We start from the raw sequence: 144,179 nt of genomic DNA on the forward strand, positions 1-144,179 counted from the left end.
TTTGTAGGTAACTCTCTGCTTTTCTCTTGCTGCTTTTAAGATTCTCTCTTTATCTCTAACCTTTGGCATTTTAATTATGATGTGTCTTGGTGTGGTCCTCTTTGGATCCAACTTGTTTGGGATTCTCTGTGCTTCCTGGACTTGTATGTCTATTTCCTTCCCCAAATTTGGAAAATTTTCCTTCATTATTTTCTCACATAAGTTTTCAATTTTTTGCTCTTCCTCTTCTCCTTCTGGCATCCCCATGGTTTGAATGTTGGCACGTTTAAAATTGTCCCAGAGGTTCCTATGCCTCTCCTCATTTTTTTTCAATTCTTATTTCCTCATTCTATACTGGATGACTGTTTTTTCCTTCCTTATGTTCCAAATTATTTATTTGAACCCTGGTTTCAGTCCCTTCACCATTGGTTTTGTGTGGATTTTCCTTTGTTTTATTTAGCATAGCCTCACTTCTTCCTTTATGCATCTGCCATACGTAAGAATATCTGTCAAGACTGTGACCATCTTTATCACCAGTGTTTTAAACTCTGCATCTGTTAGGTTGGCTACCTTTTTGTTCATTAAGTTGGCTATCTCCTCATCGCTTAGTTCTCCCACTGGAACCTTGATCCGTTCCCTCTTTTGGGCCATACTTCTCTGTCTCCTCATCTTGACAGGCTCTTGTGTTTGTTTGTCTCTGTATCTTAGGTAGAGCTGTCACTCCTGTTATGTTGTAAGGGGTGGAGCCTTAGGTATTCATCAGTAGATGAGTGACCTGTTTCACCACGCTGTGGTGTTGTTTGTGGGGGAGGGGTCTGAGAAGGAACAATAACTCTTATTAGCACTTGCCCCTTTTCTAGGCACTTCTTCCACTTTGTATGGGACTGGTGCCTCTCTAGCTATTGCCCTGGTGTATGTTCCCAGAGTGGGTGGGTCTGCAGATGTTCTAGGACCATGGGGGCCCTTTAAATAAGTGGACTCTGCTTAGAGACCAGCAGTTTATTCCTCCGCCCTAACCCCCACTAGTTTGCACAGTCAAAAGTAATGAGGCTTTACAGTGTTTGCACCAGCCAGAGCTGGGCCCATGAGCTGCACGGTCTGGTCTGGTGCTGGGAGTGTTCCCCAGGTTTCGCTCCCTGTGCTTTCTGCCAGCTTGCCACTGCTGCCGCTGGTGCTGCCACCACCACACCATGTCCTCTCTGCCCTGACTCCACCCCTCCTACCTGTCTGGATGAGTATTTCTTCTTTATATCTTTGTTTGTTCGACTTGCATGCAGCTCGATGTTCTGGAACTTCTGGTTGTCTGTTGTTTTGAGGTAGTTGTAGTCCTTCTTAGTTGTGGAGGGAAATGCAGCATGTCTGTCTAGGTCTCCATCTTGACCAGAAATCCACATCTGAGGTTTTATGGCTATGTTTTCTTCTAGGACTTTTATGGTTTTAAATCTTACATTTAAGTCTTTAATCCATTTTTAGTTTATGATCTATGATCATTTTGAGTTATTTTTGTGAAGGGTGTAAAATCTTAAGTTAATTTTTTGGGGATGTGGATGTCTAGTTTTTCAACACCATTTGTTGAAAAGACTATCTTTGTTACACTATATTACCTTGGCTCCTTTTTCACAGATCAGTTTATTTATGTGGGTCTATTTTTAGTCTCTCCTTTTTGTTCCACTGATCTACTTGTCTATCCCTTTGCCAATGTTACACTGGTTTGACCACAGTATAGTACTTTATTGTAAGACTTGAAGATGGTAGTGTCAGCCTTGTGACTTTGTTATTTTCCTTTAATGTTGAACAGGTTATTCTCTGTATTTTGTTTATTCATATAAACTATAGATCCATTACCATTTTTGTACCTTTTATTTTTCCAAGTATAGAAAGTTTTTTCTGTACTTGTTGAGGGATATTTTTAAACCACTTGTAAGTATTGAACTTTAGCAAATTTTCTTGTTGTATTAATTAAGCTAATCTCCCATATATTATTTATGATTGGGTTTTCACACACAGACAACAAGGTATGCATTTTTGTTGCATTATTGCATCCAGTGATAAACTCACCTGGCATGTTAAAAAATTGGATAATCCAAAAAGAAAATTGGCCAGCAAAGGTAAAAATGCAGCTAAAATAAGAAGAAGAAGAAGGAGAAGAAAAGAAGAAGAAGGAGAAGAAAAGAAGAAGAAGGAGAAGAAAAGAAGAAGAAGAAGAAGAAGAAGAAGAAGAAGAAGAAGAAGAAGAAGAAGAAGAAGAAGAAAAGTGACACTACTGAAAATGAAAATTAAACTGAATATAGATGAACTCAGATATAGATGACTATGGGGATGGTGGCCTTACTACCATTGGAAAGACTCTGATTTATAGCCAGAAAACTTAGTGAAGGTACAGTTATTGACATAAGTGAGGAAAATGGTTGTGATAAAAGAATGAAGATATCTCAGAGGAATTGACATTGGCACTTAACTACACATAAAAAGAAATCATAGAGCTATTTCATGACATTGGAAAGCTCAAAGGATAAAATGGTGGGAGCCTATCCAAACATTTGGAAAAGTGTATGACAATTTTTCAAGGTTTTGGAAAGATACTCAGTTGTTTTTAAGTTATATAATAATGGGAGGAAGGTAAACTATTAAACAATTTTGATAAATATATTACAATTCTCAACATTCCCAATGTTCTAGATTACAGTGTACTAAATAGATACTGCTTTATTGTAATTTTACTTTTAATACAATAATAATAAAATCTAAAGAGGTTTTTTAATATTTAAGAAAAAATTTTTTAACGGAACAAAGTGAAGACTGACTATACTTCAGTTCTCTGTTAGGCTCCTGATTAGAAAATTTGGGTGAAGAAAAATAGTGCAAATATTTTATTGTTTCTATTTTAGTAAGAATCATAAATCACATCTCATTTTCCTTTAGAAAATCTAATTAAGGTTACCACAGAAACAAGATTAAAAAAATCTTTTTAAATGTGTATACTGAATTGGTTTCTTATGATCATTTAACATTTATTTAATGTGTCTTGTGTACCTATATAAACCATTTTAATGACCATTTTATTTTTGGTTGGTTTACTTGAGAAAGAAGCATTATTATCAAGAATGCTTTTGGTGATTAAAATTTAAATATGTTCTTTTATATAAATATGTGGAACTGCAAAAGATTCCAAAGAGGCGAAACAATCATGTGATAATGCTAAATACATGAGTCTCAAAATATAACAACAACACAGTTTTTGGTAACAAGGTTAACACTTTAGCAGCTTTGCCTGGTGTTCTTCCCTAGAGTAACATCATAACCCCATAATCAGTTCATCCTATATAAGTAGGTTATATGGGTATATAATCATTTGGATGTGCTTGTTTACATATTTAAGACTCTTGTACTAAACTATCTTCACTGAAGACAGGTGGCACTTTGAACATTGATATATGTAAGGCTTTTAATTCTTAATAAACAATGCAATCTTCTGTGTTATAAGATGCGACTGATTTGCATAAATTTATCTTGTTGAGGACTCAACCTCATTTTTGAATGTTTGAAGAAGCTCATATTATAATAAGGAAACATTAAAAAATTTAATCTGCTGGTAATTGATTTTCCCAAATAAACACATTTTGGCTATCAGCACAAGATATTAAGGATATCCTGACATTTCTAACATCTGAATTTTAGTTTAATTTTCTGAAGCTTATTACTGAAAAGTGGATGATTTGCTGACTTACACTACCAAGAGTTTTCTTAATTTAGTCAATATCTTAACTCACGTCCTGTATGTGTAATAACTGCTTATAAAATAATCTAAGCAGCCTAAAATTTTAACTAGTAAAAAGCTTTATTCATTCTCATAAAGCCAAGAAAACTGTTTTAATATATTTATTAATGACTAGCAGATATAACTGGTTTTTTCACATGCAATAGAAAATTTGGGAAATGGAATGTCTAGGGGTAAAAAATGAAACTTGAGAAAATATGAACTCAGCCATGAAACTAAGTATTTTTAGCATAGGATAAAAGATGAGACATATTGCTCAGAAGAGGTTTAGAAAAATACTTTAGTAGAGAACATAAATTCATTTTCTCAACACTACAGATGATATAGTAGTGTTTTTAAAAGATAACCTATATCTCTTTTAATAATTTTAAGTAGTTATAAAGATATTGCCTGTATTACACATAATTTCACAATTTATGAAAAATATTCAAAACATGACAGATAATTTAGATGAAGAAATAGAGGAAGTTCGAAGTTTAACAAAAACCTGTGAAACATACAGTATGTTAATTAGTAAGTGATATTGGCATTATCTTGCAGCTATAATAACTAAATCAATATAAGTAAAAATAACTTTCTGAGTATTTTAATTACATTCACCATGAAAGTAATACATAATCTCCATTGGTTATAATATCTTCTATCAACTAAAAATACCACAACTATGGGAAATTTAAAGCAAGGTTGTCAATAATTACATGCCAATTATTTTTATTAGAATCAATATAAAAGTTAGTTAAAATGTGGTTCTACCTGTTTGCTATCAAATTTCATATTTTACTGACTCCAGCCTGTACTTTGCATTATATTCAGTAAATTCACTTATAAACATGATAGCACATTGCCTCATTTAGAATAGTTTTTAAATGAATATATCTGGAATGAGTAAATGAACGAATGCCATCGTTAATCAGCCACATCCACGGAGTGTCTGTTGTACCAGACACAAAGTGTGTTGCTTGAGATGTTGTCATGTACATGGCAGACAAGGTCTCTGTCTTCATCAAATTTACAGTCTGTTCAGGTAGACATAGTAATCAAATAATTTCAGATGTTAAAGAAGGAAACAAACAATATAAATATACTAAAAGAGTTTGTATTATTGGAAGTTAAGAAGTTGGGAGAAAAATCACTTAATCTAAGGCTCAGAAGAGTAACTTTTCACCTAAGAAGTGAAGAAAATTAGGGACCAGTTAGGTGCAAGGGTAGGCTGTTCTGGGCAGAGAAAACTGTATGTAATTGTAGTCCTAAAATGACAGAGTAAGTTGTGTTCAGGGAAATGGAGGACATCCAGCACAAAGGTCAAGAGAGAAACACAGAATGAGGGGTGTGCCTGAAGGAAGAGCGATGGGCACAGTCCAATCATATGCACCCCAAGCAACTGGAAAACTTGTCAGGATTCTGAACAAGAAAGCAACATGGCCAGACTCCTGTGTTTAAAAGACCCTCTGACAGAAGTGAGGATAAAATATGAATTGGCAGCATTTGAGATGAAGATAAATGTAAAGTTTTGGAGAGAGAAGGTAAAGTAGCAAAGATTACTTCTAATTTTTTAAGTGGGTAATGGGGCAATTTATTGAAATTAAACCCACTGCAGAAGGAATAAACCTGGAAGGAAGATCACAAGTTGAGTTTTGAGTACTTAGGGTTTAAAATAAATGTGAAATCTTCAAGCACAGATTTCAAGAAGGTAAGGGATACATTTCAATCTGCGGTACTGTACAATACAAGAAGAAATGTAGAAGTGGGTGCATCTAAGACATTGAACACATGGGTGCAGGAGAGATTATGATATTGCCAAGAGAAAGGATATAGAATGAGCACAGGAGGAGTCTGGGACAGAACACTGGAAATCGTAGAACTACATGATCAAGAGCTACTTGATATGCAGAGTAGAAATAGTCAAAGATACTATAAAAATCTACCACAGGCACCAACTAAACTGAGAAGCCTAACACAATTCTCAGAATTCTCCATTAGTCAGCGTCACTGCATATGGTTTTGCAGTTTCAGCATTGTACAGTGACCTCTGGCTCCACTCACCATGTCCGGGTCCCTGGTTGGAGGGTCTTTCAGACAAAGAAATGTGTTTTTGTTATGTGTTTATAGGGATCACTCTTTTAAAAATTTCACAAAGGTACAGTAGGTGCTTATCATCATCCTTTATCACCATCCTTGGTCTAGTTTTGTTTTCTCAAGGCTAAGAAAAAGCTCTGCTATAGGCATACATGAATGGAACATGTATCTAAATCCCACAATTAGAGGCAACCTTTTAAAATGTTACAAAAATACTAAAATGAAAATACACCTTGGAAATGTATGTGAACCTTGCCCACTTGCCCATCTTTCACAATTCAATTTAACATATTAGGTACCTTTTAAAATAAATATTCAGTAAGATTGGGGAGATTATGGGACACAAGTAAAGGAAAAGCCTAAAGATAATGTTGCAAAAAGAAGAGTAAGTGCCTAAAAAAGGAATGTTTAACATTTCTGGTAAACTTTCCATCAACCTCTATTCCAAAGTTTGGACAGTGTCCAGACACTAAAATTGTCACAGGTCATGAGTATCAGAGCTTGAAATTTATAATCATTTTCTCAATGTTTTTATTTATTTATTTATTTTTCCTTTTATCCCATTCAACTGGGTGACATTGGCTAATAAGATGATATAGCTTTCAAGTTTACATTTCTATGATACATGATCTGTATATTGCATTGTGTGCCTACCACCTAAAGTCAAAATGTCTTCCGTTCCCATATATTTTATCCCCTCTACCCTTTACTGTGTTTTCTATCTCAAATTATACCATAGACAGATGGACTTTCTTACAGCTGAACCTATAACTGAAGAACTGAGAGAAACAGTTAAGGAGCTGAAGAAGGAATTCCAGCATTTTTGACCTCAGAAATGTATGAAGGAGTGCACAGGTATGATGTTCCGGGACTGGTCATTAGGAAACATTGAACTTATTTTGAACTAAGGGCCCAGTTATGGCTGGCATAAAATTATGCTTCAAGCTCTTTGCAGAACCAGGCATTGGTTGGTTCCAACTTCATGTATTCTAGTTGAGTCATCCGAAAATAGGATAATTTTATCTCATTAACTTGTTCTTTAGAGTTTATATATTTTAAAAGAAGAAGCGAGAAGAGCAGTACTTGAATAGTACTTTCAGAAACAGGACAAGGAACCTGAAGGCCTTTGTATTCATGTTACATATATTTAATGCTTCTCCAGATTAAAACCCTATTGCTAAATTGCAATTAGCTCAATCATTATGTTTAATATTTTGCCAATTTAAAGGGAAGTATCACTAAATATTTCCAATTAGTTATATTCCAACTTATCACAGGGAGTAATAAAACTGTTGTCTTTAAAAACAAAATGGCCAAAAGGGAAATCAGCACCATGCTAGTAACATGTTTGAGGAAATGGAGCAGTAAGGAAGTTATGTATGTGTTACCAACATAACTTATTTCCGTATATTCCTCTAGCATTCCATTCCCAAACACAAGTAAAACCTACTGAGAGAATATCCTTTGAATAATTTCTAAAAATTTTGTTTTCCTCATAAAGTACTTCCATCAGAAGATGGCACTAAAATCTCATAATCCATACTGTTTACAAGTCTTCCAACAGTGTAATCAAATTGTTTGGAATATTTATAAAAATCTATTTTATTCTTACTTACACTGCTAATCTGTGGAAATGCTGTTTGCTATGAATAATGCAACAGAACACTGATTTTTGAAGGCAGTGAGATGAGAGACACTTTATAATTCGAACAATTCCTCAGCAAAAATAAACAATTTTTGATCCTTTAAATTAGTGGAAATGGATGTATTACATGTTTAAGTTATTTTTTAAATTTTCTTAGGGAAGTACTTTGAAAAATTACAATATGTATACTTCTGAAAATAAATTCAATCACTGTTCAATTTATTTTCTCTGAAGCACAAGTAAAACAACACATATTTTACTTTGTAAATTTTAAAAAGTCATTTTGTGGTGAATGCAAATAAATTTTGTTTTTTAAATTTCTTTTATCCTTCTAATTTTTGTCCTGTTGCTCTCCATTGCCTTGCCCACTATCCACTCAAACAGTCAATCCCAACCCCGTTGTCCATGTCTATGGGTCACTTATACATGTTCTTTATCTTCTTCCCCCTTTTTCCCCCTCTCCTCTCCCCTCTGGTCATTGTTCCTTGTTTCCATGCCTATGTTTCTATTTTACTAGTTAATTTGTTTTGTTCATTAGGTTGCTGTTACAGTTGAATTAGAATCATTAAAATGTCCATACTACCCAAAGCATCTATAGATTCAACACAGTCCCTCTTAAAATACCAGTGACATATTTCACAGATTTAAAACAAATATTTTAAAAATGTATATAGAACCAAAACTGACCTTGAATAGCCTCAGCAATCTTGAGAAAGTAGAACAAAATAAGAGGGATCACAATACCTGATATCAAACTATATTTTGGTTTTTAAAATATCTAGCTATTACTTTAAATTGATACATGTCATTATAGTCTCTTTTCTAATAACATTGAATATACTATCAGTGACTTATACTTGAGCATAAAGAAAATTTGGTCTTGATAAGGTTATTGTAATAGTGAAAATATATAACAAAAAATAGTTAATAACTCTGTAATGAAAATTCCTCTGCCCCAACATATGGGGTTTGAACTTCATGCCACTTAATTTCATAACCTGGAGAGACAGATTAAATGATTAAGGTGCATATCTCAATTACCTACATATTGTTATACATATTTGTTTTCTATTCATTATTTTCATATTGGTTATGCATATCACTTGTATATCAGTTATTTGCATGTCATCTCTGAGCCCTTCCCTTCCCCGTTGTATCGTTTGATATGGGAGCTGGGGGTCTGCAAACCACACCTCCAGGCTACCATTTTAGCTGCATTCTTCTTAGTCTTAACAAGAGGCCCTGCAAATGACTACACTATGGGAGGGATCCAGATTCTTTCTTCACTCCCAGCACCAACCAAGCTGTGGTCATCTCAGTGCTTTGAGCAGCAACCATGAAGTGCCTGGCCCTCTGGGGCTCTGTGCACCAGCTTCAGGGTGACTCCTCCTAAGATCCAAACACTAGCTGTGCATGCCTCACACGAAAGGCTTCTCTTACAGTCATTTTGGCTGTTTCCTGACATTAAAAAACCTGAGATTCCTTTATTTAACTCAGTTAGTTCTCTCAGCTTCTAACATCTGTGTAATCAACCTCTGCATTAGATTTCCTCTGTTTAAAATACTGTATAGTTTGTTTCCCTGAATGGATCCTTATTACCCGAGAGGAGACTATCATTAAAACCCGGCAAGATAGTGAGTTACAAGAAGAAAGGACTGTCTCTAGTTTTTATTGTTTGGTTTCATTGCTATTTGGTTCAGGTTTATTATCTTTAAAACCATCCAATTTATTTTTGTACTGCAGGAAAAATTCCATTAGAGTAATACTACAAAGAATATCCTATATAGCAGTGTTTTTCACTTCTGTGATAAGCTCACAATATATATCCTAAAATTCATAATCTTGTATGAGACATCCTTTCACTAATATTTTTAAAAAGCCATTTAAAAAAATTGTTTTTGTTCCATGAATGTCTGAATGCATGTGAATGCATAGTCAGGGATTGGCATATCTTGAGATTTAAACACTTTGTTCAATTACTTTCTACAGGATAAAACCAAAGTTGGTGTGGTTTAGAGTTGAAGCACTAGAAATTACTTTTGCTCTCTAAAAAAGGGGTCTCCTTTCTTAGAATCTTAGCCAAGCAAGAAGTATATCTATGGGAAGTAACAAAAACTAGCTGGATTCAAGTAAGAAGGTGACACATATGGTGTAAGATGACTTCATGGAATGTTCCAATAGCTCAAATATCTATAGACTGCGACTTTACAAGGTGCAATATTTAAAAATCGTGAAGCAAACAATCTGCATTAAAGAGACAGGTCAGACAGTATATAAAGCAGTAATAAAAAGAAAAATATTTGAGAATAGGTTTGTAATTCAGTGAGGAGGAACTGATAAGATCAGGGCCAAGTCCTAAGAACCGAGAGAGCAGGACAGTTTGCCAGATTGTTCATAAAGCTGTTGACTGTTTGCAGCTGGGGACAAGGCTACTTAAGGCATTTAGTCCTTAGAACATACAGAAGCCTGTTTCTCAAAAAGGTGCTCAAATTTAGGTACACTATGAGGCTTAGCCGTACAATGTGAGATGAACATTGGTTATATGTTTAGATAAGAACTGGAGGGCAGACCTTTTGGAAGGGTGTGATTGTTCCAGCTTTCAGAAAGAGAGGTTAAATTGTAAGGGATTAACATTTTAACAAGTAAAACTAAACTAACAAAAAAAATTCTGGAATACTGTAGCAAATACCAGTTCCAAGATGAGCATCATTACTTTTTTATCCAACTCAGAACTTTGAATAGTGTGTATTCTATTTTTATCTACATTGGTTCACATGTCATAAACAGCACATCAGTAACATTAAACTCAAGAATATTTTTCCTTTTTTGTTTGTGTTTAAATGCTAAAGCTCCTACCTGATCCTCTTTTATTTAAATGCTAAAATATTTATTTAATCCTAACAATTGTCAGAATTTAATATTCCCAAAGAACTTCAAAATATTTCTTATAATGATCCATCTGTGAAATGAATGTAATCTTTATAAGCAATTTTCTTATGGTTATATTTCATGAACTGATTTGTTTTGTTTTTTTGTCTCTTTTATTTTTTATTTTTTTAAATGGCATCTAAAAGAGTGTCATTTAGTAAATATACATATTGAAGGAATTCAAAGAATTATAGGAAGTGTGATCAAAATCTTAGAAATTTATACTTCTAGTTTTATGCTTGCTTTAAAAAGAATTTACACCATGGAAAAGTAATTTTGCTGTAACAGATTGAATGTATTTTATTTATTTTATGCATATAAAGCTTAACTTTGTTTTTAAACAAAATGGATTGTTTTAATTATATTAAAAAAATTCATTTAAATTACAAAGAATAAAAAGAAAAAAACCTATTAGAAGAGATCAGAATGCCTTGCTTTCCTGAATTAAAAAAATGCATTTGATTTACAAAGATAATTATTATTGGTCACAATGACATTTTAATCTCCACATGTTGAGAGTATTGGACAAAAATTTTAACTAGGTCTTCATCTAACACATACAATAGATTGATAAACAACAGTTAGTAAGTGACAGCAGAGATTATTGATATTTTGAAAACCTTATGTTTTTTACATAGATTTTGAAAATTTTCTAATGTTCTACTGACCAATGAATTTTGCTTTAAAAATCATATCTGCTACAGTAAAAAAGAAACACATGAGTTAAAATAAGGTATTTTTTTACTAAATAGCCTTACCTTCTTTGCAACTTTATTGGTTTCATGACTCCATAAATATTTCTGAAAATATATTCAGTTCTAGCAATTGGGTCACTTAACATCAATGTCCTTCTCATGAGTAATTTTCCATTATTTTATAGCCTGTATCCCTGTGCACACATAGGGACCTGATGACAAGCAGGAATGTTGCTTCACTTCTCAGAGTGATGACAAAGGTATGCTGACTGCCCAGGTGGAAAAGGCACAGATGTTGAAGTTGCCCTGGTATAGATTCAAACCCTCTGACTTTCTGCTCCATCCTGGGCCTGGCCATGGATATTAAACAGAACCTCTCTACTCTGCCCTTTTGCATTATTGTCAAGGTTTCTTGGAAGTTACAAGTTTTGTCTTTTTTTTTTCCCTTAGTATTATTTTAGTTTTGTTAGAATAAATCTTTTTAAAAAGGTTTTATCTTTCAGATACTGCATATATGTATGCTATCTTATCTAAAGATTTCCTTAATTGATTGAGTTTGTGTATAATGTTATATGTTCAGAATTACTTTTCCATACAACTTTAAAGTCGTTTAATTTTATTCTATTAATCTGTTTATTATTAGAGATTAATTTGATACATTTGTTCCTCATGTTACATAAGGGCATCAAAATCAAGTACCTCTTTAATTTTTTCAGCAGCAGGCTCACATTTTGAGAGCAACAGTATAACTCTGTATCACTTTAATGTTATTAATAAAAGTTTAAAACACCCTACCCTCTCCTCTAAATCATTGCACTTTCAGTTATTTTATTTGTTTATTTGGATGCTCTCTTTATGTGTTGTCTGTGCGTTTCAAATGTCTAGTAATTTTCTCTGTTCTTTTATTTTTAACAATGCAGATAGATAGTATGAATATTTCCTGTCGTGTAATTAGTTCAGTTTCTAAAATAGGTCTAACTTCTGAATGGAAAGTCTACTCTGCTGTGCTGTGCTTGTAAGGAGATGCTTCCATTGGTTGTAAACCACCCCCTCCCAACACAGCACTTTCTGTTCCCCCTGCCCTGCTTCAGTTCCGTCACACCACTCACTCGTCAATGCAGTATGCAGTCTATTTGTGGGTTTATTGGCTTTCCCTCCCATCGTCCTCCAGTGCGAACAATTCATGATACCTGTTTTTTCCCCAGTTTAATTAATTTCTTTATCCCCATTATTTAAAAGACTAACTGAACAAAATATTTGGAGAAAAAAAATAAATAAATGACCAATAATCCGGCACCTTCATCCCCTGTGCAAAACCATGGAGAAGTCCTCTGTGGAATTCCAAGGCCAAACAGAGAAACTGATTGTTGCCAGTAAGTAAACTGCATGCATGAATAGACAGGTATGTTAAGCAGCATTCCCTAAAGAGAAATTGCTGCAGGTTCCTGTCCCACATTCTTAACCTACTCTCTGTCCTTGATGGTTCCTGTTTTGTAGCCACTTCAAGTCTGCAGAAAGGTTGGTTCCCATCTCTGCTTCAAGTCTCCTCTGAGACTGTGGTTCTGCTTGTGCTTGATGTTACTGGAAAGTAGCCATCATCTCTGCTTTGATGTTTACTTTTCTTCCATTCCCTTTGCTGTTGTGGTGGTGGTTGTAATATTTTAAGTGACAGAGCAGACCAATCCATATGCTCTTGCCATAGTTTTACCCGGAAGCCTAGTGCTTGTTTGTTGATTGCTTAGATTTTAGCCCATCGATGCAGCCTACGGGAGAAAACTACATACACAAGCACAAAGTATGATTTCTTTAGTAAGCTAATGCAACATTAGCTGGCTACAGGATTTTACTAGTGACAGATATAGTTGTATAACAGTCCTCTACTGTAATGTACTTGCAGATCTAAGAAGTTTCACAGTAAGGCAGAATGACATAGCCAGACTGGGAATAATTCAGGAGAGACACTACTTCACAAATGCTGGCCTGTTCTTAAAGATATTTGAGTTATTTTTAAAATAAAATAGTACTTATTACCAAGATTTCAGGTAAAAAGGAGGTTTAGAAAAAGAAAAGGAGAGAAAATTATATTCAGAAGAGCCTCACATTTTGTTCTCTTCATATGTCTAATTATACTGTGAGAAGACAAGATGCAGTCCTAATTTTCTTCAGATACCACTCAGAGGAGGGCATATGAAAAATCATTATTTAACTCATAAAAAATTCACTTATGCTGACCTATCTTTTTTAAAATAGACGCTTCTAAAAGAATTTTGTTCCCCTCAAGAATACCCTGTTCCTTTATCTTAACATGCCAAAAATGAATTTGAAGGGTGATAATATCTTCTATTGACAGGTGTCTTGCTTTCTCATATTTAATATTTTCATTATTGTGGAGAGAATGTTTTTTCAATCTCTCACTCAGGAGGAAGCAAGAATCATCTAGAGAGTGATTTCGAGTAAGTCTCTGAGCTTCTTGATCTATACTAAGGAAAAGAAGGAGAAGGAGAAGGGTGTAGTCAAAGAACAAGTATAAGGGACCCATGCACATGGACAACAGGGTAGGGATTGACTGTGGAAGCAGGGGGTGGGGACTGAGAGGCCGGCCAGGAGTGAGCTACAGGGGAAAATTGGGATAACCGTAATTGAGCAACAATAAAATAAAATAAAAATTTGAATCACTGCTGATAATGTTAGAAAAGAAGGGCATTTATTGCATGTACGACAAGCTAATGATAATATTTTCTTATCCTAATGACATATGCTAGTCTTTATCATATACAATGCATAGATGAGGAAACTAATATTTACAGGGGCTGTGTAATTTTTCAAATGTTACACATCTTATATGTTGAAGATTGGTAATTTAAACACTGTTGTGTTTGAATCCAAAATAATTACTCTATATAGGACTGTATCTTCAATTTCCTGATATGACAAATTTTCATTGTCTGAATGTATGAGAAGTTATGTTATCTCTCAATATATAAGAGAACCACTAGGAGAGAAAACAACAATGTATGAAGGAGAAATTAATCCTTTCAATTATATCTATTGATAGACCCCCTAGAATTGATTGACAGAATTGCTCAACAATTCTCTTTTATGAGTCTCAGTTTTGTTACAAGCTATATCTTATGGGGAACCATTCTCCCTGTTAGGTATTAGCTAATCTACTTTGCTGATTATTCCTACAAAGCTCTAGCAAAGACTTCTTTAATTAAAATTGAGGTTCTGGTATTGTAAATTCAGAATTTTTTATAATAAGTAAGACATATAATTTTTGTTTAATTAACTTTACATGTCTTGTATAAGATCCAAATGGTTAAAAAAAATTACTTTTTTATAAGTTGTAATTTCATAATATTTTGTGAGCATTTTTGTATCTATATTCATAAGAAATACTGGTCTGTGAATTTAGTTTATTTTTTGCAATATCATTCTATGACTTTGGTATCAAGATAATGCTAGAGTCATAAAAAGATTTGGGATTTCTTCTGCATCTGCTGTTTTCTTAAAGAGTTAGTATAAATATATACCCACAAGTGAGGTATGGAAAATTTTTTTGAGAAAACACTACACTCTTTTGCATTTCTATCAACAGTGTATGAGGTTTCCGATTTCTTCATACTTTTGCAAACAATTATTTTATTTCACTTTCTTTTTTTTTTTTTGTCCCTTATTTTTTTTTTTTTTTAATTTTGGTTTTTCAATTACAGTTGTCCCCTTTTCCCCTAATTTCTCTCCCCCACCCAACCCACCCCCTCTCCCGCAATCATATCCCTCCCCGTTGTCCATGTCCATGAGTCATTTATACACGTTCCTTGACTAAACCCTTCCCTTACTTATCCCCCTTCTCTCCCTCTCCCCTCCCCGCTATTGACTGCTATTCTGCTCTTTGTTCTATTTAGTTCCTTTGTTTGTGTTGTTCTTTAGTTTCCTGTATTAGGTGATATCATATGGTATTTTTCTTTCTTTGCCTGGCTTATTTCACTAAGCATAATTCTCTCTAGATCCATCCATGTTGTTGCAAATGGCAGGATTATTTCACTTTCTTATACTAGCCATCCTAACTGGTGTGAGGTGATAGCTCACTACTGTTTTTACTTTAATTTCTCCAATGACTAATGATATTAAGCATATTTTATGTGCTTTTTGTCCATTAGTATGTCTTTTCTAGAGAAATGTCTATTCAAGACTTTTGCCCCATGTTCACTGTGGCATTATTCACAACAGTCAAGATATAGAAGCCAGGTTAAGAGGGGAAATGGTCATGCTGTTCCATGGGTACAGAGTTTCCATTATCCAAGATAAACGCATTCTAGAGATCTGCTAAACAGCTTTGTGTCTACAGTAAAGAACACTATACTGCCTCAGTCTCTACTGTTATAAATTCTAAATTTCTGATATATAACTTGTCAGTAGGGTAATTAAGATTATAAAGTCTATAGAATTTTTAAAAAGAGAATCAATTTTCTTTTCCTAACCATGTGTTTTCCATTTACACACACACACACACAGACATGCACATACACAATTTTAAAGGAGTACTTTGGCGACTCTTAGTTCTTATTTTACTACTTGACAGGGCCTTGGTTTTCTCTGGCTGCACTATAGAGCCCTAAACTGCTTTCTTCAGCAGTGAATGCCTACAAGAAACTAGTGTGCCCCAGAATTATTTCCATTAACTGGGTCTCCAAATGAAGTGTTGTATATCAATGCCTTCAGGTTTGAGATACACTGTGGGGTTCTTTCTCCTGGTAAATGAAGCATTTTTTTTTTTTAGAGCACTGTGCATATCAGTGAATAGGAGTCTAGGGAAAAATAAAGTGTTGATTGTCTTAATATCTAGTTTAGAAAAAAGTGAATCAGGATGTAAGCTTCATTAGAGAGAAACATATTCATTTTTTTAAAGGATAGAGGTACTTTTATGAGTCGGAAGGTCAAACAATATAATTAACTGAGTTAAGGTCAGATGTTCTCATTTCAGTGAATAGTTCTTTGGCCAATAGCTATTTACTTTCTTTACAAATATTTTTCCTGATATAGTTAACAACTGCTTTTTAAAAACCATTGGAGAGGCAACCAAAGAGTATGACGATTAAGTATTAGAGTAGATATTGGTTTTTATTTTCCCTAAACCCCTTTAGGTATTAATGTATGCAAATATGCTTAAAGGTTTCATTTTGTCTTGAGAACATGGACTAGAAAAGTAAACAGTGCTTGTTACTTAAAACACTCCAGTGCTTCAGTGCTAAGTGTTACTAATAGCTTTGTTGTTCTAATATAATTCTCTAGGTGCTCCTCTTTCCCTTTTTAATCTGCCTTTCATTAATTGAAGCAGACAGTCTTATGATTTGAATTCAGAAGTATATGAGGTGTGAAAATATATTCATATGTATCTCCTAATGAGACTGATTTTGTAGCAAACACACTGGGTCTTATATATCTCAGTATGCGTTTATCTTCACAAAAGTTACTGTAGGTGAATGGTACCATTTTTATCTACTCTGTTCTTGCTTGAATTATCTTTTTGAGATTTTCCTCTCAATTGGCTTTAGTTCTTGTTTTGAATACTTTAAAAAGTGTATGTATATGGCATACTTCAAAAGATTTAGGATACATTTATCTTTCTCAAGTAGTCAAAACACTTTCAAAGTCAAAACCAGTCTATAGTGTATGTGAAGAATTGGGTCTCTCTATTCTGCAGTCACTGGTCATTAAATCCTCTTTGTAAACACAAGACTCAGAGAGGTAAGGGGCAACTAATGCAGCAGCTACTTCCAGTCAAGCTGATCCTAGGGATGTCCTCGGTAAATGAACTTCATCAGCTCTATTGCTCTCTGTGCAGTGGTTCCTACAGATATGAGAGGTGTGTTGTAACTACTGTTTTCACCACTAAGATAGTAGGAAAAAATAGCAGGAGTAGTGCTGAAGAGATAGGGCTCTCTTGCTTATGAATACATTTTATTTATAATTCTAAAACGTCTTTTTGTGTTCTCAGGCAGTTTTATCCTCTGCACTGTTCTGGTATTGTATTTACTTTCAGGTTTTTGTCCTTGAAAGGATGTCAGAACTGTGCCTTCTTATTTTCATGCCTGAATTTCCATGTGCTTTGCTGACCAACACTTTATTTTTGCTATGTGAATTATGACCAGTTAAATAATGTTTTAAATTTTTTTACACAAATTATAAAATTTATATTACTACACAGTTAAAAAAATTCTCTTTAAATATGCATTTTAAATATTTATTAGTTAATTAAGTACTCTGACTCTCTTATATTTCTTTCTTGGAACAATGCATCCCATTATCTTGCAGGCTGTAAGATTAATTAGAATAATAAAATTAAAAGGATAGATTATCATAGATATAGTGCCTGTCATCCCTCAGGAATTAAAGTAAATGACAATATACTATCAGTTGCATACAACTTGACAATTAAAAAATGTTTCCTTTTTTCTTACCAAAGCTTAAATAAAAAGGCTATAAATCAGAATGATGTTTATTACTATTTGGAACCTAGCTTAACTGAGGGCTACATTCATCCATATGTCAGATATATGTCAGAAACTTCCCCTAACATCTTTTCACCACACAGTTTCACTCAAGAAAGTTGACTTCAGCCCTGGCTGCTATGGCTCAGTGGATTGAGCATTGGCCTGTAAGCCAAGTGTCGCTGGTTCGATTCCCAGTCAGGGCACATGACTAGGTTGCACGTCAGGTCCCCAGTTGGGGGCGCAAGTGAGAGGCAACCACACAGTGATGTTTCTCTTCCTCTCTTTCTCCTTTCCTCTCTCTCTAAATAAATCGTCGGCAGCCATCCGTCTCGAGAGACGATGGTGTAGCTTCTTAAGAGTCTATCTGCACCGCCGAGAATGGTTGTGCAGTCCGACTCGGGAGTGACACGGTATCTGTCTCCTCCCGTGTTGAATCGACATCTTACAATGACGCTGGAGTGTCCTCTCCAGTGAAGCTGAAGCTACAGAGCCTCGAGAGACGATGGTGTAGCTTCTTAAGAGTTTATCTGCACCGCCGAGAATGGTTGTGCAGTCCGACTCGGGAGTGACACGGTATCTGTCTCCTCCCGTGTTGAATCGACATCTTGCGATGACGCTGGAGTGTCCTCTCCAGTGAAGCTGAAGCTACAGAGCCTGGGCAGGGTGATATGGAGGGTCTGCTGTTGCCCATGCAGCAGACCCCCCGTCTCTTCGCAGCTGAAGGGTCCAAGGGAAAGACGGAGTCAATACAGCTTGGCTTCAGGTGCGCCGCAGGAGTTGCCGGTGTTGACTACAACGTCAAACCGCCTTAGGGACTCCAGCTCCGGATTTTCTGTCGGGGTTTACTCCCTTAGCCTTTCCCCTGAAGAGGTATGCCGCAAGGCAGCGGAGGTTTTTTGGAATCAGAGTTTTCCTTCTCTGATGTGCCCTGACTGGAAGATCGAACCAGCAACACTTAGCTCGCAGGCCGACGCTCAATCCACTGAGCCAAACCAGCCAGGGGCAACTCAATAAATAAATAAATAAATAAATAAATAAATAAATAAATAAATACATAAATAAACAAGAAAGTTGACTTCATTCAGGAAAACATTACAAAATTGACCAGTATTCTCTATGTTAGCCTTCTGAATTTTTTTATCCAGCCCACAGTAATGAAAATTCAAGGTGGTGATGCTTTTGTGACTTCCACTCCAAACTTGTTCTAATGTACTTCTATTTTTCATCAATGTATTTTTAATGTTTATTTATAAACACATAGTTTACTGAATTAATCTAGAAATTTGAGGGAAAGAGATGCTATATCATACCATATGAGATCAATCAACAGGAACCGTTCATCCTTATTTTCTCTTATTTTGACAAAATCCTATAAAACTTTATGATCAGTGACTAATATATTTTTGGAAAACCATCATTTATTCTGTGGTTTAGTAAAATGAAAAATGTCTCCATTCCAGTGCACAAATCCAGACTTTTTCTTTGACTATAATGTGACTAGGATATAGAGAAGAGGGACAGTGATTCACAAATGTTTGATCAAAGGGTATAAATAAAAGTACAGTGGGCATTTAGATCCTGCTTATCAAAGATATTTGATCTAAGTTAATGGTCTAGATAAGGAGTCAACACTTTTTTTAAAGGTCTAGTTAGTAAAATATCTGTCTTTGTAGGCCATATGATCTATGAGAACTACTCAACTTTGCCTTAAAGTGATAGGCAGCCTTAGACAATATACCAATGAAAGATCATAGTTGTGCTTCATAGATTTTACATATAAAAATCAATGGTGGGCCAGATTTGGCAGATGGGCCATAGTTTGCCCACGTCTAGTCTAGATGAATGAAATAAAGTATAAGTTTTATCTACATAAGATTAAAATAAGTGCACCTAATTAATTTGAAATACTTTTATTAACCCAATTATTACCCTTCCCTCTTGTCTAATAAAATAATTGTTATAATATAATAGAACACTTATAATGCACAATAATATGCAATTAATTTAATCAAGTTTCCCTGAAAATTCTTTATTCTTAATTATCAAAAATGATGACAATACATTCAGTCTTCTTTGTCTGTGGGTTCTACATCCATGGATTCAACCAACTGCTGTTAGAAAATATTATGAAAAAAATATTACATTTTTGCTAACTTGTACTATGTAATTAGGCCTATGATGTTTGTGTCTGTACTGAACATCTACAGACTTTATTATTTTTTTAGTTTTCTAAACAATACAGTACAACAACTATCTATATAGAATTTACATTGTACTAGGTATTTTAAGTAATCTAGAGATGATTTCAAGTATATGAGAAAATGTTCTTAGGTTATATGCAAATACTACACAATTTTTTATAACGGACTTGAGTATCCAGGTGTCCTATAATCAGTCCTCCATGGATACCAAGGTACAGCTATACATTTATAAAAATGACCTATTTCAAGGACATGTCATATTACTTAGAATTTATCATCCAGGCTTTTAAAAAGTTTTACTGAAACATTATTGCCCTTGGATGCTTTTGAACTTTTAATTACTACCATGTTATAAGATCGTCACTCAACCTCAAGACATTTAGATAAGAGAATAAAAATGAACAGAGTTATGACTCATTTTAGTCTTTATTATAATCAAATTCTTAGACTTTACAAGTTCAGATATTGTAGTGATTTTTAAAAGCAAACAAGTAATCATGAATTCAGCAATTAATTTGTTTTTTATTAATTAATTTATTTGTGATGTCTCTTTGTCATCTACAGAAATGTGGAGTGTTATCACTATTGTTTTGCTTCAGATTGTAGTTGACTAGCAATTTAGAGTTCTTAGAGGAGCTAAAGGGAAAAATAAGAGCTATTCATTCTTTGTACTTTTGACAAGGAAGGGATGCTGTATTAAAGAACCCTTATAACCAGGGTATTGCCATAATTATATTGCATCTACGTTGACTTCCCTTTAGAAAATATGTATCTGTGGCTTATTAGAAAGCCTGTTCCTTTCCTTCTATGTAACATCACAAATGAAAATGAACATGAGAAAAATTCATGCAATATTTTGAACTGTATTTCTTTACTATGTGCTTATAGAGAATGCAATACATACAAGGGTGGGCAAAAGTAGGTTACATTACCAGCCATCATTACTTGAAAGATAAATCATAAATAGCGATTCAAAATAATAACAATATTACTACTATTAATAATAAGACAAATAATACAAATAAGTAATATATTAATAAATAAATAATAATATAAGAGTCAACCTTCTTGTACTCACAAGTAAAAACCTATTTTTGCCCAGTTCTTTACACACATATAAATTTTAAATATAATTTCTTAGGTTAGAAAGTAGACTTTTAATGTCAAAACATTTTCAAGTGTTTCATAATGGAACCAACATTTTTTCAAATTAGATTTTTTTCTAGCATTAATAATAGGACTGTGTTGACATCTCTGGTAAAATGCTGATGACAAACACCGTAAGAATGGTGTTAATGTAAATGAAAGAGATTGACTTATTTTACAGCTGCTGGTGCTGAGTAAATTTTCTTCTTGGGATGTATTTACTGTATTTTAGACATCATCACAAAAAACTCACTGTACAGTTAGTTTCCCTGACTCCTCCAGATAATCAACATATATTGTAAAAATAATACAGTAATGTATCTTAAAAACCAATAAAGTAATTAATCACCCAAGAAATATTTAGGAAGTAATAATTATATTTTGTGTAAAGAAAAAAAAAAGCATGCTTGTTCTAGGATCAATGACCTAAGAACAGATATAGATAATATAGGTCCTTAATTATTGGAGAGAAAATTTCACACCTTCTTTTAATGTTTAAATCATATATTTATGATTCTTATTTTCTTCATCCTTCCCACCCTTCCTCCCCACTTCCTCCTGTTTTAACCATGTACTCCTCTCCTTATTGGTAAGGGAGGGATTCAGATGCTAGTTAGGAGCAAGGACAAGCACAGGCCACGGTAGTGGACAGATGAGATATAAAGCAATTTAATAGTCACATCCAGCCCCAGGGGAGAAGGACACTGCTCCATGCAGGATCACACAGAGCTGCGTTTGAGGAACAGAGTGAAAAGTGAGGGTCAGTGTAGGGCATGCTTTTGCAGTGTCAAGAGGGTGGGAAGTCCCCTGGTTCCCACAACAAGAGTAGGATGTGATTGGCTTGTTTAAATAATTGTCTGGTTTGATTTATAAATCCACTGGTCTGGAATAAGCAGAAACTGTTTCTAGTCATCTTTACAAGGGGGCTTGTCTGGCTAAGGAACTCTATCTATGGGACCAGCCAAGGGAGAAAAATTTTGGTGTAGGCCATTTGAGACCATTCAAACCCACCAGCTATCAAGGTACCACATAATATGGACCTTTAATTGTAGGCCTTTTACCACAATTGACCACTTGATATTTTGATACCAATTTAAACCTTGGTGATTACTGAAACTTTCAGGGAGGTGGAGGAATGCCTTCTTAAGAAGTAAACTAAGCACTAAGCCTAGTTGGTGAGTGACAAAAAATGATCTTGTCAAAAAGAATTTAGGGGGTTTAGAGGACTTTATGGCCAATAAAGGCAACTGAGAGACCTGTGAGACATTGGTGTAAGCAGTGCACGTACCCAGGGGCCATGAATTTAGACTAAGCGATGCCTATGACAACAGTAACACCTAGCTAATTTGCGACAATGTAAGTGAAATAGAAGTTCTCAGAGAAGCAGATTATGCCACTCAAGCCAGATAGCTTGGGCCTATAGAGGAGGTATAAGTTCAATTAAATTCATTTTTCAAGAACCCAGCATTGTGAATTATGAGTAGTAAAATGAGTATCTTGGTCACTATCATGAACATAAGGAACTCCAAAGAGAACAATGAGTGTCCTGGTGTGGTTTTGTATTCTGGTCTTAGTATACAGTGTCTGTCCAGAAAAAGTCCAGTCATTGTTAATATAATGAGGATGGTTTATGCAACATTGATGTGACTTGACAGCCAAGGAGAGTGGACTGGAATGCACATGTGTGAACAAAGATGACTTCACTGTACTGGTCAGTGAGGCAGGAGATGCCATTAAATGGGCATGTGTACTGTGTGATGGTCACATTCAAAATGACTGAGAGAGTAGAGCAATGAATCTGTATCAAATTTTGCATTAAGCTTGAACATTTCTCAGCAGAAATTATTCAGATGATTCAGAAGGCCGCAGCTATGAGCAACTGGTGATTGGCAGCATCATCAAAACAATGTGCCCGCTCATGCATCAAGTCTCGTGCAGAAATTTTTGGCTACACATCAAATCATCCAGGTGACTCAGCCCTCTTATTGCCCAGATTTGGTGCCCTGTGGCTTCTGGCTTTTTCCCAAACTAAAATCACCTTTGAAAGGAAAGAGATTTCAGACAATTGATGAGATTTAGGAAAATATGATGAGGCAGCTGATGGCAATTGGGAGAACTGTGTGAAGTCCCAAGGTACGTTCTTTGAAAGGGACTGAGACATCATTGTTCTATGTACAATGATTCTCGTATATTGTATCTTTTCAATAAGTGTCTCTATTTTTCATATTACATAACTGGATACCTACTTGACAGACCTTGTATATAATGTCATCCCTGTGATGCTGGAGACAAGTGGATGCAGTTAAGATCTTGACTGTAAAGATGGTGTGAAATGGGAAGACTGTGAAGATAGCCTGGTACAAGTGTATTGTGTCCTTTTAATATTGTGAAGGGAAATTATGTCTGAGATAGTATTGAAATAGCCACTGACTAGCAAAATTTCTAATAGTAAAATATTTCCTGTTGGATAGTCAGTAATTTTAATAATTGGGTATTGGGAGGTCTTACTAGATGGGATGACAGCATTAAGATTGTGGTAATGTACCATGAGGTGTCATTCAGTTTTTTGATTTTTAAGAACAGGCCAAATTGGTTAAAACTGTCGAGATAATTACCTTTTCACTCATTATGTCTTTTATAATAAATTTCAATCCTCAAAAGTTCTGTTTTTATTTACATTGAGACATATTAAGTATTTTAACTAGAGAGTCTTTGATGTACCAAGACCTGCTCTGCTCCCTAAAATAAGCTCCCCTCATCAAATAACCTCCTTTAAGAGAACTAAGTCCCAATGCTGCTTAGCCCTGTGTAGCGGGTTTCAGTTCTCTGTCAGCCTGTGAAATTATTCAAGCAAGCCAATCATATCCTCTTATGGGAACCAGAGGGCACCTCACCCTTCAGAACTCCAGCTCTTACCTCTCAGGGTCCCAGGTTGTTTCTCCTGTTCTGAATGTGACTGTGGCCCTGCCTGGTGCAGTGTCTTCCTCTCCCAGACTGTGAGTGTATGGGACCAGTAAAACTGTTGTCAAGCTCACCTGTCCAGTATTGAGTGTCATGTGTTTGGCTGTCCCTTTGTTCTTATGGTGGGAATTTTCCCCTTACCAGTGGAATGGATAAAAGGCCATTAAATAAATATATGTGGATTAAAAAGAAGAAGATAAACTATAGCCATTTCAGCATGGCTCCAGGTACTCTCACTGCTCGGTTCCAGCCTTAGCTTTCTTATTCTAGGCCAGGTGGATGTGCAGCTCTGGGATGAAAAGCACCAGCTCATCCTACATGGCAAGCCCTGTCATTAAGATTGCCTTGCTCAGTGACAGAATAGGGTTCCAGTTTTTCAGTCTAAGATCCGATTGTTTCTCCTGACTTCAGTTTGTCCTCATAGCTTCTAATTTTTCATTGAAGTTTCCATTTTTCTTGTTGTTCCCAATTCACCTCCATTTTTCCCCTGATGGCCAGCCCAGGGTCATCGGGCCCAACACTAGATATAAAAAAGCCTTACACAGTTTAACCAGCTCTTCCAATTGATCAAGGTTCACTCTCAAGAAATCCTTAGCTCATGTTGCTCTCATGGTTCCATTTTTCTGATCAAACTTGAAATGTTTAATATACACATTCTCTATGTTCCATTTCCGTAGCTAATGCCAGTGTTGAAGTAACAATTCAAGAACTCTGTTCATTTTTTAATGAGTTAGCTGACTTATTTCTATTGACGTATAGGTATTCTTTATGCATACTGGATAAGAGCACTTTTCATTTATAGTGTAAATTATCCTTTTCAGTCTATGGCTTATTTTGAACACTCAGCTTATTTTTAACACTCACATATTGAGTGTTATTGATGAATAGAAATATTTAATATATTCCAACTTCTCCAAATTTTTATTTATGTTAAGTGATTTCTATGCTTTAAGAAATCTTTCTCTACACTAAGTTCTTAAAAATATCATGCTATATTATTTTCAAGAAGTCTTAGACTTTTAAAAAACTTATATCTAAATTCTACCCTGAATAAATCATTGTGTGCATGCATGAGGCAGGGATGGAGGAGAAAGTTTCATTAGTTCCATATGGATATTCATTTTATCTAGTATTAGTCATTTAAAAGATAGCCTTTCTCCCAACATTTTTCAGTGGTGCTTTTATCACAATTTGGGTGCCAATATACAGGAGTGGGAAAAAGTAGGTTTACAGATGTGCATATGGAAAAAAAAATACAATAATTAATATATAATAATATAAGAATAAACTCCATGTTCTGTGTACTTACAGCCATAAAACTACTCTTGCTCACTCCTGTACACCTGGGCTATTTTATGGGTATTCTATTTTAGTTTGTCTATTCTTATAACACTACCTAGTATAATTACCATAGCAGTATAATGATTATTTATACATAGTACTTCCCATGTAATTGCTTGAAACATTTTCTAATTCCCTCAATGATATTTTTCTTTGACCGCTAGGGTTAGAAGTTTATTTGCAAACATATGGGTATTTTCTAATTGTCTTTATGTTATTGATTTCTGTTTTTTTTCCCCCACTGATGACAGAGAGGGCATTTTGTATAAATTTGATCTCTTGACCTTTGTAACATCTTGACTCAAACTCTTACAGAGCTAAAAATTTTAAATGTTGAGTATGATCTTGACATAAATGTGTACAGTTGATACTTTGAACAATGTGGGAGTTAGGACTCAACCCCTGCACAGTCAAATATCTGTAAATGCCTTAAGTCAGCCCTCTGCATCGGTGGGTTTCCAACTGCAAATAGAAAGTACCATTTTTTAATCCGTGATTGGTTGAATCCGTGGATGCCACACCCAGGGAATACAGAGCCCCAACCTTATATTTACTTTTTAAAAATTCACATGTAAGTGTACCCATCCATTTCAAATCTGTGTTTTACAACAGTCAACTATATTTTGCTGTTTGGGAGTGTAATATCAATTATACCCAGATTTTTAGTTACTTAGTTCAATTCTTTAATATTCCTATTAATAATTTGTTTGCTTTTTTATTAGTTTTAAGACGGGTGTGTTAAAATAGCCTCCTATGATTGTAGATTCATCTATTCTTTTATTTATTTCTTTTAATTTTTACTTCTTATGGTTTGAGGCCATGCCATTACTTTCACATAAATGTAGAATTTTATATTTTGTAAAAATTTAGCATTTTATAATCAAGTTTCTTTTCTTTAGTAATGCTTCTTGCATTAAACCTTACTTTAATAGATGTTAAGAAAACTACACTACATTTTCTTGATTAGTTATTTGTTAGGTGAATATTTTTTCCTGTCCTCTTAAGCTTGTTGTATTCTTATATTTAGGATATAGTTATTATAAGCTGTATATTGTTGAAACTTAACCTGTCTACTTTTGTTAATAGAACATTTAGATGGTCAAAATGGAGATAACCAGATAACCAACCTATCAGATGCAGAGTTCAGAACAGTGGTGATCAGGATGCTCAAAAAACTCATTAAATACAGTAAAAACATAAGGGAAGAAATGAAGGTTACACTAAGCAAAATTAAAAAAAAAAAATCCACAGGGAACCATCAGCGGAGTGGATGGAACCTAGAATCAAATCAACCATTTGGAGCACAAGAAAAGCAAAAAGCATTCAAGCAGAATAGCACAAAAAAAAATTTTTTTTTTAAATGAAGGTAAGCTTACGAACCTTTGGGGGCCATTTTAAATATACCAACATCTGACTCATATGGGTCCCAAAAGGAGAAGAGGAAGAGCAAGAAATTGAAAACTTATTTGAAAAAATAATGAAAGAAAACGTCCCTAATTTGGTGAAAGAAATAAACATACAAGTGTAAGAAGCAAAGAGTCCCAAACAAGTTGGACCCAAAAGAAACACATAAGACACATCATAAGTTAAACACCAAAGCTTAAAGATAAAGAGAGAATCTTAAAAGCAGCAAGAGAAAAGCAAATAGTTACCTACGAAGGAGTTCTCGTAAGACTGTCAGCTGATTTCTCAAAAGAAACTTTGCAGGCAAGAAATGGCTGGCAAGAAGTATTGAAAGTAATGAAAAGCAAGAACCTACAACCTAGATTACTCTATACAGCAAAGATATAATTTAGAATGGAAGGAAGATAAAGTGTTTCCCAGACAAGGTAAAGCAAACCCTTATTACATGAAATGTTAAGGGAACTTATTTAAGAAAAAGAAGAAGATCAAAACTATGAATATTAAAAAGCCAACAAATTCACAACTATCAACAAATTAATCTAAAAAAAACCTAAACAAACAATCAGAACAAGAATGGAATCATACATGGAGATCATTTGTAGAGGCAGGGAGTGGGAAAGGGGGGAATGGGGAAAGGTGCAGGGATTAAGAAGTATAATTTGTAGGTACAAAACAGACAGGGGGATGTCAAGAATAGTATAGGAAATGGAGAAGTCAAAGAACTTATATACACAACCCAGGGGCATGAACTAAGGGCAGGGATTGCTGGAGGGAAGAGTGGTACTGGGTGGAGGGGGGCAAAAAGGGAAATTGAGACAACTGTAACAGCATAATCAATAAAATATATTTAAAAATAAAAGTAAAGAAAAGATGATTGATATTTGTAATAATTATTTATTTTTTGAAGTTTGTAACTAACTTTCTTATACCATTGAGACTTGATTTTTTTTTTCTGGCTTTAAAACATTTTTTTGTAAATGTATCCTTATACATGTTAAATTTAGGTAAAATAATGTCTACTTTCTTCAGAGGAGAAACAAGACTGGGAGCATTTGTAATTCTAGATCATCTGCATCCAGTTTCAGTGTTTGTGAAAATTTAAAGACAGACTTGAGTTCCTGAAATGACAAAGATCTATTTTCTTCCTCCCCACCCCCCTGTCTTCAGTCACTTTTTTAAAAAGAAATGGCAAACTAAATTTATTAGTGTAATTTTCTAATTTTTTTTTCACATTTTCTTTTATCTTTAACTGGCAACCTAAAACCGATGGTTTTTACTGGAACAAATCTGCCTCCTTCTTTTCTTCCTCTTAAACCACTAAAACAAAAGGCTACTAAAACTTTGCTTATTTTCTCATATTCTCATACAAAGTCATCAGACAGCCCAAGGGAAAAAGCGTTTCCTAAATTCAAGGCAAAGATTTTCCATTAGGTTGTCTTCTTGACCTTGTCTATGCAAGTACATGCAAGCAGAGTTTATATATATATATCGTTTTTTCCTAGTTATTCTCAGTAGCAGGTTTTATGTATATGTACTAGTCCATCATTACCTGAAGATGAGATTCTGGATTTTCTCTTTTACACTGTGTTTAATTTGCTATCTTTCCTACCCATTAGTGCTTAATTTAATCACCTAACTATGCTGTTTTGTTTCTAATTGTTTTTTTTTTTGAATCATTTTGAAAAAGCTGCTCCATTATAGTTTGTGTTCCTTCACTAACCATTTTAAAATTGTAAGCATGTATATTTTATAATTTAGAAAACTCTTCTAATTTAGCTACTCTGTGGGGATACTATTTTTTCGTATTTCATATTAAATTATCTCTGAGAGTGTGTGATTTTCTTATATGCTTTGTTAATTTTTCTTCCCACAGTACCTTATGAAATTTATTTTAAGTCAGGCAAAGCACATTGAGTACCTACTAAGTATTAGGTAGGTATCGATAGATGCAAAAGGTACAGAGATGAAAAAACTGGTAATCTGTGGAAGGAAACAAAAGTGTATGCAATTAATTTTAAGAGGGGTCTATGAGAAGGCCCAAAGGACCAGTGAAGCAGGACAGAGGAAGCAAGTCATTCTGACACAGGGAGCTGGAAATGCTTCCTGGAACAGGCAGTGACAAGGATTAGTAATTACTCTACTGAAGAACTAATCTTTTCAATCCATGTACCTGCTGCTATAGTTTCTTAGACCCAAGTTTCAAGCCTCCTTTCAACACCAACCAAATCTTTAAATAGCTCCGAGTTTTAAAACATTCTTCTCGTGGCCCATCAATAGTAAATTTAAAACCAACAGGTCAGAATGAAAAGCTTTTCAAAGTGTAATTGACAAATACTGGAAAGCATCTTACTTTATCACAGAAAACTTTAAAACTTCAAAATGAACCTGGCAAACGTGGGGTGCATTGCCTTCAATCAGGATCACTCCAGCTTTCTCTCTCATACACTGTGGGAAGGTAAGAACAAATTTCAGAAGTCTGAAAATAATCCTAAAAGCTTCTTACAATAGCATGCAGAAAGCAATACTGAGTCCCCACAGTCTCAATATGAGACTAATTTATTTCATATGTCAAAACCCTATAACTAATTTTGTAATACTCTAAATCTAGTGCAACTACAGGTTTATATCTAAATTTTTCTTTATACAACTGTATTCTTCAGCTGCTGTAACATTCTGACCTCATTAGGAAATTTTTGCAATTAGGGAGGAACACATATATTGGTTTGTAATGCTTGTTAATTGGATTCATATATTATATTACTGTTATTTCTGTGTCACTTTTGTATAATCAATTTTTAAATTTTTCTTAAAAAATTATAAATTTCTATACATGGATTCTGATAAAATTATAACTTGTTTTGGTATGTTCATGACTTGATGAAGACAATTGTACCCCAAAATAGTAATCCATAGAAAACAATGAGCTGAAAGTTTTAATTAAGCGACATATCCAGAAGTATAACACTGTTGTTGCTCTGTCTTCACTGTGGAGGGGCAGTTAATTTTTAATTATGTACTTTGGAATCTAACAGTGATCTTGCTATTGCTGTTGTCACTGTATTAACTAGGTAGTTTATCAGTTCTTTTTCTCTTAGAGTTTCTACGCTCTTAAGTACTTCAGCAAATTCTTGCAGCCTCAATACAACACCGCCTAAATGTGAATACTCTCAAAGTATAAACTTAATTTATAAAATTTCAAGTTAAACATTAACTGTATTTGGTCTTGATTTTCCTTTCTTACTTTTTCATATTATATCCTCAATGTCAGTAGAATTTTCACTGCTCTCCTGGATATCTCTGAGAATGACTCCATATGCATTCACGGGAGAATAAAATGAATGTGGGCTCACATGCATCTTTCCTTGGCAGGGTGGGACATGTCCTGCTTTGCAATAGCTCTTCTACAGAATCTTTATAGCATATATTTTTTTCAAATTTGGGGGAAATTTTCTATTTTTGCAAATGTTTATTATATATAATCTGAGGTAAAATACATATAAAAGCATATATATGACCACTTTTCTGACAATGTATTAAATGTTTTACATGACAAAATTACATTGTTTTTCAATATTTTTCTTGGTTTGTATTTAGGTAAGTTATACTTTTGAAATGAAAATCACAATATAGCCCTATACATATAACCATGAACACTTTTCCTGATACTTAAAAATAAGTATCGCCTTTTACTCAACTTTCATAAAGTGATAGAAATTATTCTTTGAAACCTTTTAAGCATCACTTTGTATAGACTGTGTTTTTCTTTCCAATAGGATAATAATAAAAATCAGGTTTTAAAGAAAATCTATGTAATAAATAATATTGCTTGATTGGTAATTCTTCTCCTTTCTGTCCTTTACCTTAATTTGGACTGAAATGTTATTCTCTGCATATATATTTAGTAAAGATTTATTGTAGCTAGAAATGCCAAACCCTGCATTGATAACATAAGTAATTGTCTCTCTGGTATTCAGAGCAGCTAAAAAATATGATCAAGCGATAGCAGTGCCTCATTCTTCCACCTCAGCGTTATCAGACCAAAGGTTCATTTGCCTGTGAGCATCAAAGCTCAATAAGACCTAAACAGGAGCCTACAGCAAAGAAACTAAGGGTGTATTTTTTAAAAAGCGGCCTGTGCCCAGAGACTGGTGAGTAAATGATCAAAGACCTGATTTCCATGTCCGGATGGCTTCCAAGGGATGAGTTATACTGGGGGAAAATTATCAATCTTGGTGACTACGGGAGTTAGGCCCCTGGCCAGGGTTGTGGTCTCTGCTGATTGGCTGGGGTTAGGTAAGTGGCTGATCAGTGCATCTGGTCCTACCTGACCTGAGCCATGGCCTGGAGCTTTGTCTGATTTCCCTGTTTTGTACTCTGGAGTTGAAACACAGCTGAGGCCTAGATGTTATCTCTATTTTGTTGAAACTTTGTTTCTGTTGTCAATACACTGGAGGCTTTGTTCCCTAAAGCTATTTAATGCTGATCAGAACCTGTTGTTTTGAGCGCTTAATGATTCAGGGAGTGTTCATGCAGGGAGGGAGGAGGCAGGAGTGGGTGCTGGATGAAGCCAGTTTGAATCGAAAGGAAAGAAAATAGAAAAGAACATATTAAATAAATGAACTTATACATGATTACACCAGCTCTATCCTTAAAGAGGAACATAGAAAGCAAAAGCACTTAATAGACACAATTTATGTTCCCTGGTTGATCTGACCTTGTATTAGAGAAAGCAAATTTTTGAGAGATGATGGGTGGGAAATTGCCCTAAAGATATAGAGATAAAAGGGGGGATATTGGAAGACAATTAGTAGAAGGGGTTTGAAAAGCAAGGCTATAAAGAGGAAAGAAGAAATAAAACAGCAGGAAGAGAGATGGTGAATACCTATGAGGAGGGTGAAAAAAGGATTCTCTTTGCACTCTTGCCTGAAGCCTTTCTTCCCCTGAGGCTTGAATATAATTAGAAGCCAAACAAGACAATCAGGATCTGCAGATTTATATTCTTACACAGGTTTCTACTTAGCTACTTTATGGGGTTTTTTTTTTAAAGAAGTCTAAATATGCATGTTTTGAAACATGTCCTAACCTCATTTTTCAGATGGTATGTACAAAATTAGTTCTTAATAATTACTCTTCAGTGGTGCTGTGAAAAAAAAAAATTTTTTTAATAGCTGTTTTAATTTTACTAAGAAACAATTACACAAGCATAAAGTTACTAGAATTATTTATTTGATGACAAAACATAATTCAGACCGTTACTTTTTATTAAAAAATAATGCTTAAAAAGATTGAGGAATTATTACAGGACAAAACACAAATGTTAAATCTTAAAGGGAAAGTGTGACCAAATTTTTAAAAGGATTTGAATGTGAAAAGTGTGTCTGATAGTCACAGATTCCTCCTTTGGAGGAGTGTGGATCTCTAACAGCTCTCTTTTCTAGTGGGAGTCAAGATAGTGTATCCTTTGATGTTTGAGCGGGGAATGCTAATGACTGTTTGGTATTAAAGATAAGTAAATGCTTTGGGTGATGACATTTTATAAACGATTTTGAACTTTAATAGTTCGACTTGGGCTCACCCCTTTCATCTACTAGAGTTAAGAGCCAATATAGCATGTAAGCAGCCCACTAGCTTTTCTCCGTAATTTGCAGAAGGGGTGGGCCTGCCTTGGCCTGTCCTCTCAGAGCCCTCAAAGGTGATTTTCAGGGATGTATAGGAAAAATTTAACTCAGTACAGAAAAAAGATTCCATCCAAAATTTCATCCCTTACAATTCAAATAAAACCTCTTAAGGCTATTGTTCTATTTTTATTAGGAGATGATATCTTTAAATAATACTTCAAGACTCTATTGATTTTTAGAAGATAAAAGCTGAAATCTCTAGGTGAGGAACATGATTTTAAAAAGGACAATTTTGAACTATTGACCATTCATATCTGGATAAGTCCCCACAGCCGTTCTTCCTCCTCTCATTCGAAAAGAGCAGTAATGAGGCCATGTGATTAGGTTATGTGTTACATTGCTGAGGGCATAATGAAACAAGGATACATTTATTTGTGTACGTTGTATGGCTATGCTGTGTTTTCTGTCAAAATTTTACTTTTACTTTAAAACTGATCCTTTAAATCAAAACAGCTCTCCAACATATAGGTTTATTGTGGGGTAGGGGGTGGGTAGAAAATATAACTAGTTTTTATTTGAGTTTTGCATCACTGAAAATATAACCCATGTTTATTTTTCTTTTATTAGCAATTATGATTCACATGGCTAGAATTGCAGAGTAAATAAAAATTGAGGGTTCAACATGTTTGAAACAGTATAAAATTATTTTAACATGTATTATAATGAAACAAGAATGACAATTGATAATGAAGATATAAGCAGCCATTCAAAATTATCCATGGGTACAATATTAAGACTGTGCTTACATGTAGAAATGTTGTTTAACTTCAGTTGTAGTTATCATGGTTATAAATTTAGAAAATGACTGTAATCAATGATTATTAAATATTTTAATATATTTTAAATGATGTATCATGTCTATATATAGTACTATCTTACAATAAATTTTGTGAGAATGAGTATTAAATTATTTCAAATTTGTTTCAAAATATATTTTCTTAATATTATCATCATAAAGTTTATGTGGCAATCCAGTTGAATTCTTTTGATGTATTAAAATTGTGTCTATACTATTATTACAGTTATGAATTCTCATAAGAAATAGATTTTGAAAGGCAGGTAATAAGTTCAGAAACCATAGTGAATCAACCGTTGTTTTTACAAGATAGTCTATTAAAATCAAGACAAAAATTTTTATCTGATCAAGACAAAAATTCTTATCTTAAACATCAAACTGGTTCAATAAAATAGTGAACTCTGAAATACACCTCTTTACCATATGGCCATGCATTATTGTGACATTTGTAGCAAACCCAGTGAAAGGCTGTATGATATAAATGTTGAAGCCCAATAAACCTGCACAATCTTAGCTATAATATAAACATGAGAATGATCATTTTAAGGTTCATATTCAGGAATAAAGATACTTTAAGCAAAGCACTTATTAAACTATAATCCTTAGTGAGTCAAGAACGCTCTAGCCCCAGAGGACTAACACTCATGAGTGTTAAACGTTGCAACTAGTTTTAGAGATAAATTAACCCAACATCACCCTTTAGGTTTGGTAATTATTCTCATGATTTATGGTTATACCTGGGCTCACAGATGTCTAGGGACTTAAAGACCCAGATACGTATTTAAATTAGCAAATGTTGGCTTTTGATGATATAATTCATTATTTATCACTTATTCCTCATTCATCCATATCTGTGTAATACATTTAAATAGCCATTATATCAAAATTATATATCTTTTGCTGATAGTCAAAACTGAATAAAATTATATTATTACCTCCCCTAAGACTACTAAAATGGTTAAAACTGGGCCAATTAATTTTTTTTTTGTCAGAGAGTTAGAAAAGTAGAATAAATTCAAAGTAAGTGGCAAGCACTATGTATTTTTATATTTAGGCATTACTGTGTTTCTCACTCTACAGAAAAAAAGGTTTCAATGTGAAAGAAAAACAAGAAGAATGAAGACAGGACCAGTTACAATAGTCATAGCAGACCTTTTTGTTTGTTTTTATTTGCTAATATTTAGTTATAAATGTTACCATTTTGTAGTTTTGTTGCAAATACTATTCTATGAGCCAGTGCAATGTTCTTTTGCTAAAGCTACTTTATGTTGAATTTCTGTCAATAGAAAACAAGTGAATACCATTTAAATGGATGATTACAGGAAATTAACCTAAACAATTTTCATCAATGAGCTAAACTGAAATAGAAATATATAAAATAATAAGCTATACAATGTTAGAAAGAAAATAACCATATTATCAAATATTTAGAAGTAGTTATTCAAAAGATAATATATTTCTTGGGTTAACATTTAAAAATATTTAGAGACATTTTAAAACATGATGGTAATCATAACTGAATTTAAATTAGGATGAATTATAAGAGAGTTCAAAACCAGCATGCATACAACATCCACATTACATAGCAATTTACATAGCAATTTATTGGAAACAAAGTGTAAAAAAAAATCATAAAATGAGGATGACAGTAAACTAAAATTTTACTTTAGTAGTATTTATTTTTGTTATGTTATTACATAGTCTCTGAGATGAAATGTTGATAATGTAAGAAATTTCAAAAATACATTTTACTAAAAAAAAAGAATCTCACAAATTAATGTGGATTACATAACTAGCAGATGAATACATTTAAAAGAATTAAGCAAAGATATTAACATAAATCTTGACAAAAAAATTCTAAGACAAATTATATTAAATCAAATGTAGTTATAATGATAGCTAATAAAACCTATAATAAGGTTAAAACAGCTCTGAACCTTTACTGTAGATTAAAATAGCATGCACATTTTGAGAAAAAGCTACTTGAAGCTAACTGAAGCCAAGTATAAAGTTGTTTTATACTTGTTTGTTTTGATTTTTTACATTCACGTAAGTCTCTTAGGTTGAGGTTTCTACACAATATACCAAAATATCAAATATTAAGCTGACAACTCATAGAATTATTTTAACATGCTACAATAATTTTTCACAAATTAATGCATATGATAAAAACAAATCCACAAAATAATTTTTAAAAAAGGAAATCAATATAGTAGACCATACAACCTGTATATAAACTTTAGTAAGACCAGTACTTCTAATTAGCTTTTATTACCACTGGATACACACAGGGCCATAATAAGTGAGCAATTCTTTACTATTGCCTTTGGGTGACCTCTTTTGCAAACTATCTGACTCTCTTTTCTCTCCCAACCATCAAACTTACCCTAGAAGAAAATTTTGAACAAAATAAGAACCCTTAGAAGATTTAGGACTACTTTATAGGTATTATATCATATGTGCCTATACTATAGTTAAATCAAAAAGGTGCTACTGTAGATTAGATTTTTGCTTCTGTGTATATGAAAAAAGATATAGGCTTTAATAATGTATATCTAATAAGTAGAGTTGAGGTATTATCTTGGTCTAAGTAACTAAGTAGTGTTTAATTTGATAAACAGTTTCTACTAAATTTATAATTATTACAGGAATTTTGAAACAAAATGATAAGTATAGATAGTAATTGTTTGGAGTTATTATACAAGCCAACATTATTTATCTTAAAAAATAGTTCGCAATATATTGGATTTCATATCTTCATTCAGTCTTAAACCATTTGGGTTGCTATAAGAAAATATAATAGACTGGGTGACTTTTAGAAAGAAATTTATTTCTCACTGTTCTGAATTCTAGAAAGTCCAACATCAAAGCACCACCAGCAGGTTCCATGTCTGATGAGGGTCTGCTTTCTGATTCATTAACAATCATATTTTCAATATGTTCTCACATAGCAGAAGGGTGGGGGAACTCTGTGGTCTCTTTTATAATGGCACTAATCCCAATCATAAGGTCATCATCCTCGTGACCTAATTGTCTCCTAAAGGCCCCATCACATTGGGATTTAGCATTTAAATATATGAATTTTGGGGAAACACAAACATTCAGTCCATGGCAATTACTCTGTGTTATATCTCATAATACATCATAATATGGCATGATGCCTTATATTTTGGCAGTCATTACTACCTATAAATGTCTTTCCATATCATATGACATGTCTGAAAATTTATCTTTGGTTTTTAATTGCATTTCTATTTTTAAACAATTCTATGAAATACCTTGATTTGCTCTAAAATAATGGTTTAATAAGTAAAAAGCCTCTCCCTTACCTCATACATTTTATCTAAAGATCAGTAATAATAAAACAATTAAAAATGTTTCATAAGTTCATTTAGAGTAATAAGACATGTGAAATGAATGATTCCTGGGAAATAAACATTGGTTAAAAACATTGAGATAATTCAGAAATATGAACATCAAATGATATTGTATTAATGTTAAATCTCTGTGTGTACTTATTGTATTATGGGTATGTGAGATAAACTTCTTTTTATACTGATAAATCTTAAAGTATTTAGGATTAAATTAGTATCATATCTACAAATAATGCTCATACAATTAACTCCTAAATGATGTATATACAAGACATAAGAAGAGAGAGAGATACACTTATCACTGGGGGAGGGGAGAAAAAAAGGGTTTCGGCCTTTCACTATTGAGTGTTAATTTTAGCTGTGTGCTAGGCATATATACAGCCTTTATAATGTTGAAGTACATTCCATCTACACCTAATTTGTTAGGAGCTCTTTTCATGAACAGATGTTGAATTATGTCAAATACATTTTTTTGTGTCTTTAGAGTTGGTCACAATATTTTTTTTCTTTCATTCTATTAATTTGATGTCTTCTATAGGCAACATATCATTGAATCTTTCTTTTTATCCAGTCCTTAATCCATTAATGTTTAATGTAATTACTGATAGGTAAGGACTTACTATTGCCATTTTCTTAATTGTGTTTTGCCTATTTTGTAGAGTCATTATTTCTTGATTTTTATCTTGCTGTATTCTTTTATATTTTGATGTTTTTGGTATCAGTATGGTTTGCTATTTTTATTTTTTTTGTGTGTGTATATGTGTGTGTGTGTGTGTGGTATGTGTGTAATTATTACCCTTTTAGTTACCATGATGTTTAAATAAAATATTACAAAAATCCTATTTAAACTGATAACAATTTAGTTTCAATAGCACTCCTAGACTACACTTTTGCTTATCCTCCTACTCACATTATAGTTTATGTATGCTACAGTTTACTTGTTTTTTATATTTTATCACATAACTGATTATTGTAGTTTTGGCTATTTTTACTAAATTTGTTTTTAACATGTATTTATTATTTTATTTATTCAATCATTTATTTACCATTATTAGTGAGTTTTATTCTGCCTTCATAAATTTTTATAATGTTATTTAGAGTCCTTTTACTTCCACTCGAAGAACTCCCTTTAGCATTTCTTATAATATGCCTCATTGTGAAAAACTTCCTCTGCCTTTTGTTTGTTTACTTGACCAAGTCTTTATCTCTCCTTCATTTCTGAAAGACAGTTTCACCCAGTATAGATTTCTTAGTTGACAATTATTTTTTCTTTCAATGTTTTGAATACAGTATATCAAGTCATTGTCTCCTGGCCTAAAAGGTGTCTACTGAGGTTTCCGCCTACCATTTTATAGGGGTTCTCTTGTATGTAACATTTTTCTCTTATTGCTTTAAAATTTGTCTTTCACTTTTGACAATTTAATAATATGTATCAGCGTAGTCTTATTTTGGTTCAGCCTAATTAGGTTCTTTGGCCCTCTGAGATCCAGTTTTCATTTGTCTTCCCACGTTTGAAAAGTTTTCATTCAGTATTGCTTTACATATATGTTTCTGTCCCTGTCTCTTTCTCATCTCCTTTTGGAATTCCCAAAAAGCAGATCTTGTTTCTTCTTGTGTCCCAAAAGCCCCAAGGCTTTCTTGATTTAAAAAAAAAAAAAAAGTGTTTTTTGCTCTTCTGATTGGATAATTTAAAATATTTTTTTTTGTTTTTCTATGGCAGTGATTCTTCTGCATCTTTAAGTCTGCTTTTGAAGATCTTTATTAAAATTTTCAGATTAGTATGATGTTTTTTTTTTTTTTTTCCAAATCCTCACGTGAGGACATTTTTTTTTTCTTCATTGCTTTTAGAGAGAAAGAAACAGAAATGTAAGAGAGAAGCATTGGTTGGTTCCTCCCCATATGTGACCAGACCGAGGATCATAATGTCTAGATTGGGAATGAAACCTGCAACCTCGGTATGGCTCTAACCAGAAATTAAACCCACAACCTTTATGGGATGACACTTGAACCAACTGAGCCACACCAGCCAGGGCTCTGTTTGTTTGTTTTTTATGGTTTCTATTTCTTTATGAATTTCTTGTTTTATTGACAGATTATTTTCCTAATTTTGCTTATTTGTATGTCTGTGTATTCTTATATTTCATTTAATTTCTTTAAGAAGATTATTCTGAATTTTTGACAGTACATAGATTTTCATTTCTTTAGGGTCAGTTATTAGGGCTTTATTAGTTTCCTTTCATGGTACCATGTTTACCTGGTGTTTTGTGATTCTGTTTATTGCATTGACATCTGTGCATTTGAGTAAGTGTCCTCCTCTTCCAAACGTTACAAGTTTACTTTGGTAGAGACAGTTCTTCACAAGTCAACTCAGTTTGGGTGTGTCTCCTGATAATGTCCTTGGCAAAGTGGGCTTACTCTAAGGATCTTATCTTTGGGCCAGGATACTGCTTGCATTCTGAGGTTTCTAAGGGTTGGGTTGCCACTAGCTGAGAACAGTTGAATGGAATTGCTGCTTGGTTTCTCCCAAGGAAGGCTATAGGATGGGTTTCACGGTTGCCTGCTTTCTCTGGTCATTGTTTCTAGGTAGTTGGGTACTGTAGTCATCAGCAGAGCTATAAATTAGCTCCCCTGATCTGGCAGGGTAGCAGAATGGGCTTAAGGGCCTGCACAACCTATTTTTTTAGGACGTGAACTGGAATACACCGGGCACAAAGTTTCCCCGGCCATATGGGGCCACCTGGTTTGCTCTGCAGATGGGGTAAGCCATGGGCTATGCTCTCTGTGCAAGTGCCCCTTGGACGGGCTATGCAGCTTCCTGTTGCTCTGGTTTGGTTCCCTAGTCAGGCAGGCTGAAGGCTTTATTTAGCAATGAGTAAGGCTATGAAGAAGTTTCCCTGCTATTTGTTTGTGGTCTTATTTCAAGCCTGGCCATTCCTGAGGCTTCCTGGTAGAGCAGGGCCACAGGCTTTTCTTTGATCAGCAATATCTATCAGACTATCTGCTTGAGTGCTACTGAGCTGTAGAGCTTGGTTCAACTTTTCTAGTCAAGCAAGGCTGAAAGCTACACTCAGTAATGGGTAGGGGATTGATTTACAACTAGTGAACCAATACAAAACATATAATTCTGAGAGCATATACAGTAATCCAAATGAAAACCTGGTGTGCTTGTTTTAACTCTTTTATTCAGTTCCTGATTTAAAGTCATGACCCTTCTATAAAGTCAGAGACTGGTTTTCAGTGTCTAGCCAACTAGGCTTGCAAACTAGGAGAGTAAGACTTATGTTGTGTAACTTCATGGAGGGATACCCAATGGGTCTAAAGAGAAGTGTCAGCTGATTAAGATTAGAATCACTATTTTATGTGGAAAATTAATCTTACTTGCTTTTTGGGTATGGGAAGTGAGAGCGCAGTGTTAATTGGCATTGCAACACTGTTTATGAAGTGTAAGTCCATTTCAAAATGCCGTAGTTTTCTATCGTGCTTCCGATTAACTACATAAAATAAACTCTTTTTAAGAAATTACTTTGAATACATGTTTTAACATTGAAAATGAACTACTAAAAAGAATGAGATTTTTTAGAAATCCAAAATAAAACTCCAAACATATAGTAAATCAACATCAACAAAAATTAGACAGATGACAGAATGACCAAGGAGGCCAAAATGGGGAGGGGTCTTTTTTATTTCTAAATTGAAATAACTCGGTGCAATAAAACATGTTCTAACTAGCAAATCTTAGATTTATCACAGGAAGCCTTCAACGTTACAGGATTCTATCATTATTTCTTTTCAAATAACCTAAATTTAGGGTCATGCACTACTTTTGTTTCCTCAGTGACAACTTACAGTGTTTTCTCTTGATTGTGCCTTCACCCTTCCTAGTGATTTAACCAACTTAGCTTCCTACAGGCAGAATTACACACAGCATCAACAGATTTTACAAAATCAACTTGGACCTTCTAAACAGATGCTGCCAGCCAGGATAGAAATAAATTCTCATGACTCATCAGTATGCAGCTCTTTTGGAAAATAAGGCTTTGCTCACCAGGAACAGAGTGGTTTTTTTAAAACTCATACTGAACACATTTTTATTTTGTGATAGTGTCTTCTAGTCTTTCTTCAATGTATAATGTGTGTTTTCTATATTGAATATTATGATAATATAGACATACGCAGACTCACATACATGCTTAATATATATACACAGTAGTCCTCCCTTATCCACAGGGAATACTTTCTAAGACCCCAAGTTTTAAGATGGCAGCCTTCTCCCTACCCTCAAATGGTATTTCCTTCCGTGCACCTATGGAAAGAGGTGGGAGGTAGGGCTCTGGTGTCTCTCCTTTTGTAAGGACAACAGTCTTATCAGATTAAAGCCTCACCTCAAGACCTCATTTAACCTTAATTACCTTCTTAAAGACCCTATCTCTAAATACAATCACGTAGGTCACTAAGGCTTCACATAAGAAATTTTGGGCAGCATTATTTAATCCATGACACACGATCACATCAAGTGGATAGTCTCTAATATTACTATTACTTACTGGTGGACGTGTTTTAAAATTTTAATTACTATATTTAAAATAACCCTGAATTAAATGCATTGTACACATAATGCTTTTCACACAGGTCTTAATATTTTTGTATACTGCATTTCTAAAGTTTTTAGTGCATGTTTTAAAATCCATTTCCAGAGAAAACAAAGTGGTTATACTCCTACCAGCAGGATTAAGAATGCCCAAGAAAACTAAAATAAAAGTGGAAGAAAAAAAATGGTGAAATGGTATTTGTTCCTACCTCTCTCTCTCAAGCCCTTGTTGGGAGATCCCAGGAAAGCAAAAGGCAGGTAATGGGATCTAGAAACACTTCAGAAAAATTATGCCAAATTTATACAATATCAAGTAGTTTAAGAAAACCAAATATGTAAAAGACTACAACAACAAGATTAAATTATGCTATTTTTATTAGGGTACATGCTAAACTTACAATTAAGAAATGAAATATAATAGTTAAAATGTGATGCAAATTCATTTCTCTTAAATAAGATTACCATGTTAGATAGGCAATTATGGCACTTAGAATCTCTTCTCCGAGTACTTATCCAGAGCCTGAACTGGCAAGTTGTGTGCTCAACTGCCTGCTCTCAAAGCTCCTTTAGTGTGTACTTTCACATTACTGTCCATCAAAGAGAGACATGAGAGAGACTCAGAAAGTAGAAGACGAGAGAGAGAGAGAGAGAGAGAGAGAGAGAGAGAGAGAGAGAGAGAGAGAGAGAGAGAGAGAGGGAGAGAGAGGGAGAGAGAGAGAGAGAGAGAGAGAGAGACTCATTATTTCCCTGAGGGCTATTGCAGACAGGTGTGTGGATGTAATGTCTTCTGGAAAATCTACACATTGATTGGTGCTGCATAAAGTATGCCAAAGCGTGTGGCAACCTGTAAAAATTTACCAGTTTCTTGAGATTTGTTGTACCTTCATTGAGAGTTCTTCAAAACCAACTGCAACGTTCTCTTTCAATGACCCTATATTTGTAGGCTTCTAATTTCCTGTACTAAAATTCTTCATATTTTCCTAAACGAATTCTAACCAACACAGCATTTCATAGTATACATGGCTCCAGGAAACAGAAGTTCAGTTTCTAGAATCTGTAACTGCTTCTGTGCTCTGATTAGTTTCAATGGCAGTAATAAATTCATTGCTAATGGAAAATGAGACCCTGGTATTTCATGGCATTGACTGGAAAAGTATTTTCTTTAATCAGCACATTAAAATGCCTGCAACGAAGTGCCTATAGAAAGCAAGGCTATAGGAGACCTATTAGATCTTAAATTAGAACATTAGGGAAATAAGTAATATAAGATCACAAGAACTGCAAGTTTATGAAGAACTGAAGAATTTGTGAGAGGAGAATAACCCGTTTAGGGTCTTAAATTACCAACTAAAAGCATGGGTAGAAAAACTGAAGAGCTTTTCTGATTAACCTGAGAGAACCTTAATTTCTTGAAGTTACAAGGCTGAAGTTTCTGATGACCATATAACTTTGATTCTACATTAGGCTAAATTTTAATATGCAAGTTTAAATCAAAGCCTCGGCAGATCTTTTAAGATAAAGTTACAGTGTTGACTGGAAGAGAATGGGACCTTGAATCACAATGCGGACAGTTGGATGCATGTTGATGCATACCAAGACCTTGAATTTTCCTCCGAGATCCTCTTGTTGGTAGATGTTGCAGAATGTTCCCCACTCAAGACGTGAGTTAAGTCTTGCTTCATAATAATGTCACCTAAGACAGTGGCTTTTTTATGAGAATGCCGTTTCCCGGTTCCTACATCCATTATTTTTCCTTGCTTTTAGACTTATAACTAGACACAAATCCCAGCAGACCAGAAGAAAGATGACCACAAAGCCTAAGCTGGCAGGATGCACCAGACAAAATAAAGAATTGCAACATTTGGCCAAGCTATATTGGCACAAACTTGATGAATACAGGTGAGAGTAAATTTTTTGTTTCATTTTTTTTTTCAATTACATTTCGTTTATTTTTTATTCTTCAATCACAATTACATTTACATTTACATTCAATGTTATTTCATATTAGTTTCAGCTGTACAACATAGTGGTTAGACAATCATATACTTTACAGAATCTTCTCCCTGATATTTCCAGTATCCAGCTGGCACCATACATAGTTATTACAATATTATTGACTATATTTCCTATGCTGTACTTTCCATTCCCATGACTATTCTGTAACTACCACACTGTTCTTTTTAATCCGTTCAGCTTTGTCACCCAGTCCTCCAACCCCCTTGCCTTCTGGCAACCATCAGTCTGTTCTCTGTATCTATCAGTCTGTTTCTATTTTGTTTGTTCATTTATGCATATATTCTTACTTAGATTCCACATATAAGTGAAATCATTTCATATTTCACATTCTCTGACTTATTTCACTTAATACCCTCTAGGTCCATCCATGTTGTTGCAAATGGTGAGATTTCATTCTTTTTCATTGCTGAGTAATATTTCATTGGATAAATGTACCACCACTTTTTTATCCACTTGTCTATTGATGGGTAATTGGGGTGTTCTCACAGTTTGGCTATTGTAAATAACTGCGAGAAATATAGGGGTGCATCTATTCTTTTGGATTAGTGTTTTTGGGTTTCTTCATATATATACCTAGTAGTGGAATTGCTGGGTCATAAGGCAGGTCTCTTTTTAATTTTGGGGGGAACCTCCATACTGTTTTTCATAGTGGCTGCACCAATCTGCATTCCCACCAACAGTACACAAGGGTTTCCTTTTCTCCACATCCTTGGCAACACTTGTTGTTTGTAGATTTATTGACAGGTGTGAGGTAATATCTTAGTGTGGTGTTAATTGTCATTCTTTAATGATTAGTGACTTTAAGCATCTTTTCAAATGTCTATTCACCATCTGTATGTCTTCTTTGGAGAACTGTCTATTCAGGTCCTTTCTCCCTTTTCAATTGGATTATGTGTTTTTGTTGGTGTTGAGTGTTATAAGTTCTTAATAAATTTTGTATATAAACCACTTATCTAATCTATTATTGGTGAATATGTTCTCCCATTCAGTGGGTTGTCATTTTATTTTGTTAATGGTTTCCTTTGCTGTGCAAAGACCTTCTAGTTTGATGTAATATTTCTTGTTTATTTTTAGTTTGTTTCCTTAGCTTGAAGAGATATATCTGAAAAAATATTACTAAGAGAATTGTTCAAGATTTTACTGCCTGTGTTTTCTTCTAGGAGTTTTATAGTTTTGAGTCTTATATTTAAGTCTTTAATACATTTTGATTGTATTCTTGTGTAGTTTAATTTTTTGCATGCATCTGTTTAATTTTCACAACACCATTTATTGGATAGAGAGTAATTTCTAAGACTGGTGTATAGGGAGTAAAAAAAATGTATTGTTGGATCTAGATGAGTTTATTAACATGGTTCACTCGTCCCAAAGATTCTGAGCAATACACTCTGGGTATTAACTGTGTTAAATATGTTATCATTAGCACATTAAAATGATTCTAAGATGTTAATCATTTGAGTAAATGAAAGCTGGGCTCAAATGTGGCCTAAGTTAAACAAAATTGAGAGTTCAGCACATAATTCTTATACCCGAAAGGAAGGCGTCTAAAGGAGATGAGTGTAAATATTGATTTATTATGAGTGACTTTCTCCCCACCTCTTAGGGCCCTGGGACTATCCAGAGGGCATTCCTTCCATCAATACCTTGAGCAATACATTTGGGTGGGTGACACCAACAGCATTGAAAAAACACTTTATTTAATGATTATCAGCAAGCCAAAAATTAGTTAGTCACTGACATTGCAATGAGCTCTCAGACTTTAGTAAGATAATAGGGTTCCAAAGCTGTATGTATTAACTTAATAATCAAACTAGGTGAGCATGGCCATTTTGACGGGCAGCAGGAATAGCAGTGATCAGAATATTTTGACATATAGGTATATTTGATAACGGCTAATTGATTATAGGGACTCTAGGCTTGACATAAATGAATATTTTACAAAGGCAAGTGAGAAAAAGAAACTTCCTTACTTATTCAATTCCCAGACTTGAGCCAATTCCCAGACCTAGACTATGAACTTTGAATCAAAAAGTTTGTTTATCCATCCTGAAAATATGAGTTCTACCTATGCGTCAAAGGCACCTGCTCTAATTACCTTCCTGGACAATAAGATTGGTGGAGAGGAAATCTAGGGCAAGCAGCATTTCTTGAGGAATGTTTCAGATATTACCTCTTCTTATATCCCACTGGCCTGAAATAATTATATCATGGCAACACATCATTGCAAAAGAAATTGACAATGCAACATGTAGCTGAGAAGCTATGTGCTCTAACTTAGCTTAATTTTTTTCTGCTAATACTAGTGGCCTCTGCTTACTTGATGTAACAGATATATTTAGAACCCTGAATTCAAAATTTTGAATAATGTTGATTTTTGCAAGCAGATATAGATTATTGCCAAAAATTTGTCATAGTCTTTGCCATAAAGGGAGTCTCAATAAATATAAGAGGGATGAACTTAATTGGATCTTTCCAATCATAATGAGAAATACTATACATCAATAACAAAAAATGAGAAAAATGTTTTCAAATTAAATAATTTCACACTTTAAATAACTCATGGTTCTAAATAAATAAAAATGGAAATTAGAAAACACTTATGATAATGCTCCAAAACCACACATGGGACAAAACTAATACAGCACTTTATAAAATGTTTATATCAGAAGACATGAGATTATAAAAACAATTAAGTGTCCACCATAAGAACTTTAAAAAGGTCAGCATAAACTTGGGTGTTGTATAGTGAAGCATTCCTTTCATCATGCTGTCATTTCTCTCAACTCCTAAATCAAAACAAACCCTACCATTCAATGTTCTTTTCTAATATATTTTTCAGTATTCATATGCCAAAATCTGAACTCTAGCTTACTGACCTTTTCATCTTCATTTCAGGAAAACTTAACTCTGTTTTTCCAGTTGGGCATGGCAAATATTTGGCAGCCAGTCTGACTTCTCACTTCTCACTCCTCTATCACTGATCCATACATAATTTTTTTCTTCTGAGTTCAGAATAAGTCTGGAATCTAACCACTTCTTAATACTTCCACAGCATGAAAATGAAACAAATTACTGATGAGAAAAATTTCATGAATAATTTAAACAAGTATTATGTTGAATATGAGAACATGAAAGCAAAACATTATATACTGTATGAGTTCATTTATATGGTGTCCTAGAACTAGTCAATAGTGAAAAAAGAAAATCAGAACAGTGGTTGTCTCTAGCTAGGATATTGACTGAGAAGGGACATGACAGAACTCTCTAGTGATGGGAATTTTCTATTGATGAGATGTGGTTTAGCCAGGTATATATGCATTATTTAAAACTTATTGAATTTTAATATTAAAAGGTGTTTATTTTACTGTATATGTACTTTACATAAGACAATAAAACAGGTATTTAACTCAACTCTGATTACAACGTTAGTTTTTCACAAGTTATGAGTAAAATAATTTTTTTTATAAAAATACAATTCATTATACTATGATTGTGCAAATGAGTAAATATTGTGAGGATAATAAAAGTTACATTTTTCATTGTGATGGAAGTAGTTAAAGAAATGGGAAGTGGAAAGACAAGCATGAAACACATATTGTCCATTATAATTGGAGGTATCAGTATGGACTCATGCTATATATGTACATACTGTATGTGTGTGTACAATTATATAGTTCCTCCTCACTCTGTTTATACAAAAGGCTTAAAAGCGATGCTTCATCAGTGACAATGAGCATACCTACCACCCAGTTCTAAATTAAATTCTCCACCAAAATAGACCAAGAGAAACTGCCAATTTCAAGGTAGTGACTGCTAAAGTAGCTGATGAGCCTGTTGCTGATTTTAGCACTGGAAACTAATGAAATGAATATGACATTAGAGAACCATGACAAAATGGCACAAGGGGTTTAATTTAGAGAAACTTTCACTAGCCAAATTTGGGTCAATTTGAGCTTCAAAAAAACAAATGATAACCTGCCGAATGAAGTAAGAATTTATGAAATAATGTTGAGAAAATAAATGGCAAAAATCTCTTTCTTACAGTAGAATGAAGACTGATAAATGTAATAGGAATGTTGGAGTTAGAAGATTACCAATGGGTTCTAATTTTTCAGTAAAACATCGTTAACAAAGAGAATATTAAAATTTTTCATAGTTTTTCCCAGGGAATTGGTTGCTAATTATAAAAATAAAAACATCAAGATTACAGGGAAACTTTTCATAAACAACTTTAATCGATTAATATTAACATCGCCAATATCAGGATATAACGTGTCTAATGAATTAATGCACTGAGGAAAACATAATGCTGTTTAAATGGTAATTGTGCCTAAAGTGTATAACCTGAATACAGTCATGGAGAAGTATTAGAAGTACACAAATTAAAGGGCTATGTATTAATTAAGTAGCTTATATTCTTAAAAATTATCAAGAAAAGAATGACAAAAGCTGAGGAACAGGTCAAAATGAAAGAAAACTTAAGAGGCAGGGTGTGTAACTATAAGAAACTATAAGGCCATAGTAATCAAAACAGCATGCCACTGGCATAAAAACAGACACAAAGATCAATGGAACAGAATAGAGAACAAGGAATAAACCCACACCTTTAGAGTCAATTAATATTTGACAGAGGAAGCAAGAATGTACAATGGGCTCAAGATAGTTTATTCAATAAATTATGTTGAGAAAATTGAACAGATAAATGCAGAACAAAGAAACTAGACCACTTTCTTAAACCACACACAAGAAAAAATTCAAAATGGATCAAAGACTTAAATGTTAGACCCAAAACAGTAAAAATTGTAGAAGAAAACATGGGCTTCAAAATCACAGACATTGTAGCAATATTTTATCAGATATATCTCCCCAGGCAGGGGAAACAAAAGAAAAAATAAATCAGACCACATTAAAATAAAAAGTTTTTGCACAGCAAAGGAAATCTTAAACAAAATAAAAAGACAACCCACTGAATGTAAGAACATATTTGCTGATACATCTGATAAGGGGTTAATGTCCAAAATTTATAAAGAACTTATAAAACTCAACACCAAAAAAAGCAAACAACCCTATTAAAAAATTGGCAAAGGACCTGAGTAGACACTTCTCCAAAGAGGACATACAGATGACCAACAGACATGAAAATATGCTCACTGTCACTAAACATCAGAGAAATGCAAATTAAAACCACAATGAGATATCATCTCACACCTGTCAGAATGGCCATCATCAATGAATCATCAAACAAGTGCTGGCGAGGATGCGGAGAAAGGGGACCCTTTTCCACTGTTGGTGGGAATGCATACTGGTGCAGCCACTGTGGAAAGCAGTATGGAGATACCTCCAAAAATTAAAAATGGGTCTGCCTTTTGAACCCAGTGATCCTACTTCTGGGAATATATCCAAAGAAACCCTAAACACTAATTCAGAAGAATATAAGCACCCCTATGTTCATTGCAGTGTTATTTGCAATCAACAAGATATGGAAGCAGCCCAAGTATCCATTAGTAGATGAGTGGATAAAACAACTATGGGACATTTACACAGTGGAAAACTACTCAGATATAAAAAAGAAAAATTTACCCTTTGCAACAATATGGATGTACTTGGAGAACATTATACTAAGTGAAATAAACTAGCCAGAGAAAGACAAATACCAAATGATTTCATGCATATGTGGAATCTAATGAGCATACTGAACTAACAGACTCATAGACAGAAAGCAGGCTGACAGCTAAGGGAGTAGGGAGGTTAGGGGGTAGAGGGGTTGAGCAAAAAGGAAAAAGGACTCATGGCTGTGGACAATAGTGGGATGATTGTTGGGGAATGGGGTATAAGGGACTAAATGGTAATGAAAATACAATATATTTTTTTAAGGTCAATGTGTGATCCTGGATTAGGTCCTACTTAGAGAAGTGTCATCGTCGGCAGCCGTCCGTCTCGAGAGACGATGGTGTAGCTTCTTAAGAGTCTATCTGCACCGCCGAGAATGGCTGTGCAGTCCGACTCGGGAGTGACAATCCCTGCCGCACTTGTTACAGGTGAAGGCAGATGGCTGTTGTTGCTGCTGTTGACGCTGCTTCCGCCTCGATCTTTTCTGGACCGCCTCCTCGTTGCGCGCAGCCTCTGCGCGTGACGTACCTTGCCTGAAGTGTATATCCAAAGTATATATCCAAAGTAAATGATTGGAGAATCTGTATGATTTTAGTTAATAGTATTGTGCCATTAAATGTTGTTATTGTTCTGTGGCTACAATCTTTATTCTTAGGAAATACATGCAGAATTGTTTAGTATAAAGGAGAATAATATTCAGTTTTCAAATTGTTTATAAAATAATATATTATAGAGACTGGTAAAACCAATATAGCAAAATATTTAAAAATGGTGAATTTAGGTGAAAGGCCTATGAGCAGTTCTTGTATCATTCTTGAACATGTTCTGTAAGCTTGAAGTTATATCAAATTAAAAAAAAAATCCAGGTTGCATTATTCTAACAAATACAGAAATTATTATAAAAATTAAGGTGGTACCATAACTATAACCGGATACATGTGTATAGCATTAAGTTAGCAGAAGGATGGTTAGATGTTCAAATATGTTTAATAGCAACATGATGTTGGCAGTAGGTTTCTTGTGTATGACCTTTATTGTATAGAGAGGTATGCTCCCTCTATTCCCACTTTGCTGAGCGTTTTTGCTATAAATGGGTGCCAGATTTTGTCAACTGCTTTTTCAGTATCTATTGATATGATCATGTGATTTTAAAAAGTATATTCTATTGATTATACTGTTACAGTTGTCCCATTTTTTCCCCTTTGCCTCCCTCTTCTTGGTACCCATCTTCCCTCCAACAATCCCACCCCCTTCTGTTCATGTCCATGGATCTTGTGTGTAATTTCTTTGGCTTCACACTTTCCTGTACTGTTTTTAACACTCCCCTACCTATTTTGTTCCTACAATTATGCTTCTTAATCCCTGCACAATTTCCCCCTTTCTCTCCTGTCCTTCTCCCAGCTGATAACCCTCCAACTGATCCCCATACCTATGATTCTGTTCCTGTTCTGGTTGTTTGCTTAGTTTGTTTTTGTTTTCATATTTCAGATTCAGTTGTTGATAGTTGTGACTTTGTTGTCATTTTTCTTTTCTTTTCTTTTTTTTTTGTGATGTATTAAACGTTTATTGATTTGTGATATTACACCATCCTTGCATCCCTGGGATGAATCCTACTTGATCATGGTATATGATCTATTTAATGTATTGCTGGATTGGGATTGCCAATATATTATTGAGGATTTTATCATCTTTGTTCATCAGAGATACTGGCTTGCAATTGTCTTTCTTTGTTGTGTCTTTACCTGGTTTTGGAATTAGGATGACACTGGCCTTGTAAAAAGAGTTTGGGAGTCCTCCTTCTTCTTGGATTTTTTTGGAATAGTTTGAGAAGGGTAGATATTAGTTCTTCTTTGAATTTTTGGTAGAATTTGCAGGGCTTTTGTGTGCCAGGAGATTTTTGATTACTGCTTTAACTTTGCTAGTTGTTATGGGATTGTTCAGGTTTTCTGCCTCTTTTTGATTCAGTTTTAGGAAATTGTATATCCAGAAATTTATCTACTTTGCCTAGGTTTTCCATTTTCTTGGCGTGTAGTTCATAGTAATTTCTTGTAATCCTTTGTATTTTTGTAGATCGGTTATTAATTCTCCTCTTTTTTATTTATTTTGGGTCTCCCCCCTTTTTTTCTTGATGAGTCTGGTTAATACCATATGACCTCATTTATACCTGGAATCTAATGAATAAAATAAACTAACAAGAAAAATAGAACTAGAGACATGGAAACATGGAACAAAATGATAGTTGTAGGAGGGAAGGTGGGAGGAGAGGACAGTGGAAGGAAGGGAAAGGGACTAATCAAGTAACATGTATGAATGACACATGGGCATGGACAATGGAGGGGGAACTGAGTGTGGGCTAGCAGACTGGGCTGGGTGGAAGAGGGAAAAAGGAAAAAAAATTGGGACTACCATAATAGAATAGATAATAAAAATTTAAAAAATAAGATGTTAAGAAAACAAATAGTAACTTAAATAAATCTCATAATATTTTGAAAACAAATAGAAAATATATGCACATCAATGCCACTTAAGATGTAAAAACACAAATTCAAAGTATTCATGTATACACATAACTACAATAGCTATTGTGAAGGTGGGTTGTAAATGAGATTAAACAAACCAGAGTGAGCATCTTTGGAAAGAGGTATGGAAGTGAAGAAAGAAGGCAAATAATATAAAAAATAATGAAAAATATAATAAAGAAGTGGCATTGCGGACTTCACTATTGTCTGTCATAAATCTGTGGGTATAGTTAATCAAATCTCTTCATAGTCTGAACAAACCTGCAATAAAACTTGAAAATGTACGTAATGGTATTGAGAGTAATTAAGAAAAAAAACAAAACAGACCTTGAACATTTATCACTGTTCTCCAGTGTAGTTTTGTGACCCCTGGTTCAAATGAATATCTCCTGCTCTGGGCTATAAAAGGAGGGTGCAGTACATTCAATTCAATAAACAATATGGCATACCCATGATGCCACAATTATTTATATATATGTCACCTAAGGGGACATATTATCTAGTCTAGCTGACAAAGTAACTGACATCTAACAAGTTCCTTGGGAAAATTTTGGGTGAATAATATAAAATCTTCACTCGGTTGTACTTCAAGCAACAAATGTACATACGAAAGAGTATTTAATCATCACTCATGTTCCCTATTTCTTTCTCATCTTCATTTAATAATAGTCAAGCATATGCACAACTTCAGTCTTGGAAATCTTGCAGGCATATAATTTCATAGTTTATTTATTTTATTGTTAACATATTTTGGTAGTTAATTGCACTGTCATATTGTTGCATATTGCATGATAACCACAATAAAATAAAACAATGGAAACATACTGTTCTTCTGGGAATATGATCTGGTTTTACTGTGCATGGGTGACAAGTCAGGAAGAATAAACAAGTCAGTCACCGGTAACGTTGTTTCCTCTTGACTGAGCCTTTGTCAATGTCACTAAAAATTGCAGAACATTGGAGACTTGGATCATATTAAGCTGTAAGCCTTCAGTTTCTCTTTTGTCCTTTTTCCCCACCTCATTTTGTTGTATTTAAATGGGCTTTGTTTCAGTTTCCAGTTGCTGGGTATCCTACATGAAGAGTGAAATTTTGATGCAATGCTTTCAAAAGATTTAAACAACTTTAGAGATTTTTTAGGCCTAACAGTTTGTAAAATAAGTTAAGAGTGTATCACTGCCAGCATTTCAAATTAGTGAACTTCATTTAGGAGTGAAGAGGTCAGTATTTTGGAATGTTCTATTTCAGTTTGAAAAGAGAGGTAGATAGCTGTAGCATTTCCAAGAAGAGAGAAATAAAATGGAAATAAAAGGTTGGTAGAAAGGGCACCCTTTAAAGGTACCCAGGAGAAATTATGCAGGTGTTTTGAGTGATGATCCTTTCATGAACAGCAGAAGGTTGAGTAATATACTTTCATTTGCCATGGTACCTGTAATTACTAACTTACCTGTATTTTGCATTCCAATGAGAAAAAAAAAAAAAAAAAAACAGCCTAAATTATTTTGGGTAGTTTTATTCTAAATGTTCTAAGAAAATATAGTGATTCCATACCAGTGGTTTTTTTTGTTTGTTTGTTTCTGTAATAGGCCAGAATAAATGTATTCAATTTTCAGTGTATAAATTAAGGCTTGGTAATTTGATTAGTTTTGTTTTTACCGTGAAAAATTGAGAAAGTGGTTCCTCAGAAAATGGCAATTAATGAATAGCAGCTACTTGTTTCTCACTATAAAGACCAAATGAAGATAAAACAAGGATTTAGCACTTCTTTAGGAATTAACAGAAGTGCTGTCTCAAAGATGCTTTTAACCATTGTAGGAAAAGAAAGTGAAGACACAGAGAAACACAGAATTATAAAGTGGAGAAACGTCAGCCAAAGCAGTACACTTTATGATTTAAATTGTCTTACAAGTAGTTTTTATTTTCTGTCCAAAGCTTACACATAGCCCTACCACTTATTTTGTATCCATAAGTTCTAACAAATAAGAATAGGCAACTTTTAGCATTAATTTGACATTTTGACACATATAAACATTCAAGAGGCATATTCATTAGGGTCATTAAAATAATACATGTATTATTTGCATTGTATTATTTATTTTTAAAGATTGCAATTCTCTTAGATTTATGATTATAATTTGTATGGGCAGCCTCCACATTAACTCCTGATTGTCTATCTGAAATAATTGCTAACTCCATAATACACTTTCTATAAGACGAAGCTACATTTTAGTTGATCCAAGTCGTTCTAGGTTTTCAGAGATTGATTTAGGAAAATTACAAAATTTCTGTGGACGAAGGATTAGCAATAGGAAATTTTAATTGCAACATTATTGGGGTAGGTACATCAATAGCCGTTAGAATTATTTAAGTAATGAAAGATGGAGTGAGCTAATATGTCTTAAGCTATAATATACATTTGATGCCAATTTGCTAGGATCTAGAGAATTTGAAAATCAATGTATTTTATTTACTAAAAGCATTAGAAATCGATTATTTCTAATAGTTTTGGTAAAATATATAGTTATGTAACCAGAAGTAGGTTCCACTGCCTGCCACTATGAAAGCCAATACCCGAGAGGCAGGTGCTGATGTAAGGAAAGTGGTTTATTTGCAGATGCCGGCCATTTGGAAGATGGGGGACTCATGTTTCAAAGCCCGTCTCTTCGTCTCAGTGGAGACAGAGGATTTTGGCATAGGAGGGAGAGGGAAACAGAACAAAGAGATCTGTGCAGGGTGTTAAAAAGTTCTCTATGCGCAGAGAAGCACAGTCCATTCCGATAAGGCAAGTGGTGGCCCACGGTACCTCATCCTGGTTTATTCATCATGAAGTCACATCATCCTACTTCACACCATCTGACTCTATGGTTGAAGGACAGCAGATCTTCTGGAACTGGGATACTTGAAGGTTGGTGTCTGTATATTTTGAAATTAGTTACTAGGATGCTTATATAAACATGTTGTTTCTCTTTTGGGTTGGCTAAAAAGTTTGTTAATTTTTTTTTTTTCCATATAATGGCTCTAGTAGTACTTAGTTGTCTTTAACTTCATTTGAAACAATTTTGTTAAATTGTATTATAATAGCTGTCATATCAGCATACATTTTAACAAACTTATCAAAATTGGTGAATTTTTGTGCAGCCATTTAAATATTGAAAATAGAAGAAAATACACAACATTTTCAGCGTATTATGCTTTATTATTTCATGAAAGGTAAGAACACAACTGAAACACAGAAAAAGATTTGTGTCGTGTTTGGAGAAGGTGCTGTGACTGATTGAGTGTTTCAAAGTGGTTTGTGAAATTTCTTGGTACTATTGACATTTTGTCTAAGTAATTCTTTGCTGTGGGGCTGTCTTATGCACTGGAAGATGTTTAGCAGCACCCCTGGCCTTTACCCACTAAAAGCCAATAGCAGGAGATAGCTGACATACTCAAAATATTCAAATCAATAAAGCTATTGGTGAAAATGAAAACTGTGCCTTTTATTTTACAGAAAAACTAAATGGACTTTTTGACCAACCCAATAGAAGCTTCATATTAGTCGGAGTCAGCACTTACAGAAACAATATCAAAAGATTGGTGGGGTAGGTTACAATTTCCCACCATTACAATTTTTCGCTGTTACAGTTATAGTAATTGCCTTAAATTTTCATTTGTTAACTCATTCATTAAAAAAAATTTTTCAGTATTTGTCTCCTGTGTCTGTCTTATCTCACATACTATGGTGTCCTTAAGTTCCATCCATGTGATTGCAAATGTCAGGGTTTCCTTAATTCTCATGGCTGAATAACATTTAATTATCTATATTATATATAGATATATAATATATATAACAACTTTTTTATTCATCTGTTGGAATATATTAGATTATTTCCTTTTTTTGATTATTGTGGATAATGCTGCAATGAACTTGGACGTGCATATATCTGTTTTCGTTTCCTTTGGATACATACCCAGAAGTGGAATTCTGGGTCATATAGTTCAATAAAAAATAAGTAAATAATTTAAAAATTGTACAGCCTGAAAAATAATAATTTAAAAATGTGAAAATATGTAAACAAATTTTGTTGTGTCCAGGAAAAACTGCTTGTGTTAAAAAGAATATGGTTTTCCTCTCTAGCAGTGCCAACAATACAAATGATGTTAAATTCAAAAAAATTTTGAGAGAAAACCATATGCTAAGTTTAAAGAAGCTGGTTACAAAAATCATATATAACTTTATTTATACAAAATGCCAAAAATAGACAATGTAAAGAGATAGAAAGTAGTTTAGTATCTGTGTAGGGAAGGGAAGGGGCAGGAAGTGATGAGAAGTGAGGTGAGGATGGTGAGAGATTAACAACAGGTACAGGGTTTCTTTGGGGGAGGGTAAAAATGTTCTAAAGTTATATTTTGGTGATGGCTGTAGAGCCTTATCAATATGCTAAAAAACATTGAATTGTAGGCTTAAAGGTGTGAATTGTATGGTATGTGAATTTTATTTTAATTAACCTATTAAGAGAAAACATGGGTTTCTTTTGCTAAACACAACAAACAGTGATTTATATACATTTTGCACACATTCATGATTATCTGGAGTAGCTAAAATTATATTTACTTCTATTCTGTAAATATTTCATTTTGAGTTAGAGTCTAAATAATAGCTTTTGGTAATATTCTGAAAAGAAATATAATGATGATAAAGTCTGGATCTGTTTCAAATAAGGCAAAATATCTCTATTTAAATGAGCAAAGTTATATCCAATATTAACTTTGCAGATTTAAAAATGCTCATTAAAAGATATAATGCATCAATAAAAAGAATATTATTTTTCTCTAAACACAAGTACATACACACAGACAAAGATGCATCTACACATGCAAATGTATTCATACACTTGTGTGTGTATGTGTGTATTGATTGATCTCTTAGCCTAAGAATACACACATGGACACATATGTGTGTGTAGGAATTTATACACATATGTGTGTCATTATACATGCATATGCATATATTTTAAATATTTGATTATGTATTTTACAGACTTTTGTCTAATTCTAAAATAGTAGTGGGTTCTTTGAAAATTTAGTGTTTCAATATTAGGGATCACATATAATTTAACAAAGTGTTCAGTTAATCAATTATAATAACTTCCAATTAATATTAATAAAATTAGGGTTATATAAAAATACTGTCTTGTAATAAACGTTAATTAATCTGAATAGCTAAGTACTTCATGTTTCACATTTTTATATAAATATTTTTGTTAAACTGGGTCCAGTCAAAATAATAAACCAAAACATATTTTTACTTATCACCATCATTGTGAAAAAATAAGAAATATATTAAAAAACTTTTGTTATTTAGAAAAAAGAATTTATGTGCTTATTGTATCTTTCTGTATTGACCCAGAAGTGGGTATCTAACTATCACTTCCTATGCCCATCATCTTGAACCTTTTTAAGTGGGCCATGGCTGTGGCTGAAGGAACTGGCACTTTGCACGAGCCCACTGGTCACTTTTCTCTTGCTTACTGTCCCCCAATATTTATCTGCCATCACAACACGGCTCATCTGTAAAACTTCCTTAACCATTAAAATTCATACACAGTCCTGGAAATGTAAGGTAGCTAATAGCTCCTGGGGAAACCCTTGATAAATTGACAATGGAAGTATATGGATGAATATCTAATTGTGCTTCTGTTAAAAATACTGAGGTGAATTTTGTACAGCTACTTGAGATGTTTCCAGGGAGTTCATGTCAGTCAAGTTTCAATCAGAGAATAGAACAAGTAGAGTTAGATTAATTAGATAGATAGATAGATAGATAGATAGATAGATAGATAGATAGATAGATAGATAGATAGATAGATAGATGATAGACAGATGATAGACAAATGATAGCTAGCTAGGTACATTTGTTGCAAGAAATTGGCTTATGCAATGGAAGGGGCTGGCTAGGCAATTTCAAAAGCCATGGCACAGGCCATCAGGAAGGGCAGTCTGAAACCCTCAGGAGCTGAAGCTGCTGTCCATAGTGAATTCTGTTTTTCAAAGACAACTCAGTTTTGCTCGTAAGGCTTTTCAACTGATTGAATCAAGCCCACCCAAACTATCTAGAATAGTCTACCTTACTTAAAGTCAATAGACTATACACTTTCATCACATCTACAAAATACTTTCATAGCAATACTTAATGAGTGTCTAGTTGAATAAGTTAGGACTCCAACCTGGCCTAATTGACACATCAAAAAGCTTTATTTACTCAGGACAGAAACCAGCTCAAGCACATCCTTTGTTTGGTTTTCTTGTTTTATTCTTTGCTGAGACCCAAGTCCTTGTCCCTAGGAGAACTTCCTCACATAAACTACTTGCATGACAACCCTTGTTATAAGGTTTGATACAGGAGAAAGAGAGACAGTTGAAATCGTGAGATATCTGCTATCATAGTGGCCTTAGAAAGCAGACCCTCAATATGGGATTATGGAAATAGTTCACCCATAGGTCAGACAGCTGTAAGTACCCCAGTGCCGTTGATGGTAGTGGTAATAATAACCCCTGACATGCAAAAACTTTACCAAGATTCTCACTGCTGGAACACTTTAGTGAGGTGTGCATTAGTTTTCTGTAACTGTCATAACAAATTTCCACAAACTGGGTGGGTTACAGAAACAGAAATTTATTCTCTCACCATTCAGAGTCCAGCAGTCTGAAATTGAGAAGTTGATTAGGTCCGGGGTCCCTCCAGAGAGGACCTATTCCATGCCTCTCTTCTGGCTTTTTGGAGCTACCACCAATACTTAGTGTTTTTTGGCTTGCAGCCACACCACTGCAATCTCTGCCTTCTTTACTCAGCCTTTTTCTCTGTATTTGTGTGCTAAATCAACCCCTTCTGTATTCTTATAAAGATACAGATAATTATATGTAGGGCCCTCCTAGGTGATCCAGGATAATTTTTCTCTGAAGATCTTTAACAATAAGGTACTTTCACAGGCTCAGGAGATTAGGAAACACACATGTACCTTTTAGGGCCAACTTTCAGCACCCTATAAGGTGGAGTGTGAAATATTGTCTATAATATAGGAATTGCATTTGAACATTTGGGAGAAAATGGACATGATAACAATTGGATTTGGGTGGCTTAAGATTAGTTTTAGAATCCCTGAGAAAATAAAATGATAGTCTCAGGTTAGCTACCTATTAATGCAATGTACACTATGAATGTCAGAACATGTCTATGGGAACATATCAAGAAACCCTGTTACCTTTAACTTCAATGTAGACTGTGCTGAAAATCAGGCTGAATTTTGTAACGCTTCCAGAGCTTCAAAGGAGACCAAATGCACATCTTTGCAAAGTTCTAACCCTGACAGGAAAAGAATAGGATATTGGTATATAGAATATGAAAACTTGTGTCAACATAACTGAGAATATACTTAATACTCCTGATATTCCCAGCCAAGAAAAACAACTCCCTCCTTCTTGCTATTTGACAACAGTTTCCTTTCACTAGAAACCATAAGGAAAACTCACCAGGCAAATGCCACAAAATTTTCGTATGTCTACCTCAATGCCTCTATTTCCCAGCTTATCTTCATTTTGTCTGAAAAGAAATAAATAGCCTTAGGTTGTTGCAAAGATCAACTTTGGAATAACTATAATCTTATTATGTTCCCAGTAAGGGCTCAAAAGAAACTGTTTTTCAGAAGAAATGCACTTGTGAAAGCACATGAGAATATTTAAGAAACTAAATAAACCAAAGTTGATGGTAACAACTGGTTTACCTTGGTATTCCATTTACCATGAAATGGGCATGAAAATTATTTACTTTGTATTGATGGAACTGTTAGTACTCAGAATACTAAATTACCAAAATAGACTTTAGGTTGGAATGGTAGCCAGGATGTCTTGACATGCAGGGGTCTATACCACAATGTTTCTAGAGGGGAGATGGGCAGTCAACTAGGGTTTTACTTCCTCTACGATATGAGACATCAATGTACTATTATACTTTATCATAGAAAACTCATATTAAGTATATCCTTTTAAAGAATTGTGGCTGAATTAATAAATAAAAATGATAGTCTATAACATTTTATCAATTCATATTAAATTTATAAGTGGTTAATTGTCTTGGCGTATTTTTATTTTTCAAGCAGAAGTTCATAGAGATGAGATCAAATATGGAGAGATACTCCTGTAAACTAATGTGTAATATAATTCTGAAGACTGTACACTTTGCACTTTGGATGATTCTGATGACTAGAGAGACTTATTCTATATTTCTTCTCCCAATACCCAAAGGAGTTAAATGACATCTGTTAACTATGAACCCATAAATCTTCAGTGAACTTAGTCCTTGGCTTAAAAAAAATGCTGATAAAGGAATTTATTTGTTCAAAATTTACAAGTAAAGAAATGAAACATTTCAAGGTTTTAACTCTGTAAACTTAGAGGAGGATTATTGCTGATATAAGGTTCTTTTCATAAATTTATAATGCATCTTAACCAGGTTTTCAATTCTTCCTAAAATATATAAAAGATATATTCAAAGAAAGAAAAGTTTTATAATTTCCTGAAAATATAATTCTACAAATGGATGCAATTATGCATATTTTGAATGAAAATTACCTAGACATTCATCAAAAGGTTATATTTTTACATATGAAAACAATCAATATTGTATGACACGCTAATTTTCATTAATTAAAGGAACATTAAGTCTAATTAACTGTATAATTATAATAATGGTACTTAAAATAGCAAATAATTTAAAAACATGAAATGCAGATTTTATACAGAATGTATTATCATAATGCAAATTATCTATCATTAATAAAAGCCAATGTGTATTTGTTGATGTTTATTTCAAGTAGGTACTTTAATTGTTGAAAATAATATTCTTATAGGGAGAATATTAGGAAAATCAAAAATAACTGCATTAATATTTTCTCCTGAGAGATATGCCTCTCAGATTATACTGATAGCTTATTATGAACACATTTATGCCTTGATCCTATGAGATGAGCCTGGGCTCTTCTAGTCTAGAAGTATTACTAATATATATTTTATATAGTAATATATATTATAATTATATATGTACATATATATGTATATATGTGTGTGTATGCAAATATATTTGAGAGAGAGAGAGACTAGACTGGCCTACTTACAATCTCTCCCCTGGGAATGTAAGTAGTGACCAGAGACACACTGAAAATGTATTGAAGAAACACCATCTAATGTTAAAACCATAAATAGAAGATCTTTAATTTCTTGTTGCTTAAAGCCTTGAGTCTGCTTTACTTCACTTTCTTACTTCTGGTTAATTACATATTTCCTCAATCCTGTGACCCTGTACCCTATATACATCAAAGCTTTTGCTTTTGTTGTGGAGCTGAATAATTCTCCAATTTGTTTCTTAGTTCAAAACTATCAGTTCTAATTTTCACAATTAGAAAGGAAAATAGATTAGAGGCATAAAAACTGGATAAACCTTTAAAATGTTAAGTTTTATTTTCATTTCAATGTAAAGTATACAATTATAATTAAGAAGTCATAACATCTAGTTATTTCAAGAATATTTGTATTTAAAGAAGGAAAACAAAATGGGTCATTTCCAAAGAAACTTAGAGAAAAATAATTAGTATGCCGGTAATGACAAAAAATACTTGTTAAAAATGATTAAATTTGGAACACATAACATGCTAAGAAAATGAACCAAATATGATAGCAATATAGATGATAGTCTGTGCATGTTTGTATATGTGTATATGTATGAGAGGAGACCAACAAATCCGGGAATTATCTTCTGGAGGGTGGGCTTCTTGTAGTACAGTTTTCCTTTGCCATGTGAGTGCTCTAGGGACCCATCTGTATCAGTGTACCAGCTGGTGGTGTTGTGAGAGGCTGCCTTCAGCTTCAGTGAATTTTTCTGAAGACTCTTTCAACACATTTGTCTATTTCTTGATGGGTGATTTATGAGCACGCCTGCCCACATCACACTGAGTGTTCATCAGTTTTTGACCAAAAAAGTCATGACCTCCATGCTTCACCCTCCTTATTCACCTGATCCCATCCCAAGTGACTACTTTTATTTCTTTGGGTGATAAGAGTCCTCAAAGGGAAACATTTTGCCGATGTGGGAGAGGTGAAACAAAATACAGCAGAAATGCTAAAAGCCATCAAAATTCATGAGTTCAAAAACTGTTTTGAACAATGGAAAAATGTCTCAATAGGGGCATTGTATGCATCAAATGAAGAGTACATTGAAGGTGACTGAAGTTTAAACATGTAAGAATAAATACACAATTTTTTATTAATAAATTTCTTTTTCTTTTTTGGTCCCCCTTCATATATAGTGTCAAGCCAATAGAGGGAAATTATTGACTGTGGATACTTTGGTTTGGCTTATGAACAATTTCTTTTTCTTGTTTTTAGTTTTTTTTTAATGCAAAAAAACATTTCTATGTATAAAATCAAATGCATGAAGGAGGTAAGCAACAAAAGGCAGCTCTCCAACTTCCTGATCTGGTTCTCTCTGCCTTTTGTTGTTCATCTCCTTCAACAGTGATGTTTTTGTCGCTGCATGTCCTACTTAGTTTCAGGGGAAACACATTTTTCCCCTTCCTCCATCCCTTTCTTTTCTTCCTTCCTTTCTCTCTCTTTTTCTCTCTCCTCTCCTTCCCTCTCTCCCCTTCCTTTCTTCTTCCTTCCTTCCTTCCTTCCTTCTTTCCTTCTTTTCTTTGTAAATAAAAGCTCTTCCTTATGTTGAAAAGTGGTTATTATTTAAATTAACTACAATGCCTGTTGCACACAGGTGTTCATTTATTCTCCCATCTCCACTTTTTCTGCCTCAGATTTATATGACTTTCACCAGCCCCTCCCTTTACCAAAGGAGTATCTATGCTCTTAACTAATAAAACATTCTCTGAAATCAGAAAAAAGGTTAAGTGCATATTTTTATGCCTTGAAATTGTTAAATCAGAAACTCTAAAGGAGCTTAGATCTTACCTTTATGTATATGTATATGCATATAGATAGATGATAAAGAGATACAAGCATGCATACATACATATATACATACACATTAGCAGAAACATCAAGCCTCTGGGTCAGAGATCAAAGCTTTATTTACTCACAGCAACACAGGGGAATAATATTATAGCATTGGTCTCTCACATCTAGCACACCACAAGCAGCAGAATGAGAGTTAGATGGACAAATCTGCACTATGGTGGAATTGTTCTGCCAGAGAGTGTTTTGTGATCTCAGCCTATTGCAACAGTTTTGTGCTCAGCTAAGAATGCTGAAGGCACTCACCTGAACTGGTATTGACTCCTAAGGATCCCAGCGGCATTTCCAGACTACCACCAGAGCCAATGTGTGGCTGGACCAGCCCTTGTGATTCTTATTATGATTGCAGAATGCACCTCAGGAAAACCATCAGGAAATTGAAACAGGTTTCACTCGACACAGGTCCCAGAGAGTGCATACATGTTATGCCTTAGTGCCACACAGTGAGGTCAAAGGTAGAGAAAGAAGGACTAGCTTGGACCTGGAGCTCTGTCTTTATTAAGTACTTGGACTGCAGAGAAGATTCCCAAAGTATGAATCTGCAAGTTTATAAATAAGTAAGAAAGCTGTTCCCCACTTCCTGCTATGACAGAGAGAAATCTTTGCTCCCTAGTCAAAAGGAATTCTTCTTGAGGATAAGGAAGGGAAGTAGCCAGGCTCCTAGGCTTTTTACATATTGGAATATATACATGAATATGTATACAAATATATATATATATATATATATATGTGTGTGTGTGTGTATATATATGTCTGTCTGTGTGTGTGTGTGTGTGTGTGTGTATCGTCGGCAGCCGTCCGTCTCGAGAGACGATGGTGTAGCTTCTTAAGAGTCTATCTGCACCGCCAAGAATGGCTGTGCAGCCCAACTCGGGAGTGACACGGTATCTGTCTCCTCCCGTGTTGAATCGACATCTTGCGATGACGCTGGAGTGTCCTCTCCAGTGAAGCTGAAGCTACAGAGCCTGGGCAGGGTGATATGGAGGGTCTGCTGTTGCCCATGCAGCAGACCCCCCCTCTCTTCGCAGCTGAAGGGTCCAAGGGAAAGACGGAGTCAATACAGCTTGGCTTCAGGTGCGCCGCAGGAGTTGCCGGTGTTGACTACAACGTCAAACCGCCTTAGGGACTCCGGCTCCGGATTTTCTGTCGGGGTTTACTCCCTTAGCCTTTCCCCTGAAGAGGTATGCCGCAAGGCAGCGGAGGTTTTTTGGAATCAGAGTTTTCCTTCTCTGATGTGCCCTGACTGGAAGATCGAAGCAGCGACACTTAGCTCGCAGGCCGACGCTCAATCCACTGAGCCAAACCAGCCAGGGTTGTATATATATATATATACATCAGAGAAGGAAAACTCTGACTCCAAAAAACCTCCGCTGCCTTGCGGCATACCTCTTCAGGGGAAAGGCTAAGGGAGTAAACCCAGACAGAAAATCCGGAGCCGGAGTCCCTAAGGCGGTTTGACGTTGTAGTCAACACCGGCAACTCCTGCGGCGCACCTGAAGCCAAGCTGTATTGACTCCGTCTTTCCCTTGGACCCTTCAGCTGCGAAGAGAGGGGGGGTCTGCTGCATGGGCAACAGCAGACCCTCCATATCACCCTGCCCAGGCTCTGTAGCTTCAGCTTCACTGGAGAGGACACTCCAGCGTCATCGCAAGATGTCGATACAACACGGGAGGAGACAGATACCGTGTCACTCCCGAGTTGGACTGCACAGCCATTCTTGGCGGTGCAGATAGACTCTTAAGAAGCTACACCATCGTCTCTCGAGACGGACGGCTGCCGACTGCTATATATATATATATATATATATATATATATATATGGATCCAGGGGAAGGATAAGACAAGTATTATAAATATATTAGTGTAATACATTTGACATAATTAATTCACCAATGTTGATACATTATTAAAGTCCATAATTAATTCAGATTTCCCCTAATATCCTTTTTATTCTTTCATAGTTCTAATCACGATATTTGTCTTGTCTGCTTAAGATACTCTTGGTTTTGATCATCTGTCAGACTCTTCTTGTTTTTGATGACCTTGACATGTTTTATAAGACTGACTAGATATTTTGTAGAATGTCCCTCACTTAGTATTTATTGATGTTTTTATCAGGATTAGATTGCTGTGATGTATTTTGGGGAGGAAGACCAGAGTGGTAAAGCGCCCTTTTTATCAAATCATATGAAGGGTATGTACTAATCAATATGACTTACCACTGTTCATGTTGACCTTGATCATCTGTGTTGAGATAGTATTTATCAGTTTTATTCAGTGTAAATTTACTTTTTTTCCTTTCCGTATTTTTCAAATAAAGTATGGTACTTAAGAATGGGGAGATATATTCCACCTCTTTAAGGGGTAAATACTTACGTGAGTTATTTGGAATTCTTCTTCATGGAACCTTTCTCTATTTCCCCACCTATTTATTTAGGCAATCATTAACTTATTTACATCATAGCTATTTATTTTACTTTTGGGGTTATTATCCAAAACTACTTGGTTTTTTTTGTTCAAATTCTTCCACTTTTGGTCATTGAGAACTTTAATGAACTTTTATTTGACATGCATATCATTTTGACATATGCTTTTATTTGTTATTTTTAAGCAGTTCTTACATTCTAACACTATGAGATGTTTCAAGATCATCTTCTGTATTGCTTATCTCAATGCTAGAACTAGTCATTTTGCCTATAGCCCGGTTTCTTTTATTGGGGAATGATATTAGGAAACAAAATGTTGGTATTAGGCATGCTTATTGCTACTTGGGTGTCATTGTTCTTAGGCCATCTCAAATGACAAAGCAAGGAAATATATGTATGTATACTGAGTGTGTGTGCATGTATAAGTATTTTTGTATTTTTCCATATGAACCTACATTTAGCTAAGTATGAGTTCATGTTGATGTCTCCAACTCCAATTCATTACCACCTAGCTTTCTCTTACTTATATCTACACTTCTGCTACAATATCTACAAATCCATAAATTCCCATCTGACATGAATTCATTTATTTGTTCAGTTGTGGTTTTTTTCTTGCTTTTTGTCATGTTTTCTATTTTTTGTTGAAAGCCAGATGTATTTTCCAGGACAACAGGGAATAGGAAATGAAGTAATTAGGACTTCAATGACTCCAAGTTGAGCAATATTCAATGTTGGAGTTTCATGTATTAGTGGCTTCAAATATTTTGGTACTTTTATGTCTTGCTTGACTTTTGGAATATATATAATGCTCATAGATCACCTATATTGTATATTCCTTTCATCTAAGCCCACTCTAATTATATTATAGTGGAGTTCTATTTGCATCATCATAAAGGGGCAAGTAAGGGAGTGTTCTATAATTTGCTGATTAAATTTAATGTTTTTGTGGGTCTGTCTTTCAATACCATGACTTTCATAAGCATTTGTTTAATAGTATAGTGTTTTCCCTGCCCCCTACATTTTCCCCTTGCTGAAAAGCTCCCAATTTATTTCCTTAAAGTCTTGTCCCCTGTTGACTGCATTGTTCTTCTGTCCCCATTTTGGGAGTCCATGGGAGGGAGCAGGACTGGGGATCCATTTTCTTTTCCCAGCTGGAATAATATTTCATAATTGTTCTCTGTCAAAGTACTTTCCCCTGAGAGCAGTCCTTTGTTATGCAGCAAGCTGTGGCTGTGTTTCAAAAACTTATACTCCCTCTCTTCTTGTCAAAGCCAAGAGGGAATATTTCTTGAATCCTCACAGTAAGAACTCAAAATATGTAGGATTTCTAGAAGAAAGCCCACTATAGCTCAGGCCTTAATACTATAGTTTCATATGTTTCTCATTCTCACACTAGTTATCACTTAGCCTCCAACAACTCATATAAGCATGTAAAACTCTTTTTCTAAATTCTGTCAAAAAATTCCCTCACTTCTACTTCACTTGTTAACATTTGTAAACATTAGAAAACATCCTTCATTATATATATATATAATGAGAGAGAGAGAGAGAGAGAGAGAGAGAGAGAGAGAGAGAGAGAGAGAGAGAGAGAGAGAGACTTTAAAATCCTAATCCATAACATACCTTTCAAAATAGCACTGTTTTCTACACTGATTCTGACCCTGGAGCAGTTCTTTGGAATGTGAGAATCTGAATCTGTCCCCATCTCTCACTGCATTTTATGGGAGAAATATCTTATCATCTAAAATTGCACTATAGAAGAAAACACTGGAACAAACTCCACAATCATCAATTTTTCCATTTAGAATACTGATTCTCAAACCGGCAGCACTACAGAATGACTGATTTCATTGATTAATAAAAAAGTGACTTTTCTTCATGAAACTTTTCAGGTGATTAAAATATACAAATGTACAAATAAAATATTGAACTTGATCAAAATTTAAAAATTTACCAAAGAAGATATAAGAATGATCAGTAAGCACATAGATATTCAACTTTATTTGTCATTGAGGAAATGCATTTAAACCTATAATGAGATAACACTTCACACTTATTAAAATGGCTATAATAAAAAGTATAAATAATAAACTTTTGGCAAGGTTAGAGAACAACAAATCCCCATCCACTGATGATTATAATATAAAATGGTCCAGCTGTTTTGGAACATAGCGTGGCAATTTTTAAAAATGTTAAACTTGGCATTTACCCTGGATTCCACTCCTAGATATATACCCAAGAAAACTGAAAACATATGTCCAAATAAATACTTATATGTGAATGCTCATAACAGCCTTAGTCTTAAAATCAAAAAGTAGAAATGACCTACATCTCTATCAACTGGAGAATGGATAAACATAATGTGGTATACACAGGAGTAGAAAAACCTCAAACATATTGTTAAGTAAAAGGAGCCAGATGCAAAATAACACATTGTATGATTTAATTTACACAAAATCTCCAGAAAAGTCAAATCTATTGAAACAGAAAGCAGTTTAGAGTTTTCTGAGCCATAATTGGGAAAGTAAATTTACTGTAAATGAATGCAAGAGATCATCTCAGGGTGATGAAAATGTTCTAAAATTAGATGATTACCCAAGTATAAATTTACTTTTAAAAATCACTGTATACTCACACTGTACAAATTCTATGGTATGTAATATATATCTCAAGAAAGTTGTTAAAAACACTGATAAAGAATGTGAGAAGAGACAAATACTAAAAAGCAGCATACAATGATAATCTATATACCTGGCAGAAAGAATATTACATAATATGAAATCACTATGTATTCTGGGAATTCCCATATTAAAATACTAATATGTACTTTTAAAATGTCACTACAATAATTTCACAACTGAAGATGAAATACATAAGAAATTTAAAACTTGGGTGCCTCTATGTATGGCAAATACTTAGCTGAGGTAGATTTTGAAGATAGATAGAGCTACATTGAATATCATGTCAAGTACGTAATTTCTCTGTGATTTGGTTTCTTTATGTACAAATTGAGGATATTATTGTTCTCCCCATTGTACTATTTATAGCCAAAATGTAAAATATTTAAATAAAAAAGCATTTATCACAGGCCCTGGAATGTAGGAGAAAGTACTTCTCAAATATGTACATCCATGAACAAGTTCCTAGCAAGTTGTATTGCTTTCCTATGAATGCCATAACAAATCACCAGACAATGGGCAGCTTAAAACAATGGAAATGTTTGCAGTTATGAGAACTAGAAACATGGAACAAGAGGAGAGCAAGGCCATGACATCTCTGAAGACTCTAAGGTGGGATTCTTCCTTGTGTATCTCTACCTTCTGAAGGACCTCAGTCATCCCTGTGTTCTGAGGCTCATAGCCACATTACTCCAATTTCTGCATCTATTGTTATATGGTATCCTTAGTGCTGAGTCTTCATGTTATCTTCCCTCTGCGGATCTCTGTGTCCAAACTAATCTCATTATAAGAATGTTAGTCATTAACTCAGGCCTCACTCTAATACCATGTGACCTCATCTTAACTTGATTTTATCTGCAAAATTAGGTCACATTCATAACTGATGGAGATTGGGAGATAGGACTAGAACATACTTTGGGGGGGGCAGACACAATTCAAGCCACAAAACAGGTGTAAAAACCATTAAGTAAATCTGACTGATAAAAAGAACCAGTACTAATACAGGGTTAAATAAATGGTTTTATTGTGATAAATTAATTTCCTATAGGGCTTCTTTGAAGTGAGCTCTCTTATTAAAATGCATTTGAGTCATCAAGATTTTATTATACCCATGTATGTGAATGTTTGCTGAGGACTCAATGTTTTTGGTGCTCAGTATTGGGAGTTTCAAATGTCTATACAAAACCTAATAAATGTTTCCATATTATTTAAATTATGTACACTTATACAATATAAATTTTTTGAATACATTTGAGGAACAGGATTTTAAAACAATTTAAATATATTTAAATAGCAATATGAAATGTAGGTGAGTTCAAATACTGTTAATTTGTATATATCTTTAAAGAATATTTTACTGTTAGCTGGCAAATAAATTGATTACAAATACATAGGTAAGAGACTGTATAATTAATTTCACAGTCAGAAATTAATCTTGTTTCAGGTTTGGTTTTTGAAAGTTTAATGAAACTTCTATTGGGCCCCTAACATAACACAGTTTACAATTGATCAGTGAAAAAGAGAGTCATGGAAATTTTTATTCCAAATAAATCAGAGAAAAATATTATATTGTTTATTTGGTGTATTTGGGGGATATAATATATGCAATTAGATTATTCATATACATATCGCTTCAAATTTGGCATTTTTATACACTTTAAGAATAACTACTAAGATCCACTTATGGAGATAAGCACATCTGCAAATAAACTGAGTTACTGAGAGATGTACAACAATAATGCTAGAGAACATTAAAATTAAGGGGTTTTAAAAAGTAGTTTAGAACCATTATGATGTTAAAACAATCTCTCATTGTGTTAAAATTAATTTAAAAACATTCAACATTTCGTAGTTTTATACAAAATTAATTTAAACACCTTAATTTAATAATGAGTCCTGAAATAAGAATGCTTGAAGCATTTGTGAACTATTTATTCCATATCTACTCTGGGTAATCAAAATCACAACAATGAGATATCTTACAATTTAAGAATGTTTAAACTTTTTTTCACTTTTGCCAGTTACAATATACAATTCCAGTTTTGCAGTGACTGCTTTAAAGCTGATAGACAAAAACTATCTCATAACTGTTGTGATTCTTGATTTTGCTCTCCTCAAATCTGTAGTATGTCAAATAACAAAGTGATACATTTCATAATGAAATACATTAGTGATGGTCACTTAGGATAAATAACTAGTGACCTTATAAATCCAATTTAATATATATTTTCATTATAGAAGTAGAGAGACATCTGCAAATGCTCACATGCACACACACATGCACATGTGCACACACGTACACACAGGGTTCATGCTTGCTAAAGATGATGAGCTCATTGAAAAGGCACAGCTCTATTTTGCCAGAGATACAAAAAATTATTAGTGTTGGTTTCAATGGATGTCCCCCAAATAGTCCTGTTTTCATACATATTTTATATAAAATCTAAAACTGTTATGGATTCAGTAATCTTTCTTGCAGAATTTGTGGTCTAAATCATAAGCAATTATTTATATTCCAAAAATATTAGATTTTGGTGAATCCCAATATGACAATGGAACTCTGCAAAGATCTCTGTATGCAGTATAATTTTTACCTACTTGTTGCTAAATGTTTTTTAAATAAAGAATTATGATTATATTAATTATTTTAAATTCCATAAAATCATCTTTACAATATAATATCATTTAAAAATAAATACTGGAACAGAATAGAATGCAGAAACAGACCCACACACATATGGGTATATGATCTTGACAAGTGTTGCACTGGAAACAGCCTTTCAATAAATATTGCTGGATAATACATATTTTCATACAGAGAAATAAAAACAAGCCTAATTCCCTATCTCACATTATATTGGAACTAAATCACAGACTACAGATGCATGTAGTAAAATCATTCCATGGAAATTACAATTCAAATTGGCAGAAATTCAATTAACTATTTTCAAATGTGCGCATACATTTTCGAGATAAATGGTGTTCATTTCTTGTTAGGTTAATGAATATTTTCATTTAAAAGTAATCAGAAAAAAGCCTGAATGATTACTTAAAGCCATTTGATTTACTCAGGTTTTATCAACAAGACAAAGTACTTGCTTTAGTTTTATAAGGTCATTGTATTTTAAATCTAGAGTATATCTTAAAGCTCATACAATATGTTTTATTTTACAAATGTGAAAATTAAAAACTCTTAAAGTTAGAGGAAATAAGCATGATAAGTAAAGGAAAATTGTATTCGCATAAAGGTAAACAAAAATAACATTTCTCTTTGACAATAACTCTTTCTCAAATGATATTACACACACACACACAAATACACAAATTGAATTCAGAAATTACTAACAAATACCATAAGTAATAGTCAAAAATATTTTAAAAATCTGTGTTCAAAAGCACCCCTAAATATTAATAATAGACATCAATAGTTATTAATGGCTCATTCAATAAGTACTTATAGAGATGTATAAAAGGATCAAAAAATTCCAGTTTTAAAAAAATGAAAAAAATGATTAACCTCGATGTTTTCAAGGTTATCTGGACAAAGAACACACTTCCCCCTGCTCCAGTCTCTGTAATCCTTACCAGAGAAGTGGGGAGGGTAAATTCTTTTTTTTTTTTTTTTTTTTTTTGATTGATTGGTAGGAAACTTCTAACTATCTGAGGTTTTTCCAATCCACTTAAAGAAGACTAGATAGGGGCTGGTGGCCACAGAAGATAAAGAAGCAATAATTTGCCTCTATATCTACCAAGTAAAATTTGAAAATCTACAAGTAAATTTCTACCTGGAAATTTTAAGCCCTGTATGAGGGCCTACTTCAGGATTCCAGTGTTAAAATTTTTCTACACTTGTTATTACTTTCTTTAGAGATGATTTCTCTTTCTTTAGTTTGCCTTGGTTATCCAAGTGAAGTTTAAATTTGGACTGCTCTGCTATATTTCTGTAAATCTCCCTAGGAGATTTCTTTCATGGGAGGGAGAGCTGAATACACTTTGTAAAATCCAAAGCACTGAACTAATACATGCATCCATTATTCCACTATTTATTCCACAAATTTTTCCTGAGTGCCTAACCTGTGCAGCATATGCTGTAAGTTACAAAGAGAAAATGAAAAATGATTCCTGTCCCCAAGGAACTGAAACATGGAAGAGGATGTTTATGATTAAAACTAATAGTATTCATTTTGAAATATCATGAATACAGTGAAATAAATGTTATGGAAAAACAAGTTTAAAAATCAAAGAAAATAACTGTGTAGAGGGAGATAAAAATGAGTCAAGGAACGTTCACAGAAAAAACAAAAGTATTTCCTTTTATTCTACCTCTCACATTTTTGAGTCTCTAGGTAGGAACATGAGTCTGAGAAAAGAATTAAGAAATGTTTTTGTTATATTTGTGTTTATATAAAAACACAATTTCACCACTGCCACCATAGTTTTTCTCTCTCATTAAAAAAAGTATTAGAACAATCTGTCAAAATTTGGTATGAATAAAAGAAAACTAAGAGTGATATGGAGAAGTAAGAAGGTACGAAAGAAAAAAATTTCACCTAGTTTCATTTATTAAAGATAATTGCATTAAATGACTATACTGAATCCTGTTTTGATCTCTAGGTTAGAAATAATAAATATTTGTTAAATTAAGATACATTTCTATTTTGATATGCAAATAGACTTCAGCCTAATTTAAATAAAAGTGGCTAAAATGAGCATCTTTGCCTTGTTTCTGATCTTAGAAGTAAAGATATTACACGAAAAGTACAGGCCATTACCCCTGATGAATGTAAATGCAAATATCCTCACAAATACTAGCAACCAGAATTCAATATGTTATGGAGCATTAGCAAGCAAAGAGGACACGAGGCAATTTAGAAATAAATTTATGGCGTTTATTTACCTGGCCAGGGACGGGTCTTCCCACCTTCAGAAGCAGAAGATGGGAGGGCCGCCCCGCCTTACAGACTAAAAGGTTTTTTAAAGGCAACAGAACTATTCCTATGTCCTTGAGGTAACTAGATAACAACAAAAGAAAGAACTACATAGGCGTGAGAAACTACATATATACATACTTTCTAATTTAGAAGGAACTTCAGCTGATAAATACTTGGCCCGACACTACTCTCATGTCCTTGGGGTAGCCAGATAACAGCTAGAGTCAGCTAGCAAAAGGGGGCTCAAGGTTGCTAGGATACGTGAGCAAAAAATAACCTGCCACTGAGGTAAAACGCAAAAGATGGCAAAGAGTAAAAAATAACCTATTACAAATAGTGCATTAACATGATCGTATACCATGAACAAATGGAGTTTGTCCCTAGGATGCAAGGATGGTTCAGCATATAAAAATCAATGAATACGGGAGGAGGGTCCCAAGATGGTGGCAGAATAGGAGGATATTTTGCATACTTCCTCCCAGACCAAACTGGAAATCAAATGAAGAGGGGAACAGTCACCCAAAATAAACTGAAGACTATCTGAAAAAGATACTTTTAACCAAGGAAGGGCAAAAACCATTGAAAGACTGGTAGGAAAGGCAAGGCTGTTAGAGGGGCTGGCCCTGTTCACACAGGCAGTGCCTTGACTGTGGGACTTTCCCCCTGAAAGAAGAGAAGCTGGGATTACAAACTGGGCTTCCAAGGACAGAGTGCTAGTGCCGGGATCAGCCAGACACTTAGCATCCAGCAGTGAATGGCCACAGGCTTTTTCTCTGCCAGGGAGAGATGAAACCTGCTGGAGAAAAAGCACAGGTTTGTATTTACAACCACTCACCTCGGGCCTCAGTGAAGGGAAGGTGGCACAGATTGAAGTCGCATGAGGAGAGTCTGGAATCAAAGGCACTGGGGATTGATGTGGTGTATTCTGTGCCAGGATATACCTGGTTATGCAGTGGCCATTTTTCTTGAGAAGAGCAAGCTTCTCCAAGGAAAAAGCAATCACCTTACCCTGTGGGGTACTTCTTGCCCCACCCTGTGGAATCCTGCCCTTCCACTCTTCTGGAATCCCATATACCAACGCCCCCACCATCCTACCCCTGCTCTGGAATCCTGTTTGCCTACCTTGCATCTTTCTTTCCTTCCTTCCTTCCTTTCTCTTTTTCTTTCTCTTTCTCTTTCTCTTTCTCTGTCTCTTTCGCTCGCTCTCTTTCTTTCTTTTTCTCTCTTTCTTCTTTTGTTCTGTTTTTTTGTTTGTTTGTTTTGTTTTGTTTTTGCTTTTCTTCTTTCTTTTCTCCCATCTTACATCTGAACCCGGCCTGAGGAGACAGCAACATATGAGATTCAGGGTCAGAGACTGGCTGTAGAGCCACAGCCATTCCATACACTCTCCCAGAAAACTACTGGTGATTCTTGTCACAAGAGAGCCATAGAAACACCTTCCTGGTTTCTGGAAGAACTAAAATCTGGGTTCTGGAGACCTCATCCATTAGCCTAGTAGGGGCTGTGCATTGGCGAGTACAGGGAAATAATCCCAGACAGACTCAGACTAATGGCTTGGAGGCAGGGGAACACACCCACTAGCTTCCCTGGAATCCAAAAGGCACTTGCCACGGGGATCCAGGAGTCCCATTCCACCAACTCTGCCAGAAGCTCTCTCTAAAACAGTCAGGTGTGTGACTAGTCTAAACCTGCAAGCAGACCAGTAGGCAGAGATAGGCAGAGGGAGATCCTGTAGTGGCTTGGGATGTTTGCTGACACATCCCTGGACCCAGTGCTGATAAAACCTAGGTTTGCAGAGAGCAACTTGGCCAATCCTGGGCGCAGCTAAACACGGAGGAATCAGCTGCAAACTGGATTGCTTGTAGCTTCAAACAGGCTGCTGAGGGCTAGACATGGAAAGCTCCTGATGTTGGCTTACACCAGTCTCAGACAACATCAGAGCTGTATCCAAAGGGATAACCCAGCAGGCAAGCACTAAACTCAGTCCTGAGTCAAATTCCACATTGTTAATTTTCATTATTTTTCTTTTTCATAGGCTTTTTATTATTTTTTCTATTTCTTCTTTTTGTATTTACTTTTTTCTTTCTTATCTCTTACTTTTCTCTTATTTTATTACCCCATTGTTCCCTTCTTATTTCCTTTTCCTATTTTTGCTATTCTTTTTCATCCTTTTCCCTGTTTTCCTCTTTCATTTGATTATTCTCTTTCCTTTTTCCTCCCATAATCACTTTTCATTTTTTGTCTTCTCTTATCATTCACCCCCCCCGCCTTGCTCTACTATTCCATTTTGTTTTCCACTTTTATTATTCTTTGAGCTTTTTTTCATTAATATTGCTGTTGTTGTTGGAGGGTTGCTTGTTGTGGTTTTGTTTTTGTGTTAATTTGCTTCTGTAAGCACCTGTACAACAGTGTAAAAGATGTGGTGGGGGTTGAAACTTCTAGTCAGCCAGCCAGATGGGACATCCCATCAATGAATAGGCCAACATAACTGAGGACCCAAATACAATGAAAGAGCCCACAAAACCCACATAAAGGACATTCCTCGAGTGTCAAAATCAGGAGATTTAGGAAACTATACCACTGGGTCCCACAAGATTCCTACCACCTAAGGCCACCCAACAAGACGAGTCAAAACAAATCTATCTAGTACATACAAGTAAACAAAAAACAACAGTTTAAATGGGGAGGCAAATAAATAACCTCCAAATGAAAGGAAAGAAAGAATCCCTAGGTAAAAAGCTAAATGAAAATCAAGCATGCAAATTATCAAATACAGAGTTCAAAGTAATGGTTATAAGGATGCTCAAGGAACTTAATGAGAACTATGTTAAGCTTCATCATCATGAAAAAAGACATAGAATATATGAATAAGAACCAGGTGGAAGTGAAGAATGCAGTATCTGAAATGGAGAAGACACTAGAGGGAATTAAAATGAAGCTAGATGAAGCAGAGGATTGAATCAGCAATTTGGAAAACACGATAGAAAAAAAGAAACAGTCAGATCAACAAAATGAAAAAAAAAAACTTAAAAGAGTGAAGATAGTTTAAGAGAGCTTTGGGACAACTTGAAATGTAAAAATATATATGAGAAGCCTGAAGCCAACATCATACTCAATGGACAAAAACTGAAAGCATTCCCCCTGAAATCAGGAACTAGACAAGTCTGTCCACTCTCCCCAGTTCTATTCAACATAGTGTTGGAAGTCCTAGCTACAGCAATCAGACAAGACAATGAAATAAAAGGCATCCAAATTGGGAAAGAAGAAGTAAAACTATCACTATTTGCAGATGACATGATAGTATACCTAGAAAACCCTATAAACTCCACTAAAAGACTACTCAATATAATAAGTGAATTTGGAAATGTAAAAATGTTTACATCTTAGAAATACCAGAAGAAGAAAAATGGGAGCAAGTAATAGAAAACCTGTTTGAAAAAAATAATAACAAAAAATTCCCCTAACTTGGTGAAGGAAAAAGTCACACAAGTTCAGGCAGCACAGAAAGTCCCAACCAAGATGAACCCAAAGAGGCCCACGCAAAGACACATTACAATTAAAATGGCAACATTTAAAGACAAAGAGAGAAACTTAAAGGCAGCAAGGAAGAATCAGTTAGTTACCTACAAGGGAACTCCAATATGGCCACAGCTGATTTCTCAATGGAAACACTACAAGCCAGAGGGACTGGCAAAAAATATTCCAATAAAAAAAACAAAACAAACAAAAATAAAAAAAGCAGGGACCTGTAACAAAGACTACTCTATCCAGCACGGTTCTCATTAAAATGGAAGGTGAAATAACGAGATCCCAGACAAAGAAAAAAGGCTAAAAGAATACCTGTCTACCAAACCAGCATTGCAAGAGATGCTAAAGGACTGTTTTAAAAAGAAGAAAAAATATATACCGAGAAGAACACAGGTACAAAAGAAAAAATGGCAGTGAATGAGTACCTACCAATAACCTTAAATATAAATGGATTAAATGCTCCAATCAAAAGACATAGGGTAGCTGAATTAATAAGAAAGTACAACCTTCATATATGCTGTCTACAAAAGATTCACCTCAGAACAAATGATTTATATAGGCTTAAAATGAAGGGATGGAAGACACCATTCCCTGCAAATGGAGATTTTTAAAAAGCTGGGGTAGCAATACTTCTATCTGATAAAATATACTTCAAAACAAAAACCATAATAAGAGACAAAGAAGGTCATTACATAATATTTAAGAGGTCAGTCCAAAAAAGAGGATATAAACCTTTTAATCACATATGCACCTTATATAGGAGTACCTAAATATAAAAAGAAAATCTTGAAGGATTTAAAGAGATAGAATTCATACAGCCTTTGTAAGGGATTTTAACACCCCACTGTCAACAATGGACTGATCTTCCAGACAAAAAAACAATCAACAAGGATATAGCAGCATTAAATGACATACTAGATTATCCCAAAGAAGAAAAATATACATTTTTCTCAAATGTACATGGATCATTCTCAAAGTTAGATCACATGGTAGTATGCAAAATAAGCCTTAACAGATACAAAAAAAAAAAAAAAAAAAATTTGAAATCATCTCAAGAACTTTCTTGGATCACAACAGCTTGAAAGTAGAAATCAGCCTCAAGAAAAATACTCAAAAACATTCAAGCATATGGAGGATAAATAACAGGTTATTAAATAATAAACGAGTTAACAACAAGATCTAGAAAGAAATAAAAAAAGTACATGGAACAAATGAAAATGAAGACACAGCAAGCCAAAACATGAGAGGAAAGTTCATAGCACTACAGGCCTACCTAAAGAATATAAAAATATATAAAACAAAATAAAAACTAACTCTACACCCAAAAGAACTAGAAAAACAACATAAACAAAACCCAGAGTGAGTAAATGGAAGGGATTAATCAAGATCAGGACAGAAATAAATGATACAGAGACTAAAATCAACAACAACAAAAAAATTCAAAAGATCAACGAATCTAGGAGTTAGTTCTTCGAAAAGATAAACAGAATTGATAAACCCGTAACCAGACTCATCAAAAAAAAAAGTAAGAGGACCCAAATAAATGAAATCAGAAATGAAAGAGAAGTAACAACTGATTCCACAGAAATACAAAGGATTGTAAGAAATTACTATGAACTATATGCCAAGTAATTGGACAACTTGGGAAAATTGGATAAGTTTCTAAAAACATGCAATTTTTCAAAACTGAATTACAAAGAAATAGAAAACCTGAATAGACCTACAACAACTAATGAAATTGAAGTAGTAATTAAAATAAAATATCCTGGCACACATAAGCCCTGGACCAGAATGCTTACAGGCAAATTTTATCAATCATTCAAGGACAAATTAACACTTATCCTTCTCAAACTATTCCAAAATATTTAAGAAGAGAGAAGACTTCCAAACTCGTTGTAAGAGATCAGTATTACTCTTAATTCCAATACCAGGTAAAGACACAACAAAGAAAGAAAACTACAGGCCAGTATCTCTGATGAACATAGATGTGAAAATCTTCAACAAAACAATAGCAAACAGGATCCAGCAATACATTAAAAACTCATAAACTATGATCAAGTGGGACTTATTACAGGGATGCAAGGATGTTACAATATTTACAAATCAGTAATTTGATACATCACATAAACAGAATGAAAGATAAAAATCAGTTGATCATATCAATAGATGCAGAAAAAACATTTGACAAAATCCAACACTCAGTTATGATAAAAACACTTAGCAAAGTGGGAATACACGGAAAATAACTCAACATAATAAAGGCCATGTAGGAAAAACCTACTGCCAACATCATATTCATTGTGCAAAAACTAAAAATGTTTCCCTTAAGATTAGGAACAAGACAGGATGTCTGCTTTCACCACTTTTATTCAACATAAGTACTCTAAGTCCTAACTTCAGCAATCAGACAAATGGAAGATATAAAAGGTATCAAAATTGGAAAGGAGGAATTAAAACTGTCATTATTTGAAGATGACATGATATTGTACACAGTAAACCCTGTAGGCTTCACCAAACAAAGCAAAACAAAACAAAAACTACTCGACCTAATAAATGAATTCAGCAAAGAATGCACAACATCACTAGCCATCAGAGAGATACAAATTAAAACCACAATGAGATATCACTTCACACCAGTCAGAATGGCCATCATCAACAAATCAACAAACAACATGTGCTGGTGAGGATATGGAGAAAAGGGGCCCTAGTGCACTGTTGGTGAGAAAGCAGACTGGCACAGCCACTGTGGGAAACAGTATGGAATTTCCTCACAAAACTAAAAATGGAACTGCCCTTTGACCCAATGATTGCACTCTGGGAATATATCCTAAGAATTACAAAACACCAATTCAAAAGAACTTATGCACCCCTATGTCCATAGCAGTGCTATTTACCATAATCAAGTCTTTGAAACAGCTGTACGTAGTGCCTATCAGTAGATGAATGGATATATGTCAACACTGTGGTACATTTACACAATGCAATTCTACACAGCAATAAAAAATAAGGAATTCCTACCCTTTTTGACAGCGTAGATGGAACTGTAGACTAATATGGTAATGAGCCAGTTGTTGAAAGACAAATTCCATATGATCTCACTTATAAGTGAAATCTAATGAACAAAATAAACTAATGAGCAAAATAGAACCAGAGGCATAGGGGCATGGAATAGATTGACAATTATAAGAGGGAAGGTTGGGCAGGGACTGATTGAAAGAAGGTGAAGAAATTAGTCAAAGAACATATACAAAGGACCCATGGATATGGATGACGGTGTAGGGATTATCTATGGAAGTGGGGAACAAGCTGGGTGGAGGAGGCCAAAGGGCAAAGGAGGAAAAATTGGGACAACTGCAATAGTTTAAACAACAAAATATTTTAAAAATCAATTAATGTGACATATCACAGAAGTAAGATAGACACATGATCATCTCAAAGGACTCTACCTAGAAGTAGATGCAATTGACAGTGACTCACAGATTTAGTGATTTCTCTTAGATCATAAGCTGAGGTCTGCAAAAACCGTATCTTTGGTTATTTGTCCAAAAGTGGGAGATTGGGGATTGAATTGAAAATCAATCAGCAAATACTGTGTTCTTCTGTCTCCCTCTCCAAGAATGCTGGCAAAGAGACAAGGAGTTACTTTTTATTGAGTTATTTATTCTTTGGAAAACTGCTCAAGAGTAAAGTATAAATTTTGGTTACAGTAGTTTTATCTTGTTTGGAAGACAATGTGTAGTAGTCCTATGACACAGAATATTTTTTATGACCAGGTCTTACTGGGAAGTATAAACTTTTTCCCAGTTCATTTTCCCTAAATTTACATCTTTATGTAAGCACTTCAACCCTCTACCCACCAATCGAATAGCAGTAATGTTATACAAAACTCCATGTATTTATTGATATGTTTATAAAACAAAATTTTTCTCTTTGGAAAATGATTTCAAAATTAATAATTCACACTAAATTCTGGTTTCATTAAATAATTGGTAGACAGGTTTATGAAAATGAATGACTAAAAATTGAAATATTGTTTAATAACATTTATTGAACAGGCTATTAATGTTTTCAAAATTAAAGTATCTGATAAGTGTAATAGAAGCTATGTTTTAAAAATTTAACTCCTGCTTATTTGGTCATTTTCAATACTTTTTACTAAATTATATAAATGATATTTTTATCTTATAGACTGAGATCAAGTTTTCTCTCAACACTGCTCTGGAACAATAATCTCATTAAAGATTATAGATAAAATGTTATTTCTAAAGAGAAACCAATAATTAAAAAAATTAGATAGTTCTAGAATTTTAAGTTGCAAAAATAATAAATATTCAAGTTAAATTCTCTATAAATTAATGAGCTGGTAAAAAAAATACCACCATTTCTTCTCTTATAAATATGCATAAAATAGTGCCATTTTTTATATTTAGAAAGGAAATAATAGGGAAGTCAGAACCTTGTCTGGCTCACCTCCCCTCTTTGTTTCACTCATCTTGACCTCAGCTTTTCACTGTAGGCAAGCACAGGGTCCGAAAATGCGGGAAGAACAAAGACAGCACTCTGCTTTGAAAATAAAATTTTCTAGAAGTTTTAATTTATTGGAGAACAAGTAATAAACAAGCCAAAATCAAAGAAAGACCATCAGGCTAATGTTGTTATTTAATGTTTCAATTTCTTATTATCACATACCAATTCAATACATATAGGCATTGATTATTAGTGTGCTCTCCTCAAGTTTGCCTGTTTTTTTTTTTTTTTGTGTGTGTGTGTGTGTGGTATTTTATCTACTTCTCATTTCCTTTATTATCCAGGGGTTGTGCAAATTGGTTATAAAAATTCTTTCTTAATGTATTCTCTTTCTTGTTTCTATTTTAGTTAGAATAACTCTTTAAACACCTCCTGAAAATCTCAGCATCATGGAATGTTTGCTTTATTATTGGATAATACCTTTAGTTTTCTGTTCTTATTCTTTATTTAACCACTTACATTCAGACAGACTTTCTGAGTTTTATTTTTCTTATATTGTGTTTAAATATTAAAATGGAAAATAAAATGTATCTGCCTTGCTGCATGGGAGCAGTACATTCATTTGACATTAATTACATTCTGTGTGTCTGCACACATACACTATGCTCAGTGCGCTGTCTTTCTTATATGGTAATTATAAATGATAAAATTTAAATGAAGCAAAGTCAATTTGAACATAAAATTTGTGGATAAAAACAGAAGAGAGAGTCATTTGTCTTTTTATTAACTACCTCCTGTGAGGAGAGACGGATGTTTGTTCTGGTTTTTCAATCACTCCAATTTTCAATTTATATTCCCTGTAGTAAAGATGGTACACACATACTCATCACTAATTACTTAATAAGTGACACTAAACAAATATTTACTGAGTGCTTTGTATGTGAATGAGAGAAAATAATATAGAGGAAAGGATTTGTTTAGCTAAGAGATATTTGCTTCATTCTTAATCTGATGAGGTCATATCTCACCATGGAGTTATTATAAAAGCACGTAGGTAAGGATTGTGTAAATCGGAAGATTCAGCATTACAAAGATGTGTATACTCTCCCAAGATAATCTACAAATTTAATACAATCCTAGTCAAAATTGGATACCAACAACAATAAAAATATTTTTGGTGGAAGTTGATAAATTGGTTGTAAGTTTCATATGGACAACAAAGTTTCAAAGAACAGTCAAGTAAATCTTAAAGAAGAATCAAGTGTAAGGATTTATATAAATAGTTATCAAAATTGTACTAAAACTAAGATGATATAATTTTTATGCCCTAGAAAATGGCTTACCCTTAAAATAAGAAATAAGGCAGGCCAGTGGTTGGAGACGTGTGGAGAAGCAGAAATAGATTTATGGACAAGTATTTCTTGCTCTCTGAATACCAAGGGCCTCAAATGAGAACAGAAAATGGCCTGAGGTCAGTGAACCTTAATAAGAACCTCTCTAAGAAGCCCAAGTAAAAGACACAAAAAGTTCAAAATAGTAGAGACTTTTACAATTACGGGCACTGAGATAAAAACTTTGGGATTTAAGTGTCAATAGGTCATAAAGAAGCTTTAGAAGTTTCAGTGGAGTGGTGAGGGCAGAAGCCAACACCCACAGGATTGAAAAGAGAATGGCTATTTAAGATACTTTCTGGCATTGTTCCTACTTGTTGGGTGACTTTGGGTACATTAGTGGAACTATTTGTTTATTTATAAAACTGGGATAATAATAGTTATCACAGTACATTTTGTAAGGATTAAACAAAAAGCATATATTATATCTACCAAAAAATAATAATAAATAAAACTAAGATATTTAAGACAGGGTTGAATTGGTAAATGGATAAATAAGTGTATAGAATACAGTTGAAGCAAATACAAAGCTATAGAGCCCTAATTTCCAAAGTTCAATCAAATGGAAAAGGAAAGTTTTTCAGTAAATTAATTGTGGTCAAATAGGATATGAAATGAGAAAGAAATATTGACCACTAAGTCATACCATAAATTATGGACCTAGATATTAAAGCCAACATAATATAGTTTTTAGAAATAACAGAAGAATATTTAATTAGCTTGGTTTGGGTAGTTATTAAAAAGGAAAAACATATACCCACACACATACACACACATATGCTAACCATAAAATTAAAAAAATTGATAAATTAAACATTATTAAAATTAAGAGCTCTTATTCATAAAAAAATAAGAAACTGAAAATGAAAACGAAGAGCAGAAGAAAATATTTGCATTACATTCGTCTTACAAAGAACTCACAACCAGATTACATTAAAAGAAACAAACAAAACTTTTAGTAATTAATACAATAAAAATAGGCAACCATTTTTAATGAGCAAACGTCTTCAACAGTCACTTTCAATAGATATCTAAGTGATAAAACAATATTTGAAAAGCTGTTTAACATCATTAGTCATCCGAATGTGCAAAATAATGCCTGATGCATTTTAACATCACTCCCTCCATATACATACATATTTTTATTATTCTGAAAGCAAATATGTTTCTTGTAAAGACAATCATTACTTATAGCAATAGCCATATCAGCTTCCTCCTACTTTCCTACTGTGTCAGGACCTTGCTAGGGGGTTATGGAAATTTATCACAGACCAGCTGCAGCTTAGATCCTGCCGCCTCCAGCACTTCCCAAACCCTCCGGTCTCAGGAAAAAGCAGGCTCTCCTGTGGCTCTTTGGGGTTCACTCCTCACTCCCCAGCAGTCTTGTCAGATCCTCCCCTACAACAATACCATAAACAATAAAATATGTTAAGAAAGTTCAGAACAAAAATAAGTTTGATCACGAAGCAGGTGAGGAATAAAAAAAGAAATTAAGTTAAAAAATGGCTGTCTAGTTTTCATCACTGCAACGTGAGTGGAATGTGTCATTTCTAGGCTGAGGTGCTAAATAGTGGGGATTTCTCCAATTTTTAAAAAACGTCATTAGCTGATCGAAGAACACTATGAGGACCTTAAACAAGGGAGGGCTACTTAATGTTTTCTGTATTAATGCCTAAAATCAAGTCATTGAGGAGAGGCACCCACACAGAAATACTCATCTGAGTAGTTTCAGAAATGCATTACATTTTACACACTATGGCACTGATTATTTAAATTTTCTCCCTTATATTATACAGTATTATTTACTTTGACTAGTAAGCAGTTAAATCTTCTTGTTTTCTAAGTCCATCTATCAGCATAAATAACATGTAAAATTATTTAACTTCCTAAAATATTTATAGATTTTCTTTTTTATTTGACAAAGACACAATTAAAATAACTATTCACCTGAGTATTTAATGATGTGCAAACCAACATATGTATTTTGGTGAACAAATAGATATTATGCCAAGCCTCGGTTGGCTCTCAATGAATTCATAAGCTGGTAGAAAATGGGATAAGATAGGTAAGTAGCCCTAAGGAAAAGAAGAACAAAATGCCAGGAAGTGTTGACCAGGTTGTAGTTCTCACCTAGAGATCAGGATTCTTTCCCAGGCTCCTCCAGGTTGTTGGCAGAAGTGTTTCTTATAGCTCTAGGAATGAGGTCCCTGTTGATTCCTTGCTGGCTGTCAGTTAAGGTCACTCTCTGCTGCTCCAGAGGCCATCTGCACTCCTTGCCGTGTGGCTTCTTCCATCTAAAAAGCTAGCGATGAAAAATCTCCCTGATATCAAGTCTATGTTTAGAATCTCTCTCACTTTGCATCTCTCACCAGGATTACATCAAACCCTTATAAGGGTTCACCTGAATAAGTGAAGCTCATCAAGGATAATCTTTCTATCTTAAGATCAACTGATTTAAGACCTTAATTACATCTACAAAATGACATCATAACAGCAAGTAGTTTATTGTTCAATTGAAAAAATGGCAAAAGGTGTGTGTTTCCCAGTGGAATGAAAATCTTGAGACACATCTTAGAATTCTGCCTACTACAGGCAGTGAACAAGTCAATCACAGTATCTTCTCTCATAATATATTCAGCTGAGTTTGGAAAAAAAATCACTGCCCAGATAATGATTTCAATTCATATTTAACAAATGTTAAATAGGAGAGGTGTAGATTGAATACAATCTTTACCAAGATTGTCTTCATTGGACAATGCAGTTGAGCTACCCATTTGTGCCAAACATAAGCTGTATTTTGGTTTCAATTGAAGACATGTACTTCCTATCCTTCTTTGGTCAACATTTCTCCCACAGATTTAGCATGATATTTCGGTGTTACACTGGCTTTTTCCCATTTATCCTTCATATCTATCCCTTCCCTTTGCCTCATGCTTTTTCCATCCCTTCCACCTTCTCCAGGAGGTTGAAATTTATAGACTTTTAACTTGGCAGTTACCCTCTGTCTTCTGCATAAATTTGATCAAGGGAAGACACCAGTAAGAGATCATAGGTGAGAGCATAGTGATGCTGGTGCAGTTATTCTCCCTCTGCTAGCTTGTAAATTGACACTATTCCTGTCTAGGAGTTTGCTTCTACAACTACAGCTCTGTTTCTCTGTCTCTCCCTTCTCTCTTGTTCAATCTAGGCATGGCAATAGCTCTTTGCTGTTTCTGACTTGGGGTTCTTTATCATTTTTCTTTCACTTCCCATAGTATTACCAAAATATTGTAAATATTCCCTTCCTCAATAATCCTATTTACGTGTGAAATTTATTACCCAATATACTGAGGCAAATACTGTGCTATTACCTGGTATTCTTTCTTGCCAAAATAACCTGGAATTAGCTTAGAGTGGAAATGTGCTATGCATGAGACCATGAAGCACAATTATGGCCAATGAGACATGATCAGTTGAGCATTTTGGGGAAAGCAGCCTACTTTCATATGAGAGATGACAACTATTTCTATTCTCCTTCTTTGCTTGTCTTGCTTGGGTGGGAAGAAGACACATGTAATCATAAACCATAGGCATGTGGTAAAAAGCAGCCCCTAAGGGTGAGAGAATAAAAAGATGGAAATAGCCTAAATTCCTAGTGACAACTTAGAGTCACCATACTCGTCCTGAGCTTCATGATACAAATAAATCTTAGTGACAGTAATACTTTTTTTTTGTTTTCAGCTGGGAAATGAGTGTATTTCTGAGTAATATATCTACCCACCCAATTCCTCTTGTGCTCCTTTCCATAGAATGATGTTATCTTCACGTTAAATGAAGAAATACATGGAACTTTACTATTTCTGCTGCTCATGATCAGAGCACAGGTATAGCAGGGCTGCAGTTCCTTAAAGGTTCTTGAATATGCAAACTCAAGTTAATCCATTAGCACATACATTTCTCTAATTTCTTATTTTCAGTAGAAACCCATCAGGACCCCTGTCCAGACTTTCTCATAACACTTTGTATGGGTTTCATGTTTTTCAGCCTCTAGTTTCTAAATACTTTATGTTTATTTTCATCCCGTGATTAAGGGATGGAGTGGCCAGTTCAGTGCACTTTTATAGGTGTGTAGTCCAGCATTTATAGGAGCCTCGATACTATATATTAAACTGTCCCCTTGTTTTTGGCTCATCTCACACTTCTCATTTCTGGTGGCAAAGTGAACCATTGCATCTCCCTGTTTTGATTTCTTCTCCCATGTCAACTTGATGGTTTGTCTTCAGTTTGCTTTCTTAATTCATTATCTTTCCACCAAATAATCTGATAGATGTTTTCCCTCTGTTACACTATTAATATATTCTCTGACTTTCCTCTGACAAATAATAGTCACTATACATTTTAGCTGTGACATGTTAATAGCTCATCTCCTTAATGCCATTTGGATAATTATATGAACAGTAACCAGGTTTTTTTGTCCCTCTGGAAACCCTTATTCCTTTATTCACAATTGAGGTTATATGAACAATCAAAGATTTTGATCAGACAACTACTTAGTCATGATTTAACTAATAAAGGGTTGGAGTAAACAAACTTAAGAAAATTTTTCATTGTATATGGAAAGAAATAGATTTGAGAAATAGCAAGTAGGAAGACCAGTCAATATGGCAGTGAATTTTATTTTGATAACATATAGGTAGAAGAAATCTCATGATACATGATGTCTGATAATTAGCAATATTTGGTAGAGAAGAAGCAGATTTGATGAAGCAAAACTATTTTTAAAATAGAAGACTAGATCATAAGACAGCATGAAATTTTGTTTTATGGGATATTCTTTCACATAACATTAATTTGATTCTGATTTCTGAGGCTGAGCTTTGCTACAGACCATTAGGCTTTAACTGTGAGTTACTGAGATGAGACAGCAGCAAGATACAAGAGTGCACAAAAATATGTGAAAAACTGAAATGGTCAGCTTGTTGCACTTGGATTCATTTTACTGATATGAAGGAAAATGAAATCTGTTGCCAGAGTGATAAGGAAACGCTATATAATGATTTTATAAATTGTTCACTCTCTGTCTCATTTTCATTATGGTAACAATTAAAACTGAAACTGCATACTGGTATTATTGTCATCACAGTGATATAGATACTACTTAGTGCTGTAGTATTGAGACATTAGTACTGAGTGATAAAAGGAAACAATATGCATTTTATGCTTTTGTGTAATGGTTTTCATGCTCTTAACTCCAAAGTTTGAGGTTATTCTCATTAACAAAGTTAAATAAAATGATGATTTTAAGAATTCTCTGTCTGCCACTATGCTTTTTCTAGCTTATTTGTACTCTTTGAAAAGTTTATGTAAGTACAGTACATTGCACAACTTGGATGATCATCCTTGGATGTCAGGGTACATGTTCAGGTGGCTAACGGATTTACCTCCAACCCTCTTCCCAAACTAATATGTAGTCCTGAAGTCTAGAATTTATTTGTCGTGTTTATAGCAGTCACCTTGGTGACTTATGCAGCGTAGATGTCAGTAAATATTTACTGAATGGTTAATTTTATTTATGTTTTCTTTTTTTATAAAGGCAAATTATTTACAAAAGACAAATATCTATACATACTGAAAAAGTCTTGCAGGAATGACAGTATCTCATATAAATAAATTACAGATGCACACTAATTTCTTATCAAATTTGACTATATCTACTTTTTTTTGTATGTCACAATACAGAAGCATTAATCATTCCCTATACAAAAGTTAATTTACAGATAATCTTACAGTAAAAGATGGAAATAAAAACTTTCAATTTAAATTATAGCCTTTGTTGAAAGAACTGCAGAGGTCCATTAATGATCTTTAAGAAAGGTTATTTTATTCATGAGAAATGGATTTTTAAATTTCAGATTATTTTTCAGTATCTATGGATATTAAAATGGTCACTTTAGAATCTTATTTTTAAAAAGTGCTCTTTATATTTGCCATTTCATTCTTGATCCATAACCTCTTTGTTAATAATAATAATGATAATAATACATATAGTGCAATTAAATGTAATTCTACTTTAAATATTAACCTCAAATATATACTATTAGACAGTTTCTCTTATCTCTTTTTTTGTAATTAATTTGAAAATATTTAATAAATTTAAAATATAAAATATAAGAAATTTAATCATAGCATTATTTCCAATATATTGATTAAGTGGGAAATAATTAATGTATGAAGAAGGAATAGACTAGGAAAAGAAAATTTGATTATAATAAATAACTTTATATTCAATACTTTCATTTAGTCATACACACCTTTTAATTTGAGGGTATTCATATTACAAAAGTTCATAAACTTATTGCTTTTATCTTAATATGTTTTTTCCTGCTAAAATGCCATGAATAATGCAGCTGAATTGTGTTATGATTGGAGCATGAATAGACTGTTAATTCAATAATAATGTCATAATTTAAATTAAATACACATTACCACTTACCTCAGAATAATTACTGTTGTGTATAAATTATGCTACCTATTCTCAGTAAGTCACTTCAAGACATTGATTCTACCTATTAAATGACCTCTGTTATGTCTAGGAGTACAATATCCTTCATCTGTGCCTCAGATTACTACAACCATTAATTTTAATAATGATTAGTTACTTGCACACCAATTATGTCAGTTACTGCCTTTTCACTTATTTGAGTTATATAGCACTTGTGTTATTTAAAAAATCTGAATTAGAAATATTGAAAATAAAAACAAAATTTACTGATTTTAGAAAATTAAATAACATTCTGTTTCTCCCTTCCTATTTTCTTCTTTTATATTTGATAATAGCAGCATGTGCAACCATATTTCTTTATGTTCTAAAATAAATTTCATGTCCTAAAAGTTGAATCTGATCAGAGAGAGAAACCAAAAATTTAAGAAGTAGGTGTCATTACTTACATATTTCATCAAGTGTTACAAAGACTTACTTTCCATAATTCATATATTATGACCAAAGGGTCAACCTTTCTAATAGACTGAATTAGTTATACAGGAAATATCACTTTAGCAAATAATATAATATAAAATGGTTATAGATAAAATTTTTTTTCCTGAAAGAGCTGAAACTTTAATATCCTCTGTTTCAATCTGTCTTAATTATAAAATGAGAGGAAATATAGTTCTTAGCAGCAGCTAATGCTTTTTCCAGTGATACAACTTTGGAAAAGTAATTTAATGTATCCTAATACTTACTTTAAATATTTACATATATAATTGAAATATATAGTTTATTTTATTATTAACATTTTCGTTGGTTGTAGAAAATAGTTTTGTAAAGGGGTAACCAAAAACAAAAATTCATTACTAAAAAAGAAGAGATTAGTGATGTAAACAATATTTTTGGAACAATGTGACTTATCACTCTTGGGCTTCCTACTTCTATATTATTTCCCATTGATAAGGTTTTTGTCTCTATATATTATATTCTTATTTTATAAGTACCCTTTTGTATTTAAATTTCAGTCAGTTTTATGAACATGGGCCAGTAAATATATTCTCTAATTCACCCTCTTGTCTCCAAATATATAAATCCAGTATGAGCTAAACATCTATGTGGTACTTAAAATGTTTTAGAAAAGAAACGATCTTAATGTATGTTCTCTGAATCAAGCTAATATGATAGAACAATGTGAAAAGAACTTTAACAAATAGGTATATGAACACTTAAAATTATACTTGTAGATATAATATCTACTTAAAAAGAGCACAGAAGAAAAAATAATAAAAATAAAAATTGAATAGCAATACATGAAAAAGAGAGAACATTAAACACTCATCTTTATTAGTAAAACAAGTTTCATGTTTCTTTTCCAAGTTTAGTGTTTGCTTTTCACTTTCTTTAAGATGTTATTCGGTAAGAAGGTGCCCTTAAGTTTACTGTTGACTAATTTATCATTCTTTAATATATAGTACTTTTTGTATTTATTATGTAAAAATTTTCCCCTACCCCAACCTTAGAAACATTTATATCTATGCTATTTTTAAATTTTTAAATTTTTCTTTCACATTTAAGAACTTAATCCAATGACATTTAATTTTTATTAACAGTGTGAGCTAGATATTTAATTTAATTTTTATTCACATGAGTAACCAAATTTTCTAGCTCCAGTAACTGAGCAATTGTGTTGTCCTCAGTTGGTCTGTATTGCCAAATGTATCACATGTCAAAGTTTCTTTGGTAAATTTTTTCTACACCACATTTTCTTAATTAAAAAAGCTTTATATTAAGGTCTGCTAGGGAGATTTTTCTTTTATTCTTTAACTATAGAGGTTATTTTTGTCTATTCTTTGCATGGGAGCATAACTTTCCATTTTCACCTCTAAACTGCCAGTAGCAACAGTGAAAGAGTTAATCTCTCTCATTGTGACCTGTGAGTCTCTAGGACTTGGGAAGAGTGGAAAAGAGAGTATACCACCCTAGCAGGATTTTTAGATTGTCCTTACGTTAATTTTACTTGCATCTGAATCTTAATTTTGCACCACAGAAGATGATTTCTACAATAAATGGAAAGGCATCAATTGTCTCATAAGAAGAAGAGGAGAAGCAAAAAGACAATTTAAGGAATTGTTTTTCTACCTCTGTTCTTTAATGCCCAGAATCCCTTTGCCTAGGTTATATCCTCATTCAACACAAATATATCAGTGGAAGATAAATATTTGCTCCTGGGTTTTCTCGGACTCTATAACAACTTATTTTTATTAATTCCTAACATTCAAGTTTCCCCTTAAAATTCTTAGAATAAATGGAAAGAGGTGTTGGTAACATCAGTCCTTTTCAGTTGGCCATCTTGATAACAATTAGAAAAGTTGCCTTTACTCTTCATTGTCTGGAAGATATTATTTAACCTAGCCCTTGCCTTGATTTTGTGAGGTAATAGCATCTTCCTAAGTTTAGGTAAGTCTTTATGTTTCCTTAAAATTCTATAAATACAGTCAGATATTTATTATTTATTGTTTATTATTTTTGCCTACTATATCAACATTTCATATGAACTATTCTAGATTTTCTTGCCCCAGTCTTTTCATTTTCCATTCACACTGTGAGCTCCAACTCACTCCATGTGGGTTCAGCCTCACAAAGCCTGCCAGCAATGCTAATAAATGTCAGGGCTAATCATTAACCAATCGGAAATAAGAGCCAGTGGATAAATTATCCACTTTCATCTGGATGACCTGTATTGAATAATTACTCTATATAGCTTGTCAGAAGGTAATTCTATGAGATGGAATAATCAGTTGTACTTAGAGAAAGCCAACTCAGTAACACTTTCTCCTAATCAGCCTCATTCTTGCTTCCTGAGATTACCAACTTCAGTAATGCAGCACATCAGTCTTTGACTCAGGCTGTGATTTCTGGGGAACCCATCAAAGACTTCTACTCCTCATTGACCATACATAATCTGACAATATAACTGTTCTTATTCCATGAGTGATCCTCCTTCCTTATCCAAATATAAAGAGTTTCTATGCATTTTGTATAATTTTCCTTATCAAGAAAAATGCCTCTATATTTTTTCACATACAAGGAGAGGCAAAAGTAGGTTTACAGTAGTGAGTAACCTGAAACAGAGTTTATTATTATATTATTATTTATTGTATTATTTTTTCCATACAGACAAATGTAAACTACTTTTGCCTTACCCTGTATACCTAGGGAGGTGAGTACACAGAAACCATTTGCAATGGAAGCCACAAGTAAACCACAGGCCATGAAGAAGAACATTTAATTAGTAGATACAACTTGAAGAGCCTCTGATCAGTAAGGCCTCAAGTAGTTTAACTGACTCAGAGTATAGAATGTATAGTCTGCTTCTATATGACTTATAGTTCAGTGAAAGAAAAAAATGAAACCAGTCGTAATAAGAAATCAGCTTACGTGTACTAATTATGCTTCCTTTATTATATGGAATGAGAACCTACGAAATATAAAATGATACTACAGAAAACTAAATGAGTAATATAGAGCACAGGATTGAGAAAATTACATAGAGTAAAAAATAATAAAGCTAGTTTTCTGGAGCACAGCTTTGAAAATATGTTCTTTATCTATAACCTAAATGTTACAAAGGGGGACCTCCCCCCAAATGGAATTATCTTCTGGAAGATAGGCCCCTGGTAGTAAAGGTGAGTGTTCTAGGAACCTATCTGTATCATTGTGCCAGCTGGCATTATGAGAAACCACATTCAGCTTAAGTGAATTTTTTTTTAAGAGCATTATTTGTTTGTTTGTTTATTTATTTGTTCATTTATTTTTAGAGAGAGGGGAAAGGAGAAAGAGAGGAAGAGAAACATCACTGTGTGGTTGCCTCTCACTCGTGCTCCCAACTGGGGACCTGACGTGCAACCTAGTCATGTGCCCTGACTGGGAATTGAACCAGCGACACTTGGCTCATAGGCCGACACTCAATTCACTGAGCCACAGCAGCCAGGGCTCTTAAGTGAATTTTTTTGAAGATTCTTTCAACATGTTTACCCATTTCATGATGGGTAATTTATGAGCAACCCTGGCTGGTTTGGCTCAGTGGATTGAGCGTCGGCCTGCGAGCTAAGTGTCGCTGGTTCGATCTTCCAGTCAGGGCACATCAGAGAAGGAAAACTCTGACTCCAAAAAACCTCCGCTGCCTTGCGGCATACCTCTTCAGGGGAAAGGCTAAGGGAGTAAACCCCGACAGAAAATCCGGAGCGAGAGTCCCTAAGGCGGTTTGACGTTGCAGTCAACACCGGCAACTCCTGCGGCGCACCTGAAGCCAAGCTGTATTGACTCCGTCTTTCCCTTGGACCCTTCAGCTGCGAAGAGAGTGGGGGTCTGCTGCATGGGCAACAGCAGACCCTCCATATCACCCTGCCCAGGCTCTGTAGCTTCAGCTTCACTGGAGAGGACACTCCAGCGTCATCACGGGAGGAGACAGATACCATGTCACTCCCAAGTCGGACTGCACAGCCATTCTCGGCAGTGCAGATAGACTCTTAAGAAGCTACACCATCGTCTCTCCAGACGGACGGCTGCCGACGAATTTATGAGCACACCTGCCCACACGGCGCTGAGTGTTCAGCAATTTTTGACCAAAAATAGAAAGACTCTTATACCCCACCCTCCTTATTCACCCAATCTCACCCTGACTGACTTTTTTTTTGTTTCCCTGGATGAAAAAAAAATCCTCGAAAAAGCGTTTTGCTGATGTGAAAGAGGTGAAACAAACAACAGAAGCACTAAATGGCATCAACATCAACAAGTTCAAAAACCATTTTGAATAGTGGAACAAATGTCTTGATAGATGTAGTGCATCAAATGTAGAACACTTTGAAGGTAAGGGAAGTGTAAACATGTAAGAATAAACATTCAATTTTTTATAAATAAATTTTGTATTTTGGGGGTCCCTCCTTGTATATTAACCTCAATTTTTATTGTTTAGCTTATTCAGAATTTAGATATTGATTATCTAATTTGAATTATTATTTCTATAAAGAAGAACTAAATAAGATTGCTAGTTACTTAAAAACTATTAAAATGAGTTATTTTGGAGTCCCTTTCTGATATAATTGAACATCATTATCAAAATCTAGTGATAATGATTTATATTATTATCTGTTATTTATCACACTAGAATTTCTAGAGAACTCAGGAGTTATGGATAGAGAGAATTCACCTCTGTAATATTTCCTGAACTGCAAAAGTGAGATCTCCTGTGTCTTACTGTCTGTTGTTTTGCGTATTCCCTAAGTGCATGGTAATCTTATATCTATCCTCTTTCTTTGAGCTCCTGACTACATGATCACCAGTTATTGACCAACTGGTCAACCAGTTATTGTCCTGGAAATTACAGTTTACTTTCTATTGTTACCTCATGGAAATTTTGCTTATAAACCAATATCTTAAGAAATTAAATAAGATATAATAAACAATGTTATTTTCAAATATTTAGGTAAAACATTTTCCAGGTTCTTTTTCTATATTTTTATTGTCATAGAGTTCATTAAAAGCTGTTTTACACAATAATTTCCCTACCATAGGAAAATATCATACTAGACTAATGGAAGTTTCATATATTTTAGAAAAATCTTTTTAATTTTGACAGTTAGCAATTATTAATAAATATGGTCTGGTAGTATTATATTTTTTCTTGACACTTTCAATTTGAATCTGCAGTAGATCTTTATTGACATATTAATAAAAATTCTGTTATGCCCTGGCAGAGTGGGTCAATTGGTTGGAGTGTCCTTTTGTACAGGGCACATACCTCTGTTGCTGGTTCTATCTTGGGGTCAGGGTGCATACAGGAGGCAACCAACTGAAGTTTCTCTCTCATGTAGATGTTTCTCTTTTCTCTCTCTCTCTCTCTGCTTCTTTTTCTCTAAAATCAATAAACATATCCTCATGAGGATTAAAGGTTTTTAAATTATTAAACATAATAACTATAATGCTGTTATTTAAATAAAATAATGTATTTTTAGTAAATATACTAAATAAAATATCAAGGAGTAAATGAGCAAATTATAACTTGTTGAAACTAGGCAAAGAGTATATGGACTATTTTGAGCATTTTTTTCAAGTTTTCTGAAAGTTTGAACTTATTATAATAAAGTGTTAAAACTTGTAAATAACTGTCCAAATAAAATCAAATGCACGCTTGAGAAACTAAAAATTCTAAGCAATTGAGTTATAGGTATCTCAGCTTAGATTACTTTATAAATTATGTGCATTCCCTGAATTTTAAAGAAGGGTGGGACAGATTTATTTACATGAGACTTAGGCAGAAGCTATCTGTTTCAATAAGTTTATGTATTAAACTTTTTATATATATGTAAAGTTATAATAAAAAGAAAAGGTGAAGCAAAATGAAGCATATTAAAATAGATAATAAGTATGAGAAAGCAGGAAAAAAATTTAACACAGACTCCAAAATGATTCAGATAAAGTTATTAACCATGTACTTTAAAACTAAATATAAATATTTTATTTAAAAACACCAAGGGGAATATGGACTAAATAGATAAAGAATTAGTGGATGTAAACAAAGAATTAGAATCTAATCTATACATTTATAAAATCCTCATCCAAGAATATGTTTATTTATTTTAGAGAGAGGGCAAGGGAATGGGGTTGGAGAGGTGCGGAGAGAGAGAGCGGGAGAGAGAGAGAGAGACATGATGTGAGAGAGAAACATTAGTCTGTTGCTTCCTGTATGCATCCTTAACAGGTATTGAACCAGCAACCCTGGGATGGTGAACGGGATGACAGACGCTTCAACCAGTTGAGCCACCTGGCCAGGGCTAATCTATACTTTTAAAACATCTGAAATAAAGAAGTCATTGAGTGTGTTTGATAGCAAAATACAGAGTTATTCATTTGAAAGACTACAAAAAAAGAGAATTTTGAAGAAAAACTGAATAGATGGACAGAAAAGTTGAAAAAAATAAAGAAATAAGCACAAAAAATCTATGGAATACAGGAAAGAATTTAAGTCTAAATGGAATTCCAGAATGAAAGGAGAGTGAGATTGAGGCAGAAGCAACAAAGATAATGTCTAATTAATTTTCAGAAGTGAAGAAAGACTAATCCACATAATTAAGAAACTTGGACTGGTCCTTGAAGAACAAAAAAATACAAAGAAAGTCACACATAGATATGTAATAATCAAAGTTCCTAAACCAAAATAAGGGTAAAGTCTTTAAAGTAGCAAGAATAAAAGGACATAATATTCTTGCAAAAACATTAAACCTTTGGCTCACTTTTTAATAAACTATAGATGTCAAAAGTAAAAGAAAAGACATTTCAAATGTTGAAAAAAATATATAACCTAAAATGATTTTAAGAACTAAATAATTATAAAATTTGAAAGTGAGTTATATAATTTTCTTATATGCGATGTTGAAATATAAAATGCCTGAAAGTCAAAGTTCTAGCATTCCATTTTAAGTTGGAGAAAAAAAAAAAAACCTAAAAAATGATAGAAGAAAGATATGCACAGAAACAAAAATACTGAAGAAGCTTAAACAATATATTTAACAAACCAAAGTTGATTCTTTGAAAAATTACTAAAACTGTGGAACAATCTGAAAGGCTAATCAAGAGAAAGAGCAGCTAATAAACTAGATACTAAAGGTAGAGTAGCTTTTTAGAAAGTATGCTATTAGTGCAATTATAGGTCAATAGAAAAATGTAATATAATAGAAACAGAACTATACATTATTTTTGATAGCCAAAGTATACCTAGTATACTGGTGTATAGAGCATTACTGTCTAAAAACATGCTTAATCCAGATCATCAAGTGTTGTGATGGCATACCAACTTTTAAGTGATAGCCTTTTCAACTAATATGACATCAGTGTTTCACATCTATTGTGGTACAATTATTTGTTGGTCATCTGGTAAGACAATAGCTACATCGCAAAATTTAAGATTCTAAAGATCACACCTTTACACACAACAATAAGTATACAAGCTAGCAAAAGTATAATTTTTAAAAATTGGAGTACCATCATGAGCCAGTATCCTCATTTCATAAATCTCATCAATGAAATAAGTCAAAGCCAAGCCAATATAAATCTCTTGCTTTCCATGATAACAAAACCAGACAAAGACACACACACACACACACACACACACAAACTAGAATCCCTGATGAATATTGACATAAAAATCTTAATCAAAATACTAAAGAATCAAATTCAAAGGCACACTTAAAGATTATACATCATAATCAAGGAAATTTATTTACTTATTTTTATCAATTTATTGTTGTTCTGTTACAGCCATCCCATTTTCCTCCCATAAATCTCCCCTACCCTGCTCACCCTCAGGGGCAATTTATATCTGGAATACAAGGATTATTTAATATGTGAAAATCAATCACTGTAATACATTACATTAACAAAAAGGACAAAAACCATATGATCATTTCAATTGACAGAGAAAAGAATTTGAAAAAATTTATGTTTTGTCCAATGTTTTAAAACAAAAACACTTAACATGCTATGAGTAGAAGGAAACTACCTCAACATAATTAAAAACATACATGAAAACCCCATTAACTAACATCATACTTAATGGAAAAACTCTGAAGTATTTTCCTCTAAAATGAAAACTGAGGCAATGATGCCAGCTCTTGCCACTACTGTTCAACAAAATATTATGTGTTCTGGTCAGACCAATTAGACAATAATATAAAAATTAAAAAGAAATCAAACGCATACACAATGAAAAAGAAGAATTAAAATTATCTATGTCCCCTGATGAGATGATAATATATCTAGGAAACCCTATAACTTCTACACCCAACCACCAAAAAACTGTTAGAACTAATAAGCAAATTCAGGAAAGCTGATGGATATAAAGTCATTACCTGAAATTAGTTGTATTCCAGTACACTAACAATGATTAACCTGAAAAGAAAACTAAAGAAACAATCCCATTTACTATAGCATCTAAAAGAATAAAATACTTAGGAGTAGACTTAACCATATACAAAAAATTAACCCCTAATAGATTAAAGACATAAATCTATGACCTAAAACTATTAAAATTTTAGATGAAAACAGGGAAAAAGTTCCAGGAACCTGGATTTGCCAGTGATGCAGTTGATACTACAGAAAAAAAAAAAAAAAATAATGAAGACAAAAAAGTCTGCATAAAACATAAAAACTTCCACATCAAAAAAGTTAAAGTTAACTATTGAACTGGATATTTAACAATGGTTATTATAATGGAAAATATAATGTTGTAGATTTTTACTATAATAAAAATATCTAAAAATATTTTTTGCTACATGTAACCATTGATGTCCAGCAAAGTAAAGCTTCAGTGCATCTTGAGAATAATGAAGTGGTAATTAGCATTTAAAAAAATTAATTCTGGGGTAGTTGTATGAAGCGTATTTAGAGATGTTTAAAAGAATCCTGCATCTTGGGTTTTGTACATGATACATCGTCGGCAGCCGTCCGTCTCGAGAGACGATGGCGTAGCTTCCTGAGAGTCTATCTGCACCGCCGAGAATGGCTGTGCAGTCCGATTCGGGAGTGACAATCCCTGCCGCACTTGGTACAGGTGAAGGCAGATGGCTGTTGTTGCTGCTGCTGACGCTGCTTCCGCCTCGATCTTTTCTGGACCGCCTCCTCCTTGCGTGCAGCCTCCGCGCGTGACGTACCTTGTCTGACCGCGAGCCTCCAGGCTAGGCGGTCGTCTGCTTGAACTTCCCATGTGTTGAGATTGATGGAGCATTGTGTCATGTCCTTTTTGCAGATGTCTTTGAACCGCAGTTTTGGGCGCCCTCTCATCCTCTTGCCTTCTGCTAGCTCGCCGTAGAGGAGGTCTTTGGGGATACGGCCTGCATCCATTCTTTTGACATGGCCGAGCCACCTGAGGCGTCTCTCGCTAAGAACTGCATGCAAACTGCTCATATTGGCTCGCTTCAGCACCTCGGTGTTGGGGACCTTATCCTGCCAGGCGACATGCAGGACTACATGATACAACTTTACAGTTTTAGCAAGAGTTTGTTGGGGACATATGAGACCTTCACCAGGGACATACTCAGTTATTTTTGTAGATATTCTGCTGATGTTAATTGAGGATACTGGCAATTTCTTTGGGCTATGTGAGTGATTTGATGTAAATATTTTTTGCAAGGTTTTATTTGATGCCTTCTAGTGTCATCAAATACTATCCTAAAAGTCCCAGATATTATCCTCATGTAATTTACAACTATAATCTCTAAATCTCATTTCTGATTTTGCAGAAATACTGAACCATGATAGTTTTTTAACTCTCTAAAGAGACTTTGGAATATTATGAGGCAAGATATTGGTGATTACTGCCTATATAGGAAAAAAACAATCAGCAAGGCGATTTCCTGGCTATTATTCTTTTCTTTGTGAGCCTGTACTTTGTAGACATAGGCAATAGAGGACTTAAAATGGTTTCTGTAATATCCCAAATCATGGGCTACACTGAAAGCATTGCTGCTGTCAATAAATATATTAACTCTCTTAATTCCAGAAACTCAGCAAGCTAGGTGAATGACATAGTTTCTGCCATCTCATCAGAGGTTTCTGTCTCTCAAGGAGTTCTATTCTCGGGCTAAGTTCGGATTTGGTGTGTTGTTGTATGCTGCCTGATATTTTCCTACTCCTGTCAAGAGTGTGGTTGTTCAAAAGATAAGCTCCTCTAGGGAAGGGGTTTTTAATGCATGTACTTAGAATATGGACCTTTGTCAGAAAGATACTAGGAAACTTGTGCGTTTTCCCTTCTTTTGGTGGTAAAAGGAGAATTGGATAGAAATGTTTGTGGAAGAAAGGGACTAAGAATTTGCCTCCTAATTATAAATCATTTTTAAGGGACTTATTTCTTTTAATATTAAAATATGAATTGGAAGTTTAATGTTCTTTCTGAGCTAAAATAGCAGGTAGATAGGTGTAATCATTCTTAGAGCTCACCTCATATTTAGAACATATCAAAATATCATTTGCATATTTCAATAAGACTAGAATTTCAGGGAAATGTAAAAATCTAATAAATTTTCTTAAAGTCCTGGCTAAAGTATGACAGTGCTCGAGTGAACTCTGGAGATATAACTGTCTCAATATATTGTTGTATTGTCTAGAAAAAGGAAGGTAGATATTTACTGTCCTCTTATAAAGGGATCCCAGAGTAAAAGTTATAGGCTGAGGCTTGGGAAGTATCTGTGTTATTAGAAACTGAATTAGTCATTTTGTATAAAAGTGACAGGTATTTAAGGTTCATATTCCATGCTTATAACTATCAAAAATTTGTCATTGTCATTTAATACTTAGACAAATTCATTCATGATTTTTCAAAGGTAAAATAGAAAATAGGGCACTCGGTTCCAACTCAGAGCACCTTCATTGGTCAGCAGCTTAATTTTATTTCTTCTTCATTTTCTCTGTGACAGCAGGACGATTCTTTACACAATGTTGTATTCTTCTTGTTATTTTTTGCAAGTGTTTTTTGCAAAAGTCTCTTCCTGGTATATAATGACTGGTTAAGAACCGTCAGCACCATTTTTTTCCTGGGTCTTACTCTGCTCTTATTTGAAGATTCTCAAAGTGCTGAAAAAGTAGTTGGAGACCTGACAATAGGACTATTTCCAAAACCAGATTTTGCTGCCTTTTAAATTCCCAGCTCTTGACTTAGGCTGGCCATAAAACGTGGAGGGAAAGAGCAAGCGCATCTGCTTCAACATTTAATCCTGATCATTGCATAAAAAGGTTAACCTATTCCTGAAACTTCTACAGATTCACCTTTTTGCTTGCAGGATTGTGTTAAATTATAAACTATTTTCACAAAAACAATATTGGGGAGAGGCTCCAAATATATTACCTAGCATTTTCTTACTTCGAAACCACTCTTGTTCCCTGTACAAAATGGGTTTCTTAAATCAATCTTAGAATCTGCCCTGTCTGCACTTGGATCCATTATTTTCATGTGAAATTTCTAGATTGTATTTTTAGAACTATTTTAAATTCTTCTATAAATTTTCGTTCATCTTTCTATGTTTTGTTTTGGAATATTAACAATAGATTTCACCTATTAACAAGACCAGGGCTTAACATATGCTGAAAGTGTCTATTCTATTCTAATTAAGGCTCAACTTTAACAGGAAATTACGTTTTGAGATTTTCTGGTTGGTTAGCATGGTAAGTAACTTAGATGGTAAGGTAGAGATAAAGAGTAATGGAGGTCTAGAGGACAAGTAAAGCGATAAAAACCATTAGGTTCAGTGTTTCACATTTTTATTTACCTTGGAGACAGTTTTTAAAAATATAACTTTGTTATCTGAATTCATTTGAAAGTATTTTCATACCAGTTAAAATGAAGATCATTAGATGTTTGGTATTTTGCTTTCTTTTTTCTTCTCTAATGCAATAAATAATTCTGTTTATATTATAAATTTAGGGTTGGTAAACATAATACAAAAAAGGTCTTGGTGAGCAATCTTGTTCTTGAAATGTAAGCAGTTTTCTTAACTGTGCAGTTCTTAAGTGAGCAATTTATTGCCCAGTTGGGTACTGCTGCTCAGGTGAGCAAACCATTTGCCTGGATAAATTGGTTTCCAAGAATTTGCTAAAGCAAATTGTGAAGTTATTTATTGGTTTATGGGCTTATTGTCTGGGAAAACATTTCCTGAAGTAGACACCTAAGGTAGGTTGATAAAGATAGTCTAGGTTCTAAGTGCCAATATTTGAATTATATTAAAATATATGGTCTCATTTTCACAGAAAAGTGTAAAAACTTTTCAATGACTAAAACAGGATATTTGCAACATTGACCTTTAATTTATTTCATCTCAAAGGTGAACCTTGCATACTATATGGCCCAGATCTTTAGGAATTAAAGTTTTACAGGAATTTTATCTTATAAAAATATGTCCATTCTATGGGGTGAGGTGTTTAACATTGTTCAAAGAGAAATCTGACCTTGGCAATAGGCTCTGGAAGGTAATTACTCATGTCTTAGAATGTCCTGCCTGGTAAAAGTTTGTTTAACTTGGGGGCATTGGAACAAGTCAGGTAGTCTAATATTGTGATTCATGGTAGGAGTTCTGGGTCTTGTAGTATTAGTTGGATCAATGGAAGGCAGGAAAGTGAGGAAAGCCATATGAGGAGTTGATCATGTCTGTGTGAATGAGCTCCAATAAAGATTCCCTGGTTGTGAAAATTGCCTGCATATATTCACACTTATTGCTGGGAGAAAGGGACAACTGTAAACTGTATGTTTGGAAACTTCTAGACACCGCTCATAGTTAATAAAAGAAATATTCAAAAGTATGTTTATCCTCTGTTTCTGTAAGTGAAATCCTCCTATTGGCTTTGTAAATGATATTCCTTCTATCTATCTATAATCTTTTTATCTATTACCTATCATCATCTACCTATCATCTATTATCTATCTGTCATCATCTACCTATCTATTACTAAGGTGTGTGAGGGAGATCCTAAAATACTGGAATTTACTTATTAAAAATGGTATATTTATTCTTACATGTTGAAACTTCAGTGACTTTCAAAGTACTCTCCATTGGATGCAATCCACTTACAGAAACATTTTTGTCACTGCTCAAAACAGTGTTTGAACTCGTCAACATTGATACCTTTTAGTGCTTCTGCTGTTTTTTGTTTCACCTCTTCCCCATTGGCAAAATATTTACTTTCAGGACTTTTTCCCTTCCTGGGAAACAAACAAACAAAAAAGTCACCTGGGCAAGAATGGGCGAATAGAGAGGTTTGGGATGGGGGCCATGCCATTTTTGGTCAAAAACTGCTGAGCACTCAGTATGGCATGTACAGATGTGCTCATAAATCACCCATCATGAAATTGGCAAGGACATTAAAAGAGTCTTCAAAAAAACTTCACTGAAGCTGAAGGTAGCCTCTCACAACTAAGCCAGATGGTACGCTAATACAGACATGTTCTCTGAACACTCACCTGGCATGAGAAGCCTGTACTACAAGGGAACCACCCTCAGAAGGTAATTCCATTTTTTATGCTCCACCTTGTATATTAGCTTCCAAAAGATTATTTGGTTCATTATTTTATAATGTCTTGTGCACTTCACTTCCTGTATTGTCATTTTTAAACATAAATATTTTACAAACGTTTTGAGAAAATCTTGGTTTGGATTGTTTTTGTTCTGAGTATATACGCAGAAAAATGTGCTCACTTTTCTAATTTTCTTATATGGCATACGAGTAGCTATATTTATAGTCAATTATTCTTCACAATAAGTTAAACACCAGAGGATTAAATGTTCAGTGAGTTCCAAGGTGTATCAAGGTACTGTAATCTAATCAGGCAGCTAATATATACCCTCCAGCATGTAGACTATATGAAACTGTTGACCTAGGTTAAAAATAATTTCAGAAGGAATGATTTCCAATTAAATGCAATTTTTGTCTCAGTGTTGGTGGACTCAGCATTGTAGATGCAATTTTCTTCATTGCAGTAACAAAAGTTATCATTAACACATAGTCAAAATTTCTAAAGCCCCTATGACCTGTTTTACTTTTTTTTTTTTTTTTTTTCTGGATTAACTGGGTTTCTTTTAGGACCTTTTCAGTAACATGGAAACAATGCTAACACTGATTTACAAAATCAGCATATTATCAGGTATTCAGTAGTGGGGATACTTGCAAGAAAATTATCCAGAGCCAGAAATACTTTATGAACAATACTGCTCATACTGTGGTTCTATAATAGTGACCGGCCCCAGCTACTGAACAATCTCATTTGGTTTTTATTACTTTTTAGTTTTAACTTTAGAACCAAAGTGCTGAGGCAGCTAAGCACAGAGGTACTTTTTGAAAACTAATCTCTTAAGCAGCAACCTCTGTTATGTCAAATACATTTTTAATGGAAAAAAAAGAAGATAGAAAGTTTCAGCACTAACTTAATTTAGAATTTACCATATTTTCTTATGAGATGTAAATTTCCCAACACATGATTATTCTTTCCATTACTTCAGTAGGGTAAATATCATTTGCAGAACTACTGCACTGCTACAGAATACTATTTATAGCAAAAAAACAACTGCTACTTTAATCATATTGACACGCTTTATGGCTATGCAGTAAAGTGTATTTTATAACTGACACTTATGACAGAAAACCAAATCAAACTAAGCCTTAATGATGACTATTCTTCTCTGAATCTATGTAACAGAATAATGCCAGAATAACTGAAAATAATTTTCAGCAATTAAAAAACAATCAATGTGCTATTTAAGAAGAAAAATAACTGTATATTTGATAAGAAACAATAAATGAGAGAAAAAGAATACAATATCAGTTATATAAATGTGTAGCTTATATTTCTTAATATTAATTAACTTTTGGAATGAGTCAGGACTTCAATATTTTTCTCTAATATAAAGTAAGGAAAAACTAGAATCAACTTTCTAAACATCATCATGAAGTTATTTTTTTGATTCTTCAGTCTTCACTGAAGATTATCACAAGTTAATTAGTGCTTAAGCTATTAAAATGCCAATTTAAATGGCTAGTTATCTTAATAAGTGTTAACTACAAAAGAACCTAATAATCTTTTCTTCATTATTAAGAGTGTGTGAATGTTCCAAGATATCCTGTAGTTGAAATATCCCCAGTGATTTTTCTCTTTTCAAATTGAGTATGTACATCTGACTCTGGAGGCTATCAGCATATAAACAGATGGTCATTGGCCAGACTCAAATAGTATCCTCAGGAACTAATGTCATTAATGTTGAGCCAGATGATTAGCTGAAGGATAAAATCTCAATCAAATACTGAGTACTACTTACTGAACAATCATTTCTCTTACACAATCAGATTCAGTGAGGAAGGACAAACTCTTTTGATCTTATTTTATATATTATTACAGAGATAACTTTTTAAAGAACATGTTATGATATCTTCAAGAGGAAATTTTAAGATTTTATTTTAATCAGCTCAAATATTTTTAATTCTAAAATTAGTGTCATATTATATAAAATATTTCATCATTATCATAAAGTATTATAATATATTTATATTATTTATTAAAATTTTAATGCTAAGTCTATACTTGAGATGAGAATATGCTTAATTTGTAATATATGCTCTACCTGCATAGATATAAATCTTTTATATATACTTGTGTATAAATAGAAATACTTTATATCTACGAGTGTGTTTTACTTATCTTTTATTCTATTTTAGTGAATTCAAATATTTGTAATTCTTTATAATGTAATCTAATTATATCTGATAATAAATTTGAATTTAATACACTTATTAAAAATAGCTTTACACAGTAGACAATATTAAGTTATATAATAAATAATAAGTAAATAAATGAAAGTAAAATGTTTGATTGATTATTGTCATTGCTGTCATTATTTTTAGTTACATGTTTCTGAGTATTTGTTTGAAAGATATTCTTACTGAAAGTATTCAGAAAATGGCTATTTTGGAATTAAGCATAAATAGAGTTAATATTTGAATGAATGTTTCCATTACTTTGTTAAAGTTTTAAACTTTTTATTTTGACTAATTGTAAATTTACAGTAATATCACAAAAGTAGCACAGAGAATTCTAGTGTACCTCTTACCCACCGATATCATACAATGTAAAAAGCTTTGACACAGCAAAAGGTCAAAGCTATAGAACTGAACTATGCTGTATGATTTATGGCTTTGAAATGAAAATTTAGAACTGAATATGACTTTGTTTTAGCTATCTTTTAATGTAGCTTTTCCAGGAACACAAATAATGTTTTCCCTCCATCTTTTGCTTAAAAATAGATATTAAAATAAAACTGCATATGACTCCAGACTAAGAGGTAATATAGTATTATAGTTGTGACACAATAGTTTCCAGAGGAAAGGCAAATTCTCAATCTTCACTTTTATTTCTTTGTTTCTTGCTAAATTCTTAAGACACCTATAGTTCAGAAACTTCCTGAGACCTAAAGGAATTATTTTATTCATTAGATGCTTTTTGCAGTACAATTTAATGCATTTGCTACTAGGTATTTAATTTTTTTACAATTTAATTTTTAAATTATAGTTAACATATTAATTTCAAGTGTGCAATATAATGATTAGACATTTATATACCTTGCAAAGTGTTCAGTTTTAATCATATAAAGAACATAATTTAACCCATAGTTTTGTGAAAATTAGAAAATAGGTATTGTTTTAATTTACAACATTATTTCATCAATACTACAGTCATTAAAAACATAACAATGAAAGAATATTAATTTTAGCTATATATTTCTTTGTTTAGCCATCTTTTAGTAACTATCTTCACCTCAAAGTAATGTTAAAATTATTTATCATAGCATCCTAGACACTTTATGACTTGAATTTCTATTACTACTCATTTTTCCTATCCTTGCTTGTACCTTTATACTATCAGTTGTGCTTTCTCCCTTAACCTTGAAAACCCTTGCCATTGTAATGATGTTTCCACGTTGTACCACTTCCCTTCCCCTATACTATAGATTTAAATGTTCTGTTATCTGTACTCTGATATTTACGGTCTTCTTGTAAAGGGATCCCAGTGTAAAAGTTATAGGCTGAGGCTTGGGAAGTATCAGTGTTATTAGAAACTGAATGAGTCATTTTGTATAAAAGTGACAGGTATTTAAGGTTCATATTCTGTGTTCTGTGCTCTGATATTACTTTGGTTATAACACAAGAAAAGCACTTAACAAATTGCACTGTATTTAGCTTTATGATCTCTACTCTGCTAGATAATAGATCTCATTAAGCAAGGACCACTAGGCATATTTGTATCCACAAAAAACAGCATAATTTCTGGAAAGTGGCAGATATTAAATATAGAGATCTTGATTCAATAAGTAAAAAATTAATGGTATATCATAGCTAAGATAAAATGCAAAAATGATTATCATCATACAAATCTTTGGTAAAATAGCACATTTTATTATATTATCTTTCCCATGACTTCATCATAACTTATTTTACAACTGGAAGTGTGTACTTGCTATTCCCCTTCATCTTTTTCACCCACTCCCCTTCCCTCTGGAAACCATCAATTTGTTCTCTGTATCTGTGAGTCTGTTTTTATATAGTTTTGTTTGTTTTGTTTCCTTAAATTTCACATAAGTAAAATAATATGGTATATGTCTTTTGGTGCCCAACTTATATCACTTAACTTAATATTCTTTAAGTCCATTCATGTTGTCACAGAAGTATGATTTAATTCTTCCATTGTGTGTATGTGTGTGTGTATATATATATATATATATATCGTCGTCGTCGGCAGCCGTCCGTCTCAAGAGACGATGGTGTAGCTTAAGAGTCTATCTGCACCGCCGAGAATGATTGTGCAGTCCGACTCGGGAGTGACACAGTATCTGTCTCCTCCCGTGTTGAATCGACATCTTGCGATGACGCTGGAGTGTCCTCTCCAGTGAAGCTGAAGCTACAGAGCCTGGGCAGGGTGATATGGAGGGTCTGCTGTTGCCCATGCAGCAGACCCCCCCTCTCTTTGCAGCTGAAGGGTCCAAGGGAAAGACGGAGTCAATACAGCTTGGCTTCAGGTGCGCCGCAGGAGTTGCCGGTGTTGACTACAACGTCAAACTGCCTTAGGGACTCCGGCTCCGGATTTTCTGTCGGGGTTTACTCCCCTAGCCTTTCCCCTGAAGAGGTATGCCGCAAGGCAGCAGAGGTTTTTTGGAATCAGAGTTTTCCTTTTCTGATGTGCCCTGACTGGAAGATCGAACCAGCGACACTTAGCTCGCAGGCCGACGCTCAATCCACTGAGCCAAACCAGCCAGGGTATATATATATATATATATATATATATATATATATATATATATATCACATCCTCCTTCTCCATTAATTTATTGATGGACACCTAGGTTGATTTCATATCTTGACTATTATAAATAAAGTAAATAATGCTACAATGATTATAGGGGCACATATCTTTTTGAATTAGTGTTCTCATTTTGTCAGACAAATACCCAGAAGTGAAATTGCTATATTAATGGTAGTTTCATTTTGATTTTTTGAGAAATCTCCACACTTTTTTCCACAGTGGCTGCACCAGTTTACAATCCCACCACATGCTTTTCCCTACATCTTTGTCAACAATTGTTATTTATTGACTTTTGATAATAGTTATTGTGATAAGTATAAGGTAGCATCACACTATGGTTTGATCTGCATTTTTGTGATGATTAATTATGTTCAGTACTCTTTTTATGTCTGTTATCTTCTTTGGATAAACTTTATTCAGTTTTTCTGCATTTAAAAACAATTGTTTGGATTTTCTTGTGTTTCAGTTGTATTAATTCCTTATATATATGTTGGGTATTAAGCCCATATAAGATATATTATTTAAAAATATCTTCTCCCATTCAGGGGGTTGTTTTTCATTTTATTGGTGGTTTCTTTTGATGTGAAAAAGATTTTTACTATATATGGCCCCAAATGATTGTCTTTGGTTTTGTTTCCCTTGCCTGGGGATACATATACAAAAAAAAATTTTCTAAGAGCAATGTCAAAGTGTTCACTGTTTATATTTTTTTCTAGGATTTTTATGGTTTCAGGTCTTACATTTAAGTATTTGATCCATTATGTGTTTATTTCATTTATGCTGTAAGAAAGTGGTCCCATTTATTTTTATTTTTTGCTTGTATCTACCCTATTTTTCGAATACCACTTAATGAGGAGAATGTCATTGCCACATTGGACATTCTTCTTATTTGTGGATGAATTGACCATATAAGTGAGGATTTATATCTAGATTCTCTATTCTGTTCCATTGATCTATGTGTCCATTTTTGTACTTGCACCATACTGTTTTTATTACTGTAGCTTTGTAATATAGTTTGAAATGAGAGTGTGAGATAACTCCAGTTTTGTTCTTTCTTCTCAAGATTGCTTTGGCTATTCAAGATGTTTTGTAGTTTCATATAAATTTTAGAATTGTTTGCTTCAATTCTGTATAAAATGCCTTTGGCATTTTGATAGGGATGGCATTGAATCTGCAAACTGTTTGGGTAGTATGGAAATTTTAACAATATTAATTGCTCCAACCAATAAGCATGATATAGCCTTCTGTTTATTTGTATCATCTTAAATCTTTCATCAATATCTCATACCTTTCAGTGTACATGTCTTTCATATCCTTGGTCAAATTTATTCTTAGGCATTTTATTTTTTTGATGCAATTGCAAATGGAATTATTTTTATTTTCTCTGATAATAATTTGTTATTATTGTTTAGAAAGACAACGTATTTCTGCATATTAATTTTGAATCCTGCAAACTTAATGAAAAAATTTGTTCTCATAGTTTTTTGGTGAGTTGTTAAGGTTATTGCAAATATCAACAGCTCTAGACTTTCTAATTTGAATACCTTCTGTTTCTTTTTCATCTGTGCACTTGCTATGGCTAGGCCTTTCAACACTACAAGATCTCTCTGGTAAAAGTCCAACCATTGTTAATATAACAAGAATGGTTTGAGTGACATCGAAGTAATCTGGCAGCCAAGGAGAGTGGACTGGAATGTACATGCATGAACAATGATGACTTCATTGTACTAGTCGGTGGGGGTGGTAGATGATGTCAAGTGAACATGTGTACTCTGTGGCTATTGCATTCAAAATGACTGAGCTAGTAGAGCAGTGCATCTGTACCAAGTTTTGTATTAAGATTGAACATTCCTCTGCAGAAATTACATGAATGATTCAGAAGATTGCAGCTATAGGCATCTGATCATTGGCAGCTTCATCACAACAATGCAGTTGCTCATGCATCACATCTTGTTCAGAGTTTTTTGATGAAACATCAAATCACCCAGGTAACTCAATCCTCTTACAGCCCAGACTTGGCATCTAGGTCTTTTGGCTTTTCCCTAAACTAAAATCACCTTTGAAAGGTAAGAGATATCTGGCCATTGATGAAATTCAGGAAAATACAGTAAGACAGCTGATGGTGATTCAGAGAACTGTGTGAGGCCCCAAAGTGCCTACTTTCAAAGGGACCAAGGCATCATTTTCTAATGTACAATGTTTATTGTATCTTGTATCTTCTTCAATAAATGTCTCTATTTTTCATATTACATGGCTGGATACTTTCTGGAAGGACCTCGTATGTTACATAAGAGTGGTGAAAATGGTCATCTTTGTTATATTCCTCATGTTAGAGGAATATAACACCCATCATGAAATGAGAAAATGCATAAACAAAGTCTTTAAATTTTTTCACCAAAGCCAAACACAGTTTTTCACAACAATGTCAGCTGGGACACTGATGCAGATTGGTTCCCAGAACACTCATCTAGCAGGGAAAGCCTGTACTACAAGGGGCCCACCTTCCATATGATAATTCTGTTTTAGGGGGCATCCCCCCTCATATGTCTGTTAATGTTTTCTTTATCTGTTTAGGTGCTGCTATGTTGGGTGCATAAATGTTTACAAATGTTATAGCCTCTTCTTTGATTACCCTTTTATCATGTGATGCCATTCTTTGTATCTTTTTACAGTTTTTGTTTTAAAGTCTATTTTTTTTCTGATGTGCATTTTCCACTCCAGATTTATTTTTAGTTACATGGAATATATTATTTTACCCCTTTATTTTCAGTCTCTGTGTCTTGTAGGCAACACATGGATGGACCTTTTTGTTTTTACGCATTCAGCCATCTATATCTTTTTACTGGCACCTTGAAAATAATTATTGATAGATGTGTATTTACTGCCATTTTGTTAATTGACTTTTGGCCACCTCTGTAATTCTTGTTCCTTTTTCCCTTTTTTTACTCTCTTCCATTGTTATTTGCTGTTTTTTATTAGTATTGTGTATGGGTTTCTTTTTCTTTCTTCCTTTCTTTTTTTTTTTTTTTTTTGTTATATCTTTCGTAGGTTTATAGTCATCTAATAAAATCCAACAGCTATTTAATTTTGAGTGAATTCAAAAAGCACTACATTTTTACTTCCCCTCTCCACATTTTTTTGACATCATAATTTAGATCTTTTTGTTCTGTATATCACTTAAACACTAATTTTGGTGACAGCTGATTTATTCTAGCTTCTTAAAGACTGATCCACTTCCTTTACTAACTAAAATAGAGTCATAAAAACTAACAGATTTTCTGTGCCTTCCTCTCTCTCTTCTCTTTATGGAATTCCTATGATGTGAATGTTAGTATGCCTGGTGTTGTCCCAGAAACACCTTAAACTATCATCTATTAAAATATTTTTGTATTTCACTTTTATGTGTATTTTCTACTATTCAGTCTTCCAGGTCAATAATCTGTTTTTGTATTATCTAATCAGCTGTTGATTTCCTTTAGCATATTTTTCACTTCAGTTCTTATATTGTTCAGCTCTGATTAGCTACTTCTTATGCTTTCTAACCCTTTTTTAAATTTCTCACTGTGTTCCTTTATTCTTCTCTAAAGTTTGGTGAACATTCTTGTGATCATTACTTTAAATTGTTAATCAGGCAAATTATTTATTAGTTTCATCATTTTTTTCCAATTTTTTTTTTGTTTTTGCTTTATTTGTAACATATTATTATATTTATATTTTCTTCATTTTTGGCTTTGTTTCTATGAATTAGATGAAACAGCCATCTCTCCTAATCTTGAAGGAAAGACTTTGTTTAGGAGCAAAGTAGTGTAGGTTTTATGTGCTAGGTGGCTTTAGCAGGATGAAGTTGTCATGCTCAGTACTAAGGATGCTTTGGTGGGCCCACTGGCCAGGTCTGGAGTGGGTGTGAGATATGGGGCCTGTGGTGTGTGGATCCTGAGGTGCCCTAAGAATTCGGCTGGCTAGAGCTACAGCTGTGCAGTGAGGGCTACCTAGGTCTTACTGTCATGGCCTTGTAGGTTAGCTACAGTGCTGGTTCTGAGCTCCCACCTATTCTATCTAGGTGGAGGTGGAAATATAAGCAATGATGCTCACTGGCACCTCTGATACCAGAGAGTTCCTGTAGTTTCCCACTCATCTGGCACGCTTCTTGGGGTTAGTAAATTTATTTCTTTTTACATGTTCATCTAGGTGCCCTGTAAATCACTGTTTTATCACTGTGTCCCAGGGCAGATGAGTCTGTAGATGGGCTACTAAGTGCTGTCCTTTCCTACTAAGATTGCCTCAATGGTAGGGTTCCTATGGTTACCACATCTCCATCTCTTCTATCCTAGTGCATGTGGTCTCTCTCTCTCTCTCTCTCTCTCACTCTCTCTCTCTCATTTATTGTACATAGGATGATTATTTAGCTCTATTTTTCAGGAGGAATTGCTTTATGTATTGGTATGTATGGATGTGCTATCTTCTTTCCACATTGCCATCTTGGCCCTTCAATTAACATCTTAAATATTAACCAATTCAGTGTTAGCCATAAATAGAGAAGTATTTAAATGGGAATGTGACAAGATATTTCATTATGTGAAGGTATTACCTAGAAGAGTAATATTTTTTTTTCTGAAGAGTTAGTATTTCATTTACTCTCCAGTGAAGTGTTTTTGAGTAACACTGCATACAATTAGACAAGACAAATACAGAAATAGCAGCAACAGATTTCTTTATTTCTGTCTGATTAATGAATGAAAACTACGATTAACATTGTTAAAGTACCTACTATAGTTAGTTTTCATTTCTTTTCATGTATCAACTTTCTAATCCTTCCATGCTTTCTATGATGCAAAGCTGTGACAGATAGAGGCTAAATAACTTGTCAAAGTACTCCAACCGGAAGTTGTAGAGCTTGGCAGCCAGGAGTCTTGCTTAACATTCTGAGTTGTTACTTATATATTACACTACTTCATAGAAATGGCAAGAGCAGGCTGTAGTAGGAGCGATGTGTGAAAGTAAAGATGAGAACAGAGAAATTTATACAACCATATCTTTACCATCTATGCAAAAATAAGGGTGTAAATTATTAGATCCAGTATGTGATTTTCTATGGTTTTGTCTAAATAATTTATTTTGAAATTTTCTAAATAATTTGTACTTGTTCTTCACTTTTTTTTGCTGTGATCCTCATTTTTTTCCTTAAATGTATTCTTTTTTTCACCTTGAGAACATAAGGTCAACGAGTGTAACCAGAACATTATCTCCCAGTTGTAAAGAGTTGGCTGGTATAAATTTTAAGATCTTAAGGAAAAAGAATGTATTAGACATTTCTGATGGTAGTCACATTCCAAAGTGTTTACCTCTCCACAACTCATTGCCAGAGTGAGATCTATTTTTCAATGACTGGAGGATATTTCAACTCTGTGTGTACCTTCTAAAAACGTTCTAATTTTATTGGCAAGGCAGGCACAGAACATCTCCAGTTGGAAAACAATAAGGAAAACTTTTTTTTTTCTATGGTGGTGGAATAATTGTAATACCCTCATACATAATAATGACTTTTGAAATGCATACTTGCTGAAATTGAATGGGTCAGAAATAAAATGATGTGATATTGAGTTATAAAACAGAAATAAAGCATATTTTCTGAATAACTTCTCTAACAAATGAAAATATGTACATATGATGTAATACTAAAATGAGTGAAATATTTTATAAGGAAGTTCTTCTTGTTCATGATATTCTTTCCCTAGTACATGCCAGCTAATGTAGTATTCATGGTCAAATTTAACTTTTGAGACCATCTGTTCTATGCAAGATATCATGAAGATAAGAATTGCTTTAAAATTAAAAGAGAACAAAAATCTTATTCAGAAAACACCTCCAAGCTCTTTCCATTTACTATGTCATTGTCTTTCATTATACATGCTGTATGAGGTATGGAGGACAGTTAGTGTACAAACCTGATTATTTTGAATTTGTACATCTCTTTTAAGGCCAGATCTGCTCAGGATGGAATTTATCCTCAGGTTTAAATTATTTAAATTTTTTTTGTAAGGTGAGTAATATTTATTGAGTGATCATTCTAATATTATAAAAAACATGCTAAATATAGGACAAGTTCTAAGATTCTTATATTTTTAGAATACTAAACACCAAATCAAACAGTGTAACCAAGTAAAATTACAACCATGTTATATACATAAATTTCCCCCTTAAAGTCAAGCATTGTTACCAGTTTTGGGGGTATATTTTTTATATTCGATCATTTTAAGAGTACAACTGTAGTATATGGCTAGATAATAAATAATTTCTAAAGCAGGAAAATAATATAAAATAGTTTGTAGCTAATTTGCGTGTTCAATTTATCTCAGATATAATTTCATACAGGATAATAAAAGCTGACTTATTCTATGTATAATTGCTTATTTCATTGCAGGTATACTGTTTCCATTTGTTCCCGTTATATACTGCTGCAGAACAAACTACCCTAAAACTCAAGAATTATTGTTTAAAATGACAGCAATTTTATCATATCTCATCCTTTTTTGGATAAGGAATATACATGAGACCCAGCCAGGGGATTTTCATGTCTACATTAGTAATGCTTAGCTGATGCCAAGCCAGGCTGGATGATACAAAATGGATGTTCCCACATGTCCAGGGTTTTGGTGAAGGGAACTGGGCTCAGCTAGTCTCTTTCAAAGTGGTCTCAGGGTTTCTGTACATGGTACTTCTAGCATGGTGATTGGCTTTCCTACAAACCACTCAGAGTTTTATGATACCAAGAGTGGATGCTTCCAGTTCCCTTAAAGGGTGTGCTCCAAATTGATACAGCTTTATTTCTACCTGATTCTACTGGACAAAGCACTCACAGGTCATGTCAGATTCAAGAAAAGGAGAAAAATATTTTATTTCTCATTGGGATAAGTATTGAGGAATCCATGGCTATTGTTAATCAGCCACATTGGTCTTTGGTAAAACAACAAACCTGTAATTATTGTTGTAGATAGTTTTTTGTGATCACATTTATACAAGTGAAACTGATGAGTCAAAAAATGCCAGTTTGCATTTATAATTTTGACAAATTGCCAAATAGTTTGCAGACTTATTTTACAGTCTTTTTCATCTTTGCTTATCTTAAAGGAGCCCAACAGCAACAACAAAAGATGTTCCCCAATATTTGAATAAATAAAGAACATAAAACTAAAAGGTAAGAGGCATGAAGAGAAGAGCAAACAAGAGAGAGGTATAGAAATTTTTTTAAAAATTGTACTACAAGAGAGAAAACAATTGAAAGTTGAATTTTCTCTTATCTATTTTTTCTCTTATTATAACAGCGGTGGATTATATAATGTGTCAAGCCTATTGAACTGATACGCTTTTACATATAAAATGCTTTTATTTTGTGAGAACATGTAGATACTGAAGACCATAAGTAGTCCAGAGAATTGTTTCCTCCCTCTTAAAAATTCTGTTAAGTCTGAGGGTACAACATTAACGTTTTTGTCAAAAGCTTAGCAATTAGAATTGTCTAAACTTTCTATGATCATCTTTGCCAAAGCAAGTATTAAAAAAACTAATTTTGGTGAATGTAATAACTCGATTCGATTCGATTCGGCAGCCGTCCGTCTCGAGAGACGATGGTGTAGCTTCTTAAGAGTCTATCTGCACCGCCGAGAATGGCTGTGCAGTCCGACTCGGGAGTGACACGGTATCTGTCTCCTCCCGTGTTGAATCGACATCTTATGATGACGCTGGAGTGTCCTCTCCAGTGGAGCTGAAGCTACAGAGCCTGGGCAGGGTGATATGGAGGGTCTGCTGTTGCCCATGCAGCAGACCCCCCCTCTCTTCGCAGCTGAAGGATCCAAGGGAAAGACGGAGTCAATACAGCTTGGCTTCAGGTGCGCCGCAGGAGTTGCCGGTGTTGACTACAACGTCAAACCGCCTTAGGGACTCCGGCTCCGGATTTTCTGTCGGGGTTTACTCCCTTAGCCTTTCCCCTGAAGAGGTATGCCGCAAGGCAGCGGAGGTTTTTTGGAATCAGAGTTTTCCTTCTCTGATGTGCCCTGACTGGAAGATCGAACCAGCGACACTTAGCTCGCAGGCCAACGCTCAATCCACTGAGCCAAACCAGCCAGGGTATTTCCAAGACCAATTCACCAGTTAAAATGTTATTTTCATATAATGTCCACTGACAAAAAATATTTTCTAAAGTATGAAAGAAGCTTTTATCTAAGGTTAAAATATAAACCCCAGATTATCCCATGTCTCTGTTCCATTTTTGTTGTTTATTTTAAACAAAGTCCACATGATGACCACAATCTAAGCTTAGAATTTTGAAATTTCCTTCTGTGAGCTTATTAAAATAAGGGATTGAGGTGGAAGAGGAGGTAAAGTGACACAATGTCATTAGTTAGCTGAGATCAGACTCATGAAAATGGTGTGAGTTAAAAAGTACTTTTGAAGTTCTAAAGTTGAAAAATAATAAAAATTCTATTAATTCCATTTTATAACATTTTTTCAGCTATTCTATTTTTCTCAGATAATATATTGATAGTCAATGTAATAATCCAGTTTATAATTAGTTATGGATGTAATTAGAGGGCAACACAAACTTTAGCTCCTCTTTTTGTACATCTCAAGTCTTTGTCTGACCCCATTATGCTACTTTTCAACATAAACTATACTTGAATTCAACCAAAAACCCTGTGCTGACTTAAAGGTGCAGTAGTTTGTAGTGTTCTAATTCCCCACTGTTTATCAACTCCCAATTTAAAATATATTTATTTTCACTTCCAGGCTCATAAACACTCTGGCAGGAAGTCAATCCATTTTGCTGACAGATTGCTTCATAACTTGATGTGATCTTTTATACACTGGCATGGCCACCATTCGCACTCTCAACTCTGCCTTGTTGATTGGGTATTATTTCAAAGATATTCCTTTGTACTTTACATTGTGGTGGCAGTCATTTATTTATTTATTTATTTTTAATTATACTTTATTGATTATGCTATTACAATTGTCCCAATTTTCCCCCTTTGCTCTTCTTCACCCAGCACCTACCACTCACTTTGGCAATCCCCACAACATTGTTTATGTCTACGGGTCATGCATAAGGGTTCTTTGACTACTCAATTTACTATACTGTACTCTACATGCCTCTGGCTATTCTGTAACTACCTATTTGTACTTCTTAACCCCTCGCCTTTTCATCCATTCTTCTATACCCCTCTACTATCTGGCAACTATCAAAACACTCTTTGTACCCATGATTTTGTCTCTGTTCTTCTTGTTTGTTTAGTTTGTTTTTTAGATTCAATTGTTGTATGTGTTTATTGCCATTTTATTGTTCATAATTTTGATCTTTTTTTTTAGAGAAGTCCCTTTAACATTTCATATAATATTGGTTTGGTGATGATGAACTCCTTTAGTTTTTTCTTGTATGGGAAGCTCTTTATCTGCCCTTTGATTCTAAACAACAACTTCGTTGGGTAGAGCAATCTTGGCTATAGGTCCCTGCTTTTCATGACTTTGGATATTTCTTGCCAATCTCTTCTAGCCTGCAAAGTTTCTTTTGAGAAATCAGCTGAAATTCTTATGGGAATTCCCCTGTAGATAATTAAGTGCTTTTCTCTTGCTGCATTTAAGATCTCTATCTTCAACCTTTGTCATTTTAATTATGATGTGTTTTGGAGTGGGCCTCTTTGCATACATCTAGTTTGGGATGCTCTGTGCTACCTGGACATGCATATCTATTTCCTTCACCAAATTAGAGAAGTTTTCTTTCATTATTTTTTTCAAATAGGTTTCCAATTCCTTGCTTTTTCTCTTCTTCTTCTGGTACCCTTATGTCACAAATGTTGGAATACTTAAAGTTGCCCCAGAGGCAGCTTACACTATCTTCATTTTTTGTATTCTTTTTCTTCTTGTTGTTTTGATTGGTTGTTTTTTGCTTCTTTATGTTGCAAATCATTTATTGGAATTTCAGCATCATCCACTCTACTGTTGTTTCCCTATAAATTGTAATTTATTTCAATTAGTGTATCCTTTGTTTCTGACTGGATCTTTTTTATGCCACTGAAATCCTAAGTTCTGTAAGCATCCTTATAACTGGTGTTTTGAACTCTACCTCTGTAGATTGTTTATCTCCATTTTGTTTAGTTCTTTTTCTGAAGTTTTGATCTATTCTTTCATTTAAGCTGTGTTTCATTTTGGCAGCCTGCCTGTGTTTGTTTGTTTCTATGTATTAGGTAGAGCTGCTGGGACTCCCTGTGTCTTGGTAGTGTGGCATAATCTAGTAGTGTCCTGTAGGGTCCAGTGGCACAGCCTCCCCTATCACCCAAGCTGGGTGCTAGAGGTGCACTCTTCATGTGGGCTGAGTACACCCATCTCTTGTAATTGGGTCTTGGTTGATGTTGGCAGATCAACTGGACAGATTTACCCAGGCCAGTCAGCTGCAGGGACTGGCTGTGACCACTGACCATTAATCTCAGCCTTCCATAGAGAATCAGCTGAGAGGGGTGGGTGGGTTGTGGTACTCTGACATGGTCTATAGCTGTCCACTGGGTGCATAGCCTCTTGAGTTTCCCAGATGATACAGGCCAAGGTCATTCCCTACCTGTGATTTGCCAAGGGCCACCCTGCCTGGGCTATAAAGCAATCTAAGATGGTTGCTACTTGTGCTGGGCTTAGCGATTCCCAGGTGAAGAAAAGCTGTGAATCTTGGCTGCTGCTGCTAGTGCTGGGCCTAGGGACACTTAGCAAAAGGCACAGAAAGAGGGGATTGGAGCTCAAGGAGTCTAGTGTGGCTTGTTTGGGAGGATTTAGGAAGTTATGAAGCGTGAGCCAAAACCAGCCATTCATATGAAAAAGCAGATTGGATGGACCCATAAATTGCATGGGATTGAGTCTCTGGGGAACTCCAGGATGAGGTAGACATGTTAGTCAGGTTAATGGAGTCTCAGATATGGCACCAGCCTGACAGCTCTGTGGCTATGTGAGGGGAGCATTCATAAAAGGGACATAGGCCTCGGCCCACCTTTCTGTTTGAGAGAAAGCTGTCCTTAGCTCTTGCCTTGATGCCAGACATTTTAGTTTATCTCTATATGCCACTGATGCCTTTCAGGTTGCTACCCGAGTACTAGAACTCAGATATAGTGAGTCTATGTAAGTCCCTGTGTGAATTCTTTAAGTGGACCTGCTTGGGACTCCAGAAGTTTTTTTCCACTGACTTTTTCTGCTAATCTTTGAAGCCATAAGTTATAGGGACTTATTTTCCTGGCACTGGAATCTTTTGTCTCTTGTTAAAGTCTCCTAAGTGGTTGTTAGTGTATATAATGTGTTTGTGATATTTTAACAGGTAAATATATTTTCAAATAATATTCCATTATGTTTATTGAGGAGAAAATAATTAGAAACAATAAAACATCTCTAATTATAACATCCAAAGATAACCACTGTTAGCTCTTTGAAGTGTATACTTTAAGATGTCTTTTCTACATAAGAATGTGTATATTTTACTGAAAAAATATAAACATAAATACAACAATGCTTTGGAACCTTTTTATTAATGTGATATCTAAAACTCTTTTCCATATCCATAAATTTTCATTTACAACATAGTGTGTGAACAGTGTAGTACTGATATAAGAATGAACCAACAGTTCAAAGAAAATATTCTGAAGGTGTTGTTACTATGAGCTATGAATAAACATAATAGTCTAAAGGAGAAGTCAGTTATTTAAAAATCATTTTGAGACACTTAGTAAGTATGTGGGAAAAATCAATTTTAACTCTTCACTCTTCTTTCTCTTATACCCCACAGGTTTCCAAAGCGACAGATGACTATGTTATATGAATTTATATTCACAAACCTGAAGTAAGGTAGAGATATGCAATGGGCATAGTCTTTAAAATGATAAAATTTGTAAAATAAATTTTAAAAGTTTGGTGTATTTTAATAAATTACAAATAAACCCATGACTTCAACTACTTATACATAAATAAATAGTATATGAAACAAAAATTCAAGGGAAAACTAGAAACATACTTATTAAACAGATACCAGATACGGGGTTATATAAGCACCTTATATAAAATAATAAAAAGTTTCCTAACATGCAAATAAAACATCTGTTAAGATTCATAACAAAATCAAATTAAAACACACACCAGGTATTCTTTGTGTGTCCTATGGAACAGTCAATTATAGGGAAAAACAAAAAGAATTCTCAACACTTTGAAATTTCTCTTTGTATTATTGTTCTATGACATCAAGTTTACATCCGATACTATTTCTCTTGGAGCTGTGTCAAGAGATGACCCTTTTCTCTCTCATTCTCTTTTGTTCTCTCTTCCCAGAGGTGCAACAGGCGCCCTCCTTGTTCTTCAGTGTTGTTTTGAAACAATTCTCCTTTCTCTTAAATCTCAAAGCAACTATGTGTTATCCTTTCTGTCACCATCTGTCCCTCTATGGTCCCCAGTCAGCCTGCCTGGATCTCCTGTCACCAGCTGTATGATTACAAAATACAGAAAGGTGATCATTACATCACTCTTACCTCTTGCTTGCTGGATCTCTCCTGCAATTATTTTGTTTTCCATCATCTGTAGCCACTTGGCTAATGTCATGGCCATTAACTGAAGCTCTTCTATAATCTCAATTTCAAACATCCCATCAACCAACCACCAGTTCTGATCTTTCTAAGCTATTATCTCTAATGTTCTTTCAACCCCTGATATTCTTTAACCCCACTTGACTCAACATGCCACTGATTCTACACCATCCTCCAACCTTCTTATGTCCTTTGTCCTCTGCATTCATCAAATTTCCCAAGGTACATCATTATATTCACTCATTTCCCTATATACTTATTTCCTTGTCTTGTGTTTCCTTTATTACTCATACAAAAAACCTCCAAACTTCTGTCTACTGCAGGTCTATATTCTGTTGCTGAATATGACTGAAAAAAAACATAATCATGTAACTGGTTTCACTTGATATATTTTTTTAAATCGTAAAACTAAAATAGCCCTTAGTGTTAAGGTGGTCATTGACACAGACTGCGAAAGAATTTACAAAGAGAAGAAAGTGCACCGAGTGAAAGCTTTTCTTTTGACCTTCCCAAGGGAGGGAGAGGGCTGGGCGCAGAGAAATGCACCAGCTGCAAGGGGTGGGGCTTTGGGCTTTGACAGGTAACGGAGTGGTGTAGAGCAGGATGTTTCAGCTGGGCTGCAACCTGTTTCAAAGCTATCTTTGGGTGCAGCGTCTGGTCAGGTCATTGTAGTCTGGTTTGCCTTATTTCGTAAGTTCCAGAGCCTCTGTGTCTTCAGGGCACTTCCAGTAATTTTCTAGGCCTGAGGATAAAGGCTCATAAAACAATTAGGGTCCGTCATGCTTTATGGGGCCCAGCTAGCTCCGACAAAGAGGGCCTATGAAAGGGGCTTTTATCCTATTAGTGCTGCTGCCAAACCAAACTATATTTTTTAAACCATTTATTTTCTCAGACAACATTTTGACACATAGTTCTTTCTTTATAAACCTACTATAGCTCCAATTAATTTTTACTCTCAGATAATGATCCCAATTCTTTACTAAACAAGCGAAAATGTGTAATACTTTGAAGCCATTTTTGATAAGCTTCCATTGCATGTCCTTCTCCCTGATTACGTATACTCCCCTCTATGCATAGACCAGCATCTAGGGTTCCTGCTTCTAATTGTGAGTCATATTTCATGATCTCTTACCTCTCAGTGTAATTCTCTCTCTCTCTTTCTGTTAGCAGCATTAGAGCAGGTTTTTACATCTATTTTGTTTATTGTTGAATCCCCAGAGCCCATAACGGTACTTGGAACATAGTGGGTACTCAGTAATGAGTGAATGAAAGATAAAATGCATAAAAGAGATTGACAGACCAGTTGAATGTAATAGTTTAATATACTATTTAACCTGTCAAAGGTGGAAGGGAATAATTACTCACTCCCATGGTAGATAAAATAGGAAAGTAAATATTTCTCAAAAGCAGTCTTACAAAAGAATCATTGATTCATGGACTTAAAACCTTAAAATTAGTCATTTTATTAATAATGTCCTCTACGTAACAAAACAATAATTAATATACAATAAGTCCTCTGTTTATACAGTGTTAATTTGAGTGAAAAATTGAAACCAGGGCAAATATTTAGACAAATTATAATGAGTCTAAATGTGCTTAGAAAAATATGTTATTGCAATTACATTCATAAAGCACTTCTATTTACTTTGGAAAGTGTTTGGTGCTTACTCCTGAAGTCTTCTTATGAGAGAACTGGTCAAGAAGAAGTTTTAAGGATTGTTTATTATTAGTGGTCAAGTTCATCAGTATGATTACATACTGCTCTCAGAAGCACTACTCTCCCCCAAAGATATGTCTAATTGAACACTGAAAGTGTATATAATTGATAATCTATGAACCATTTACAAATGAAGTAGCCTGACATCTGAGTATGAGTAAAGTGTCATCAGGTGGCTTCTAGAAAAGATATATAGCAAACATAATTTGGTGTTAAAATTGGTGTTATGCAATGAAAAAGTAAAATGGTTTGTGTTTGTAATGATCATTTTATTTATTCACAGACATATGTTTGATTAAAAAGTATCCTAAATGAAATTTTGCTTAGATGATAGATGGGTGGATAGATAATAAATAGATAATGATATATAGATATAGATAGATTAGTAATAGATAGATGATGATAAATAGATGATAGATAGATAGATAGATAGATAGATAGATAGATAGATAGATAGATAGATGATAGATGGAGAGATACATAGATAAGCAGGCAATGAAAACTGCCAGAAAATAAAACAATGAAAGTCATTTCCTTGCCTGTGAAATCAAAACTACAACATCTGTTTGCTTCACCTGCTGAAAAGAATCTTCCAGCTTGTACTTTATGGTTAACGAGACTAAACACTTTGAAACACATTTCTCTAGTCCACCCAACCTGTAAATTAAATACATCAGCATCGCAATTATTGCACTGTGCTCTTTTCACAGGTATAAATCACATATAAAAGAGCTGCAATGCTGAGCAACAGAAACTGTAATTTATGTTTTACTGTCAGTGCCTGAAACTTCACAATGCAAACCTGTGTTGCTGAAGTTGAAAATAGGTTCCATGGCTGCTATGATGAGGTGATCTCTGAAGCAGGAAATAAATCAAAGTAAAAAACAATGATATTTTGTGGAAACTTTTTCAGAACTTGTTTCTTTCTCTTGTGTTATGTATGATTTTAATGGAATGGCCATACCATTTTTAATAGTTTAACATTTGGATTACACAGTAATTTTTAAATAAAAATGTTGGAAATCAGAGAAACAGAAACCACAATAGTAATCAATTCTGAAATAACTTACCAGAGAGGCACTATTAACAATTGAAGAATATACATATACATGTAATTACAGATGTACTATATTTTCAATGCAGAAAACTTAAATTAAAAAGACAAAATATTAAGATAAAAAGCAAACATAAAATCATACAACCAAAAGTCAAGGACTAATATTTTGACAACATTTTTCAATTCTGGGATTCTTCTTTTAGTTGAGACTTTTAAAAGTAATTATTTAGAATGAACGTTAATATTTTCTTTCACTCCTTTTCTGTCCCTGTCATTCTCATTAACCTAGCAAGATCCTTGCTTAATATTTTTCAAAATAAATAGGACTGTTCTTATTCATCTGATTTCTTTTCACCTACTTAAATGATTTCTATTTTTTAATTTATTTACGTTTGCTTTATTATTACTTTATGTATCAAGCTACTTAGCCCTTTAATTTTTTATTTAACAATAAAAGTATTTACAATCTTTAAAAAAATTTACTTTCAAAATCTTAGCTTATGTTTCTATTTTGATGTCTGATGTTTTGTCTCATATTGTTAACTCCTCAACACATTTAAACACAGTAGGTTTCTAAATCATCACCTCAAAGTCAGATTTTTTCTTAAATTAGCTTGCAAAGAATTTTCTAGATATGGGTTTAGAATAGTGATTGTCAGACCTAGCTGTGTAGAATTGCCAAATACTCTGGCCACAGCATTAGATTCCGATACAGTTCCTTTGTATGAGGCTCAGCCATAGATTACTTTTATATTCCCTAGTGGTTCTAATATGCAATCAGGATGGAGGCTATTCAGTTTAGTGGCACAGATTTAAATCAGAATATAGACAAAGTAATTTGGACAACGAAGGCCTAAAAGGATAAACAGATTGTCACTACAATATTTAATTTCTGACCCATGATTTATTTAAGCAGTTGTTTTCTTAATTCAATTTAATTAGTTTTATAAACTTAAAATGAGAATACATAATTATTTCTGTTAATTTAGAGTATAATGACCCTTGAACAATGTGGGGGTTGGGGCACCAAACCATAGCAGTTGAAAATCCGCATATTATATAACAAATTAGCTCTCCATGTATACAGAGTCCCAAACAAATTGAAAATGCAGTTGACCCTTTAATAGCATTGGTTTGAACTATGTGGGTCCACTCATAAGTGATGCAGTTCAAAATCATGTTGTTCACTTGTCAACTGTCCTGAAAATACACAATATTAGATATGATAATAAAAAAGTTAAATATACTCTGCCATCTAGGGAAACATTATATTACTACTAATATTTCTCCCAAATATCTTAAATGTTTATTGCAGGAAAGTTTAACATGAATCCATGAGAACTAATTAAAATGAGTTTATAAGAACTAATTAATCACTATGTGAATGATTAAATGAGTCATGAGTGAATGTATATACATATATTTATATATATACACACCCACACACCCACACACACATATATACTCATATATATTCATGTCTATATGTACATAGTAAAAGAAAAACAAAATAAATATGGGGCTGAAGTTAATACCCTGTTAGAATATACTTTACAGTAATATGTCACTGAAAATATGAACATCTGTTACTGATGGGAATCTTCCATTTTAGTTTTCTTTGCCATGGCCCATCAGGTGGTGCCAAATGAGCATTAATGGAGAAAAAGCTGTTTTACTTGACACCATGTGATATTGTCCAAATTGATGGTTTCAAATTAATGGCTCATGTTTTATAAATAAAAACACATTATTTTATCATGTACCAGAAGTGGTAAGAAACATGTCAATTTTTTTCCCATTCCATTTAGTCAAGAACTAACTATAAGGGCCTGAGAGTTGATACTATTTCCAAGCTAACAAGTTAGCCTTTCTTAGAATGCTGGCAGAAGATAGAGATGTCTTGATGGCAAGAAAGAAGAAACTTATTACTCAGGCAATAGCAGTTGCTAAAGGAGCAGAAGTGAATAGAGGAAGCAAATAAACTAGGATGGAAGAAAAATCATAAAATGATGCAGTATTAAGTTGGTCACATGAACAGTCACTTGGGATTCCATATTTCTGGGATCTTCTGAGAAGAAAAAAAAGAGCCTTTTAGAATTGTTTTCTGACTGAAAACATCACCCAGATGTAAACTATGTCACTTCCAAACTCACTTCCCCTACCAGAGGAATAACTATTTATGGAAAAGGCATCACTGAGAAAATCCTAGAGCATGGGAATGAGGCTGAAGGAAACCACCTGCACTAACCACGGAGATCAAGACAGAGCCCATTAGAAAGGTAAGAGGAACAGCTGCATGCTAACACGTTGTCTCTCCCCCAGGCTGGTGTTTCACCAAGAGATGTCCCCTGAACCCATGGTTGCTCCAGATGAAAAAGAGAGCCCAGGGAAAAAGAGTTTTATTTCCATATGGAGAATATAGTTTACAGAAAACAAACTGGATGTCAATAGCCAAAAACACACACACAACATAAAACAAAGCTCCACTCTTACTACAAAGAGTTTAGTTTTAATTGTATTTTGTTAGCTTCTAAGCAGCCAAAAGAAGCCAGTGATTATATAAAATCCAATGAAAATCATCTAATACATGTTGGATGTTGGAAAGCAGGACATTTAAAAAAATAAAGGTAAGCATTTTAAAGATGTGAAGTACAATCGAATAGCCTTCGGTGCATATTACATTTTTCTGACAGAGTCAAGTTTTATAGGGAGTTAATGTTTGTCAAATAAGGATTCTGTGTATATATACCTTTAAGTATTTTCTATTCTTTACTTAGTGCATGATTTTAATAGTTTAAGTAGAATTACATGTAATTATATATCAATTTTTGACGTTTTATTTAATATGAAAACTTTATCACATATAAAATGCAATTAGTATTAAGTGATTTTGTAAACTCTAAAATTTAGATCCTAATTACTTGTTAAAATATTTTTTATATTTTTCAATTCTGGCTTAAGAATATGCTCAGGTATCTGTAGACGTACTTAAACTTTACAGAAAGTTAGCAGTAGTATCTATAAGATTATCTGCCTTCATGATCACTGCTGTGTCTTAATGGGGCTTTCTAATGATGTTCAAGATCTTGATCAGGTCTCTGAAAGGTATCAAAAATTCTTCTGTATTTTTTAAAATGGTGATAGAGATAGGCATGGCCCAAGTGATGATTTTTTTTTATAATGCTACTTCATAGAAATGATTTTCTTTATATAATTACATACATAAATTTGCAACAAAGCTATTTGGAAAAGAAAACAGAAAGTGCATGTTTTTACTCTTTTAAGAAAAGACACACACTTGTTCTCAGTGTCAGTATAAATAATTAAAACAAAAACAAATCCCTTACATGACATTTTAAATATGAAAGAACATTAATCACACACATTAGCACCAAAAAATTAGATAAATAAGTGAATGGGACTGCCTTATCTTTGTTAAGATTTCTGTGCTTTAGTGTAAAAGAATGATCAATGGAAGCAGAAGTACATATGACATTACTTGATAACAAATTGGGAATTGAGTAGTGGATATACAAAGTTTACTTAATCTCCTTCTAAATTTGTAAGTGTCCTTTCTAGTCTCAGCATTTGCCAAATTGTCTTGTATCTCCCAATGGTAAGTGGGGAACAGAAACATTAGATTAGTTTCAAAAAATTTATATCACCAATTCTCTATTTTTTGAGCTATTAATTAATTTAGTCATGTTTGAACAGTTACTTCTGTGTGAATGATGTAATTAATTGTTTCCTTTCATATTTTGTTTTTATTATGTATATTAATCGTTCTGGATATAGCTCATTCTGATGAAGTATAAAGGGGATGAGTTCTCCTTGATGATTGCTGAAGGGCATCACAATGTGTATATTATGTGGCATATGCCACCTGGCTGTGCTGTCTTGGAGCATTTTGAGAAGGCTCATGTAGCCAGATCTTTAAGCACACCTGCGGAAAACCGGACCACGTGATAGAGAGTGACATTGAAATTCTCCCCCTGAAGAAGCACACACACAGGGGTATTCTCATTGGTATTATAAATAAACCAAAACATTCATTACATAACATTTTAGATATACAGAAACATCAATTACACACACATGCACAGAAATATATATAAATAAATAAATGGGGGCTACCTTGACGTTATTAAGATTCTGTACTTACTCTAAATAAATGATCAATGGAAACAGAAGCAAATATGCCATTACTGGATAACAAATTGGGAATTGAATAGTGGCTATACAAAGTTTACTTAGTTAGTCCCCTTCTAAATTTGGAAATGTCATTATTCCTACTCTCAGTATTTCCAAATTGTCTCTTTTCTCCCAATAGTAAATTGGAATAAATAATATTCAGGTGAAAACCATGTATAATTTTTTTTCTGAAATGAGTGTTACATTTTCTCTTCTATTGAATTCTAAAAATAGAGTTTAAGCCATAGGAAAACATAACTATTGACAATGAGTTTAGAACTCTTTTCATTTTTACTATCTCATTTTCTAAAGCAAAATAATTAAATAAAACACATAGTTGATTTGAACAAGGTAATGGCAACAGGATAGATTCCAGATTAAATGGTTTTGCAGGACCCATATTGTATGGTTGTCCTGATGAGGACTAGTCCGGGGTCCAGACATGGCTGAGCTGCCAAGACAGCGTAGGAACAGGCAAACTAAAGAAGTAAGGGAGCTGCCCCAGGCCTTTATGTGAATATACAAGGTAAAATGGAGCAAAGCTATCCTATTTTGCAACTAATTATGGGAAAATATTTAAACATTTCACAATTTTAAAAGATGAATCTCCTTAGAACATAGTAAGATTTCTAAATTTATTGTCTAGATAATAATTTATTACAAAAGATTCTAATTAAATAAGTTTTATATACAGGTTGTGTGGCCAAGTCCAGCCATTGTTAATAAAACGAGGACGATTTGCACATCAATGTAACCTGGCAGCCAAGGAGAGTGGACTGGGATGTGCATATGTGAACAACGATGACTTCACTGTACAAGTCACTGGGGGTGGTAGACTATGTTGAGTGAGCATGTGTTCTGTGTGGCCATCTCATTCAAAATGACTGAGGTAGTAGAGCAACAGATCTGCATCAAATTTTGCATTAAGCTTGAACAGTCCTCCATGGAAACTGTTAGGATGATTCAGAAGGCTTTTGCGAATAATACAATGAGAGCAGCACAAATCAAAGTGTGGCACAAACATTTCATAGATGGTCAAGAGTCTGTTGAAAGCAATCCACATTCAAATAAAACACCTGAAAATGTTGAATGTTTATAGGCTGCAATTAACAAAGATCAGGAACTGATAGTGCGAGAAGTAGGAGCTGATCTGGGGATTCCAAAAACTACTGTGTCCGAGATTTTGACTCAGGATCTGGGCATGAATCGTGTCATGCAAAAATTCATTCCTCAGCTTCTGCTACCAGAGCAAAAAGAACCTCATTGAGCAGTTGCTAATTAGATGCTGGGAGAATTGTGTGAGGTTCCAAGGTGCCTACTTTGAAAGGGACTGAGGCATCATTTTCCTATGCACATTTCTTGTATCTTGTATCTATTTTAAATACATGTCTTTATTTTTCATATTGCATGGCTGGATACTTCCTGTACAGACCTAATATTAATTATATATGCTTTATTTACATAACAATTGTATATTTGTATATAGAAAACAAAAATGAATATCATATAAATTATGTTGATTTTGTTGCCTCAAGCAAGCATGCCCTATTTTGGCTTACAATAAGGATATTCTTCCTTAGTATACTATATCTACTGATATAAACCAATATTTTTCTGGCTCTATTTAAAGGGAACTTATTGATCAATACTGAATTAATTTGTTAGTAAAGGAAACTAAAGGGCAAAACCATACACGTTGACTTTTTTGTTTAAATTTATGTTAATTATTTAAATTTTCATTGAAATCCACAAAATATTAGCTCTCTGGAAAGTTCCATTTCATACCTTATAACATTGAAACATTTTTTAAAATTAGAAAATACATTGTGCAGGAATGACTAAAAATTGAGAACCGATATTTATTTTTTCTCAATGCAAGACACCACGGGCTCATACTGAGAAATATTTCATGGTTATTAAAGCATTTGATAATGATATGAAATCACACTTGATAACAACTAATTATTCATGAATGAACTTAAACTTTTATATTGCTATAGTTAAATACTGAGACCCAAATTCTAGCAAACATGATTTTAAATTCAGGCTTTATTAAGCATTATTTGTCAGATTTTGTACAACTTCCTTAAGTTCTCTCTGCTCCAATGTCGTCATCCATATAATGAGAGAATTATGGTAACTCACTATTAATTTGAATTATGTTTTTTAAAGGATGCAATGCATCTAAAGCACTATGTGACTACTTAGCAATGAGTGTCTAATAAATCTTAGTTTATAATTTTTAGTTGTTTACTTTCTATATAACTTTACCATAAAAATAAAATGAGATACTGAAAATGTCACATGATGACTCACCAAAATATTGTTTGAATGAACTACTTCGGTGTAATTTCTTCTAAATATTATATTCAGTGAATAAAAGAATTTAATTTGAAATAATCACAATTGATTGGCTTCCAGAGCTTGTTCTTACACAATTTGTTTCTTGTAGAATTTGTTATGTGCTCATTCATAGAACATCAGTCAGTGACCCACAGAAGGAATTAATTGCAAATGACAGCAAAAGAACAATCTAGAAGTGTTATGGGTTTAGTTACAAAGATCACAGGAAGTTTCAGGAGACACCAAAGTTACATTACATTTTTCAGAGTGACATTTAAAACCTATAAAGAATGATTTGGGGAAACTTAATATGCATTTATAATATCTCTAAAATATTGGAAGCTTGTTGTATGCACATGTGTGTACAATACTATTGTATGTTCCAATGAAAAATAAATCAATTAAATTAAAGTTTTTATAGAGGGTGGTATAGTTGTCCTAGTCCATCAGCAGCTGGATTGCCCACTTAAGTCAATGAGGGCCTTAACTGAATTACCAGAAAAGAGCACAAAGTGGAGTTTGAGAACCTGAGAAAAAATGTTTAAAGGGTCCTGGAACACACAAACTGATGGTCTTAATAAAAAAATCAAACTATATATAAAGTAATGGGAGTGGATTCTTGCTTCTGTAGACTTTAGGTCATAGCAAGAAAAATTAGAACACCTGGAAGAGTGCACTAGGAGAAGTAAATGATTGTGGGAACACCACGATGAGACCCAGGTTCCTTTCCACCATTGAGAATTCTAGTCTATCTGCCTTGCATAACTCAAAAGACCTGAATAGACATTTTTTCAAATAAGATATAAAGATGGTCAATAGACAAATGAAAAGATGCTTAATGTCACTAATTGTCAATGAGTTGCAAATTAAAACCACAATGAGAAATCACTTCACATTTCTCAGAATGGCTATCAATATAAGCAACGAGTGCTGGCCAGGATGTGAGGAAAAGGGCATCTTCATGCACTCTTGCTGGAAATGCAGACTGTTGCAGCCACTATGGAAAACAGTACGGAGGTTCCTCCAAAAATTTTAAAATAAAACTGCCTTATGATCCAGTGATCCACTTCTGGGTATATGTCTCTAATAACCCAAAACAATAATTTGAAAGAATATATGCACCCCTATGCTCATTGCAGCATTATTTACAACAGCCAAGCATTGGAAGCAACCCAAGTGCCCATCAATAGATAAGTCAACGAAAAAGTGTTAGAACATATACACAATGAAATATGACTCAGCCATTAAAAACAATAAAATTTTACCATTTGCAACACCATGGATGGACCTAGAGGATATTATACTAGGTAAAATAAGTCAGTCAGAGAAGGACACTTAATGAATAGCAAGTTGATAAAAACATGCAAAAGAATAATAAAATATAGGAAATTACAGTTTTAAAATAAGCAGCAAAAATAAAACATGATGGAAGAAGCATGACAACTACATATAAAACCATTGCCCCAATTGTAGATATAATTATGATTCTTGTTCAAAGACAGAGTTCAAAAGCACCTATTTAAATGAGGTCTTAAAAAACAGACTTAAGATGAATAATATAGAAAGGTTGAAAATGAAAGGTCTGTCAAATATGTACCCGGGCAAAAACAAACTAACAAAACTAGAAGTGGCTTTGTTAGCATCATACATGCACATGCTGTAGTTTAAGGTTAGAAGTACAAAACTAAGAAAAATATTGTATCATGATAAAAGACACACTTTACAAAGAAGGTAGGTAAAACAGCAATAACATATAAATCTAAGAGCCTGCAAGCTAAATTCACAAAGCAGAAATCATTAGAAGTGGAAGGAGAACTTCATGGGGGAAAGATGTTTTAAAACAAAACTTCAATAGAAGAGCAAGAGGTAGGCAGAGAATATGGAGATGCCCTGAGGGACTAGCAGCTGGTGTTTTAGAGTCCCAGAGGATCAAATATGAATAGGGAGGAAACAGTCAAGATTATCTGCCATTCATATGATCAGTATGAAATCCCTGCATAAAATCACTTTAGGGATAGTGGAAATAAAAAAACCAAGATACTGAATACCCAGTTACACAGTGTGCCAAGAGCATACTAAGAGAGCCCTGGTAGGCACTATGAAAAAGCTATGCTGTCTTCAAACAAAGATGCTGTATTCTTTTTACACATTAAAGAAGCTATATCCTTGTAAAAAAAAAAAAGTATATAGAGTGAAGGATCATGGCTATAAGTTAAACTGACTTATTACAGACCAATCAATATTTTTTAATTTAAATACATTTTTATTTTAACATACTTTGTGTTCTCACAGGGACTGTAATAATCAGACACATTCTAAAAGGATCTCCTGTAATCCAGACATATTCTTCCTTACTTCTATTGTGAAACAGTAGTTTAATTTCCCCTTTGTAGTCAGGACCAATTAACCCAGCCAGCACAGTAACTCACTACTTTGTTGATTCAGAGGCATGAGGAATTCAAAGTGGTTGGGTGACAGTCTTAATTTCCAGTCCAATGAAACTATTGATGTTTCTCTGGTGGAAGCATTCCTTCCTTTGGAACTAAGATTTTTAGGCTAGCAAAACATAAAGTCAAGGGAACAGGAAGCAAACTTTTGCCAGTGAATCACTGGGGGTAATAATGAGTGGTACCAGATTCATTTCTATCTCTTGATTCCTGGCACCATGAATCCTGGCTATTGGAGAAATAGCAAATCACTGGCCATAGTCTATGTATCAGTATATAATTGCACATCTGGCCATTTGTTCTTCCAAGTAAATTGAACAACCAGGTGCAGTGCTTGAAGCTCTGCCCTCTGTAGGATTTGCCTTCATCATTGTCCTCTAGGGATGTCCCAGAAAGGGGCTGTAGTGTTGCTGCTTGTCCGCTTTCAGGTGGTGTCAGCATAGCATGCAGAACCACCTCTAAATCATCCAGAGTCTTCTCTTCCTCTGTCAGCTCTTCATAAGGAAATCCCCAGGAGGTCATAGAGGCAGGCTGGAAGAGACAAGGAAGTATAGCAAGAGTGGGACTAGATGCATTTGGATCACTTTATGTAACTTATTTGTGCCTTCAGGGCCTGATAACGTATATACAACTTCCATTTGGTAGTGGAGTGATAAGTGTGCAAGCGCAATTTGATGGCTTGGTGGATCAGATAACACCGGTTCATAATGGACATCTTAGGTATCGTGGTAATTTGGTGGCCTATAGTGAAGCATTTAGTCTCTACTAAAACAGAGTAGCAGGCCAAGATATATTTCTTAAAGGGAAAGTAGTTATCTGATGAGGATAGCAGAGCTTTGTTCCAATATCCTAAGATTTTGCACTGCGATTTATTTATGAGTGCCTTCCAGAGGTGCCAGACCACATCCCTATAGGTCACTGACACTCCAGCATCATTGGATCTGCTGGGTCATACAGATGATATGTCTGGAGAATCTTGCACAGCAGCATAAACCTATTACAGAGCCTTTTCCTGATTGGTATCCCATTCAAAAAAGCAACGTCTTAAATCATTCAGCAGATGTGCTGGAGGACACATGCAAATGAGGGATATGTTGCCTCCAAAATCCAAAGGGGATTTTGTACCTTTTCACTATTGCAATAAGAGGGGCCAGATGCAGCAACTTATCCTCAGTTGAAGGGATATCTTGACATGATCCATGTCACTGAACCCTTGAAAGTTCACTGAAGTAAAAGGTCCCTAAGGTTTAAGACAGTCGTGTTTCTCACCCTTTGAAATGCAAATGCCTTACCAGTAAGTCTAGAGTACTTGTTATTTCTTGATCGCTATATCTAATTAGCATAATATAATCAATGTACAGGATCAGTGTGATACGTCATGAAAGGGAAAGGTGATCAAAGTTCTGCAAACTAAAATGACAGTAAGGGTATATTGCTGATCTTGCAAGCTGAAAGCAAACTGATCCTACTTTATGTTTCTTCTACCATTATCTCACATATTTTGCAACCATTCCCACATCAGCCCTCCAGATTTCTCTCTGTATATGTTAGAAAATTCAAGTAATTCCTTTGGAATATAGCACATCTCACAAGTCACTCTTTTTACCTAATTCTTTAGGGCCTGCTGGAACTTGAATCTAGTTAAGGGGCTGAAAGCAAAGCAGAGTGACAGGAGTGGGTCCTGAGAATGTGGGCATTATTTTGCATGACAAATATCTCAGGGGAGGCCATTATGGTTTCCTCAGGGAGCATTACTCTCCTCAGATAGAGTTGGAAAAACCACTACCACTGTGGAGAGGTCAGTATCACTGTCGGTAGGATGCTGCTGCCACTAGGGATTAGGAGGACACTTCTGCTTAAGTTGGGAAAGCCATTTCTGTTAGAGGTGGAATGGCTAATTCCAGTGGGAGTAGAGAGAACTCTTCCACTGGCAAGGAAGACTTCTCAGAGTTTAGGGGTTCTACAACCCTGCCTTCATCAGAGTCTTTCCAAACATCCCCATTCCAATTTACAGGATTCTATTCTTTCTAATCAATGTCCTCACTTTAACATTAGGCACCATGCAGGATTAGGAGTTCCACTTGTGCTGTCATGTAGCCATTCTCAGGATAGGGAGCTATGTTTGATTTCCAGTAATTTAAGCCCTGTTGTTATAGGAGATAAGGCTCTCCCTTCACGGCACAAATGAAAGCTCTTAGGTCATTTATGCTGACCTTGAGCTGAGAAATTGAATCCCTGAGCTCATTCCTTTTTGTTAGCACTTTGTTTAGGGGCATTGGGAACTACCAACCAAAGTCCTCAGATTGTTTTGTTTTCAAAAACTGTTCAAAGTATCATATACACAGTCACTTAGCACCTTGTTTCTTTTAAGTGGTTCATTAGGAGTGTATAATGCAGATAATTTGTATACCTCTACAAAGAGTTCATATCATGGACTATCAGTACTCTTTCTCTGCTAGAAATAGTCATTAGAATCTTTAAATATAATTGAACTAGAGAGCCAAACATAGACATCTCAGAAAAAATTCTGAAAACTTAGCCTCAAAATTGTTTCTCTAGATCCACTCTCAGTACCAAACCTGGATTAATCGGAGTTCTCTAGAAAAGAGAACCAGTTGTACACACACACAGGCACGTGTGCACACACACACACAACTGTCCTCTCTATCAGCAGGAATTGGTTCCATGGCTTCCTCAAATACCAAATTTTGCGATGCTCAAATCTCAAATAAAATGGATTAATATTTTTGTTACATAACCTACAGGTATCGTCTCATATACTTTAAATTTTCTCTGGATCATGTATAATACCTGATAGAATACAAACACTATATAAATTATTGTCATACTATATTGTTTAGGAAATAAATGATAAGAAAAGAAAGTGTACATTTTCAGTGCAAATGCAACTATTATAGGTCTAACTATATAGTACACAACAGCAATAACATAACGTTAAACATTTTTCAAAAAATTATGGTTGGCTGCATGCATGGTTACAGAACCCATGGATGAAGAACCCACAGATATAAATGTCTGACTGTATATTTATAAATATAGATAAAAGGATTTATTATGAGTTGGCTCACATGATTATGAAGGCTAACTAGTGTCATAATCTGCCATCTGTCAGTGCAAGTAGAAAGGCCTGAAAACCAACCAAGTTAATGATGAAGATTCCAGTTTGGTTGTAAAGACTTTAGAACTAGGAGTACCAAGAGGAGAAGATATCTATTTCAAACTAATTAGGCAAGTAGAGCTAAATTCTTATCCCTGCCTTCTTGTTCTATTCAGGCTTTCAAAGGATGGGAGGAAAACCACCCACTTTGGGCAAGAAAAACTACTTTGTGGAGTCTACCAATTCAAATTTCAATTTCATCCAGAAACACTCTCACAGACTCACCCAGAAATAACATTTACAGAAATATCTAGGTACCTAAAAGCCATCCATGTTGACATATAAAATTAATCATTATAGGCACCAATCCCATTATTGAGGCCCAACACCTACAATCACAATTACATCTTAAAGGCCCCAGCTACAGATATCATCACATTAAGATTTAGGTCTTTAAAATAATGATTGGGGTTAGTAAGATGAATCAAAACATTCAGTTAATTGCATATATCATCACATGAACATTAGGAAGTACATTTATACTGTGATTCTGAGCAGAATAACCTGAAGGAAAAGTACCTGTCAATGACAGTGATAATGATAATTAATATACAGATATGTTCACCTAATGTAAGAGGTAGATTTGATAACTTTTGGCAATTAATTGCATTTGGAAAAAGATGGAATTCAATAATTTTCATGGTGCTGAAGGCATATTGCAAAGCATCATGAATAATATATTGCAGATTGCTAAACTTCCTCACCTTTTCCCATGCTTCTTCCCTAAAAGTTGTGAGAATCTGAGAGTGAGTTGTCTTTTGCTGAATGCTCCAGCTCTACCACAAAGATCTTGGTTCTGTTTATTTTCTGAACTTTAATGATGTTTTGCCTGTATCTATGATAATATACTAAACAATATTTTCAAATAACAAGCAACCAAAAAAAAAAGTTTCAATTTCTTCCAAAGAGATCATTTAGAAATAGTAGGTTAAAGGGAAATACACAGTGAGACTGACAAGTGCAATCAAAATATTCATAGCTGATGACTTCCAGTCAAGGTAGGAACATAGGCAGATACACTTTGCCTACTTGTGCAACCACAGAAAGAATTGCAAATATATCTCAAACAAACAAACAAACAAACAAATAAATAAATAAATAACACCCAGAACAGTCAGAAAACCAAGCTGTATGGAAATTCAACTACCAAGGATTTAAATAATCCACCTTCTTCCAGATGAGTAGGAGGAGCAGAGTCACATAGTGGGGTGGAGCATCATGGAGATAAGGTGTGGAGGGGAAAAGTGGAAGTGGTGGACAAAAGGGTGGTCCCACATTTACAGGTGGTGGATTAAAATAGAAAGGGATAACCTGGGAACGAGCAATCCCAGCCACGGGCCAGACAGAACAAACCAGGGTTTCAAGCCAGGAAGATAAATCCCCATAACTTCTGGCTTTAGAAACCAGTCAGGGTTGGGGTGGCAGAAGAAACTGCTGGATTTTTAAGAGACTCCATTTCAAGGGCCTGCATGGACTTAGGACATACACAAACCCACCTATTCTGGGGTTCAGCACCAGGGCAACAACTGAAAGGGCACTGCCCTGGCCACATACAGGACGTGGATGAAGTGACTGGAAATGGAGCAAGTGTTAGGCAAACCTACAGAAACCAGGCAGTGGCATTGTCCCCTCTCTGACGCCAGTTTTCCTCTATCATGTCAACTTTTTAAGGTACAAGATACCCTCCCTTTGTCCCCAAAATCATACAAAATGTACATACAAAGGAAAATAAAGAAAAAATTACCTGAATTTACTATTTATTTAAAGTTATTTTATTCATATAAAGGCTATATATTGTTAGTGTAAGTCAAATTGTGAATAAGTAGTAAAGTTCTGCCACCAAACATACATATTAAGTATTTTATCTTTTCAAATGACAGGCTAAGAAATGCCAAAATGAGATACTTGAAACAGTCTTCTTCAGTTGGCAAAGCTTTAACAAATTTCTTCATGAGACCCAGTTTTATATGTAGAGGTGGGAATATAATGTTTTTTCTGTCAACAAGTGCCTCATGTAGAATGTTTGGATCACCAGCTTTGAGATCAGATCTTGGAGGCCAATTCGACTCCATCCAATGCTTCTTACAAGCTCTGCTGTCCCACATACACAAAAAACAGGGATACTTGGTGTGTCTGCATTGCTGACCAAGAAGGAAGCAGACCATTTTAAGGTCAACACAGATGATCCAGTTGTGCTTGTGCTATTGCAACAAATCAATGACTTTTTTTATGTCTTCATATTCTTCACAAAAACAAAATGAATGGCCAATTGGGACTGCACCAAATAAATTGCCACTGTGGAGGAGGACACACTTCAAGCTCCATTTTAAACTGTAGATGAACAGTCACCATTCAGTTGCTTTATAGATTGGAATTCCCAATTTCTTAATTAAACCATGTATGTTATGGCAATACACAAAGCCACTGTCACTTCAAAACTACTGCAGAAAAGCACTTTCTCTTGATCAAAAGTAAGATACTTTTGATCCTTTTTCAAGCAACTTTTTCTCATGCAGCCTTGATGCTAGGTGTTCTGAAGTCTTTTTGGATAGTCCCAAATCTTGTGCCAAATCATTCAACTCATGCTGATCAAATTCCTTACGAACTGAGTCATCTTCAATTTAAAAATCTTCATCATTGCTGTCACTTAGTTCTTCACCATACTCCTGTTTTTTGAAAGACGATAGTTAATGAAAACTGATACTGGAATTTCAGCTGAATGAGGCACTGGGCATATAGCTGATGGTAGACTAGGGTACTCTATTTTACATTTATTTATTTTTTTGTTATATCCTGACATTTTCACTGTACAAAAGTAACAGTCACTTGAATGATCTCTGGGCTCTCGCCAAACCATAGGTATACCAAATGGCAATTTATCACATGTTCCCTTTGTTCACATCCTTAAACTCTCAACACACTGCTTGCATACCTTATGAAGGGCCCAAGATTTATCTTGATCACCAAGTTGTACTTTAAAATATGCAAAATAGGCTTGCTTGACAAATGCACTGATGTTTGTCCTGTGACTGGGAATGGTGAAACTGCCACAGATATAACAAAGTGAATCAAGGTTGTTTAGGCACTTACAACAAGAAAGAGCAGAGGCAGACATAATCTGAAGAAAAGGAAATAAATAAGTATGTAAATAAAAAAATAAATTCTGCTACCTCCTTGTATACAGACAAGAACTCGGACTACACTTCAGAATACAATTCACTATATAGAGCGGCACACAACCTCTCACCACACTGTCTCATGTGTAACTGAATAGCCTAGACAAGTATGAAGCTGTTGCTGGTCTCCAAGGTCGTCCCCCACCACTCCCCACTCAAGGGAGGTTTGCTCTCAGCCAATAGGAGAGCACTTCAATCCAGGCTCAGTCCAGCCTAGAGTGGTCACATTAAGATAAGCTGTAAAGGAAATACTTGATGTGATAGAACTAAACTAACTGCAGTTTTGAAATCAGCATGCCTATTTAAATCTAAAGCAGCTGAAAAATCAGACTCAACAGGAAATATCTTAAAAATTGTTCCCCTGTGTTATTTGACTTTGGGTGGTGGGCACACAATGCAATATACAGGATATGCATCATAGAAATATGCATTGAAAACTTATATAATATTATTAACCAATATTACTCAATAGATTTAATAAAATAAAAATATGTTTTAAAAAAGAATTAAAGCAATGTTGATAAATTTTATGTAAATCATCCAAATCCAGAGATGGATTATGTTAAAATTCAAATAAAACTTTGTCTCTTCATATTAAACACTCACCAGAGGGTAAGATTTTAAGAAGTACTATGAAAATAGCAATTTGAAATTTTAACTCCCTCAGGTATCAAAATTTACCTTCTAATTAAAAGAAATTATGTTTCTTCAACTAAAAGTTTGGAACATTGGCAATAAAATTCCTAAGACAAAAAATAATGACAAAGCCTCAGGGAAACTTTTTAAAATATATAGCTGCAGGCTAATGCTAGTTAAAATAATTATAATAATCTTCAAGAAGTTGTCAAAAATGCTATGAAATAGAAATTCTTTTGTTTGAATATTATGAAAAATAACCTATTTAGCATAACTTGATGAATTTAGGTTATATTAAGTTGCTTACTATAAAATGTCAGTCATTATGATAGTTAATTTAAATAAATTGATGTTACAAAAAAGTAATTAAAATAACAAACAGAAAAATTTTATCTTAAATTATTTAATGTAATAAAATATAATTGTTCCTTTTTATGTCATATATTTTAATAACAGCATATGTACTTCATTTATATTTCACAACTTTTATTTTTAACATACTCCACTCCACAGTATGCTAAATAAAAAGAGTAACAAGATATTTGAAAAAGTTTAAAACTTATAAATTTAATTTCATAAAAAAATTAGCTAACCAAAGATTCTGTTTCATCCTTTGAAACACAAGCCTTTCTCAGTTCTCCTTGAGGCTTTAATCCAATTACAGCAGTTTATTTTCACAAAAATACAAGAATTTCCTGTGAAATATCCAAAATCAGGATCATTCACACCACTCCATACTTGAAGTAAGAAAACAAACAGACGTGCAACATAACTTGGGCATTTTTTTGTTGTTGTTCAAAAAGTGCTCTATTAGGGCTGACTGTGGTTTTCCTCTGTTCTTCTCAATCACCACTTTAGAAACTTCTAAAGGTCTTCGATGTACTTTTTTAACAGGAATTTGGATTCAACACAATGTATATTCTGGCGCAGTCACTGGTTTGGAAAAACACACAAGTCCTGGACTAGGAATTTGGTTTCAATAACTTGGGACCTCATGTTCAGAATACAAAGTGTAGTCTACATTTTAAATGAAGAGTGCAGCCAGAAACCCATGAAAAACTAGGTAGGAGAAGTAAATGAAACTCCAGCTCTTGGCGGTACACCCCGGTAACTCTGGTGGTGCAGATCTAGAAAAAGAGCTTCTACTAAGACAGGCTCTGGCTGAAGGACTCCTTGTGGTGTGTGTGGGAGTGACCACCGGTGGAGGCAGCTAGGACAAAGGCGCTTCCAGCTCAGACAATGCAGCCCTGGAACAATGGAGGAAGGCTGGATGGTCAACGGCAGGGTCAACCTCCCTGCAGAGAGGCCTGTCAGCAACTCCAGATGTAATGCTGATTTCCATACCAGGTGCCCCAATCAAATGACACTATAAATTAGGTGGTGACTTACCACTTTAGAGTTGATAAAAATTGATAAACATAAGTTTCAGATTAATTAATTATCTTTAATTTAAAAAGCAGTTAATGGCTGAGCTGGGATTTAAAACATTTTTTGTCAGACTCCAATGCAGGTGTTATTTACTAGTATTTGATACCAACATTGTGCTGTTAGTTATGATTCTCTTTTTTATTCGTTCAATAGATATCTTCTGAGCATTATTAAGGCCAACAACTGCTCTAAGCAATAGGAACACATTTGTGGGAAACAAAAAAAAGCTCTTGTCTTCTTAAGAATGACAATGTGTATTATTCTGAGTTATAACATTATGAAATCATGTGATTCTTAAATATTAGAGCATTCCTTGATAATAATTTAAGAACTTCCTGAGCCACAGGTTTTTATAAATCTATGCATAAATCTCTAGAACTTACAGCAGAGTCAATGCTATTACCACATTTACAATTCAATTTTTCAGTAATTTTCAAAGTTCAGCTTTTAAACTGTATATTTTATCACATACTATTTTTGTGTATAAAAATATTCTATGCACCATATTACTACTACTATTATCTATTCACACTAACAACTTTGAAATCTATAACTTCCTTACATAACCTTAAAGAAAAGGTACAGAGTCAGAGTGATGCCCTACTGATGGAGAAAAAGATATCTTTAATCTAAAGGGACTTAAAATATTTGCAGAGACAGTGTATTTTTAAAAACAACAACATACACTATGAAAAAAAAAATTCCAAAGAAGTAAGAACCTAAGTTGATGCCTGTTTTCCTCTTCATAATTTTAAATCTAAGTAAAATAAAAATGTTTCCCCTTCAGGCTCAAAGTGACAATCAAATACACTTCAAAGGATTTTGGTATCTTTTCTGTTTGTTCGCAGTGACACTGACAACAGCTGCTATGTAAACCAGATAAATAACCTTTGACTTCAGACAGGAGGCTGGAAGAACATATCCCTGGAGTTGCTTCATTCGTTGACTTCCTTGCTGATTATCTGCTATACTGAAGATATTTCTTTAATCATTGATGTTCCTGTGAGGGATTTATTTTCAGCAGCATCATAAATGGAAATAGAACTGAAACTCAAAGACCTGAACATCCACTTATGTGGATCTCAAAGCCCAGGAGAATATTAGATAGTTAATGAAATCTATAATTTTTTGGATCCTTGAGTAGTGCATTTTTTAAAGTTTGTGAAGATATTCCCAGAGACAATAATACCTAACTTTTGGGAATGGAGGCATATGGCTCAAATTACTGCATAAATAGAATTTTCACAGTACATTTATATGCTAAAATTGTTAAAAAATCATTTTAATTTTACAAGATAGGAAAATTTTGTAAAGTATTTATTTCCTGAAAGTATAAAAAGAATACCAACATACTACAAACTCTTTAATATTGAAGTAATAATATTAATCACTATGCAAAAGGTAACTAGTATTAAACTTATTGGTATCCACATGAAAGTCATGAAGTAATTTTATTTCTTTCCAGGTCTCTTCAAACTTACTCATTAGCCTGATTTTGTGTGCTTATGGGATAAATTCATGGGTAGTTCCTCAGGTATTTCCAAACCTCAAAATAGCTTTAATAAATGAGACAAAATCATGAATTAGTATAATAATCAAAATGTTGAGCCTCAAATATATTAAAGCTTCTCTCCTTCCATTGAATGTTATTTCAGGTCTGAAAGTCTGTACTTGATAAGAAGAAAATGTCAGCTTATTTCTTCCTTTTCCCAATTCCTCCCTGATTGCTTAGTTCCATCTTTTGATCCCACAGCCCCCATCAAAGGTTCAATCAGAAGAGAGGAGATTCGGGGTGAGGAGTGCAGACTAATTCTATTTTGATCTGCTCTCTGCCCTTTCTCAACGTGGAGTACATGCCATACTGACTTCTTTCTTGAAATGATTTTCTCTGTGTTTTCCAGAAAATCCCCTCTCCTACCCAGCCAAATTCCAACTGCCACTAACTTGGTATTGAGGTCTCCAGCAGACCTTTATGTCACACCCCCAACCTAACTCAGCTTTGGCCCTAAGAGGACACTAGTGTAGTCTTCTCAATCCTAGTCCAGTTGGGTGAGGTCCTATCAGAACCTGAGAAACCCTCTTGCAGCCCACAGGAGACATGTACTTTCCCCCTGCCATCTCTTCTGCCACTGCAGGCAAGTAAGGTTATTCTTTGACCATTACATTGTTTAGATGTGTTGCAGACTCACTTCTGGGCCCTGTAAAACCTGAGGATGGGAAGCTCTGCTCATGGTTCTCATGAAACTCTTCTTATTTGGTTTGAGACGAGAATGAGAAAAGCCGTAGCACACCAACAATTTTTGCCTATGTAATTCTGCTTGTTTCTTTAAATGTACCTTCAACTTCCTACCCACCCTTTACATATCCTCGCGTAGGTGATGAACTCAGAGTTTAAAACCATTTACCAGTCCCTCTTTTGGAAGTCCCTCATACCTCTTCTGTCAAGTCCTGTTGGAATGTGAGTGTTCTTGTCTGTGCCTCTTCCTGTAGGGCTATTTTGTTTTGATTTGAGGGTCACAAACTACAGCAGCAGCATCACCAAGTTTACTGTGTTCTGATTCTCACAAATCCAAGCAAAGCCAGTTTTATGCCATTTTCAGAAAATGATATTTTTATGTAAGGCTTGTGACACCCCCCAACATCAAAATTCATATGCTGAAACCCTACCCCCCAAATGACAGTAATTGGAAATGGGTCCTTTCAGAAGTAATTAAGGTTAGATTAGTTAGAGTAGGATCCTCCCTGTGGCATTTATGCCCTTCTAAGAAGAAGAAGATTGATCTTCTCTCTCTCCCCTCCCTTGCACACACCATGGAGGGTCATGTGAGGGCGTGGCCAAAAAGAGGCCATCTGCAAGCCAGACACAGAGCCCTCACCAGCCCCAAATGCCCTAGCATCTTGATCTTAGACATTCTGACCTCTAGAGCCCTCTGAAATCAATTTCTGTTGTTTAAGCCACCCATTCTATGGTCTTTTGTTTCACAGCCCAAGCAGACTAAGACAAATACAAGGTTTAAAATTTTTGAAAACTTGTCATAATGTCACACGTAAGCATTTAAGTTAGGATTCAAACCTGTAACTATATGAATGCAACCCCTGCTCTTTTAACATAGCCCACTGTTATCGCCTACAGTTTGGGACTTTTTGGACATGTTCTGTGGCAATGTTTCCTAATTTGTCTGCTTCTTCCATAATTGTATTCATCCCTTCACTAAATATTACCCAGCTTCTCTAAACTTGGCTGAGATACCTTTCCTGTGCCTGGAACTAACAGTACTCCTGTTCATCCTTTTTTTGTTTGCCTTTAAGTGCTTGCTGTTTTTCTCGGCCAATGTGCATGTACACCCTGTGTATTTTTTATGCATATCTGTACATTTATATTTTCATTATAACATGTTAAAATAATTCCAATTGGTATATTTTGTTAATTACTTACACCTAGAGCCCTGAAATTGTTGTGTTTACACTCCTTTGAAAGTAGAGCACATGTTGGATCTCTTCTGTTCACAACATGCATAGACTTGAAAATGAGATCTGATTGTTACCTATTTTGGCTTTTCAGAGGTTTTCAAGGGTTCAAAATGTTTTAAGGCAATTCATGTTGAATGATGTTTGATAAAGTATTGTGAAGATATATATTTTTGATAAAGCATTCAGGTAAAACAAAAACCAGAAATATAATGTATTATAATTCTATGTATCATAAATCCTGGTAGACCATCTCCACTATTCTTTTCACTTTGGAAGCCCTCTCTCTAAAGGAATAAAAGGACTGAAGCAGCACTAGCCCATTGTTAGTATTATAATTTACTCACTCTGCTTAGAAATCCATTCAACCCCCATGGAGTCAATTAAATTGCCTCCATGCTTTCTTATTTGATTACAAACACTTTAAATTGCTATTACATTATTTCAATATTCCATATATGGTCTGAAATAAATCAAGGTTTTTTCATATTTCTTTCCTTTAAAGATGGTATTTACTTGGTATTTATTCAAGTGTATGAGAAAGAGCAACAGAAATGTTGAAAAGGCTGAGATGTAATGATCATAAAACTTACAATTAAAATATTCCTGTGAAAATCTTAGAGTGGTGTTACCCTGTAGAATATGTAATACATTTCATTTTCCTTTGATCCTACTTGTGTTTGACTGACTGAAAAGAAAGTGTATTTTCTAGTCTCCCAAGGTTACTACATCAGATAAATTTCATTTTGAAAACAGAACTGATACAGATTCTTACTCTATAAAGAGAGTTGCACTAAATCACTTTATTTTTGGCTGAAAATTCTCCTTCTAGATATGATTTTAAAAAATTCTTTGTAAAAATAAAAGTCCTACTATAAATCTGATA

The 144,179-nt window shown here is 34.2% G+C and overlaps 1 long non-coding RNA gene across 1 annotated transcript; it reads left to right on the top strand.

The window, feature by feature from the left end:
* Nucleotides 1-12,569: 12,569 nt before the first annotated feature.
* On the top strand, nucleotides 12,570-109,039 carry LOC150020816 (uncharacterized). The gene is made up of 3 exons (XR_016510572.1): nucleotides 12,570-12,619; nucleotides 42,849-42,983; nucleotides 108,913-109,039. It is a non-coding gene; the product is annotated as an uncharacterized LOC150020816 (long non-coding RNA).
* The last annotated feature ends 35,140 nt before the right edge of the window (nucleotides 109,040-144,179 follow it).

This window comes from Furipterus horrens, unplaced genomic scaffold (assembly GCF_987537825.1).
Source record: "Furipterus horrens unplaced genomic scaffold, mFurHor1.1.pri manual_scaffold_1, whole genome shotgun sequence".
NCBI lineage: Eukaryota > Metazoa > Chordata > Mammalia > Chiroptera > Furipteridae > Furipterus > Furipterus horrens.